Genomic DNA, 144,179 nt, shown 5'->3' with positions numbered 1-144,179 from the left:
TTTCAGATATGGGTGAGAGTCAAAGTCCCTAACCTTATGGTGGCTCCCCCGTACTTATAAGGCAATGATCCGTAATATGCCGTTTTTCTGCTGCCAAAATCACGGTCATATTCGGACTCTGAGTCCAAGATTCCTGCGTCAAACTCTGCGAACGGATTACCTTCGTAAAGTTTGTAAGGATCCATATTACCTGGTGACTAACTGGAGCATCTGACGGTGCTGAAGCTGGAGGTGGAGAGAAGCAAATGTCAGCATTCTCTGGAACTGAGTTCCGACTCAATTGATTTCATCACTGTTCTGTTATCCATAAATAGCTATCATATACTTTCCTTTTTAAATTAAATACATATCCAATACCATCCGTATTGTTTTTCACTTTGAGTCTTACAGAATATTCTCGGTTTCCCATTTGGGCGTACTGTCCGGTTCATGCCCTTCTGCTCTAGCTCTATGCTGCCTGCAGAGAGCCACGCCCTTTTCCCGAACAGCTTTATCTGCGTCATCTTGAGGAGTGTTTTCATTCACATTTATTTAAAGGAACAGAACCAAAAGCGGGGACAAGGGTGACAAATTTAAATAACTAAACTGTAACAAGAGCTTCGTAACACCAAATATCCACTTAAAAATAAAACATGTGCTAATTAAAATTTTGAGACTGCCAACATTAATTGCTTCAGGATGAGCGAAGTAAGAATTGTTTCAAACTTTCTTTAAAACGCTGTTTTTTCTTTTGGCGACAGTTGGATGTCATTATTGAGTGTGAGGCTTGTAAAAACATGATGAGCCCCATCTCAACATAGCCTTCCATATCCTGATCTTCAGCCACTTTAGCAACTGGTTCAGGTTCCTTAAAAGTACTGCTTATAATGGGACTAAAGTCCTCATATGTCTCCGGTAGCAGCATCGTAGATAATCCCACTTCATCTTCGACTGATGCTTCCAAGTCGAACCATCTTTCAAAGCTAGCGACCTAGAAAATATAAAATTAATAAACATATTCTTTTAATATGGGTTTGTTAGATAAGTAACACAATAAGTTAATTATAATATCATTCATAAACATAATACAAAAACATTCAAATTCAACGTTTGGCACGTTTGGAAGCGTTAAGAGGTTCACTATCACTCCTCATTCTCTTGCTATGTGCAGGTTTTATCACTCCTTTCCGTAGCTCCTCTCTTATAAATATATACTCATGTTTTGCGGCGATCTCTTTTGATATCTCCAGTTTCATCTGAAACTGGGAAACCTTGTTGTGGAGTTTGTCATCCTGCATATCCCGTAGCAGTCTGTGAAGTTGTTCTATATGGAATTTCTGGTCACGTGGTACGTAGCTCCTGTCGTTGCCTATTGGCGACCACGTCTTCTTCTTCGTGAACAATTACGGGAAGTAGCAGTGCTGCGGGAAGTAGCAGAGCTGCGGGAAGTAGCAGTGCTTCCGGAAGTAGCAGTGCTGCGGGAAGTAGCAGTGCTTCCGGAAGTAGCAGTGCTTCCGGAAGTAGCAGTGCTGCGGGAAGTAGCAGTGCTTCCGGAAGTAGCAGTGCTGCGGGAAGTAGCAGTGCTTCTGGAAGTAGCAGTGCTGCGGGAAGTAGCAGTGCTTCCGGAAGTAGCAGTGCTTCCGGAAGTAGCAGTGCTGCGGGAAGTAGCAGTGCTTCCGGAAGTAGCAGTGCTGCGGGAAGTAGCAGTGCTTCTGGAAGTAGCAGTGCTGCGGGAAGTAGCAGTGCTTCTGGAAGTAGCAGTGCTGCGGGAAGTAGCAGTGCTGCGGGAAGTAGCAGTGCTTCTGGAAGTAGCAGTGCTGCGGGAAGTAGCAGTGCTTCTGGAAGTAGCAGTGCTGCGGGAAGTAGCAGTGCTGCGGGAAGTAGCAGTGCTGCGGGAAGTAGCAGTGCTGCGGGAAGTAGCAGTGCTGCGGGAAGTAGCAGTGCTGCGGGAAGTAGCAGTGCTTCTGGAAGTAGCAGTGCTTCTGGAAGTAGCAGTGCTGCGGGAAGTAGCAGTGCTTCTGGAAGTAGCAGTGCTGCGGGAAGTAGCAGTGCTGCGGGAAGTAGCAGTGCTGCGGGAAGTAGCAGTGCTTCCGGAAGTAGCAGTGCTTCCGGAAGTAGCAGTGCTGCGGGAAGTAGCAGTGCTTCCGGAAGTAGGTGCGCTGTGAGAGGGGGCTGGAGGAGTGGAGTTCTCTTCGTTAGGGGCTGGTGAAGTATCCATTTGGGGATCGTTAGCTCTTGTGGTGGATTCCATGTTCGGCTTCGTAGTTGAAGTTAGTTAGTAGTTGATGTTGTTAATGCTGGATAGGCGAACCAACTGTAGTTGGTTCGCCTTTATACCACTATTAGGGTCAACTTAACTTTAGTTATAGTCGCATAGTGATAGGAAAAGATAATATTACATAATAACTTATAACTTCATTGTCCATCAGCTATTGGGGAGAAGGACATGGACCATGAGCTTTCCACATAATCCATGGGAAGGGTAGTTTGTGCATCATTTATAGGGCTGCAAACGGATATTCATCGAGAGTAGTCTTCTGTTGTCAGATCGATCTTATGTAGGTGACTTATCCTACGCCTGCAGATAGGGCAGCTATTTCTGATTCGCAGTTTTGGTGCTGTACAGACGTAGCAGTATCTATGGGTACAGTGCTTCAGGTAAGTCCTCCCTTCGATGGAAATAATGCCATAGCATACAATTACATCACATAACGTTGGGCTGAAGTCCTCAGATGACTCCGATAACATCATCGTATCCACTTCATCCTCGATTGATGCTCCAAGTCAAAAATCCTTTCAAAGCTATCGTTCTAGAAAATATAAAATAATGATATAAAATATAAAATAAATAACCTTATTCTTATGATAATTATTACTTTAATTATAAATGCATAGTGAATAGAAAAAAGATAATATTACATAATAACGTACCTTTGATTTTTCATTAGCGATTGGGGAGAGGATCATATCCCATGAGCTTTCAACGTCTTCCATGGGAATGGTTGTCTGAGCATCGTTAATAGGACTGCATATTGATACACATTGGGAGATTTCCTCCGTTATCAGGAATATCTTTTGCAGGTGATCTACCCTGCGCTTGCATGTAGGACAAAAATTTCTGATTTCTAGCTTCGGTGCAATACACACATAGCAGAATTTATGGCTGCAATGCTTCAAGAAGGTTCTCCCTTCTATTAAAATAAGTGGTATTCTTATCCTACGCGGTACGCCTGCAGATAGGGCAGCTATTTCTTATTCGCAGTTTTGGTGCTATACACTATACAGACGTAGCAGTATCATGGGTGCAGTGCTTCAGGAAAGTCCTCCCTTCGATGGAAGTGTTTGTTTGTTTGTTTGTTTATAGAACCCGTCCCCAATCTCGTATCGGAAAATGACTAAACTCAGGTCTGAGTGTGAATACGGGTGGTACCTGCAAGAGTGTTCATTAAGCATTTAGAGTTCTGTAAAACTGCAGTTACAATTGTGCTAGAGTATTTTTAGTATATACGATTGGTATCAGAAATATATCCCTACATGCTTCCAAAATTTGTAAAGCTGTAGTACATACATATCACACTACACCGGAGCCTACACAGTGCAATCTCCTCCATACCAGTCGATCTGCGCCGCGTATGTTTATATAAGCGCGCGGCGCAGACTGGAGGAAACCACACTCTGCAAGTTCGATCCAGTGCAATGCTACATGTACGTACTACGGCTTCATCTCCAACTTTCTGCACAATGTACTGGAATGTTTTTAAGGAAAAGAATGAACAAAAAAAAAGTGATATATATAAATAAAATCAGCGATTTAATGTTAGCCTTAGGAGGGTAACTTTAATTCCCTGGTTTCTAAAATCAGCTTTTTAATAAAATAAAATAAAGTATGTAACGTCGATACCAAACCGATTATTGAGCGATAATAACTGAGTAGTTTATTCCTGGGTTGCGGAGTCATTCAGATGTTCCAGTTTTCGAATGTGGTTCTTGTTCAGTTCTTGACCAGAAGTGTCTAATGAAGTAAGTCAGACAAGCAAACTCTTCCTTTAATGCTGATATAAGTCGTCTCAATCCCAGAAATTATGAATGATGACCCAGTGTAAAAGTGCAGAAATCGACCGAAAATAACAAAAACTAAAAACAGTTAAAAAGTGACAAGATTCAAACACAAGGAAAATTAATAACTTAGAGCGTAATAAGCAATATCTCCAAACGGAGTTTTCTGAGAGGGTGAGAGGTTCTTTAATTAGAGCTAATGATAAAATGAGACCCACTAAAGGTACTAAATTAACCGGACTGCTAGCAAGGAATCGAGAGTGGAAATAAAAATAAAAGCGGAATAAATTTTAAGATAATGAAACAGAAACTGAAAGCTAAAATATATACCGTTCTAGAATGCCTCCGCAAACTATTGCTCCTTTGTAAAGCACGTGTTAGTAAGTGTAGTAAAAAGATAAAAATAATAAAGCTATAAAAATGAACGGAGCGTTGAAAATCTGAGAGGGTGAGAGGTTCTTTAATTAGAGCTAATGATAAAATGAGACCCACTAAAGGTACTAAATTAACCGGACTGCTAGCAAGGAATCGAGAGTGGAAATAAAAATAAAAGCGGAATAAATTTTAAGATCTTCGATGGAAGTAATGCCATAGCATATATCAAATGACGTTGACATAGTAAAAATGTTTTTACATAATACAGCAACAAGTGAATGAAGAGGGATAATCTTTTGAAGTAAATTAGGAGTTGTTTGCTGGTTTGCATCAATATAGGAAAGGTAACTTTCAGCTTTATACTTCATAGGGATCAAAGTCTGGAAGGTTACGATTATTAGCTTTAGCATAACGGTGTGTATTGGTGCTAATACTCTAATACCACCACGGATAGCCTGCTCAACAAATGTACACATCTCCTGATCCTTAAATAATTCTAACTCTACTTTAGTAAACGGATTAAACGGATTAAACGGATTAAACGTTAATTGGTCAAGAAAAGCCCTAACTCTCCTGGCTTGACAATACAAGAATGAAATCATAAAATAGAAATAAGATACAAAAACCGTAAAGAAACATATACTATAATTAAAGCTAAGTCTCTCGGGAAACGAAGTGCATCTATATCAACTAAAAATTTAGCAATCTCTTTAATATGCTTTAATCGTGCATCCCATGTTAGGTCTGGTGCAGTGTAATAATGAACAGGATCAAGGTTACAAGAAGTTTAACACTTTGTCCTTTATTATCTCTTCATCTTCCTGAATAAACAATATCGTTTCTACATTCTGAACACTCTTTACTCTTTCCACTTGTACAGAGTTTGCAGCAATGAGTCGAGGAGAGTAGTAGTCTAGAGAACCATCTGTAAAGTCATCAATGCCTGCTGCTCCGAGCACTCTCTTTGCGTATGTTCCCGTCTTCTTTATCTACATGATAACTTACCTTTGATTCATCATATATTGGGGACAAGGACATAGGTCTCCCCAGTCCCCACCATAGTTCTCTCCGCAGTTGTCGACTACACAGGTGATGTGATATTATACGGTGTTAGTTGCGGAACAATCTCCATCGGTTGGGGGCTCTAGTAGTGCATGTTTTATAGTTCGTTATTGTACACAAATTTTGGAGGTTTGGAGTCTGATAGGAAATATTTATTTAATAAATACCACTCGTGTTTTTTAATATTAATCAAGTAAAATTATGATATTGGATAAGATGATAAGAATACAAATCAGAACTGGCGAAGCTGAAGGGGTTCTTAGTTTTAGATAGGTAACTATGGAAGCCTTCAGATTTGGGGACCTAAGCATCGTCCTTAGAGATCCTAGACCTGGTGAAGGGTTTTGTAGGAGTAGAAGAAGCTGGGTTGCTGAGGGGTTCAGACTTGCGGAATAGATGATATTGTGATAATAGGAAAATACACTGAGATAATGATTTAAACAACTGGATTACCTTATTTACACTCTTCTTATGCGCTAACTAAGTTGTTACGTTTTTCCTTAAGTATTGTCTTTTCTTCCGGGCTAAGAATTTTTAAAAAATCATCAGAGAAAATAGAATACAATTTTTATTTATCACGTCTAATAAAATAAGCAACTATGAAAATTACCATTATATGAAGGTGCATGTCTTATCTTAATGTGTTGTATAGTGACAATGATCTCTGACTTTATCCTTACCGACAAGGAGTTGATGATATAGGTAACATGAATTGCTTGAAGGGAATGTCTGCTTCTCATCATCTGTCAGAGGAATCATGGGCTCCTCTGCCCAGATGAGATCGTGTAAGCGATCATATTCTTCGTACATCATGGCCACAAACACACTCCTCTCTATGCTCTCACTTCCTTCCTTCCTTCCCCCTCCATATCTCGTCCTTCCTACTAGGAATCCTAGTCTTAAACGTTTAAATATAATTCATATGAATATAATTTATTGCTAAATTCTCTGACACAATTGTAGCATGCGAAGGAGCTATTTCTCCCTTGAATTGGGCAGGACTGTTAGGCGGATGCCGTTAGCTGCTAGGTCTAAAATAATCTGTTTTCTCTGATGAAGCACAGTACAGATGTGATGCGAATCAGACTCTCTAGTGCTAGAAAATGTAAAAATTCTTAATCTCCTCGTTAAGCAATGAAATACGTTTAAGAATTAAAAAGTTAAACGTAACTGTAGTTTTAGGGTATTTTTCACACAAATAAATCATATTATCTTAAATTCACGCGATAAACCTGATTTTCTTTTAGTCCAACCTTATCGAGACTACTCACAAAAGTAGCTCCCAACATCCAATGAGATGGTCGTCCTCCTCCTCACTACAGGAACAACTTTATGTAGCAGCTTTATATTTCGACAGTCAATACTGTCCACAATGACAGTCTTCTCGAAATAATTAACTATAATAGACATTAGCTTAGGCAAGTTTGTCTGAATATTATAGTATTATATAATATGATACTTCCTCGACATCAGCCAATGGAACAAAAGCAAGAAACACAATAAGCCTTGCAGCTTTGGCAAACAGTTTATCTTCAAAATAAATCTTCTTAAAAGTTTTCTTTATGTTCTTTTGACCAGCTTGACAGAGGTGGAAGTAGCAATTGCTAACTTCCCACCCTGGCAAACTGTTCATAAAAGCACTCATTACAGCTTTCTCGAAATCAATCATAATTGTACCAGTGTCTACTGGACAGTGCTGGTAAAAATAATGCTTAATCATATTTAAAACAAATTCATAGTTGTCCCCTTTCTTGTCACCACTTAAAATATATACCAATGGGACACACTTATTATCTACAACTGAATGGATGACAAAGGGTTCATCTCTTCTGGTGGAGGTACAAGTGGGAGGAATGGTAAAGTCCTCTGAAATATTAGCCTCCTGGCGTTGGGAGGATCCTGACGCTACAGCTCTGGAACGTTGTATCACTCTGGCCAAGGACATGATGTTGGGGAGAGTCTGGTTAACTACAGGCGATGTCTCTACCAGGGCTTCTGAAATGAGGTTCTGCGTCGCCGAAAGAGGTTGATCTGCAGTTGATCCTTGTCCTTCTTTCGGGAGTAGATGTATTCATCTGGATCTGAGCGTGGATCTGAAATTTAAATACTCGAGTTATGAGTATAATTGTTACAGTTTCACTTATCAGGAACAGAATATATGGCTTATATTAGTTTCATTTCATAAAGTGACGATTTACATATTTAGCAAAATTGATTGATACTTAATTATAATATTCATAAATTCTCTGGTCTGGAAAAAGGTGATGATTGGCACAAATGTACGTAAATGGTTATTGTAGCTACAGTCAATAGTTTGGGGGCATGATGATTAATTCAAATTGCAAAAGCTATATTATGCAATTTTTATTTCGATTCAAAATCTCAAGATAAGACCGCACTGTAGGCTAAGTGATACTTGAACTATTGAAGTACTTACCCTATAGTACACCTGAACTACATAACGTGCCAGCGTTTCCATGACCTGCTCTCTCCTGACTACAGGATCAGATACGTAATACCTTATAGTTATAGTATCCGCGATGCCAGGGTCAGCCACCGTGCGTGATTCATTGCTCCAAGTTTTGCGGAAGCAAGGTCATCAGGAACATATTATATCCTGAAACATTATTTGTACTATCTGTTTCCCTTCTTAATCTTTGACTCTCAAAGAGACAAGCCACTACCAAATCTGATTTATGAACAGATATAGATGGTTTTACATGTAGTCTAGAGTTACTTTATATAAATCTAGTTAAAACATTTGACTTTTAATTGGCATGTACCATCGAGACAGGCGGGGCAAAGTCGATAGAGCATCCTGTCATCCTGGCTTAGCTATTGAATAATTTTTGTCGGTTACCTCGGAAAATCGGCGCAGGAGATCGTAATCAACTTTCCTTTTATATACGTCATCACTCATGAGAATTTTGCCCAGTCTGCCACCAAACTGACCTTTATACCTGAAATTGCATATTTAATTGAAAAGTATATGCATTATGCCTATACAAAAAAGGTCGTAATAATTCATTCCATGCAAATTTGGACTACAGAAAGCTTGTTTAATTTACCTTCTTTTACGTTATCTAGCTCACAGAACAATCCACGAAGTGGTAACTCCACCGAGTGCAGTAAACACACCGTAAGAAAGCAGGGCTTTCCAATCATTTCCTGTATATGTCTTAAAGTACCCTTCTGTAAATATTACAAATAAGGTATTGTATCTTTTGTTATATCATAAAATAAAGTGATACTTAAACCGTTTAATCACAAAATCGTTTTTTATAACGTTAAATTCTTACATTGTATCCAGTAAGCGTGTCTTATTAGGGAAAGTTTACTCGACGTTTTAATGTAACTACATCGCATTCATGATCTAAAAACAAGTGTTAAACATTCAAAACGTAATGTGGAGTATTAGTAGGCTGTTCTTCTGAATCCATAGACTGTTCTACTGGTTGTTGTTCAAACGCTTGTTTATGTCTGATCTTGAACACGCATTGTGCAATTCTTACATTGTATCTAGTAAGCGTGTTGGTACCGTCACTCCCTAGTATCTCTAACTTCTTGTAATTGATCCGCTTACTCTCCAAATAACTGATTATTGTTGAGGCTTGGCCGTCGGCCTCCTTATATTTGAAGCATGAGCTACAAACTTTAAAGCGTACTCCCGTGCGTTGATGAGGGCTTTTTCAATGTGCTACCTGAAAATATGATAGTTAGTAAAATATTATTCTTTCTTTTTTAGGTCTTTTATTAGGTCTTTCTTTGGAGATCCTAGACCTGGCGAAAGGTTTTAGTTTTTACTGGAAAACACTCATTATAGACTTCTTCATATTTAGTTTGAAAAGCTTCAAATTTTTTATTTGTCCCGTCGACGTTGTGTAAAAAATTTCAATCAATAGACGCTATTTTCTCCTCAAAACGAGCGATTTTCGTAGTAGTAGAAAAATCCAAGAAGGGGTTCTTCAAAGGTTCAGATTTGCGGATCCAAGCATCGTCGTTGGAGATCCCAGACCTGGCGAAGGGGTTTGAAGGGGTAGAAGAACCTTCATGGTTGCTGACTGCTGAGGGTGTTACATCCTACTTATACCTTAGGCCCCTTCCAGCCATTGCCACCTGCCACCTAATTTGGCAGGTTTTACATTAAGACTGATAATCAATTTGAAGTCTTAAAATGATTCCTGCAAAATTAACGGAAAACCTGCCTATTTATCGTATTCGTGCAGAGATTTATCTCACGTAATTATTTAATCGAGTTGTTGATTTATAGAAAAGCCTGCAAAATTAACACAAAACCTGCCTCACCTTTCGCCTACTCTCGGCAGGTTTGCTCTATTTTGGCAGGTTTTCCGTTAAATATAAAGTCGAATGCTGCAGATTTAACGCAAATCCTGCGTAAGTTGAGATAATTTGAATCAACTTGTGGCGTGATTAAACCTATATTGGCAGGGGTTTTGGATAATTTGAGTGTACAATGTGGAATACTGTAATGATCGTATAAGGACACGTTCATTTGAGTTTGAGGATATTGGTAAACAAAAATAATAGCGTTTTTGACGATAGTGGCTTAATTTTGACATCTATTAACCTAGCACGTTCAGAAGTTCTGAACATTAGCCACGTAACCCACACTCCCATATGCACTGCTCAGAAAGAAAATCTGTTGTTGTTAGGCACTATAATGTTTCAAATGTCAAATTTTGTGTGACTTAGTTAACTGCAGTTGTCTAATTATCATTCCTTGGTCTGAAACATAGTAGATTAGGTCAATCTAACAATTATGATACAACATTGGTTAAAGGGCACGGATCGAACGGTTACGAGGCAATATTTAGGTAACTTTGTCACACTCAGAATACCATACCTCTATTCTACTGTGAGGTGTCCTCAAAACCCTTTTTACTCATTATTTGATGGTTGATCTACCAAGTACGGAGTACCAATCATAGCCCTAAAATAGTTTAGGGCTTTGAATAGTTAGCTAATAGCTTGGTTATTGGGAAATGAGGTTAATTCTGTCACAATATATGGAATTTAAAATTTTGGGCGAATTATTTATATCTGATTTTGGTTTGAAAGGCGGGAAAACTTACATGATGACAATGTAGTTGATGCAAGTTAAGATCAGTTGATGTTTACATTGTCACAAAAAATTATACGAAATCGTAAATATGTTAAAAACAATGATTATAGAATGAAATAGTCTCTTATAATAACTCTTATAATAACTGATGTGACAAAGTAAACATGTCTTGCCCCTATTTTGAAGATCTATAACTGTATTAGAATTCAACATTCTTTCAGAATCGATTGGTAGAATATCATCCAGAACATCAGAGCTCAAGTTTAACAATTTCAGGTTAAATTTGTCAAAGTCACTAAAAATGTGACCAAATTAACTTTTCCTGCCCCAACAATTTCAAGATAGTGTGTAAAAATTAGCATAGGCTGCTTTATTACCTAAATAAATCAATCCAAACTACTACAAAAAATGTTAATGTGATGACGATTACCTAACTCTAATAATAACTGATGTGACAAAGTAAACATGTCTTGCCCCTATTTTGAAGATCTATAACTCTATTAGAATTCAACATTCTTTCAGAAACGATTGGTAGAATATTGTTCAGAACATCAAAGCTCAAGTTTAACAATTTTAGATTAATTTGTCAAAGACACTGAAAATGTGACAAAATTAACTTTTCCTGCCCCAATAATATCAAGATAGTGTGTTAAAATTGGCATAGGAATTAGGATGCTTTATTGTCTATATTAATCGATCCATACTACGAAAAAGATCGGTTAATCTGATGACGATTACCTAACTCTTATAATAACTGATGTGACAAAGTAAACATGTTTTGCCCCTATTTTAAAGAACTATTCCTCTATTAGAATACTATGTGACTTTATCATCATAAAAATTTCGATAAACTAGTTATTTTGCCAGCAAGGAGCTAACAGAGTTATAATAATTTTTTGTGACAAAATTACCCTATTTTTGACCATGTTGCGGTAGTTTAATTGTGACACTGTTATTTGTTAACATATTACCACCCGATAATGATTAATGTGACTGGTGCATGGTACTAGCAGTGTTGTTTGATCCATAGTACGTAATATAAGGGGTTTAAGCTGGTATATCATTATTTGTTCAATTTCACACATGTTCAGATATCATCAAGATTATGTGACAAAGTAAACTTGTTTGTGCCTTCTGTGTTTTAATTCCTTACGACTATATGATATAATAACAATTCCTAGCACTTCCAGGCCATTAAATAAACCTACACTACTCAGCATTGCTTATCAGGGTTACCTAAACATTGTTCACATATTTTCTTAAATGTGTGACAGAGTAAACCTGAGTGCACCATCTAACGAAAAAAGTCGTCAAATATGTAGGAAATGGTCATATGTACCCATCCAATCAACTGGACACTCAAAATTTTGGTCAAAAACGGCAGCAAGGGGTCCATATTTACTCTGTCACATGTTTATAGTGTGACAATGTAACCATTTCCGTGCCGGCCGTATTTAAGCGATATCTTATCACCTGATTAAGATATCGTTATGTGACTAAGTTAGCCTAAAGGATGAGACGATTATCCTAACCATCAAGGGTTTGTGTAATTTCATAGTGTGACAAAGTCAACTACACTGTGCCTTTTAATAGGGTCACTTATATTTACCAATATCCTCAAACTCAAATGAACGTGTCCATAACCTTATTACTAGGTAGGGTGTAGGACTGAGACTTGGTTTGTGCAAAGCTACAGAAGTACAGAATGCTACATGCCTACATGGCTCTATAGTTTATACTTTTATACATGCAGTCACTAGTCAGTGGCGAAACGACCGCCCGACACTCCGGCAACCCCTGCTATGCGGAAGGGGATGGGGGGGGGGGTGCAGCTGCGGCCTCTTAGGTACGTTTCGCCACTGCATATTATCCACTGTTACCAACACGGGGTCTATGATAAGTTTGAGTATAAAAGTATGTATAAAAACCGATTATTGGAAAATAACTGTTTGCTTAACTTCAGTTCTTAGGTTGCCATTTTTAGATTAGATTGCTATGTTCTTAAGTAGTGAGGACAGCACTTTTTCAGTTGCAGTGCCTCTATATACTCTATATACTACCTGTTCATTGTTCACATTGTAAGATTTAGTGAATGAAGTGATTCTGAAAGAATCTTCAATTACAATTAATATAATAGTTCTAAATATGCAGTTATTTTCAGATTATGAGATATTTGATCGGAAATTTGTCACACGTTAAAGTGACACTTAATAAGTTGGACCTTAATCGAAATTCGTATTCACGAATTGGAAATAGCTCGAACTGTAATTTATAGGTTGACCTCCCACATATGCTCTAAGTGGGAGGTCAACCTATAACTCAAATTATTGCTATTTACCAATATTAATTGATCACTGATGTGGCACTTTTAGCGGAAAATTAGTAATAGAAAGCGGACAAATCAGTTTTGGTGAAGGATGTATATCTTATACTCTTATAGTAGTTGTACACTGTACAGCAATGCTAAGGTAATGAGGTAATGCTGTAATGGGACTACTGCGGACCCTCTACCGGCCAAACATATTATCTCATTATTGAAGGGTGTAGACTGTAATATAGATGTAAGAACTTGCTAAATTGGGAGGTGACTGTTTTAAAATGAACAGATGCTTGCTTACTAACTTATTAAGAATGAGAGGTGATAGTGATTTACTTTATCTTGACAGGACAGTTAAGTATTTAAGCTTAAGAAACCACGTGGAGCTAAACGGTGCAAGTGATATAATACTTGAAAATTGACTCCCCCCCCCCCCCCCCCCCCCCCCCCCCCCCCCCCCCGACAATTGACCAAACAAATATATTTATTATACTAACCCTAACAGTAACCCGATTGGGCGACATCTGTCCGACAGCGACATCTGTCCGACAGCCGAATTGGGGATTTCGGACAGATTTCGCTGTCGGACAGGAGTCGTTTTTGGCGACATCTGTCCGAATTTCGGATCATATTGTAATTTCGGTTCACATTCGTATTTCACAAACTCACGGGTAATTTCGTGACGTTGCTCCCATTGTTCGAATGCTGATTTGATCCATTGAGATCTGATCCATCGATACGTGATTGACTATTTAAGGACAGGATTGTGCTAGCCGTACACAAACAAGCTGTCGATCACATCACAGGACACAGCCTACATGAGTACATATAGGATAGCAGCCGTATGGAGATCAGTTATCGCAATCCACAATGGCAACCAATCTTCAGTAAACAGACCCAGATCTGCAGCAAACAGACCCGAGAGATCTGGAAACGCTATCCATTCCTGCAAACTAAATCCTCTCTACCGACAACAGTCCAATGATGCTCTGGGACTCTGGATGGGACGAACAGACTCGTCGATCATTCCTTTGGGGGACTCCTAAGAACGCAGATCATATGGTGGACGCGGAGCATTGCGTAGTAAACGCCCAACGGTACCTTCAAATCCGCACCTAATCTCTTCCATCAGCTCTTCACAGTCCACGGACTCTTCCCTGACGGCTGGCACCTCCCCCTCTTCTAAGGACTCATTCCTGGAAAATCGACGACCCTCTACCGCAACATGTTCGAGGAGATAGACACCTGGGCTTCTGAGGCCTTGGGGCTACCAACCACAATACATTCTCATGGACTACGAGCTCGCCATTCACAACGCAGTTGCTTCATGCCTGCCTGCCTAGGTCGAAAATAAACTAGTAGTACACTATGGCTCAGATCATATCTCAAATTGGCAATGTTACGTATTCAAATTAACAGTTCAGATCACGTCTCTAATTGGAAATGTGTTGTATTGAAATCAGATCACAATTTCGGACAAATGTCGTTTTTTCTGGTACCCTGAGTCGGACAGATGTCGCTGTCGGACAGATGTCGCTGACAGGAGTCGTGTTACCCAGTAACCCTAACCCTGACCCTAACCCTGACCCTAACCCTAACCCTGACCCTAACCCTGACCCTAACCCTGACCCTAACCCTAACCCTGACCCTGACCCTAACCCTAACCCTGACCCTAACCCTGACCCTAACCCTGACCCTAACCCTGACCCTAACCCTGACCCTAACCCTGACCCTAACCCTGACCCTAACCCTGACCCTAACCCTGACCCTAACCCTGACCCTAACCCTTACCCTAACCCTGAATTGACCCCAGTGTAATTACATGGGGGTCAATTGTCGGGGGTAGATTGCATCAGGGGGTCATTTGTCGGAGGGGGGGGGGGGGGGGGGGGGGGGAGGGGGTCAATTGTTGCGGTACCGTACTATATAAGTATATAGCGTACTATACCTCTCATTTGGAGATTCAGTGCCATGGTTGTCAGCTTTTTATCAACTCCGGCCAATTTCTTGACTGCGCTAATCAACTCGGTTTTATTGACTTTTAGTTTTGGTGCCAAATAAGCAAAATTCCAAATAACTTAAGAACTTAAAAGAAAGATAAAAGAAACCTACCAATTTATAAATTTAACGCTGCCATAATAAGATTATAGCATTATAATCTATTTGGCATGGATTGATAATTTTATAACAAATCCTGCAAAGTTAATGGAAAACCTGCCGATTTAACTTTATCACTGCCGTAATCTATCCGGCAAGGATTGATAATTTTATAAAAAATCCTGCCAAGTTAATGGAAAACCTGCCGATTTAACTTTATCACTGCCGTAATCCATCCGGAAAGGATTGATAATTTTATAGCAAATCCTGCCAAGTTAATAGAAAACCTGCCAAATAACAAATACCTGCGCTGTTGATGCAGGATCACTAGTTAATTAGGCAGGTTTTGACATAAAAAATTAAGAGAAAACCTGCGGATTTAGTGTAATATACTGCTGATCTGGACAGGGTAAATTAGATTACTAGGCAGGAGTGGTAATTTCGCAGTCTTCGCTATTATAAACTGGGCAGGTTTTAGGTTAAATTCGCAGTGGCAATGGCTGGAAGGGGCCTTACCTTAACTAAAAAACTTATAATGGGGATGTTATTACAAAATAAAACACAGAATTATAATCTGGTATGGTAGAGGGGTAAGTTTGCGGCCCTAGCCGTAGTTATTGACGTCGAATAGAGAATTTGGGTTTGCTAGAGAAGTGAAATAATGAGCTAACAATTTAATATCATTCATAAACATAAATATACAAAAACACTCAAATTCAACGTCTGGCACGTTTGGGAGCGTTAATTAGAGGTTCACTATCACTCCTCATTCTCTTGCCCTGCGCAGGAGAATGAGGTTTTATTACGCCTTTCCTTAGCTCTTCTCTGATATAATCGTTCTTTCCGGTGATCTCTTTTTATTTCTAGTTTCTTCTCAAACTGGGAAACTTTGTTGTGCAGTTTATCATCCTGCATATCCCGTAGCAGTCTGTGAAGTTGTTCTATATGGAATTTCTGGTCTCGTGTGGTAGCCGATTGGCGACCACGTCTTCTCCTTCGTGATCGATTACGGGACGTTGCTGCGCTGCGGGAAGTAGCAGTGCTTCAGGAGGTAGCTGCGTTGTGTGTAGTAGATACACTGTGGGAAGTAGATACACTGTGGGAAGAGGCTGGAGGAGTGGAATTCTCTTCGTCGGAGGGGGATTTGTTTAAAAACATATAAGAGATACGAAAAGTTTGTTTTAGCAGGAGTTTTCAAAATACATGTGTAAATCGTCTTCAGCTTGTGGTAATAGGGAAATACACTGAGATAATGATTTGGACAACTGGATTACCTTATTTACACTCTTCTTATACGCAAACAAGCTTTTTAAGTTGTTTCTTGAGCATTATCCTTTCTTCCGGGCTATAAAGCATCACGCTTTTCGGAATCATTGCATGGTTACTGCCCGGAGCCTTTCTGCTTTCGCTTCCAGGTTGGGTCTGATCTTGCGTGAAGTCTCGATTTGGTGGACGTTATAACTGTAATCAGTCGCGTTACTGGAATAATGATTTGGTGGACGTTATTACTGTAATCAGTCGCGTTACTGGAATAATGATTTGGTGGACGTTATTACTGTAATCAGTCGCGTTACTGGAATAATGATTTGGTGGACGTTATAACTGTAATCAGTCGCGTTACTGGAATAATGTTTTGGTGGACGTTATAACTGTAATCAGTCGCGTTACTGGAATAATGATTTGGTGGACGTTATTACTGTAATCAGTCGCGTTACTGGAATAATGTTTTGGTGGACGTTATAACTGTAATCAGTCGCGATACTGGAATAATGTTTTGGTGGACGTTATTACTGTAATCAGTCGCGTTACTGGAATAATGTTTTGGTGGACGTTATTACTGTAATCAGTCGCGTTACTGGAATAATGATTTGGTGGACGTTATAACTGTAATCAGTCGCGTTACTGGAATAATGTTTTGGTGGACGTTATAACTGTAATCAGTCGCGTTACTGGAATAATTATTTGGTGGATGTTATAATTGTAATCAGTCGCGTTACTGGAATAATGATTTGGGATTCCTGGTTTAGGTTTTCAACTGGCTTCCAGAAGTGTCTGGGATTTTAAGAATTAATTATGATTCAAATATTACAATATTCTCAATTTTTGTAAACAATTACATTTTCGCGTTGAACTAAAAACAGATAAGATGTTTTTTTTTCACTTTCATCTCTGTCTTGATCTCTGGCATTTCTTAACTTCCGAGATTCAGCATCTGGATATAAAACTGATCGTATAGCTGCAGTAAAATCTGTCACGGACGTATTTCTATATAATAGTACCTACCAGCTTTTATAATTCCAAAAACGCCTCTAAACTTCCATCGGATGATTCCTCTTTGAATCTAAAATGAAAATGCTTTTCCATCTCAAGGTAGCATTCCATAACCTGATCTTCAGAATAATTACTTCCGACTTACTTTTCCTATGATCTGTTGTCGAAATAAAGAGATTAGATTTAAACTTGATTCTGTTCGATGGATACAGTGTTGAATTGATAAAAAGTTGAACAAATTGTGAGAATTGTACACATTGTAGCAATCATTTCAAGTTGATCGAAAAATTCAAAATATAATTATAACATGAATCATTAAATCTAATAAAATATGAACTTTGACAATAACTCTGATAGTTACAGTCTTCAATATCTGCCTTTAGGAGGTATGTCTTCTTTTTGTGAGTGGAGAGTTCTCCCACTAACCTCATTAACAAGATTCCAGCTTTCCTTGTTCTTGCATCTATCGGCTTCGTTTTCAGCTTTTATAATTTTTTGTTTAAGCAGCTCTTCCTCCACAGTACGGTAGCATGGAGCATGCAGAGAGAGTGTCTTTCTTTCTCAGGGCAGCAAGCTGGTGGTTGCATATATCCTTAGCAGCAGGGTAGAGGGTCTGGAGCGTTATCTTCCGTATGTGCAGCATTGCTTGCTGAAGGGCAGGCTTGTCCACCATAGCAGCCTCAGATATGCAGCGTTTCCTGGTGAAGTGGGTTCTTGATATTCCCACTGCGTTTAGAGATGCTGCAAGAGATTCTCCAGCGTTGACTCGGTCCAAGATTGATTTGTACTCTGTTTGTATTCTAATGAAAATAAAATAAAATTGTCATTTATTTAATAAAACGTCAACTATGACATAACCATTAAATCAAGCTGTATGTCTGATCTAAATGTTTTGTATAAAGAGGTGTGCTCTCCCTCCCTTCCTCCCTCCATCCCTTCCTCCCCCCTCCCTTCCTCCCTTCCTCCCATTGATACGATAACAATTCTCACTAACAATTATGGCACAACATTTGCAGTTCCTCTGGTGGAATGGTTCTATTTTGGTCAAAGTGCTGTTTTCTGCATGTAGTTGGGGATTGAGAAGTCTTCTTCGATGACCAAGTTCTTTTCACATAACTAAAGACCCTTTTGATAACTAAATTAGATATAAGAAAAACACAATGTATAATAATCATTAACTGGAAATAGTCAAGATAATTATTATACTAATTATTAACTCTACTAGATACTAGTAAATCGCTTTTAAGAATAATTACACACAGCACAACGCACTCTCACTTTCACAGCAATGACTAACAAAGTCATGGCCTGGATTACAAGTGGCCTGGATTACAAGTGAAGGTGAATAATTATCGATATGTTCTTATCTGTTGATCCCTAGGTTCAAATACGACCAAAAATTCAAGTTCCAACTCACCCATCTTAGTCCTGCTCCGGCCACGCCCATATTTTATTGGTTTCTTATACAGGTAAAATATCTGGAATCGGCGTTTTTAGTATGAAGGAGTATAAATGTTGGCTGTTTAAGATTCGTTATTCAAATATAAATGTCATAAAGGCATTTCGTTTAATGCGGGTTTTAAGTTCTGGTGATGATGAGAACAACGCCCTTTGATGACCACGCCCATTTTAGAAAAATGAGTCATAAAAATTTCGGAAAACCGTATTTTTTGAGTTTTATTTAATGGTTTTGATGTATAACCCTCTATGAATGAAAGATACTGATTTTTTGAAAAGAATCAAAATTAATAGCAAACAACATATATCACACAACATATATCACTGTTTAATAAAGCTTGGTCTTCAGGAAATATTTTCGGCAGTGGAATTCCACAACGAGCATCAGCTCTTGGTACGACGCTTCAGTAGCAAGAGCTAATGCTCGTTCGGAGGAGTCGTTGATTGGCGTGAGATTCCTTAAAGCTGCTTGTATAAGGGAAAATTCCGGGGCTTCACTCCAGTTATCTTCATTAAGGAATTCTAAGGAAACGCCAAGGAGGTCTTGATCTTCCACCGACGAAATCCTCAAGGATAGACTTGCTGGTGATGGAAGAGAGTCAAAAGAACTTGAAAGGTGCTGCAATAAATCTATAAATGTGAAATAATTTGTATAATAAGTGCGACAGAATTGGGAAAGGTTTAAATATACTTCATTACTTCAAAAAACAGTAATATGTAACAGAGATTGATTCCCAGCTAATATTTTATATTTCGTTATTTAAATGAGAAAAAAGTAAAGTAAAGTAAAAACTTGTTGTTGTTTTTGTCCTTGCTGTTGAACACTGCAATGGTGAGAGGCCAAACGAAAAGAAGAATTAGAGAATTCCAATTCATCGTTACTACGACGGTAGTGCATAGTAATCGTACAGTACTTATCTTTAAGTAAAGAGTCAGCAGCAAGCGTTTGTTGACGTGAGGTGGTCTTCAGAGACTGAGGGGGTTTTCCACGAGAGAATCTCGGTGCAATCTTCAAATAGGGGTGGTAAGACTCCATGACGTGTCAAGAATCAAAATCACTGGAGCGTGTAAAATGAAACGTAACAAACGCGCGTGTAAAATGATAACCCTATTCATACTTCCCAGTGGTATAAAGATTTATAAATCTTTTTTTGCCACAAAAGGGTGGAAATAAAGATAATCGTTATGCTTCTCTTTATTACTAGCATAGCTAGTAGGTATAGGTCCTTCAATTCTCCCTAATACTTCATTTGAAACATTCCAAAAATGTAAATCATTAGAAATATCCTTAGAAATGATATCTTTCTTAAACCCTTCTAATTTAATCTTAAAACTTAAAACAGTCACCGAGTTCTTAACATCTAGAGGGAGTTTATTCCAGTAAGGAATAACTCGCTCTGGAAGAAATGAACTTTGGAGATTCCTAATCTTTGCCATACTCCCGCATCTCAGGACTGCCTGGCAAAAGTGGAAGTAGCAACCGTCCACCACTGCTGAGGGAAAGACTCGAGAGAGGTAATTCCGAAGCGCCATCTCGAAGTGATCTACCATGATGGTCTGTGGAGCAAAGTCGTAAAGGGATTTAAGGAATGTGAAGCCCTCCAGGTGGATGTCGGTGTCCTTGTAGGTCAGAAGCATGTAGACACAGGGAAAGACACAGGGTGCTCCACACTGTGGGTAAACAACCTGTTCCTAAACACTTCTGAAACAACTTAGTTACTAGTGCTTCGACAAAATTGTCGTCATAAGCCAAAGATTTTACCAACTTTGGATGGACTCCATCCGGACCTGAACTCTTAAAAATATTAACGTTTAAAAGTTGCTTCTTGATATCAGCACTACTAACTTGTAAATCATCAATAACATCTTTATTATAATCCAAAGTATCATTTTTTGGAAGAGGGCCAGGTGGTTCGTTTACAAACACTGAGCTGAAAGCACTTGCAAGTACCTCAGCAGACTCAGCAGAACTGTCTGTACGCGTACCATCTCCCCTATTCAAAAAAAATCACACTTGATTTAACTTGCCTTTTACTACGTAAATAAGAGTAAAAAGACTTACTATTTATCTTTAAATTAGATGTTATCTTCTTTTCATAGTTAACTTTAGCTTTAACTTCCGCTACTTCAAAAATATGTTGCTAGCTATTAGCATGACTAAAATTAATATCAGAGGGTTTCTATCAAACTCGCCCATGCTTTGTCCTTATTCTTTCTCATTCTCTTAAGTGCAGTTGAACTCCATGGCAACTTGACAGGCCTGTTGTCGAGGTAAACATAACCAGTGCAGCTGGAACAACAGCGGCAACAGTCTCCAGTTTACCATGAAGTTCAGTCCACATTTCTTGAACATTATTATTTGTAGAACTATAATCCCAGTTGATGTTATTTACACTAAAACTCAACAACTCTTTAGAGGATATCTTACCCCAAATAGGCAAGTTAAGAATCTTTTCTTTAGGGCTTATTTTGGTATCTGCCGAGACAACTAGTTCAACAAGTATCCCAACATGATCACTCTTACCAAGCGGAGAAACGAAGCATTGGGACAAACCGGAACTTCCTTGTCGATACAGATACATATTTTTCCATACTGTTAGGTATGATCGTTATGTTGTTGAGATCATCCTCGAAATTGGCGAGCGCTTTAATTACCATGTGTACATCATATCCCTGTTAATGATTACCAACTTAAGAATATGACAGTAATTATGGTAATTTGAAGTGTGAATTTAGATTTTACCATCATTTCTATTTTGATAGATCTATATATAATAGTAGAATTACCTCGAAATTGTGAAAGACTATATCGTCCGATGTATGTCTGTCTCTCGTTTCATATTGCAAACGCTATGTGCAGGCCCTAGATATCTCTCTCTGAAAATACAATTGATTCGACATCAATAGTAGGCTCGTCATCGGAGTGGCTGGGAAGTGAGCTATTATGACCTTCATACGTATTCACGAGACAGGAATTGATGACAGGAGGTGAAGGATGCCTCTCAGGATGTGACTTAAAGGTTGGGTGCTGTTCGTAGAATAATTCCTTTTATCGACGTGAAACTTTAAATCCCTCTATGGCAATGACACATAACATTTTTATATGTAAAGAGGCAGATCCGCAAACAGAAAATCTGTTAGTCAATAATATAATATAATAATTGCCACGCATTCATTCGTGCAAAAAATATACGATAATAGTATATATTAATATATGATAATAGTATATATTAATATACTATAATTATTATATATATAGTGATAATATCTGTCACACTTGTTTTATTTCAAGTCATTCATTATATATCTGACTGTAATTCAAAAGTTTCTTTTTGTCTGTTTGTTTGTCTGTGCGACTACACATTTTAAAAGTTCGTTGAGTGCGTTTTATCCAACTATGATTATAACAATAGACAGTTTTTGGAGTTCCATTTGTCTGAATGCCATTTACAGGTGTTTTCCGAGTCTAAAATTAACATAAAATCCTGATCAATAATAAATCATAACGTATTGCCTTCAGCAGTAAAACTTACTTTCCCAAAGGAAACGAGTTGACTTGTCGAAGAGTCTGCCATTATTGCGGGGATGACGGTTTCTGTCCCTGTAGGCGTACTCAGTGCTGAAGCTGGTCCTCCGGGAGCTGATGATTCGTAGCTTGAGGCACTTGGCATTATTATTATTTCTGGTTCTTCAGATATGCCCGCATTTACTTCAAGTCGCTGTCTCGGTCGCACCTGTGATATGTGATTAAACGAATAATGTAGTTCTAATATTAAAGTTAGGCTTGATTAATTGATTAATTATAAACTCTTGTTTCGTGGGAAGGTTTGTTAAGTGTGCATGGACCCTTCTCCGGACCGTTCTAGCAGCTGCGTCTGCAGTAAAGTTTATGATTAATTCGTTTGCATTATTCAAATTAAATGGATTAAATGTATCTTTGATTGATGATTGAAACTTTATAATCATACTATTTCAAGATTATAGACAGTTTTTGGGAGTTCCAAATAATTTGTGATTATTCTGATTTTTTTGCGACAAATGATACTGCACTGTTAGGATAAACGACGTTTCAAAGTAACAACTTCGTATTCATGCTGACAAAATTGGTAAATATGTGAGAAAACTGTCTCATAAAATTTATAAGTCAAAAATGGCTAAACGACAACAACTATGATTATAACAATCTCTTTCTCACTTCATCCCTTCCCCTTAGTCTTATACGTTGAAATTAATTAATAGCATAATAATGTATTGCACTTTTGTCTTAAATTTTATAAATAAAGTTAATAAAATTGAGTTGAATCACCCATCACGGAATCGATTCTGCATAGGTACTTTCAGTTATTACTTAAGGCTGCAAAGTGCAATAAAAATTGCGTTAATGGTTGAGCAGTTCTGATGAGTTCCTCCGAAGAAGGTTTAGGTCGATAATCGATATTGTTGAAGCACTTAATTAATAGATTGAATACCTTCAAACCATGATATCTTGAGGCTGACCTGCACGGATCATAACCATCAGCGCCGGGAATTAAACAGGAATTAAACAGGAATTAAACAGGAATTAAACATGAAAGGAGAACACTAACGAACTCGTTTTGGCTATACATCAATTCATAAATACGTTCAGATATAAAACAAAGGCCGAATAAAAGTATGAAAATAAAATCTTAAAATTTAACCGCGTTACAATATCACGAAGTGAAAATAAAATCAAATATAATAATTTAAATGCTAATAAAAATTCTGGATGTGTGCATAAAAGCAAGTCCGAGGAGATAGGTTAGACTTAAAGACTACGATAAGTTGATGAGACGATGAAGGAGATGAGTAGGAGACGTGAAGCGAGGATTAGGACTTATTCTTAGGATTTCGAAGGTTTGAAGAGTCTGTTAGGTATTTCCCGAATTCTTTTGTGTGATAAGAATTCATTATGATCCTATACTCTTGAAATGACTTGCTCTTACCTTTGTAATAAGAGTGAGCTAAAGCTCCATGCTAAGATAAGTAACATCGTTAGTAACAATCATAACACTCCTCATATCTCAGATTCCACGTTATCTTCCAATGTATGTTACTAGACGTCTTTTCAAATGATACTTATTTGAATCGTTATCTATCTGCGTATCCTTTTCATCCTTCCCAATCAATAAGCTGGATATTGACATTGGGGTAAAAGTCCAACGTGATAAAATATTATTATTCATGTAAATAATGTCCCTCATGATAATAATAGTGTCCGTTCATCACGTTATAACAAGATTCTTATCGTCAATAAAATATTATTAATCATGTAAATAACGTCCCTCATGATAATAATAATGTCTGTTCATCACGTTATAACAAGATTCTCATTGTCCATAATATATTATTAATCATGTAAATAATGTCCCTCATGATAATAATAATGTCCGTTCCTCGCGTTATAACAAAATGACGGTCATGAATTGACTGTCACGTATAATATAATATCGTTATGTATCATATTAATCCAATAGTCATGATAAATAGTATAACATATTTGTATCATTTCTATCATGTCCCAAATGTCCTATTACCCTCTGAAATACCCCAAATTCCATCAATCCTCATCTGCGTCTGGTTGTCCGCTGGCCTCTGCATCTTCGTACCGCTTCTTCTTCCCGTCCGCCTGCAGTAACCTCACTGGATTCCTAGTCCTCCCGGATCTCCGAACGGTTAGCGCCGCATCAGGTGGAGCTACCGGGGACTGTTCCATGACCTCCAGAACACCGTCGTTCACTTGAGGGTGTAGTTCATCTCGCTGGGGTTGTGTCATCGTAGGGCTGTCCGGCTCCGGAGCCACCTCACTGCTCACTACTCTCTTGTGTGTTTTCAAGTAGTTGAACCGTCTATCTTTACGCGTGCCTCTACTGTCCTTATCCACTGGCTCCATCGTGTAAGTATATCCGTCACCCTTGATCACTGTTACCCTGTACGGCTCCGAGTAGCGGGGGGATGTCTTCCCGCCTTTATTGCTCCTTGCTTCGTCCGTGAGCCTATAACGCACCAAGTCACCTACTTCGTACGGGGTTTTGCAGGGTCCTTCTTTCTCTGCTGATTCCACTCTCCCCTCTTGATATTCGACCAGGTTTGTTCGTGCTTGCTCAGTCAACAGCCTGCATTCTTCGTCCCTCTCCTCCAATACAGTTGTTCCAGGCTTCTTCACCTTATCCCTCTCCTGAGCAATCATGTCGTCTGGTCGGTTAAAATCCCTGCCAAACAAAAGCCTAGCTGGAGTAAAACCTGTTGTAGCGTTGATCGAGTTGTTGTGGCTCCCTTGTACCAGGTATAAGGCCTCCGGCCACTTCTCCCCATCGTTCTCGCAAAGGCATCTGATCTGGTTCATTAACTGGTTCTGCCTCTCTACTTGCCCCTGGCTCTGGGGGTGTCCCGGTGAACCCAACTTGTGTCTGATACCCACTCTTTTACACAGTTCCTCGAACACCTCTGCAATAAAATGTGGACCTCTATCCGATCTCATCTTTTCCGGGATCCCGAAAAGACTTATCCATCTTTCGACCACTGCATCTGCTGCCGTTTTTGCTCTTGCATCAATGCTCGGTACAAAGATTATGAATCGACTAAACACATCTTGCATTTGGAGGACGTACTTGTATGGATGCTCCCTCGCTGTCTGGAATGGACCAAGAAAATCAAGCATCATCTCCTCCAGAGGTTTTCCGGGTATACTCGTCTTGGACACTGGCGCCTTGTTCGGGTTGTTGACGTGTTTGTTCAGACCACACTCTTCACATGCCTGAACGTATTGTTCTATGTCTTGCCTCATGTTCGGCCACCAAAAGTTATCTCGTGCCCTCTTCCAGGTGCGTGTGTTCCCCATATGAGCCGCTGTAGCACTCCTATGAACAAGATTCATAATTTTGTCCCTGTATGTCTTAGGAACTATTATCCTGTTCTTTTCCACTGTTCCGAAAGGGTTGCTTTCCCGCTTCTTTCCCCCGTTGAACCGTAATCTTAATATCCCCTCTGAGTCGATGAAAATCCTGTCCCTATGCTTCCACATCGCTTTGACTTCCTCATCGTTGCTCCCGCTGGGCTTCCTCCACGATTCTGATTCGCTATTCCCGGGGTTCAGATCTGTTCCTTTCAAAACCGCCTTACGCATCGTTTGTACTGCTGCGTCATTGCTCTGCTCGCTCAGGATCTGTTCTCGACTGACAGTTATCGCCTCCTCGCCTCCAGCGGTCATCACGACAAACACTTCGCTACGGTCTTTCACAGCTACATTTCCGTCACATTTGACCCGTGAAAGGTAATCAGCTATTCTCATCTCTGGGCTTTTCCCTTTCTTATGAGTGACTTTCATGTCAAACTGCTGAATCAGGTCTAACCAACGTCCCCTTCTCCCCGTCTCATTCTCCGGTTCAAGTGAACGAAGCCAACTCAGTGCTTGGTGGTCCGTAATAAGGTTGAACTGCTTGCCTAGATACACTCTGAACTTCACTACCGCCTTAACCATCGCCAACAACTCCTTCTCGGTAGCTGAGTATCCCTGTTCTGCTTTGGATAACGCGTGGTGGTAGAATGCCACAGGCTTCAGGGTATCCGGTGCTTCCATGCACCTCTGTGCCAGCATGGCTCCCGCTGCCATTTGACTACAGTCTGTTACTAAGGTGAATGGCTTATCCATGTCGGGCAAACTCAACGACACTGCGTCCGCAATCAATTTCTTTATTGTTGAAAATGATTCATTCATTTCCTCCGTCCACTTCAGCCGGGCATACGGCTGGTCCGTGATCGCATTATACAATGGCCTGGCAATCTGTGACAATCCTGGTAGCCACCTTTGCACGTAGCCAAACGCACCTAAAGCCCTTCTAAGCTCTCGTACATTATGAGGGCGCTCTATGCTCCTCAGTTGCTGCACTCTCTGTTCGTTTATCTTCACCATGCCTTCTTTGATGGTGCATCCCAAGTAACTGACTTCCCTGACTCCAAACTGGCACTTCTTCGATGCCAAGGCCAGGCCTGCATCCTTCACCTTTTCCAGCACCTTCTTGAGCCGTTTCATGAATACCTCCCAAGTTTCCCCCCAGACTAGGATGTCGTCCAAATAGCACAGTGCATCGACGAAGTTTGAACTCCCCAAGATCACTGACATCATCCTTTGGAACGAATATCCCGCACCTTTCAAACCAAACGGGGTTCTTCCTGCAAACTCATAATGCCCCCATGGTACTACAAATGCCGTTGTTTCCGAATCTTCCTTTCGTAGTGGTAACTGGTGGTATCCCGACTTTGCATCAAGGACTGCAAAGTACTTAGCCTTCCCCAGCCTGTCCAAAAGATCGTCAATGAGCGGTATTGGATGTAAAGTCGCTGTATTTGACTTCTCATTGGTTATCCGATAATCAATTGCCATCCTCAGGCTCCCGTCTTTCTTGCGTGCACACACTATGGGTGATGCCCATTGGCTATTAGATTCCCTGACTACTCCTTGTTTGAGTAGCTCATCGACGTGTTCCCGGACTTCATCGGCTAACTCTTTTGACAACCTCCTCGGCTTGCTCACTACTGGTGAGCTGTCCTCTTTCAGCCTTATGGTGTGCTCCACACCCACTCTAACAATAGGTAGCTCTCCTCCCTTATAGAACACACCTTCATATCTGTTTAGCAGTCCTATTAATTGACCCCTCTTGCTCGGCTCCAGCTCACTGCACACCAACTCGCTCAATTCTGTTGTTTTGCCTTTCTTTGTAGCCCTGGTGAACGCTTTACCCGCATTGTGGTTTGATACCCATACGGTCCCGAGTTCAACTGTAGCAATGGGATCCCCTTCTGCCAGGGTCACTTCTTCCTCTCCTAGATTTGCTACCCTGATCTGTACCTTACCGCTCTTTGTTCCCTGAACAATCCCGTAAGGTGTGCTTACTAGCTTATCGTCAAACGTTATTGGTTGAACCATATACTCCTTACCCGTCTCCATGTTGGGGATGTAACATGTCACTAACGCCTCACTCCTGGTAGGGATCTTACGTTCGGCATCCACTACCACTTCCACTGAGTTCTCCTCCTCAATGGTCCCTGCGACGCTGCTCCTGCCTGCGGCTGGGTGGCATAGCAACTCTATCTCTTCACTGTTACCATTGATAGTCATCACACTCTTGTTGAAGTCAAATGATATGTTGGCTATCCTAGACTAGAAATCTATCCCCAATATCATCGAGCAGATCATCTTCTCAACCACAATGAATCGCTGGTGGGCAAAAGTCAGTCCACCCACAGAGACAGTTCTTCGTATCTCTCCCGTGACAGGTATTCTTTCGCCGGATACTCCTCTTCCACATAACGCCGATTTCTCCATTGTGGCCTTCTCCTGTTCTGTAAGTAAGTCTTCACATATTAATGACCACTGGGCCCCTGTATCGAACAGTGCAGTTTCCTCAACTCCATTCTCCCACTTAATCCTAATATATGGTGTCGAGTTCAGACCCTCTGAAGCGATCCCCTTCATCTGTTGTAACTGCTTCCGCCGTCCTTTACCACCCTTCTCAGGAGTAATGACCCGAAACTGGGCTCTGGCACATGCCCAAGGTTTCACATCGTGCTCCTTCCCTTCTCTGCTGCTAGGTTGCTCTCCAGTATTCTCCCCGCCCCCATCACTCTGCCCGTCTATAGGGGGCTCTACCGAAAATCCGTACCCCTTCCTCTTCCAGCCTTGTCACCTCTTCTTGCTGGTCTCCACGTAGGGTCCTCCTTTTTTCGCACTGCGCAGTGAAACCATCCCCCTCGGTGTTTCTTTTTACAGTAGGAGCATTCTAGGAATTCTAGTGGTAGCCCGTCTGATGATTCACCACTTCCTCTCGAACTGCTGCTCCTGTTTGAGCGGCCTGACTCGCCGGACGATTGCTTCCTCCTGTCTCCAGCATGTGACGATGACTTTTGCTCCCACGCGCTAACCGAATATTCTTGTGCTGCGTTGATGCTGCCGGTCTCCTTACCCATGGCTTTTACTGCGTCGTCCGTCTTCTTTGCTATATCCGCTACCTTCAGGAGGTCCTCCAGGGGTTTTGCCTCTTGCCGTGATTTCATCCAGCCACCCTCTAGCAGCTTCCGCTTGATCCTCTCGTCCCCCAATCCACTTACAAACTTCCATGCTACCCTTCTGTCGAGGTCTAATTGGCTATCTCCGTCGTATGCCTCTTTCACCGTCATTTGCAGTCGGGTCATGTAGTCACTGATTGTCTCCCTGGGCTCCTGGATACTCTTCTCAAACCCAAGAATGTTCAGTTCGATTGCCTGTACATTCGTGAATTTATCCTTCAACTTACTTACAAGTAATTCGTCGTTACTTGTCCACGGATTCAGCATGGAGCTCGCAAAACTCACGTAGTCAAATGCTTCCCCTTGCAGACAAAGCGTCAGCTTCCCAGCCCTGTAGGATGGGGAGTCCCACCCTCTCAGTCGTGCCCGCATGTTCAGCTCTTTGACCACTTTATATCTCTCGATGAACCTTCTCATTGAAACTGCAGAGTAGTCCCCGTCGTGTCCGAAAGATAGGTCTATCCTCTCTTCCTTTCCCATCGCGTCGTACGGCGTCCCCAGTACTTCTTCCTCTACTGGCTCCTGTTTCACCTTGGTGCTTCCTTGGGCCATTTCTCCGCCATAACTGCCCGTCAGCATTGTACAGGCTAGTACTGTTTCTGCGCAACTCTTCTGAAAGTACTCCGCCTCGACATTGTCATTCGCCAAGTCCTCTTGGGCCAATGTCATCCGCTGGAGCAACTCTACTGCTTCCTTGTTCATTTCCTCCCACTTCGCTTTATTCTCCTGGATCCGCTCCTGAACATTGCCAGCATTCTTCTTGATCTCCCGGTTCTCTACTTCCAGGGCTGCGATCTTTTCCGACATTTCCTTGTTGTTCTTCATCAACAAAGCCAAGCTGGCCTGCACCTCTTTCATCTGTTCATCCATAGCGTCGTTCGTATCCACTTCAGTCACCAATGAAATGACTTGCTCTTACCTTTGTAATAAGAGTGAGCTAAAGCTCCATGCTAAGATAAGTAACATCGTTAGTAACAATCATAACACTCTTTTAGCATTACAAGGCTTTTCAGGTTATCAGAAAGCTTTGAGCGGAGGGAGTGGTATCCAGGGCATTCGGTTATAACATGGTCCTCAGTTTCTAGGATAGGTGTTTTAAAGAAAGGTAGCTCTTCGAAAAAGCGAATGACGTCTGTGTCTGGGGAGCAGCAAAAACGACACGTTTTCAATGCTGTGTACCTTACTCGGGATTATTATGACCGGGATAAAGTGGTGGGTTTAGGGTAATTTCGCCATATTTTTCCCGAACCACATTTTCACCGGTCGTTAATAAACCCGCCTACTCAGCTTTTAGGGTTCCCAAGGGGTATGGGTGCTCATATTTTAATCGTTGTCTTATATTCACTAAAGAAGACTATTGGGACACTTGTTGTAGGTTTTTCGACTTCATTTGGCTAAAATTGCAAAAAATTCACCTTTTTGCCCAATTCTTGTCATATATCCTTATTGTCAAATTTGATTTAAATAGGCCAATTTTTAATTTCTTAGGTATTGACTATCTCTACATAATGAAATAAGACTCAAAGTAAAAGTAACAGTTAAATTAAAACTTGAATTAATTAAAACTGATGAAAGGGATGATCCAGATGAAGATAACGAAGATGATTACAACTTATTGGAAGACTAAACAGCTCTCCCTTTATCTTAATATCGATCTGGTTGTTACGCTTCAAATGTTAAAAATTATTTTCCATCTAGTTTGATTAACAACGAGTCATTATTTCTGTCTACTTTCAACAATTATTGATAATTCGACTTGTTTCACAAGTTTTAGCAATGCGAAAATTTCTAAACTTGCTTATCTCTAATAAGGAAATTTACATCTGAGACAAAATTTTTGAATCTAAAATTGAAAGGTTGGACACCGGTAAAATGGCGACCGGGAAAATGTGGTGGGTTTTGAGCAATTTCGCCATATTTTTCCCGAACCATATTTTAACCGGTCGTTAATAAACCCGTCGTAATAATCCCGAGTAAGGTAATTGTATCAATCACTAGTATATCGACCTTTCTCTACCTTCAGACTTCCGGTGTGTGTCGGGGTAAGTGAAGGGGCAGGTTACTGCGACTATAGTTCAGTGTTTGCTGCTGTGGTTGTGTTCGCTTGCTCGTCTCGTAGTTACTGGCTGCTACTTGTTGTTGTTGTTGTTGTTGTTGCTGTTGAACACTGCAATGGTGAGAGGCCAAACAAAAAAGAATTAGAGAATTCCAATTCATCGTTACTACGACGGTAGTGCATAGTAATCGTACAGTACTTATCTTTAAGTAAAGAGTCAGCAGCAAGCGTTTGTTGACGTGAGGTGGTCTTCAGAGACTGAGGGGGTTTTCCACGAGAGAATCTCGGTGAAATCTTCAAATAGGGGTGGGAAGACTCCATGACGTGTCAAGAATCAAGATCACTGGAGCGTGTAAAATGAAACTTAACAAACGCGGGTGTATACGGTCCATCTTCTCCTCGATCCGAAATTGCATGCTTGAAGACCTGTTCGACAACGTTGCACGTAGAAAGATTGGTGGGGTCGGCTGTATAGTGGAGATTGACGAATCCAAATTCGGTAAACGAAAATATAACAGAGGTCGACGGGTAGTTGGAAAATGGGTGCTGGGTGTGTTCTGTAGGACTACTGGCGACTGCTTCTTAGTGGAGTGTACCGGTAATCGACGCGATCACAACACCCTAATCCCACTCATCAAGGAGCACGTTCTACCGGATACAACTATTCTCACCGACAAGTGGAAAGGTTATAACGCCCTGCAATACCACGGGTTTCCTCATCAAATTGTCAACCATAGTCGAGGATTTGTGGACCCGGTCACTGGTGTTCACACCAACAGCTGCGAAGGGATGTGGTTCCACGCAAAGAACCACATGAGAAGAGGAACCGGTCGTACCCGAACTGATCCAGCAGCCATGACTGTAGCCCTGTCAGCATTTATGTGGTGTAAGCGATACGGACTGACAAGAGACGACGCCTCCGTGAGGAAAGCCTTCAACCAAGATATCCCAGCCCTATTCAGAAGAATTTTTGATTAATTTATTGCTCTGTAAATTTCTGCAGTCGCTCCACCACCTCCCATCATTCCTGCAGTCCCTGCAGTCGCTCCACCGTCTTCCACTGCCGCAGCTCCTCCGCAGCTCCTCCACGTCATCCGAGCTCGCTCAGTAATGAGGACTTTTTCCATCCTTGGGATCGTTCACGAATACGACAGAGTGATGGGACGAGTCAATGCTGGTTCATCGCTCGCCTCTGCTTTGGACGAGGAGTATCTGTCGGCCTCCTTCTTCTCTCGGAAAAGAGTTGTTGCGGAGGCATCGAAGGTGGATATGGTGGCGCTGCAGCACGGAATACTACAACTACGAAAACAAGCGCAATAATCCAGCGACACACTTGGTACCTATCAGAAGAATTGATTTCGATTGCCCTCTTCTCAGATAAAGTCCCGGAAGAGGAAAAAGAAGTCCTTGCGGCTAAGATAGGAAAATTGCCGTCTCAATCTTTACCTATCCAGAAACCGAAAAGCTGCCTACTACCAGTGAGAAGTCTCGTCTTGGTGACTTCGTGGGACCCCGCTCTATCCTCATCTTCCAGCTACTCGGGGAGTCTCACACCTTCCTATCAAAAGATGAGTGATGGCTTCTACCTCAGTACGTCAACTCTGGACTTTCAAAGTCTGCCGCTCTGGAGCAGATACACATTTCTCGGAGTCACTTCTCAAGAAAGCGATGTATCGCTGAAGCAGCAAAAGTTGACCTACCAGGTGTCCAACACGCACTGCTGCAACTACGAGACGTCAGACTTCCTAGTGTTTACACCTTCGCAAACGAGATCTGCAACCGTAATCTTGCCACTCTTAGGACCCTTTGTACCCAAGGCGTCGTCCTAGCGCCCAAAAACAATTACACTGCTCCTCCACCACGAAGAAATTGAATGTAATCAGTTTTCAGTATTTTTTTATTTTTCATAAAAATGTTGTAATCGATTTTGGAACTTACTTTCAAATAACGTGTTTCAAATAATTTGTTTCAAATAATTTGTTTATTTGGCAATAATGAATTATAGCCGGTCTGATTTAGAGTCGCCTAGAGCAGGTTAGTACTAGCCGGTTAGTAGCCGGTTAGTAGCCGGTTAGTAGCCACTTGGTGGGTACTAGCTGGTTAGTAGCCGGTTAGTAGCCGGCTACTAACCAGCTAGTACCCACCAGCCGGCTAGTGACCGCTTTTCAAGTGTCGGCTAGTAGCCGGTTTGGAACTAGAAGGTCCGCTTTAGAGCCGGCTAGTGACCGGTTAGTAGCCACTTGGTGGTTACTAGCCGGTTAGTAGCCGGTTAGTAGCCGGCTAGTGACCGCTTTTCAAGTGTCGGCTAGTAGCCGGTTTGGAACTAGAAGGTCCGCTTTAGAGCCGGCTAGTGACCGGTTAGTAGCCACTTGGTGGTTACTAGCCGGTTAGTAGCCGGTTAGTAGCCGGCTAGTGACCGCTTTTCAAGTGTCGGCTAGTAGCCGGTTTGGAACTAGAAGGTCCGCTTTAGAGCCGGCTAGTGACCGGTTAGTAGCCACTTGGTGGTTACTAGCCGGTTAGTAGCCGGTTAGTAGCCGGCTAGCGACCGCTTTTCGAGTGCCGGCTAGTAGGTCCGCTTAAGAGCCGGCTAGTGACCGGTTAGTAGCCGGTTAGTAGCCACTTGGTGGTTACTAGCCGGTTAGTAGCCGGTTAGTAGCCGGCTAGTGACCGCTTTCTAAGTGCCGGCTAGTAGCCGGTTTGGAACCGGCTACTAGTAGGTCTGCTTTAGAGCTCGGCTAATAGCCGGCTAGTGACCGCTTAGTAGCCGGTTAGTAGCCACTTTGTGGTCACTAGCCGGCTAGTAGCCGGTTAGTAGCCGGCTAGTGACCACTTTTCAAGTGCCGGTTAGTAGCCGGTTGGTAATGTGAAGTTGAGGAGCTGTTATTACAAAAGTGGCTAGTAGCCGGTGTTCATATGGTACTGTGCAGGGACGTTGCATAGACGTTGCATAGACGTTGCATAGACGTTGCATAGACTGACCGTGCAGGGAGTGTGCATAGAGTGTTCATTGTGCAGGGACGTTGCATAGACGTTGCATAGACGGTTCTTTTGTTGTTGCATGGACGTTGCATAGACGTTGCATAGACTGTCCGGAGCTAAACGACCAAGTTGCCATACCCCTTCTCAAGCGAGATCTGCAACCGCAATCTTGCTACTCTTAGGACCCTTTATAGTCTACAGGAAAGACGGAAGCAGAGGCCGTGAAGAAGTCCTTGGATGACTGGCAGCTTGCCTCCTACATCATCTCCATGGGCTTTGATACGATGAGTTCGAACACAGGGGTTCACAAGGGTGCCTGTACTCTCCTACAACAGATGCTGAACAGAAATCTCCTATGAATGGCTTGCCGGCACCATATCCTCGAACTGGTGATCGGGAGCACTTTCAAAACTCTCTTTGGAGATACAAAGTCTCCCGAATGCACGTTATTCAAGGATCTGAAGAAGTCATGGGACTCCCTCGACCTGGATTCCTTCACGCTCCCAGATATTCCTTCATCCTACCAGAAAGATGAAGAAGAACTTCTCGAATACATCGACTCCCTACTCTCTCCTGACAACGTGAGGAACCTGCCCCGGGATGACTATAAAGAGCTTCTGGAGCTGAGTAAAGTTATACTCGGAGGGACCATTGAAAGGAAGAAAGGATACGTCTACAAGATTCAGAGACCAGGAGCAGACCACCACGCTCGGTGGATGGCGAAGTCAATCTACATCCTAAAGATGACTCTCCTCCGTCGCCAACTTGACCTACACTGGTAGCTGGACATCAGAAAGCCGTCCCTACCCTCCATCCACCTGAAGTCGGAGCTGATCGAGTATGTTGGAGTAAGATCAACACTTCCGTTCACCCTGGTTGGAGTGCCACATACCTTCCTCCTGGTGCCAAAGATCCTTCTACCGCAAGAAGAATTAGATAGCAGAGCTGATTATCCTTGATAGACCACGATTCGGCAGTCTCATCAAAGGAGCGGACCGACAGGATCAACCAGCAGATTCTCTCTGACCGATGTGGGGCTATCCTCAAGCAGAGTGACTTTCTGGAGAAGAAACGACTCGCAATTGCTGCTTACTCTACATCAGCTCCAGCTCTAATCTGCCGGTCATGCGTGCACAACGTCCAGTCTGCAAAGGAAGGAGACGCTCCCTACGGAATCCTACACCTCATCATTCCCTGTAGCGATCACTCCACCACTACCAACCCTCCTCGGGATACCTCTGCTGGTGCTGCACCTGCTCAGGACGCTTCTGTCACCGACCCTAGTCCTCCACCAGCCCTCCAGACGACTCCCTCCGATGCTGACCCTCCCGTCCAGCCACCAACCTCTGTTTCTATTCCTGTTGGTAGAAGAGTAAACGGAGTCAACCCCTCTCTCTCCCTCCAGCGGTACCACAAAGTCGCCAGTCTGGTTCGTGGTGGCGATAACCTGTACGCTGCTCTGGACTCCATTGGAATCTCGAAAGGAAGCTGGAGAGCACAGAGGCTAATCGCAGAGTGTCAACTCCTCTACACTGAAGCCCTGGCAGACAGGATTGACGAAGATAACGCGGAGAAACACGCCGACGTTCTCCGTATCTCTAAGGACCTCCTGTCTATGAACGGGACCAGAGAGCAGCTTCGAGGCCTTCACGCAGATAACCCTTCCGGGAAAGATTCTCTATAGACGATCAAGCCGTGCGACTGAATCAGGAATCCCTATTCGAGCGATGTAAAGCGGAACTGAAAAAGCCTTCGTCCAACCTACTCATTCACCAGCAGCCTACCTCACTCAACCAACCCCTTCACCAGCAACCTACCTCGCTCAACCAACTCATTCACCCGCAACGTTCATCCCTCAACCAACTCATTCAACAGAAAACTACCTCCATCAACCAACCCCTTCACCAGCAACCTACATCGCTCAACCAACTCATTCACCACCAGCCTACCTAACGCAACCAACCCCTTCACAGCTTCTTCCAGCGACGGAGCCTCGACCCCCAATCTCAGTCCTACTCCATTTTCTTCAAGAAAACGAAGAAATCCATTTTCCCCGTGAAACGGTCTGTGAAAAGACGGCGACTGAACCCCTGTTCCATCAGCATCGAGAAATCGACAAAACGACAAAATCCGTTTTCCTCCCCAAACGGTCTGTTAAAAGACGTCTTACTGTAGTAATTAAGTAGTTTTCATACATTAATCTCAGTCCTGCTCCATTTTCTTCAAGAAAAGGTGTCTATCCCTATTCGTACATCACATCCTTCGAAGTCTTTTATGAAACTGAGTTACCGCCCATCGAAGCCTTCTATAACAATCTCAGCAAAGTGGCCTGTACAGAGGAGGACTACGCTCACCCACAGAAAGTCTGGAAGGAGTTCGATCTGAAGAGTCTCAATGAAATGGTTCACCTCTACATTTCCTCTGACGTTGTTCTCCTGGATTCGGTGCTGCAGCAGTATAGGACAGAGTGTTTATCATTTTATAATTTAGATCCTGTTCATTATTATACCGCTCCAAGTCTTACGTGGGATGCATGCTTAAAATTTACTAAAGTCGAGTTAGAATTATTCGGTGATCCTGATATGTATACTTTCATTAAGCAGGCTATTCGAGGAGGAATCAGTACAATCACGCATCGGCTTTAAGGAATCTCACACTAATAAACGATTCATCTGAACGAGTATTAGCTCTTGCTACCCGCTTCAACACTCGGATCACCAGGACTGAAGCGTCGTATCAAGAGCTGATGCTCGTTGTGGAATCCCACTGCCGAAAGTATTCCCTGAAGACCAAAGAAGATCTGAAGAAGCTCTATTAAACAGTGATATATAAACTATAGCAATGGAATACTACGAACTTTTCAATCCAATTCCCATATCCCTACCTAGTCTATCCCCATCTAGTATCCAACCTCTACCCCTTGAAGCTTACATCAACCTGGACGACATCCTTACCCCGGCCCCCTGCACGAACCTTTTAGAAGTTCTAACCACATCCTGGGGGAAGCCCATGATTGTTATCCCGAAGACAACTTATTTCAGCAACGATCGGAACAGAAAAACAACATTAGTTACAGATGTAACCTATACCACGCGAGGAATGGAAGTTGTCCTGCTACCGTTACTTATACGTTCACGCACAGAAAGTCTGGAAGGAGTTCAATCTGAAGAGTCTCAATGAAATGGTTCACCTCTAAATTTCCTCTGACGTTGTTCCCCTGGATTCGGTGCTGCAGCAGTATAGGACAGAGTGTTTATCATCTTACAATTTAGATCCTGTTCATTATTATACCGCTCCAAGTCTTACGTAGGATGCAGGCTTAAAATTTACTAAAGTCAAGTTAGAATTATTCAGTGATCCTGATATGTATACTTTCATTGAGCAGGCTATTCGAGGAGGAATCAGTACAATCACGCATCGGTATGCAAAGGCAAATAACCATAATCTCCCAGATTGCAATCCTGAATTACCTGAAAGCCACCTCGGATACAATGTGTCAGAAACTTCCTACTTCGAAGTTCAAGTGGCAGGATAAACTTCTCACGGTCAGCGACATCATGGCCTGGAACCCCGACAGGGATAAGGGAGCCTTCATCGAGTGTGACGTTCATACGAATCCTGAAGACCATGACAGATTCAATGATCTCCCTCCTTTCCGTGAATCTCTGGTGATAGAGGACGGTATGGTATCGGATGCTTATACTGGAGAGAAAAGAAAAATACCGGAAATACTCTTCTGCTCAGTCAAATCTACCTAGCCCCTCCTGTAACCTTGGCGAGTCCTCTCCTGATGACCCTTCTCCTGATGAGCCCTCTCCTGTTCTCTCCGAGGGATCCTCTGCCAAAGAGTTTACTCCTAAGCGACCCTGCCTGCCCCGTCCTTCTGGAACTATTGTGGAGGTGTCTAAAGATTTCCTCAAGAAGTTGGGCCCTTCTGCTGATCGGCTGAACCTCACAAACAACCAGCTCACCTGCATGGTCGCGGCCTTCACTAACCACGGCGGAGGGAAGATCGACAATATCTCACAAGTCCAAGCAAGTCCACAACGAGGCGGAAGAGTAAAGTTGCTAGGAGGGAGATGGCAGCTGACGTTCGGAGAAACTTCCCTTGTAATGCAGGCCAAATAAACTTTGATGGGAAGTTGATGGTCGACCTCTATGGCTTCGGGAAGGTTAACCACCTGGCAATCGTTCTGGTTCAGGAGGACTCCAACAAAATCCTTGCCATCGTGAACACGGAATCTTCAACCGGTTAAATATAGTGACATTAAATTATGCTTTACGGATACAGATAGTTTACTTTATTGGGTTGAAACTCCAGATTTGCATAAAGATTTCAAGGATAGTGACAACGTTCAAGATCCTGAAGACGTCTTGGAACAGTCTAAACCTTGGAGACAGAAGGCTACCCGACATCCCCTCCTACTTCAAAGAAGACGTCGCGGACATTTAGGAGTACGTCAACAGCAAACTCGATCAAGAGTCTCACCTACCCCGAGGAGACTACAAGGAACTGCTGGAGCTGGTGAAGTTGATCCTTGGTGGAGATATCGAGCGGAAGAAGGGCTACAGCTACACCATACAACGCCCTGGTGCTGACCACCACGCTAGATGGATGGCAAAAGGAATATACGTCTTGAAGATGGTGATGCTTCAACATCAACTAACCTAAAGTTTCATTGGACCCTGAAGAGGAAATTCACAAAGATGGCGATGTTCGTGATATTCTGCTACGTGAAGTCTTATTTTAAACGTTTATAGATAACTCCTATAGACATTTCGTGTTCAACAAACTTGCGGATCTGGAGATGACAGCCAAGGACAAAAAGACGGAAAGCTTTGCAAAGAGGATTCTAGGAGCAGCTGGTATTAACGAATTTGCAGCTGGTTCCCTAGATTATTACTCCCATATAGGAATCCTTTACTCACTGGCAGATTTTAGAATATATTGTGCGGGACATGTGGCACATAAGTTCCTGACAAATATCCTCCCATATGCAGATATTTATGATATCCAGGAGATATCAATCCATACGTTCCCGAAAGAACTACCCACAGCCTGGTGTGGAATCTTTCACAACCCTCGATACTGTAGTTTAGCAAAGTTGTGGAACAAGCTGATCAAGTTCAGATCGATCCACAAGAAGATATCTATCGCCGACTTACAGACGGAAAGGCTGATTTTATTTATTCTCTCTTAACTTTTAGAATACTACCAAAGCAAATAATTTCATTTAAATAAAATGTATAACTGTCATAGAAATATAGTACAATCGAAAATATAACTAAACTAGTGTAATGTATTGGAATTGGGTTAATTTTAATTAAATTAAAGGTTAGGTTAATTTTAATTAAAAATACATCTGATACATGCTGATGGGGGTCCATAACAACAAGAGCTGCCATAACTTTTGACATGATCTCAAATGTTGCAATGTCATACGTACTGTATGACATATCTCGATATCGATACTATATAACTTTCAACAGACGACAGGAGACATCATCATTCGACCATCTACACTTCACAACTATAGCAATGGAATACTATAACTACGAACTTTTCAATCCAATTCCCATATCCCTACCTAGTCAATTCCCATCTAGTATCCAACCTCTTCCCCATGAAGCTTACATCAACCTGGACGACATCCTTACCCCGGCCCCCTGCACGAACCTTCTAAAAGTTCTAACCACATCCCGGGGGAAGCCCATGATTCCCGAAGACAACTTATTTCAGTAACGATCGGAACAGAAAAACAACATTAGTTACAGATGTAACCTATACCACGCGAGGAATGGAAGTTGTCCTGCTACCGTTACTACAGACAAGAACAGTAGTCTTCTTCTAAGTTTCAACGGCCCCACAACCATCCGGACAGAAGCCCTAGCAGTCTAGAGAAACATAGGAAAAGACATCGGCTTCACGTCACTTACTCCGCCGATATCACGAAACCTGTTAGAGCTCTGGCAACAGAGCTTGGAGTAACTGTCGATAACACATTTCGCATACAACACTCTAGGATTAGAAAAAGACACCGAAAAATTGCCTCTGAAACCGGAATGCTTGCAGCTAAAGAACCAGAACCAAAACCAGAACCAGAACCAGAAGCCACGGTCAACTCAACTCACTAAAACAACTCATCTTAGTTATGATTAAAATATAAAGATATTGTTGAGGTCATACATCGACGGCAGTACGGCGGCAGTACGGCGGCAATCCCGATACTTGACCGATGTGGGGCTATCCTCAAGCAGAGTGACACTGATTAGTGACGTATAATTAGTGATGTGATCCATGGATTGAAGGAGCAACAGGTTATATTACAGACTATCATCTGGATCGGCTTGCTGTTGGTAAGACTCCTTCCAAAAAGAAGAGGATTTCCAGCAGTATTCTGTACGACCTTTGTTCTTTCTACACGACATACCCTGGATCATTGTCACTACACCGGCAAAGTCTTAGGATACACTCACCCGTTATTTAACTTACAACAGAAGTACATACCCATTTTCTTCCACAATCTTAAGGGTTATGACTTACATGAGATAATCAAGGCAATTGCAAAACGCACACAAGATCCATAAGATATCAACATCATACCTCAATCCAAGGAGTCCTATATAGCATTCAGTACCGCTAAGTTCAGATTCATTGATTCATATGCGCATCTCAACGCTTCATTGGAGAATCTTGTAGCTAATCTCAGCTCATCAGGACCTGCAGCCTTCGAACCGGTCCAACGATTCCTTCGACTAAAGTATGGTGTAGTGGATCCTGTTAAGCAAGAGCTGAAGCTCCTCCTACGTAGAGGTGTCTATCCCTATTCGTACATCACATCCTTCGAAGTCTTTGATAAAACTGAGTTACCGCCCATCGAAGCCTTCTATAACGATCTCAGCAAAGAGGCCTGTACAGAGGAGGACTACGTTCACGCACAGAAAGTCTGGAAGGAGTTTGATCTGAAGAGTCTCAATGAAATTTTTCACCTCTACATTTCCTCTGACGTTGTTCTCCTGGATTCGGTGCTGCATCAGTATAGGACAGAGTGTTTATCATCATATAATCTAGATCCTGTTCATTATTATACCGCTCCAAGTCTTACGTGGGATGCAGGCTTAAAATTTACTAAAGTCGAGTTAGAATTATTCAGTGATCCTGATATGTATACTAATTTCATTGAGCAGGCTATTCGAGGAGGAATCAGTACAATCACGCATCGGTATGCAAAAGCCAAATAACCATCATCTCCCAGATTACAATCCTGAATTACCTGAAAGCTACCTCGGATACATTGATGCAAATAACCTCTACGGATGGGCAATGTGTCAGAAACTTCCTACTTCGAAGTTCAAGTGGCAGGATAAACTTCTGCTGAACAGAAATCTCCTATGAATGGCTTGCCGGCACCATATCCTCGAAATTGTAATCGGGAGCACATTCAAAACTCTCTTTGGAGATACAAAGTCTCCCGAATGCACGTTATTCAAGGATCTGAAGAAGTCATGGGACTCCCTCGACCTGGATTCTTTCACGCTCCCAGATATTCCTTCATCCCACCAGAAAGATGAAGAAGAACTTCTCGAATACATCGACTCCGTACTCTCTCCTGACAACGTGAGGAACCTGCCCCGGGGTGACTATAAAGAGCTCCTGGGTATGAGTAAAGTCATACTCGGAGGGACCATTGAAAGGAAGAAAGGATACGTCTACAAGATTCACTCAATTCAGAGACCAGGAGCAGACCACCACGCTCGGTGGATGGCGAAGTCAATCTACATCCTAAAGATGACTCTCCTCCGTCCTTGACCTACACTGGCAGACCAAGAGGAAGGTGGAAAAGATGAGCCTCTTCGTTGTCTTTGTATACCTGAAGTTCTGGTTTTCCGCTTCTTGCCTGACCTCTGCTGCTAGTAATAACCTGGAGCTCTTCCGCAGAATTGAAAAGTTCAATTCCGTCCACAAGAAAGTCTCAGCAGCAGCAGCCAATGTGCTACAGAGACACACTTACCTTACTGAGGAACTTGTACCACTTGCTCTCTTCAATGAGAAGCTCCCTCTTGATGACCGGACTCACTTAGCGTTGAAGATAGGACAACTCCTCCTTGAAGAGCTGGACATCAGAAAGCCGTCCCTACCCTCCACCTGAAGTCGGAGCTGATCGAGTATGTTGGAGTAAGATCAACACTTCCGTTCACCCTGGTTGGAGTGCCACATACCTTCCTCCTCCTCCCAGATTGGTCCACATCTCCACACTACGAAAAGATGAAGACAGCACTCGGTGACCTCACACCTCTAAACGATAGCTTTAAAAGAGCACTAGGACTGGTCACCACCATCAATACAAAAATGATCAGAGATGAGACGAGCTTCGAAGAGCTGATACAAGTTGTTGAAGCTCACAGAAAGAAATGCTCGAACCTGACCAAAAAAGACTTGAAGAAGTTTTATTAGTTTTGTGTGTTATATTAGTATGTATTGTGTTTATTACTCATTATCTTATTAACATGAAATTTGTCTCGAAATGACTAAAACTCAGTATAATAATGTACACATAAAGTAATGAAATCAATAAATTCAGATCTAAAAGACATAAAATCTTTAAAATTATCGTTTTAAACATGAAGGAGTGGTTTGATGGTCTTGCTAGTGTGTTACTCGAATATAAATGGTAGAAAAAGGTTAAGTTTAATCAAAGTCTCCTTGCTCTACGACCATCAGAAAAGGCGTGATCAGTCGCGCGCGAGCCTGCCACACCCTCGTTCCCGTTTTCCCGATTTCCCGATATCGTAGAGCATCGGGAGTTTGACTAAAGTTATCCTTTTTCTACCATTTATGTTCGAGTATAGCACTTCCAGAGCCCTAAAACGACGATTTAAGGCCAAAAACGGCAAATTTCTGATTTTTACCTGTTAAAAGTAGCTGGAAAAAAAGGGTGTGGCATGTGCCGGCACTTCCCGGTCGAGTTGGACCCTAAAATTTTTTTGGGTGATATTTATAGCCGAGGGAGCAACAGATAAACTTTGTAAGGAAATTATTTGAGAATTTTTTGTTTTCTGAACCACCCTAAGCTACACCCTTTTGAACAAAGACCCCACAAAATCCGTCACCTCCAAACTGCACAAAGTCCTCAAGAAACTTCACAACGACAAAAAGATCACCACAGACCAACTCAACAAGATGCGGAACCTTCACCTTAGTTGGCCTCAACTCTACGGACAACCCAAGATCCATAAACCTGGTGCACCCATTCGTCCCGTAGTTAGTTTTTACAACACTCCCCTTCAAGCGCTCCACAAAGTCCTTGCCACAGTCCTCAAACCCCTAGCTCAGAATCCCCTACGCCTTAAAGACTCCTCAGACTTCAAGCACCGATTCGACTCCTCCCTCAACCCCTCATACTCCTATCATTCCTCTCTAGACGTTAAGAGCCTCTACACCTCCTGTGACATGCGCCTGGCCCTTAAGAGTTAAGACAGTCATCACATCCTACGAACAAAAACCTCAATGAAGGACAAGCTATAATCATGGCTACAATCATGGCTACTCCCTCTGTTGAATACACTACTATACTACTACTGGTAAACGAGGAAAGGACAACGCTTTCGTGGATGGTCAACGCTACACCTTAAACAGAAAGAAGAACCGAACTAATGGAGTCACGAAGACTTACTGGACCTGTGTTGTTCCTCGTGGATGGGAACACCAAACAGACCTGCTCGCTTCGATCACCTGTCCTGGAACCAGTACGATTGGTCTCCCTCGCTCTTCGAACCTTGCAGAAGGATGGCATAATGGTTTCCGCAGCCTCGTCCAGTGTACAAATCCTACCATCTTGAAATTCCTTGAAGCCCTCAAACTAGAGCAAGGACTAACCGACCAGAAAATCACGGATAGGCTGATGAGAAGACCTCCACCCCAGAGAGCTGCTAAGTGGATAAGGTACGACTCCCTTCTGGAATCCTTTATGCAAGCCTACGATAACCAGGAGCACGAAGTCATTGATCTCTCTGCTGTTTCTGCTACACTATGAATTCGACATTTGATTATTGATATTGGGATTTTATTATATTGGTATTTAGTTATATTTCCGATTGTACTATATTTCTATGACATTCATACATTTTACTTAAATGCAATTATTTGCTTTGGTAGTATTCTAATAGTAGAATTAAAGAAAAGTAAGGAAAAGTCGATATAAGATAAACTTGTCACTATATAGTCCTGTCAGTATATAGTGCGTTTTGCACACTATATGGTGACAAAGATCAGCTGTCATTATAAAGTGCTTGTCACTATATAGTGTTGTCACTATATAGTGCGATTACCAAAGAAACTAGCACGAGCGGAGAAATCTCTCAAGTTTTCCCTTTCACCCACTACACCTCAAGCTTCCTCGTAGCTCACTCTGGAACCCTCTCCCGACGGTGACTCGAAGAACTCGATATCCTCTACGGAGGAGTACATGACTAAACGCTTCTGCTCTCGTCCTTCTGGATTTGGAACTACAGTCGACATCTCCAATAGCCCGGTTCATAAAACAAAAATATTATCCAATAATTGCGGTAATAGGCTTATCTGTTGTTCCGTAGACCAAATAACTACCAACAAAATTTCTAATGGTAGAAAAAGGTTAACATTAGTCAAAGTCTCAAGTCTCTTAGATGACAGGTATATTTGCAGCCATCTCTAATCACGGGGTTGGGGACATTAACAACATATCTCTCAGTAAATCAACAGCAAGACGACATCGTGCTACTGCAAGGAAGGAGGTTGTTGCTACGATCAAGGAGAACTTCACCTGTGACGTCGGTCAGATAAACTTCGACGGGAAGCTCCTACCCAACTTGTACGGGTTTTTTAGGTGAACAGACTAGCTGTTGTCCTGATTCAGCATCCAGAGAACAAGATCCTCAGCATAACTTAGACTGAATCCTCAACTGGGAGGTGGATACAGAGACGGTCAAAGCAGTCCTGGATTGTTTTAATGAACACCCGGAATCCATGAGGCTTATGAATTTTAAAGTTTCGTTTGTCAAGAAATGTCCAGCAATGGACCTTGATAGAGAGGAGCACCGTTTCATTTCTATGTTCAGAACTAATATTTTGGGGATAAATAGAATTAAAGTTATAAGATGATAAGTTTAGATATTTGTGTTGTGTAATTTATTAGCCGTTCTTTATTCTTGTCAGTATTCATGTTTTTGTTAATGATTGGTGTCCCGTTAAATTCAGAGGCACATATAAGGTGCGGTAAAAAAATCTAAATTATGCGGTACCGCACCCGACTATAAAGGTAAAATGTGCGGTAAGGTGCGGTAAATTTTTACCAATTATGCGGCAAATGTGCGGCGATTTTTTCGAAATTTGTGCGGGAATTGTGCGGTTTTCTTTTGCATTTTCTCAAGGACTTTGGAAATTCTAAACGTATAACCGCCGCTCTTATAAAAAAAGGTCTGTTTATGTGTTACTGAGGGTGTAGTTCTTTAGTAAGACCATTATTGAACCTTTATTGAGATTCAGTTATCTGAGAACAGTGACTTGATCTGGTAGAGATCAGGAGACAGTTATTTGAAGACGCCTCTTAATAGAGTGATCGCGTCTATGTGACACGCTTGTTGGCATTGATCGTCAGTACTTGCGAACCATTTGATCCAAGATCCATTAAGCCCACTATAAAGCCAACTCTACAACTCCTTTTAAGACAATCCTAGTACCACTAATAGCTCCAGTGAAGTTGAACCTAACACTTAACAGCCTCCCTCAGTCCATGTGCTTGGCAGCTGTTCCCTTCCTTACTCAGAAGTCTAAAACTAAGCTCTACTTCCTGAACCACACCTTCACAAAGAAATACGATCAGAAAACATCCACTATATGGAGATGCTCTTCGAGGAAGTGTAAAGGCTCAATCAAAACTACCCCCTCAACGTACGAAGTTATAGACGTGACTCCTCATACCTGCAGCCCTTTAACAGATTACGAATACAACATCCTTCTTTCGGAGAACGATATCGTTGATGACACTTCCTCCTCCTCATCTCCAAGATTACAATCCTGAATTACCTGAAAGCCACCTCGGATACATTGATGCAAACAACCTCTACGGATGGGCAATGTGTCATAAACTTCCTACTTCGAAGTTCAAGTGGCAGGATACACTTCTCACGGTCAGCAACAGTATGGCCTGGAACCCCGACAACGATAAGGGATATCCAAATTTGACAAACGACATGACATGACCCGTGACAATTTGACTCCCCAACAATTACGTACTGCACTCAAATCATAAAATCTAAGAAATCTGAATTATAATTTCTCCCAGCCGATAAGGGCAACGCCACTGTGGTGTTAACCCACGAACAATACATAAATAAAGTTAACAATCACTTGACCTCAGGTAGCTACACCCTTTTGAACAAAGACCCCACAAAATCCGTCACCTCCAAACTGCACAAAGTCCTCAAGAAACTTCACAACGACAAAAAAGATCACCACAGACCAACTCAACAAGATGCGGAACCTTCACCCTAGATGGCCTCATCTCTACGGACAACCCAAGATCCATAAACCTGGTGCACCCATCCGTCCCGTAGTTAGTTTTTACAACACTCCCCTTCAAGCGCTCCACAAAGTCCTTGCCACAGTCCTCAAACCCTAGCTCAGAATCCCCTACGCCTTAAAGACTCCTCAGACTTCAAGCACTGATTCGACTCCTCCCTCAACCCCCCATACTCCTATCATTCCTCTCTAGACGTTAAGAGCCTCTACACCTCCTGTGACATGCGCCTGGCCCTTACTTACTTTTGCTTTGGGCGATTCTCGATCGAAATCTCCTCCACTCTACGTCTCCAGATGGTTCTGTCGCACATAACTGTTCGGAGATCTTCTGCCCGCAACCATGTGTCGCTGGCTACGGTGTCAAGAAAACCATTGGCAGAACACCATTTCTTCCACAAGGGATTTACAAACTAAAGTAGCAGTGGGAAAGAAACTAGCACGAGCGGAGAAATCTCTCAAGTTTTCCCTTTCACCCACTACACCTCAAGCTTCCTCGTCACTCACTCTGGACCCCTCTCCCGACGGTGACTCGAAGAACTCGATATCCTCTACGGAGGAGTACACGCCTAAACGCTTCTGCTCTCGCCCTTCTGGATTTGGAACTACAGTCGACATCTCCAAGGACTGTTTAAAGAAGCTGGGCCCTGTTGCTGACCGGCTAAATCTCTCTAACTCTCAGATGACAGGTATATTTGCAGCCATCTCTAATCACAGGGGTGGGGACATTAACAACATGTCTTTTCAGTAAATCAACAGCAAGACAACATCATGCTACTGCGAGGAAGGAGGTTGCTGCTACGATCAAGGAGAACTTCACCTGTGACGTCGGTCAGATAAACTTCGACGGGAAGCTCCTACCCAACTTTTACGGTTTGGGAAGGTGAACAGACAAGCTGATGTCCTGATTCAGCATCCGGAGAACAAGATCCTCAGCATAACTAGGACTGAATCCTCAACTGGGAAGGTGGAAGCAGAGACGGTCAAAGCAGTCCTGGATTGTTTTAATGAACACCCGGAATCCATGAGGCTTATGAATTTTAAAGTTGCGTTTGTCAAGAAATGTCCAGCAATGGACCTTGATAGAGTGGAGCACCGTTTAATTTTTATGTTCAGAACTAAGAATTATGAGGACTACCAGATCCTGGTGGAACCTAAGCGATCCATGATATCACGACAGTCCCTACAGTATGGTATCGGATGCTACTCGTAAAGCAATGAATAGAAGAGGGTTTTGCTTTGCTGCTCCTCAAAAAAAGCTTGCACCTAATTTGTTTCCAAAGTTAAAGCATAAGATTCACATTGTCGCTTTACATTGTCTATTGTTGGTGCCTGCGATAAGATTCATAGGGTACGAGAGTTTGAACAGACGGATTGGTTAAAGAAATATATTGATTTTAACACCGCTAAACGATAGGCTGCTACTTCACAGTTCGGAAAAGACTTCTACAAACTACTCAACAACTCGTTCTTCGGCAAGAGTATGGAATATTTCATTCGAGCGAATACCAACCATGGCCTATCGGGCGCCTTGCCATGGCCAATACTACGACACATTTGTTTGACCGTTTTTAGTTATTTTATCGGTCAATTACAACTTGAAGGTACGTGACACGATAAACTTTTGGACTGATTTTACTTGTATATTATAAATAAGAATGCATCGATTGTCACACAATATAAATGTATCATAAATTGGTCATTCGAGCGAATACCATGGCCTAACGGGCGCCTATCGGGCGCCTATCCAACTCCACCTAATGACCTACCATCCTTCATGAATCCGAATTCTGACAGAACTCTATCCAGAGGAGCAGGTCCTGCCCTGTCGCGAAGGACGCCTAATCCTCCTACCTATCAACGGTCAAGAAGTCCTCTCCACGGACCTCCTGCCAGCACTCCTCGACGCTCAAGAAGTCCTCTCCACGGACCTCCTGCCAGCACTCCTCGACGGGGTCACGCCCCCTACAGCCGGACGTCCCTTCCGGATTCCTGCCTCGCACTCTACGGACAAATAAGGGAAGCTGTACTGGACAGAAGACACCCTAGAACGGTGAAGGAAGCCTACACCTTTCTGATGGTTGCTAACAGAACATGGAGACGAAAGCAGAAGATAGCAGAGCTGATGATACTGGACCGTTCCAGATTTGACGAGGTGGTGGCTGGGCTGATGGGAGACGATCAAGCCGTGCGACTGAATCAGGAATCCCTATTCGAGCGATGTAAAGCGGAACTGAAAAAGCCTCTGGGTCACTCTTCTCAGCTGCATCCAACGACCTAAAGCTCAATGAAACAAGAAATTCAATGAAACAAGAAATTTAATTTTAGCACATTTTACAGAATAAAAAGATGTAAAACAATTCATAAAATATAATGCCCATTTGGTGTATGACTTTTTGTCCTTGACTGCTAGTTTGGTTTTGGAAGGACAGGTAACTAACGGGGCAAGGAATGCGCGTGCCTGAAAGCTTTTGCACACACCGAAACGCTAGTTCAGTTAGGTTTTTAGAGACAAGGCTCATATTAGGACTAGAAGAAATTTGTTAGTAGACATTAGGGGTTCTGTTTATAGTTGTTACTATAGGTTGCAGTCTTGTTGTGACAAAAAGCTGCACAGAAGAATCCAGAAGTTCTCGAAGGTCAACAAGAAGGTATCCTGTTCCACAGGTACCTGACTGAAGATCTCGTCCCTCTGGCTGTGTTTGACGAGTCCTTATCTTTGGAGACGATGAAAAACATCGCAAAGAAGATCAGTCAACTGCCTTCAGTCCTCCCTGACATCGGAAAACCAACTCTTCCCGCCCTCGCCAAGGAATCCTCCCTGATAGATTTCGTTGGTCCTCGATCCACCTAGCTCTTCAGTCTACTTGAAGTGCCACACTCATTCTTGGATGCTGAAGATTGGATCTCTACGCCTTCTTACAATCTTTTGAAATAAACTATGACCTTTTATACTCCTCGTCATCACATCATCTTTAAACAGCATCTAGACAGTTAGCACCTTAAACAATGTTTAAGGAAGCATCCTCTCAAGCTGCATAGTTAATTGATCGAATAATTACACAAGATAGATCTTATCGTTTGGCTGGCTAATCAACTGTCTGATTCACCGATCATATTTCAACGTCTGATCTTGTTATCAGATCCATGGATTAATTTTACTCTCATGCAATTATTATATATCATAATCCTAATGCCTCATCTAGTAGACTGATTAGATTATCTCAATGACATTATACAAGTATAAAAGGCATAATGTAATTTAATTAATTATCAGTTTTCGTTCGCAGTGGTATTTCAACTTTCAACATGTTTTGTATACCTTGTTTCGCAGACATTGTGATAGAAGGAAAAGTATTCGCACTGTCACCATACATTCTGTTATACCTGTATACGTCAGAGGATTCGGGATAACTACAACACCTGCCCGATATGCCTATCTACGATGATATGGTTGCAGAAACGTAACGCTATCACCGGAGAAGCGAAAGGTAGAATGAAGCTGATACCTAAAGTAAAGATAAACCCCACCGACGCTCCGGAGGGAGCCTACGCCCTCGACCACATCAATTATCTAAGGAAGAATAGGCTCCGACAAATAAGGCTCCGTAGATTGAAGCAGTGTGAGATTCCACCCCAGGCATCGATCGTCTGACATGTTCCTAATGTAGAGCAGCGAATGCGTGTTATGTGCTATTGATCCAGGAAGTTCCATCCAGCTTTATTATCTATAAACGTTTAAAACATGTCAATATCATGCGATACATGTTATGAGAATATTAGCATTGAAGGAAGGACTTGCCTGAAGTACGGTGTCCATAGATTCTGCTACTCGTGTATAATTCTAAGATTGTGTATGAGGAACAGTTGCCCTATTTGCAAGCGTAGGATCTCTAGCGTGCATATGATTAATCTAGTGACAGGAGAAGATCTTTCCCGTTGTGAATCGGTTTACAACCCTATTACAGACGGTCAGTGTACTCCTCCTATGGAGGATCTAGAAGATTCTTGGTCTCCTATACTGGCAGTAACCCCGACTGTTATAGATGCGGAATTGCAAGCGTAAGTTAATTTGATTTTAAATATGACCTTCTCATTTCACTATGCGATTATAATTAGCCAAGAAGATGTTTATTTTTATTTATTTCATATCTTTTTAGGCTGCTATCTTTGAAAGATGGTTTATATTGGATACAACAGACTTGGATGATGTGGCATCATCCACGATGCAGCTACCGGAGACCGAAGAGGACTTTAGTCCTCTCCTAACCAGTACCATGATCGTGCCTGAGCCAGTCGCTAAAGAGGCTTTAGATCAAGACATGGAAGGATATGAAGCTATGGAAGCACAGTTTCATTTCGGATTCAAAGAGGACTCCTCTAATAAAAGCTTGCCTAGATTTTCAATTGATTTAGCAGTTGTGAGTGTTGATGGCATCAACTTATCATCGAGGTTCATTCTCAAAGAAATGTCAATCAGATTGGAGGACGAGAACTCCTATAGACATTTCGTGTTGAACAAACCCGTGGATCTGGAGATGACAGCCAAGGACAAAAAGACGGAAAGCTTTGCAAAGAGGATTCTAGGAGCAGCTGGTATTAACGACTTTGCAGCTGGTTCCCTAGATTATAACTCCCATATAGGAATCCTTTACTCACTGGCAGATTTTAGAATATAGTTGGGTCCTTCTGCTGATCGGCTGAACCTCACAAACAACCAGCTCACCTGCATGGTCGCGGCCTTCACTAACCACGGCGGAGGGAAGATCGACAATATCTCACTAAGCAAGTCCACAACGAGGCGGAAGAGGAAAGTTGCTAGGAGGGAGATGGCAGCTGACGTTCGGAGAAAATTCACTTGTAATCCAGGCCAAATAAACTTTGATGGGAAGTTGATGGTCGACCTCTATGGCTTCGGGAAGGTTAACCGCCTGGCAATCGTTCTGGTTCAGGAGGACTCCAACAAAATCCTTGCCATCGTGAAGACGGAATCTTCACCCGGGAAAGTAGATACGGTGACGTCTTGCATTCTGGATCCAACATCCTAAGAATGATGCGATCCCTTCATGATTCCTACAAATCCCTCTTCAAGGTTCCCCTGGCCCGCCGAGACACACTTTCCTTCAAAACCAAGGAAGTAGCATTCCTAGCTTCGAACGAGAAGCTCTTCGACATAGTGCCCCGCTCCTTGAAGACTTCCTCCCTGATCGCCCCAGAGGATCAAGACTTCCTCCTCCATCATTGGGTGAAAACCATCAGCTCTACCAGGGACATTACAACGAAAGTTCTGGTAGAGAAAAAACTCGAGCTGGTGGTAGGGTACACTTTTCACCTGACGAGACCTGGTGCAGACCACCACGCCATCAGTCCTCCCTGATATCAGAAAACCTACTCTTCCCGCCCTCGCCAAGGAATCCTCCCTGATAGATTTCGTGGGCCCTCGCTCCACTTTACTCTTCAGTTTACTTGAAGTACCACACTCATTCTTGGATGCTGAAGATTGGATCTCTACGTCTTCCTACAGTAAATCACGTAGTTTACTTCAGAAACTTACTCCTCTGAACGACTCTTCAGAACGGACACTTGCCTTAGCAACAAGACTTAACTCACATATGACGAGAAATAAGTCCTTCCAGGAACTAGTCCAAGCGGTCGAATCTCACCGGAAGAGCTACGGACTAGAAACTGAAGAACTGCAAAAGTGCGGGGGTTGATGAGATAACTAATGAGCAACTTAAGTATGGTGGAAGTGCTCTTGTTGGCCAACTAGAGCTACTGTTTAAAAAGGTATGGGAGGAAGAGGTGATCCCTGAGGATTGGCTTAAAGGTGTTATAGTGGTTATCGGAAAGAAGGGAGACACCTCATACTGCTGCAATAATAGGGGTATAACTCTTAGGGCAACGTCTTCTAAGGTTCTTCAAATGGTTCTTCTTAAGAGGCTGGATGTTGGAATGGAGTGTCTTCTTAGGGAAAATCAGTGTGGGTTCAGACGGAACCGCTCATGTATTGATCAGATTTATTCCATCCGCACCATTATTCACAACTGCATTGAGTTTAACATTCTACTTTATGTTAATTTCATTGATTTTAAGGCAGCGTTTGATTCCATCAGAAGAGAGTTTATTTGGTCAAGCATGAGACACTACGGACTTCCTGAGAAATAATATGTTAGAATCTTTCAGGCATTCTTCAACGGAACCATGAGTGCTGTCAGGGTTAATGGTGAAATGTCTGATTGGTTCTCTGTTAATTCGGGCACTGGACAGGGTGATATCCAAGGCCCTCCTGTATTTAATTTTTGGCTGAACTTTGGAATCTTTTTTGGCCAAGGTTCACAAGGCAATCAGTCATGGTGCTGTACTGCAAAAGGAACTAAAGGGTGCAGATGAAAATGTTATCATGTATAGTGACTACGCTGATGATCTGGCAGTGATGGACAATACTGAAGAGTCCACTGATATTATCCCTTATTACACCTTTTATGCTGGGTTAAAGATCAACGCTAAAAAGACACAATGCATGGCGATCAGCAAGTGTGCGTCCCAGCGACCTTACACCGAAAGAGACAGTATAAAGCTAACAGTGGAGGGAGAACCTGTTGAACAGATCAGCAACATTGTTTATCTTGGTGCCAACATCAGTGGGGATGGTACCATTGACCGAGATCTTTACATCAGGATCTAGCGTGCTAATGGTGCGTTCCATCAGCTTTGGAAGATATGGAACAGTCGAACTATAAGAACGCCCACCAAGATCCGTATCTACAAGGCTGCTGTTATTACCATTCTGTTATATGGAGCTGAAGTCTGGAACACAACAAAGAAGCAGATGAAACGGTCTGTGGTCTTCCATCTGACCTCCCTGAGAAGAATCTTGAAGATAAAGTGGTTCTTCCATGTCTCCAATGAAGAAGTTCTCAGGCGTGCTGGAATTAAGTCTACCGAAACTTTCATCGGTGCGGCAAGACTAAGGTGGTACGGACATGTTGTCAGAATGCCAGAGACGCGGTTTCCCAGTTTCTTACTGGATTGGAAACCAAACTATGGAAAGAGACTGAGAGGACGACCCCGCAAAGGCTGGATGGCCTGTGTACTCGAGGATGCGGCTGAATTTACAGGTGTCGATAACATCAGCAGAGATGCAGTAAAACAGTTAGCTCTAAAGCGAGTGGAATGGAGGAACATGTTACGCCGTAGAAGAGATGTGTGTGATGCAGGCCACTCCAACGACTAGGAGGAGACCTCTTCATGTAGCATGTACAGGGTGAGTTGAAAATAGTGTGTGGAAAGTAAAAATCGATAATTTTTGTATGTATGACGTATCAGTAAGAGATTACTGGACCTCGTTAGTCACGAAGAAATCATCAGACCTTATTAAAAGTGATCGGTGACCCTGTCAGTGACGAGCTATGAAGGAATTATTGGATCTCATCGATGCTGATCCTATCAGTGACGAGTTATGAAGAAATAAGAACCTCATTTAAACTTGTGAAGACTAACACCGTGATCAACCTTTACAAAGAAGCGGACAAGATCTCGTCAGGACCTCAGGAGAGAGAACATTCATTCAGCATTTTAGACCGTCTCATGACTAGAAACGGGTACCAAACACCCAGAAATTATTCCAACATATGTTGTAGTAGTATAAGTAATCGAAATAGGGAGGATAACAGAACAGTGCTTAAGTTAGATTTTATCTCAGACAGTATCGGTATCAGAATTAGGAATCAGAACAATTTACTTACAATTACACCAGCTTTTCAGCTAGCTCAGGTCGCAACCTTAATCTACGCTTGTCCATAATATAGTTTGACCGTCTAGTTTTTGTTTCCATTGCTATTAACTGGATTTGTACCTTTCAGCCTACTTTATTAAGTACGTACCGTACAGCTAATTTAAAGGTACGTACCGTACGAACTTCACACCTTAGTTCACACTCTACTTTCAATCCACGTGGATGGTTACTAGACCGGTTCATTTTACCAAAAGTTGTTCAAATAATTAGAGACCCTATCTTATTAGTTGCTCTATAGGGTCAGGAACAACCAAAAAAAATTTTTTGATTCTAGTGTTTCGGATAATGTCGCCTTGGGCCACGCCCATTTTTATAGCGTTTTTTATACAGGTAAAATAGGGAAAATCGCATTTTTTAACATGATAGCGTCATTTCTGTGCTTTGAGACTTTCTTTTCTAATATAAATGTGATTATGGCATTTCGTTCAAACATATTTTCAAAACTCTGTGACCACGCCCTGGCCGAGGACCACGCCCCTATTTCTTATACACATAAAAACACGAAAATCGCAGATTTTTAAATGATTGGATTGATTTAGAGCTTTGAGACTTTCTACTCGAATATAAATGTGACCCAAGCATTTCGTTTGAACATGGTTTAAAATTTGATAACTTTATAGATCGTCATTGATAGGATCAGTCTTAATGAGATCGAATGATTACTTCATAGCTCGTCACTAACTGGATCAGCATAACATGACTAACGAGGCCCAGAAATGTAAGCCAAAAGATACCGTTGACACCATGGACACCATGAAAGGAGACTCTCCTTTCTTCTTGAGCACAATTTATGTCCTGCTTCGGGAGAGTTAGCTAGAGTTACTGTGAAGAACGATGTCGTGTCCGTTTGGGAGTATGCCGGTTTTGGAGACGTCCTCAAGACACAGAGCAGCATCATGAAGAGAATGATCCAGCCTCTCCACCAGAAGTTTAAATCCCTTTTAGGTACCCCGATTTCACAACAATCTGGTGCCGCCTTCCTAAAGAAGAGAGCAGAGTTCGTCGAATCCCTCCCTAAGCTTTTTGACATCTCAAATAAATCCCTCATCTTCACCTCTAGAGTCCATAAAGATGACAGACAGTTTCTACTCCATCACTGGGATGCGCAGATTTCTTCAACTCGGGACTTCAAAACCAAGGCTGTGGTCGAGAAGAAGCTTGCTCAGGAAGCCAAGTACGAGGAGTACGCAAAGTCCCAGTCCATCACTGAACCTCCTTCTACCCCTACTCCTTCCATTTCTTCTACACCCCAAGCCTCCAGCCCTGACTCCTCCGTAGAGTTCTTACCCAAGAGGCCTCGAAGAGAATCCTGTACTCCCCGATCTACTACCATTACTGTCCCTTCCGACATAATTAAAAAGATTGGACCAGCTGCTGACCGTCTCGGAGCTAGCAACAACACACTCGTCGCTACACTAGCCAAAAAAAAATCACGAGCTGTTGCAGCGAAGTAGATCAAGGATGACTTTGAGTGTGCTGATATTTGTCAAATTAATTTTGATGCTAAATTATTACCAAATTTGGGAGGGTTTGGGAGTGTTAATCGACTTGCCATAGTGGCTGTCCAAGAGGACTGTAATCAGATATTGGCTATTGCAAAGACAGAAAATGGGACTGGGGAGGTAGAGGCCAGGGCAGTTGCGGGAGCTCTTGAAGAGTGGGATCTTACTAATAAAGTTGTTGCTTCAGGTTTTGACACGACGTCCTCTAACACGGGAGTCCACAAGGGAGGTTGTACTATCCTACAGCAGCTGCTTGAACATCAAATCCTATGGTTACCCTGTCGTCATCACATCCTAGAACTCCTACTCAGAGGAGCCTTCCACGAGGTCTTTGGCGGTACGAAGTCTCCTTCCGTAGCCCTATTCAAAGTACTAAAGGATCCCCCTACATGAAATTCTCCAGACCTTACAAATTTTCCTACTCTCCCTCCCATTTTCCTACTCTCCCTTAACGACCTCAAGATGTTCTCATCTCTACAGAGGTTTAGCAAAGTCCCTGGAAGATTATCGAAGAAAATCGTGAAGAAGACGAGCGAAATCATCCAGCGACACACCTGGCATCTCTCAGAAGAGTTGATTCCGATTGCACTCTTCTCAGATAAAGTCCCGGACGAGAAAAAAAAAGTCCTTGCGGCTAAGATAGGAAAACTACCGTCTCAATCTTTACCTATCCAGAAACCGAAACTGCCCACTATCAGTGGGAAGTCTCGTTTTGGTGACTTCGTGGGACCCCGCTCCATCCTCATCTTCCAGCTACTCGGAGAGTCTCACACCTTCCTATCAAAAGATGAGTGGTGGCTTCTACCTCAATACGACGACATGAAGCGGGGTCTCCGGAATCTTGTCCCCCTGAATTGGTTACATCGAACAGACCTGCCCGCTTTGATCAACTCTCCTGGAACCATGAGTATGATTGCTGTCTAGCTGGACTCCCTCGCTCTTCAAACGTTGCAGAACAATGGCATAATGGTTTCTGCAGTCTCGTCCAGTGTACTAATCATACCAAGGACTTACAGACCAAAAGATCACGGAAAGGCTGATTTTATTTATTCTCTCTTAACTTTTAGAATACTACCAAAGCAAATAATTTCATTTAAGTAAAATATATGAATGTTATAGAAATATAGTACAATCGGAAATATAACTAAATACCAATATCATAAAATCCCAATATCAATAATCAAATGTCGAATTCATAGTGTAGCAGAAACAGCAGAAAGATAATCAATGACTTCGTGCTCCTGGTTATCGTAGGCTTGCATAAGGGATTCCAGAAGGGAGTCGTACCTTATCCACTTAGCAGCTCTCTGGGGTGGAGGTCTTCTCAAGGGGTCGTTCACATATTACTTAATCAGCCGAGGGGGGGGGGGGTGTCAAATGCTTACGGTTGATTACGTAATCGAAATTTTAATTTTTTACCGATTTTCGAAATACCAATTGGACAATTTTCGTTAATTATGTAATCAAAATTTTCGTTTAGTAAATGCTTTGCGATTATTTCATTCATTAATCCGTGGGGGGGGGGTGTCTAATCTTGATTACGTAATATAGGAGGGGGTTGGGTCTTGATTACGGGAGGGGGGGAGAGGGGGGTCAAACCTTGATAACGTAATATAGGGGGGGGGGGGGGGGGTTCGGTCTTGATTACGGTTGATTACGGAGGGGGGGGGGGTAAGAATTGCCAAAATATTGATTACGTAATATGTGAACGACCCCTAACTGTCATAGAAATATCGTACAATCGAAAATATAACTAAACTATAAGTGTAATGTATTGGAATTAGGTTAATTTTTAATTTTAATTAAATTAAAAATTACGTATACATTGTTTGTCACTTAAAGTTAATATAACACCAGAAGATTGTTAACATTAGTCATTTTTTGCCCCAAGTGTACTGCCCTAAGTAAATTTTTGCCCCAGCTGTGCCCCAAGTGTGCCCCAAGTGTGTTTAGTTTACTCCAAGTCGTTTTTTTGCCCCAAGTGTGCCCCAGGAAATTCAATTTTATATATACCCCAATTTTATACCCCAAGTGTGCCCGGCCCAAGTGTGACTAGCTAGATTACCAAATTGCCTGTTAGGCAATCTAACCAGGTACTTTCGTTTTGGATCCAAACAAGGAGGTGGAGGAGCCCTTGTTTCGCAGCACCGGAAACTTGTAAGTTTTCCATCATCGATTAAACAATTATCAACGTGAAGTCAATTAAATCAAGATAATCTTTTAAATGTGATTATAGTTCAGCGAGTGTACTAAACAATTTTAGTATTGTAAATAACTGTGTTTGAGAAATTGTTGGAAAATTATTTCAAATAATTGCTCATGTTTGCTCAGTTTTTCCCTTTCAGCTGCTGACACATTGGAGGCTATGATACAGCACTGCGAGGAGCATGGTATCGACACCACGCCACTTACATCTTGTGGCTGTCCACTGGCACTATTACAAACACAGGATGCCTCAATGGTATTATAGCCCTACTTGAGAGGAAACTCGGACGGGAGCTGCAAAGATTCATTTGCTGCCTAAACCTTTGCAACTCCCGTTTGCTGCCTAGGATAGGATAGAGCTTCTGCATTTAGACATTTATTCATTCAATTGGATGTATGGAGTGATTTCTCACACTTCTAGTTTCTGGCCCCAACTCATTCACCGACGTTATAGGAACTCTCCTCAGGACAACAGTTCGATCAACAAGGAAATTCCGTCCTCTCCGCAGGGACACGCATTCAAACCCCTGGATAAGGACAACGTGAAGAGGCTGGGTTGGGATTAGCGAGCCCTTTACTAGACTGTCTTGCTGTTGCTGTCACCAGTGGTACGGTGAGTGTCCTTCAATTGGAGTATTACCTCTGACCTCGACATTTTTGTTTTACTTATTCGCATTAAGGGGGGGGGGGGTTCACCCTGATTTTTTTGTGAAACTTGGTTTCGAGATAGCAGTTGACCAACAAACTAGGACCACTGACCAAACTTTTCAGTGACCAAACTTTTGAGGGGGTCCCGGACCCCAACCGCCAAACGGTGCCCGCGGGGCAGCCACGCCCATATTTGGTCCAAATTAGGCCCAATTTAGCCAAATACCCTGAATATGCCCAAAATCCAGATTTTAGGTGCTCTACTTGTAGCTAGTGGTCCCCTGAACTCGTATATGAATTTTCATCAAGGTTGGACAAAAAATGACTGAGTTATGAGCAAAAAACCATATGACCATATTTGGGCATACGCACCAAATTTGATCGAATTTGGCCCATAAATTGGTCAAATATCCATATTTTTGAATGAAACCAACTTTATATGAAAGGTAAGCCTATACTACACATTATCTATGATTATCAGCTCAGTATCTACCTAACTGTTGTGGATTCTGTGTTCAAATAATCGCAAAAAAAGAACAAAATTGCCCATATCTCAGTTCGCGATATTTGCAAAACTGATTTCGTTCAAAACAATAGAACTCAATAGGGTTTCAATATTTTTACATGAAATTTTCAGAATCAACGTAGAATCGCATTTCGACCTTAAGTTTTGTATTGGAATTTTGAGTTAGGCCTTTAAAAAAATTTCGCGGCCAAATTCTGAATTTCGCACTGCAAATTTTTTGGTTTCATTCAAAAATATTGATATTTGACCAATTTATGGGCCAAATTCGATCAAATTTGGTGCGTATGCCCAAATATGGTCATATGGTTTTTTGCTCATAACTCAGTCATTTTTTGTCCAACCTTGATGAAAATTCATATACGAGTTCAGGGGACCACTAGCTACAAGTAGAGCACCTAAAATCTGGATTTTGGGCATATTCAGGGTATTTGGCTAAATTGGGCCTAATTTGGACCAAATATGGGCGTGGCTGCCCCGCGGGCACCGTTTGGCGGTTGGGGTCCGGGACCCCCTCAAAAGTTTGGTCACTGGTCCTAGTTTGTTGGTCAACTACTATCTCGAAACCAAGTTTCACAAAAAAATCAGGGTGAACCGTTTGGCGGTTGGGGTCCGGGACCCCCTCAAAAGTTTGGTCACTGGTCCTAGTTTGTTGGTCAACTACTATCTCGAAACCAAGTTTCACAAAAAAATCAGGGTGAACCCCCCCCCCCCCCCCCCCCCCCCTTAACCCATTAAGAATTGTATTTGTGGATTAATTTACATTTACATACGGTACACATCAATATTAATACCAATACCTTACAATCTCCACTTTTTAAATTCAACTTATAACAATTTTAGGGGTAATGAGTCCGGAACTGGCAAAAGCACGAATTGATCCGCTCAGCCACGCAAGGTGGATAACTATGCGTTCTAGGGTCCTACGACTGTACATGTCTGCAAATGCCCCGCCATGAAGCATGTACCCTAAACTTCGGAAATTATTTTGTTATTTATAAGTATAGAAGCTCAGTTGTTTATAATTATGGTGCAGTTACTGTTAGTGTTAACTTGTTCGATGAAATGACAATGGTTAAGAAAAAGGGTAAAGTTTACCGGAAAATTTGTTTAGTAGTTAAAGTTTTAGGAAATTATTTTTATTTTGCACACCCCATAAAATTCTAATTGCCATGTTATCTGACGATTGTTTTAATTTTAGGTAAGAGGCTATATAGATAATATTTCTGAGCTTAGAGTAAGAAATGTTTTGTCTTTCAGCTATTTTTGCCTAGGTTCATGAATGTTAAGTTAAGGCCACTACTAGTATATTCAGAGTTCATAGAGCAAGCTAGATGGTACTGGTAGTTGGGTATTATTTAAATTGTTGTGTACGTGCCGGTAAATGATCCGCCCAGTTTAAATTAGATTCATCTAGATTTGTTATCATTCACTTCTTCGCCGAACCATTTACTTTATTAATATTCTTGTATGATTGATAGTATGATTTCACTGCAATTAAAAATTTCAATTTGTTATCACAGTGCTGGCAAGCACGACCGTTGCATTTATTGTGGGTATACTATGTACCCCATTTATTATTATACCCCCTTTACTATAATTATACCCCCTTTGGTACACGTTACAAGCTTCTTTCGTGCACGCGAAGCGTGCACTCCGGCCGGAGGCGGCGGCCGAAGGCCGCCGCCTCCGCAGGAGTTTTTCAGGCATTAAGAAGTCGTTCAGCAGATTTATTTTTAGTTCAAAACATTCTAATTTGATGTCATAGATGACAGGAATAAAAAATAGTTATGTTGAGATTTTTAAGAAATTTGCATAAAATACTCGCCAGCACTGTTATACGAAATTCGGTAAAAAAACCCAAAATCGCCATATTCAGGTGCCTTAAAAACCATATTAAAATTGAGTTAGAGATCTGAAATTTTCAGGGCGTCTAGACGTTGACCAAATCGACTGCAAAAAAGGTTTCAGGCTTCAGGAGCATCGGGAAGTGGGTTTTCTAGAACCCCTGTTTTACGACAGATTGTCGTGATACATATTCAGGGATAGACGCTTTGACAGTCAAATATAGTCAATTGTATCCTAAATTTAGGTGTCCATAGATTCAAAAGTATAAAAGATACAGCCATTTCCGACCACAGGTCTTTAAAATAATTGTTTACACTTTAGTTTACATTGTATAAAAAAATTATTTGACGTCATAAACACCCCTTGATGACGTCATCAAGTTAACCGTTTTTAAAACTTGATTTTCGACAAAGTAATAACTTCTAAAATTGATTTAACACTATTTAAAAGTAATTTTTTTCAACATCTGAGGAAATTTTCATCTTAGATAATTGTTCAAGCATTCTGAAAATCTACCGAAAGTTTTCTTATCTTACTCCTTCATAAAGATATTTGCCTTTGAAGTTAGTGCTTTTTTGAAAAATTATTTTTTTAAAACGTCAATTTTGCGATTTAGTATTCTCTGGTGTTGGGCTATCCCTTGGGTTGTGGAGCTCAGTTCTGCTTCCTATAGGTATAAATTGTGCATTAGGCTAGTTTTAAAGTTGAAAATCAAAAAGTTGCACACGTGGCAGGGACAAAAGGATTTCGCGATTATTTTGGCCAAATTTCGCGGTACCGCGAAATTTAACAGGCTATACATTAAACTACACATAAAATTTGTCGCGGAGAATGGGAAATTTCGCGATTTCGTACATGCCGCGAAATCCTTTTGTCCCTGACACGTGGGGACACGCCCAAATTGATTAAAAATTGCTAAAATCACTGAAAATTGGTGTTTTCACGATTTTTATCAACTTTGGAGTCCCGTTGTGATCCAAGTTCTATTTGAAATCTTTTGAAACTTTGCACGCTTATCAAACTATATATAAAATACCGCTATGCAAAAATTTACGGCGATTCAGTATTGGATGCGCACGTAACGTCCGCTCAAAGTTTGCACGTGCGAACGGTGAGAATTATGCTCATTCGTGATTTCGAACAAATTCTGCTTTACCACGACAGTTCAATGTCATTATAAATGAAGTTAATGGCAAATTGAATGATTATAATGTTTTATGTTCAGTCAGTGATAGACCGATATGCTTACTTAAACACAAGGAAATGTTTTTAAAGTAAAAATTTCGAAATCGTTGAAACTTCCTCCTTATTAATGAAGACATCAGTTTATATTTCGATTTTATAAAGTATCCTGATATGACATTATAATCAAAAAGAGATGATATTTTACCAAAACCGATAATCATGGGTAGAGTGGACCGCTGCCAGTGTCTCTCTTTCCCAAACAAAAGGAAATGATATTAATTTGATTGACCGTTCTCAAATGCAAAATGATACCGAGAATGAAATCGGTCGCTCGCTTTTCCATTAATTTACAATTGTAATAGATTAAGAAGAACTACCCGAAGGCAGCTGTACTCAGCAATAAAGATTCAATAAACTTCAGCTAATTTACTAACTACCAGTACCACCCTTATCCCGAAATACTAGGTATATCGACCCGAACGCAACCCAAAGGAATTTGTACAGCATGTGATTGATTGTAAGCCGTGAATGAATACTAACTAGTAACTACCAGTACCACCCTTATCCCGAAATACTAGGTATATCGACCCGAACGCAACCCAAAGGAATTTTTACAGCATGTGATTGATTGTAAGCCGTGAATGAATGGGAAAAGCGAGCGACCGATTTCATTCTCGGTATCATTTTGCATTTGAGAACGGTCAATCAAATTAATATCATTTCCTTTTGTTTGGGAAAGAGAGACACTGGCAGCGGTCCACTCTACCCATGATTATGGGTTTTGGTAAAATTTAAAATAGCTAATATTCGGCTTTAATTGTTTAATACGTGGACGATTCTTTGACTTTACTGTTGCCGACACGTATTACTATTATTATTAAGTATTACTAATTACTATTAACTGACACCAGCCAATGTTGGTAATGGTAACGGTTTTACTTTGAGATTATATCATTTTCAGCATAAGCAAGCATTTCGTGGGATGTTTTGATTGTAATATTGATTATGACGAAATTGAGTTATTGATGGAATAAAATTTAAATTTTTGTCCCGCTTAAAGAAGCCACTTCAAATCAACCAGGCGTTTTTATTTAATGACAAGATTATGAGGAACTGGATAGTACGCTACGGCTAGGTAGCGCAGTTGGTTAGAACGCCAGCTTTGCAATCGCGAGGTTGCGGGTTCAAATCCCACTGTCTGCCAGTCTGCACTCTGCCTGGTCGTGGGGTGAGCGTCGTTGACGTTCAGCTAAGGATCCTGAGTGGTCTATGCAGCCCCCCGGTCTACTCAGCCGAATATTACTCGAGAAATCAGGTGTGAGGGTTAAATGAGGAGCTGCACATTGCAGCAAAGTCTCGGGCGAAGACTGTATGGTACACACTACCTTAACCGTCACTGGCTAAAAACAAATCCTTCGGCTTCCTGTATAATTGGCTGGTTGCACTTGTACGTGTAACAATGTGGCTGTTGGAATACTCCGAAGTAAAATAAGTGTCTTGATAAAAAATACGAGTAACTTGTTGTAGGTTTATAAGTTACCAATGATCAAGAGGCGCGCCGAGCTAGTTGGACTCGTTACGAGTATCACTAACTAAGTAACTCGTAACAGTAACACTATATAGCGAACTGGTGACATCGCGTTTATTGCAACATTTATTAGCAAGCCAAAATTAAAAGTTTCGATTTGCACACTGTATCTCGACATACAACATACAATGTATATCGTCACGCATGTTATATTGCCATTTGGTAGAATGCCTACTCGAAGTCGATACGCTAGGGACCCCAGATATTACCTGGGGACCCCAGGCTATTATTTCCATAAACATAATAATGATGAATAAAGATTCGGCGGAATGACAGGCTGAGCGCCGCCCAGTATGCAGTAACCCCAAATACTACTCCGTATTTTTGACCGTAGAATTTATTAAATGTGGTCCTGATATAAATAATTAAACTTAACGGGTGATACTCGTAAAATATCTGTTCCATATATTAGGACCGTCGACGAGTCCAACTCGGCGCGCATCCTGGTAGGTTGTAAACCTACAAAATTAAACTAGACTGAGTAATACAACGTATGACAACGAGATATAGTGTATGCATTTGTTTTAAAACCGCCCAGTTCCGCACGATCGAGTCCAGACGCCACGCACGCGCGTGGCGTCTGGGTAGATTATAATTATATTGACCTACTACAAGTACAAAACTTATCGGACGTAATTTGACCGAACATAATTTTGAATGGATATCAAAATAAACGCTAAATTCTTAACCCCCTCCTTAATAAGTTTTACAACTATTGTGTTAAAATTATACTAATCATTTAGACACCCCTCCCTCCCCCCATGCAGTGACTACGTATTAATATTATGTGAGTGTAAATGTTAAAAGATACACGGTAATATGAAGGTGGTCCAAGTTCATGGACAAGTAATTTCATTCAACAAATTTTACAGATGTAGAACAATTGATTCAAACAATCCATTTTTTTTGAGAAATTTTCAACGATATAATATCAACTATCAAAACTTTGCTGAAAACCGTTTAACAATCATAATTTAGCTCTGTAAAGATATAATTTTTATTGTAATAAGTAATAACTCCTGAGCTTCTCCTTTTTCGGTCATTCAAAAAATTCATCTTCGGATGAATCACAGCACTGAGCACAGAATCATGGAAAAGATACCAAAGAATTTCAGATTATTAGCTTCACAACAAGTAAAGGTAAATCTTCCCTTTCAAAAATAAATCGATAATTCAAAACTTCTGAATTTCAAAACCTTAATTAGTAGTATATTTGCCCATGAAATTTTTACGATTTTTCGTTTCACAATCCCGAAAGAATTCAACAAAATCAGGAAATATTACACAAATAAATATACGAATTGATCAGCTCTACTCTCAATACATCCGTAAAATGGAAAAAAACTTACGTATAAATTTCTATCAATCAATTTTAAGTCTCAAAATCATTAATCAAGTCTCTGGTGATCACAAACAATGACATACGATGCGGTGGAAGATGACCCGAAGGTCACGTGACTAGTTTGTAACGTGTCTATCTTGTCACGTGACTAGCCTGTCACGTGTCTATCTAGTCTTCTTGTCTTCGGAGGGTCCCGGAGGAGCTGAGGCTTGACTACTGCTACTGCTCGGCTGAGACTGAAACCATGTTATCAGAGTTAGGATTGTGTCTACTGCTCAAAGTAAAGAAGTAAAGAGAAATATTATAGATTGGAATGCTACGCTGAACGATGTTAATTAATTATTAATAAGTTAATAAATTCATAAGTTAATAAGTTAATAAGTTAATAAGTTAATAAGTTAATAAGTTAATAAGTTAATAAGTTAATAAGTTAATAAGTTAATAAGTTAATGATTTAGTCAGTTGATTATTTAATGATTTAATAAGTTAACTAATTAATAAGTCAACTATTTGATAAGTTGATTATTTGATAAGTTAATGAGTTCATTAATGAGTTAATAAGTTATTTAATTAATAAGTTACTAACATTAGGATTGTTCACGTAGACTGTATTCGAGTTGTCAGCATACATAGCCTGTCCAGCGGCTGAAAATCATACTGCTTAGGAATTTGGGGGGGGGGGGGGGGGGGGGGCCAACCATATTAAAGTATATTAAAATGTAGGATTTTTCCCGATTTTGACCCGGGGATATACTTTAATATACTTTAATATACCTACAATATACTTTAATATATCCCTATCTCCTTGGAGCCTACATCAAAAATTGTTGCCCAAAATAAGCTTGATATGCAATTCTTAATCGATTCCAAAAAGTTCTTGAAAAAATATTGAAAACTGAGGGAGTTATTTCAATTTTAATGAAGTCATTTTGGCTAGTATTCCGAACCGAGATATTATGTGCAATTTCCCAATTTGTTCATGGAGGTCTTTTTACGTAGTATCTACTATATTCAACAAACACTGAGTTATATCTTTCTCATAGAGTTAGTCTCATTAAAAATATTGAAATTTTATCGAATTTGGGTAAAAGCGAATTTGGGCAAAAGCATATGCCCAAATATGGGCATATTTTTTTAAGCTCTTAGCTCAGCCAATTTTTGACCAATCCGGATGGAAATTCATGTACTAGTCCTAGAACAGGCTTATCTTGCGAATCTAAGTGAAAAATATAGTTCATCATGTAAATCTTAACGAAGAATATAAATCTTCTAATTGTAGGTATATTAAAGTATATTAAAATGTAGGATTTTTTCCGATTTTGACCCGGGGATATACTTTAATATACTTTAATATGGTTGCCCCCCCCCCCCCCCCCCCCCCCCCCCCCCCCCCCAATTTTACATACTTTTTATAATCAGTCATAAATTTCAATCAAATCAGCTTCAGTATAAAATCATTGAGTATAGTTTTAGTAAATTATATGAGTACTAATTAAATAGAGGTATTTGTACCTGCGTTATATGATGGTCCGGGTGCTCCGTAAGTTGGGTTATACGGCGGAGCAGCAGTTGAGGGTCCCGCATCATACTGACACAAGAGTAAATGATAATAAATACAAACTTTAAACAAAGATGGGAATACTTGCTTATATTTAATAGGCTGAGATTAAATTATATTTCAATGCACGAAGGTCGAGGTGGTAGTACATAATATAATGGCTGAGATGTTTCGAGGTTAAAATTAGCAAACAACTGACCATGTAGCTGGGAGGGGCGGTGTAATTGGATGGGGGAGGAGCGGAACTGTCGTATCCGGGAGGAGGGGGAGGGGGAGGATATGCTCCTGGAGGGACAGCGTATCCTGGTCCAGGTTGTGGAGCGTACCCTGGTCCAGGTTGAGCGTACCCTGGTCCAGGTTGAGCGTATCCTGGTCCAGGTTGTGGAGCGTACCCTGGTCCAGGTTGAGCGTATCCTGGTCCAGGTTGTGGAGCGTACCTGAGAAGAAGTTAAACTTTACTTTAACAAGACGTCCACTCTTGTAAATCTGAGTCTCAGATTTTGCACAAAAATGTTAATCTTGGGGGTTTCAAAGCACAATAATAAACAGATCAGAAATAAGTGTAAGATAGTTAATTAACAAACTAACCCGTATGGAGGTGCGTTTCCATTTTCGTTGTAGGGAGCCGGAGGAGCACCGTAAGGGTTGTAGTCAAATGAATCGTATGTTGGTGGTAGTTCTGTGGGAGCTGCTCCGCCTGATATAATGACGTGAGGGATATTGTAAATAATCTGATCTGAGTGGATCGAAAATAAACGAAGTTTACTTTTTTAGTTGGGACCTGAGACCTAGGACTTCATTTAAAAGTAGAATATCTCCGTCAAACAAAACCACGGTTAAATGGTCCAAAATGGCGCCGCTAACCCACCTTGTTGCATGTGACGAAGATGTTTCCCAAACTGTATAGCGCCACCAGAACTGAAAATTAACTTAAGTTTTGCGGTACCATCCCAGCCTCCGCCTGGTTCGGCTCGCACGATACTTTTTACGTTGTTCGCTCCGAACAGAGGTTGTTCCAGCTTAAAAGTTGGCAGTTTTAAGAGCATCGAGCAAGCGAATCAAAGATCAGATCATACAGTCAATCGTCTTGTTTTTCTGTGGCTGGTCACATCAGTCACATGCTTTACAAAATAAATAAAGAACGATGCGGAAAACTCTTCAGATTATTACCTCTACATTGGAAATGGACCCAAAGTCAGCGGAAAAAGAGTGCAAGTTTTTGGAATCCTTAGAAAGGAATATAACCCGTCGGTTGGTTAGGTAGATCTCCCCAGCAGCACTCTTAACTAGCTTGGGAGGGAGGTTGTTGCCATCCAGATGAAATTCTACAGACTTGGTCCGACTCACAACCCTGCAAATTCAGTTTAGTTAGTTAAAAGGAAATTGTTAAAGTGCGGTGTAGCATTGCTTTACTTGAGTTCCCCTCTTGTGAGCTTGTAGAGTTAACGCAACGATCACAACATGTAACAAATTGAACCAACTATAAATTATGTCAATTATGTGGACTTTGGCAGGATGGTGCATTTAGACTTTAGTGCTCACGCCATGGGTCGCTCTGACGTAAGTTTGCCTGTTACCGACCTGTAGCCAACAGTGGAACAAATTTAACATTACTCAATGTTGGCTACAATTTGGTGACAGCGAAACAGTTACATCCCATGTTAGAAATGAAACCTACCTTTCGCCAGGCATGAGTAGAAGTCTTCCGGGTCCATTAGATGCAGTGTTAACTGACATCTACTGGTGCTAGAGGGAAATAATGTTTAGTCTATTACACAGACACATTATTTAAATCAAGTTCGTTAATCAGGATATTATTAGAGAATATGAGACGTCGTATTTCATAAGCATGATAAGGATGAACAATATCAGCCAAGCGTGCGGCGCGCACGATTTGCGAAATCGACTGAAATGAGGATAAAGATTTTCAATACACCATCGTCTCAGCGCCTTACAGGATAGACGGGCTGACTGTAGTACCGCCCGAAAATGAGATCATGAACTTTGATAATAAAACAGATCGCCTGTCAAGATTAGTAAAATTGGTCAACCATTTAATCATATACAATATTATAGCTCAAGATAAAACGAATTAAGTGTCCCAAATATATTTCCAATCCTCTATTTCCCCCAGATCCATTTGGTGAATCCTAAGATACCCGAAGATTCCTTTTCGACCCTCTCTTCGAGATCCGGGAATTCTGAAATGTGGGATGATGAAAAGTCATAAAATGGAGTTTAAAATAACTACTGATATTTTGACTCACAAATCACAATATGAATAACAAACTCAAAACAAAACACTGGTTACCTATATGATTGAGCGAGATATCAAAGAAAGTGGGTTTGCAAGGTATAGGCTGGAAATCTGGAGGTAGCGTGGCTATCGTAGGTAAATCGCTCTCGTTCTTTAATATTTTAAATTCTTCCAAACTGTCGGCCAGCATCTGTAGATGAGTATTGTTAGAGAATGTCAACATTAAGCTACAATCTCGCCAGGCCGCAAAGAAGCAGGTAAAAAAGTCAATTATTTGAAATGATCGATAGATTTAAATTATTACGATGCAATCAATGCTACTTTCTTGCTCTTGATGGCAGGAACAACGTCTAGAAACATTACCTTGTTTTTATCAGATGAAATCTCTTTCATTTCCTCTTCTACAAGTTGGGTTTGTAAGAAAGCGGAGGCATGTGCTGAACATCTCTGGCTGTATATCTGTTTACTTAACACTTGCAAATCTTCTATCATAGACTGAACAATTATTAGATTTAGTTAAATATCTCGGGTCTAAACAACTGATCAGTTATAAAAAAATGTTAATTATGGGTATTCATATCAATATAATGTGAATGTTATCTTTACATTTTACAGATACAATGTTAACATGCCACTTTCTGAGATGACTCTAAAAAATGACGGATAAAAAAACACAATTTTTATTGGATAGTTGAGAGAATATTAGAATAAACCTGATTTGTATTGGATAGTTGAGAGAATATTAGAATAAACCTGATTTTTATTGGATAGTTGAGAGAATATTAGAATAAACCTGATTTTTACTAGATTGAAGAGCGTTAGCTGCCTGAATTGTCTGCTCAATATGTTCACTGCACTTATCGTACAGTACAATAGCATTCAACCAGTTACTTTGACCTAAGTGACACTCTGCTATATAGAAACACCTGAATTTAGAATTAAATTAAAAAGATCAGGTTAAATTAAAATAGCGATATTTATTATAATCAATTTAATTTGTTTCCAAATAGTCTTCATTAATGTAGTAAATACACATAGAGCTAACCGTTTAGTCCTGTAATACATAGTATTAACATCAATCATCTGATAGGTATCTCCATCTTTATCGAGAGAAGTAACATCCCTCATATCCGCATAGTTCTGCAAGATAATATCGTATAGCCGCACCAGGTCCTCAGGTCTGGCTATTTTAGAGCCAGCTCTAGTCTCCACAACTCCTGCTAGTCTGTCTGCTACCTGTAGGGTGGCTAGTTTAGTGGCACTGTTGTGGAGACAGGTCTGGCTATTTTAGAGCCAGCTCTAGTCTCCACAACTCCTGCTAGTCTGTCTGATACCTGTAGGGTGGCTAGTTTAGTGGCACTGTTGTGGAGACAGGTCTGGCTATTTTAGAGCCAGCTCTAGTCTCCACAACTCCTGCTAGTCTGTCTGCTACCTGTAGGGTGGCTAGTTTAGTGGCACTGTTGTGGAGACAGGTCTGGCTATTTTAGAGCCAGCTCTAGTCTCCACAACTCCTGCTAGTCTGTCTGCTACCTGTAGGGTGGCTAGTTTAGTGGCACTGTTGTGGAGACAGGTCTGGCTATTTTAGAGCCAGCTCTAGTCTCCACAACTCCTGCTAGTCTGTCTGCTACCTGTAGGGTGGCTAGTTTAGTGGCACTGTTGTGGAGACAGGTCTGGCTATTTTAGAGCCAGCTCTAGTCTCCACAACTCCTGCTAGTTATAGTCTGTCTGCTAACTGTAGGGTGGCTAGTTTAGTGGCACTGTTGTGGAGACAGGTCTGGTTATTTTAGAGCCAGCTCTAGTCTCCACAACTCCTGCTAGTCTGTCTGCTACCTGTAGGGTGGCTAGTTTAGTGGCACTGTTGTGGAGACAGGTCTGGCTATTTTAGAGCCAGCTCTAGTCTCCACAACTCCTGCTAGTCTGTCTGCTACCTGTAGGGTGGCTAGTTTAGTGGCACTGTTGTGGAGACAGGTCTGGCTATTTTAGAGCCAGCTCTAGTCTCCACAACTACTGCTAGTCTGTCTGATACCTGGCAGGGTGGCTAGTTTAGTGGTTCATCCAACAACAGCCGGATATTAAGATATTATTCAATCAATCTCCAGTACATATTATAAACTATGAAATAAAATAATGCTGCTATTTTATTATATTTTTCAATTATCTAGTACACCATACTAAAGTAGAATATGTATATTTATAGTGAACCTGTTGAGCCATAGCCAGGAACCGATCTACAGTGTTTTTAATGCGAATGTAGGTGAAATAATCCGTCATTAATTCCAAACTCTCTGTCTTGTCACCCTTCTTAATCTGTTGGGAGATTTCTCGGCAGGCTGATAATATCTCCTCGTACAGTTCCAGTCGCTTATCATGGTCGCTACATTCCTGAAAAGCAGAGTTTGTTACACATCGTATTACGATAGTATCGGGTTTGTATAAGTAGAGTTCGGAAAACGCAATATTGAATTTAAACTGCGATCATTTTTAGAAACAAGAAAAACTGAAACTTAGATTGAGACGTAATGAACTAGAAAATGACCTTTGCAAGTTGGATATTATCTTCCATTTGCACCAGTTGTATCTTGATATCATCGTTAGATATGGTGAAACCTTTACCTTCCCATTTGATTTCACGAACTGAAAATGAGAGTATTGATATAAAAGAGGCTTGATTTATTCCAATCAAAAGTTTCACCCATATAGAAAGAAGGCAACAATAATATATTATATATATAATTGTCTATCTACAAGAATCTAAATAAAACAGTTGCTGGACTATCAAGAGTTCAACTGAACTACCTAAAACTTCAATAGAGCTGTTCATACTAAACTCACTCAGTATTAACAACAAATCACACGACATTAAAATACCAGGTGTCTCTACAGAACATACCAGCGGCAGCAGATTTAGTGGCCTTGTTAGCGATGATACTATCCAGCTCCTGAGACAATCCTACCTTATATGGGCATCATGTGTCACGACCCTACCTTATATGGGCATCACGTGTCTCTACAGAACATACCAGCGGCAGCAGATTTAGTGGCCTTGTTAGCGATGATACTATCCAGCTCCTGAAACAACCCTACCTTATATGGGCATCACGTGTCTCTACAGAACATACCAGCGGCAGCAGATTTAGTGGCCTTGTTAGTAGCCCGGTTCATAAAACAAAAATATTATCCAATAATTACGGCGATAGGCTTATCTGTTGTTCCTTAGGCCAAATAACTACCAAAAAAATTTTGAAGCTTCAACTCCAACCGGAAACACCCCCACATGCCACGCCCATTTTTTTCATCAATTTTTAACAGGTAAAAATCTTCATATCATCAATTTAGGCATGAAGGAGTGCTTTTAGTGCTCCAACAGTTTGGGGTCTAATAGTAATGGTAGAAAAAGGTTAACTTTAGTCAAAGTCTCAAGTCTCCACGGCGCTTGGTTTAGGCGCACCGGATCTCGCGTCTCGCGCCTCCGCCGCGAGATTTGTTGCGCCAAAACTAAAGGTCGTAGAGACATGAGACTTCGACTAAAGTTAACCTTTTTCTACCATTACTATTAGGAAAGCACATCAACAATGTCTCAAACACATTCCTTCATGCTTTAATCAACAATTTTATAGATTTTACCTGTTAAGATATATTTAATAATTATCTGCTGGATATTTCATTAGTGGGATTCCCTTCAAGTTAGGATCAGTGTTAGCATAGACGATATAGACCATCCTCTCTCAACCTGGACATCCTGAAGATGTCACTTCTACGCCATCAGCTTGGACTTCACTGGAGGACGAAGAAGAAGATCCAACAAATGGCGCTGTTTGCCGTCTTCGTTTACCTGGAAGCATGGTTCACCTCTGGATCACTCTTCTCTGCTGCTTCCAACGACCTCAAGCTGCACAGGAGAATCCAGAAGTTCTCGAAGGTGAACAAGAAGGTATCCTGTTCCACAGCTAGTGTTATCAACAGGCATACTTGGTACCTAACTGAAGATCTCGTCCCTCTGGCTGTGTTTGACGAATCCTTACCTTTGGAGACGAGGAACCTGATCGCAAAGAAGATTGGTCAACTTCCATCAGTCCTCCCTGAAATCAGAAAATTGACTCTTCCAGCCCTCGCTAAGGAATCTTCCCTGATTGATTTCGTCGGTCCTCGTTCAACCTTGATCTTCAGCCTACTTGAAGTTCCACACACATTCTTGGATGCTGAGGATTGGATATCTACCCCTTCTTACAGCAAATCACGTAGTTTACTTCAGAAACTAACTCCTCTGAATGACTCATCAGAACGGGCACTAGCCTTAGCAACAAGACTCAACTCACACATGACGAGAGACGAGGAGTCCTTTCAGGAGCTGGTCCAAGCGGTGGAGTCTCACAGGAAGAGATTTGGACTGGAGACCAAGGACGATCTTAGGAAGCTTTATTAGATTTTATGTGTAAATGTTGTTTGATATTGATTTTATTTTATTCTTAAACATAAACTGTCGTATTTAATCTATTAGCAAACCAAATATATACTTTGTCTTGACGTATCCTCGTTAGTCGTTAGTCTCGAAGAAATCATCAGACCTTATTAAAAGTGATCGGTTACCCTGTCAGTGACGAGCTATGAAGGAATTATTGGACCTCATCGATGCTGATCCTATCAGTGACGAGTTATGAAGAAATAAGAACCTCATTTAAATCCTAGTTTGACGAAAATATTCCTCTGGCAACGAAGATTAGACAGCTTGCTTGCGAAGGCATCCGAAAGCCAAGGTACCTAGATTATAACCTGCTGACTTCTTTTAACGATTTTAAAGGATCAGTTCCACTTTTACAGGCAAAATCCATATGATTGTTGTTTTAAGGATGAAGGAATGTGTTTAGAGCTCTGAAACTGTGATACTCAAATAGTAATGGTAGAAAAAGGTTAACTTTAGTCGAAGTCTCATGTCTCTACGACCTTTAGTTTTGGCGCAACAAATCTCGCGGCGGAGGCGCGAGACGCGAGATCCGGTGCGCCTAAACCAAGCGCCGTGGAGACTTGAGACTTTGACTAAAGTTAACCTTTTTCTACCATTACTATTAGACCCCAAACTGTTGGAGCACTAAAAGCACTCCTTCATGCCTAAATTGATGATATGAAGATTTTTACCTGTTAAAAATTGATGAAAAAAATGGGCGTGGCATGTGGGGGTGTTTCCGGTTGGAGTTGAAGCTTCAAAATTTTTTTGGTAGTTATTTGGCCTAAGGAACAACAGATAAGCCTATCGCCGTAATTATTGGATAATATTTTTGTTTTATGAACCGGGCTACTTGTTAGCGATGATACTATCCAGCTCCTGAAACAACCCTACCTTATATGGGCACCACGTGTCTCTACAGCACATACCAGCGGCAGCAGATTTAGTTGCCTTGTTAGCGATGATACTATCCAGCTCCTGAAACAACCCTACCTTATATGGGCATCACGTGTCTCTACAGAACATACCAGCGGCAGCAGATTTAGTGGCCTTGTTAGCGATGATACTATCCAGCTCCTGAAACAACCCTACCTTATATGGGCATCAGCCATCACGTGTCTCTACAGAACATACCAGCGGCAGCAGATTTAGTTGCCTTGTTAGCGATGATACTATCCAGCTCCTGAAACAACCCTACCTTATATGGGCATCACGTGTCTCTACAGAACATACCAGCGGCAGCAGATTTAGTGGCCTTGTTAGCGATGATACTATCCAGCTCCTGGAACAACCCTACCTTATATGGGCATCACGTGTCTCTACAGAACATACCAGCGGCAGCAGATTTAGTTGCCTTGTTAGCGATGATACTATCCAGCTCCTGAAACAACCCTACCTTATATGGGCATCACGTGTCTCTACAGAACATACCAGCGGCAGCAGATTTAGTTGCCTTGTTAGCGATGATACTATCCAGCTCCTGAAACAACCCTACCTTATATGGGCATCACGTGTCTCTACAGAACATACCAGCGGCAGCAGATTTAGTGGCCTTGTTAGCGATGATACTATCCAGCTCTTGAAACAATCCCTCTCCGTCCTCTCCCTGTACATTCTCCCCACCCATACTCTGTATATTGTACAGACAGTACTGCACTTTAGGGGTCATCTCGTCGTGTTTCTCACGGTACAGCTCGCTGTCCTCTACCGCATCTGAAATTGTTGGAAGTAATGATATGAAGATACATTTTGGAGGTACATTTTATGTATATCGATGAATGGCAGTCCGAAATATTTGGAATGTCTAAACAAGTGACGCTTACCGGCGAGTTTATTGTAAATCTTCTGGGCGGCTGAAAGAGAGACGACAGATTTCTGCCAGTTTCCCTGTTCGAACAGCAGAACCCCTGTCATGTAGTGGTGATAAGCTTTAGCTTCTAGCTGTGTAGTTGTATCACATTTTAGAGAGACGCAGTTAGATGCCAACTCTGCTGCGTAGAACACTGCTTTCTTCAGTTTAGCTATCAGGTGAACCTGAATCAGAATTTTGTAAATATTCAGATTGTTATCGAAGATAAACCGTGTTTAGTGACAAACAACAAAACTGTTCAGAAAGCAACTAATTTTGTAACTAACTTTGTAACTAATTTTGTAACTGATTTTGTAACTAATTTTGTAACTAATTTTGTAACTTATTTTGTAACTAATTTTGTAACTAATTTTGTAACTAATTTTGTAACTAATTTTCTATCTAATTTTCTATCTAATTTTGTAACTAATTTTGTAACTAATTTTGTAACTAATTTTGTAACTAATTTTCTATCTAATTTTGTAAGTTCTAATTTGGTGACTAATTAAAAAGTATAATTGTTCCGCACCTGTTTCCTAGACTCAGTGTTAGCGAACTGTTTGAGATCCATAGCGTAAGCCCATGCTCTCTCGGCCTGCAGGAGTATGATCTGCATGTACCTGATATCCTTTACAAATAGATCAGGCGTTATCTTCTTGTTAGTGAACTTCTTACCGCCGTGCAGAAATTTCAGTCCTGCAAATGAAGTTATCGTTAAACATGTATTTGGGTGGAGAGGTTTATCTGATTTAAATTGATTTTAAGCGTCGACATTTAAAATGAGTGTAAAAATTAACTTTTGCGAAAATTAACAAAAATTAAGTTAAATGAGGTACCTTTGTAAAGACGATGAAGTCTGCGGCTGCAGTACTGTCTATATCTTTGGTAATCATCGTGTTTCAGACCGTGTAGATTCTGATATTCTTTTATTTCCTTCAGCACTGTCAAAATTAATTAATAAGTATATATTCAAATAACCAAATTAATTAATAAGTATATCGTTAAATAACCAAATTAATTAATAAGTAGACCTTTAAATGACCAAACCAGAGATCAACAAACAGTGACATGAACCGGAATGAACTGAAATGAACTGAAATGAGGTATTCATATATCCATTATCCCGCTCATGTGATTAACTAACAACACAAGAAAGGTGGTTAAGGGGGGGGGGGGGGGGGGTTTAACCATGTCAGAGCATGTTTAACAGTTAAAACAAAAGCTAACGAAAAAGCGTAAAATTATTGAAAACTGGCTCTTAATTGATGTAAGTGAAGGAGATGAAGGTGGAATATTATTTAATGTGAAGTTTACATACGACTGAGAGCGAAGGGACAGACAAGTTCCTCAGATTTGTCAGCAGCATCCTCTAGTTGTATATCTTCTATCTTAACATCTGATAAATTATCATTTTCTGCTACCATCCTACAAACGTATACAAATTAGTATGCTTAAGGGGGGGGGGGGGGGGGGGGACAATGGATATTTTTTTGTGAAACTTGATTTCGAGATAGCAGTTGACCAACAAACTAGGACCAGTGACCGAACTTTTGAGGGGGTCCCGGACCCCAACCGCCAAACTGTGCCCGCGGGGCAGCCACGCCCATATTTGGTTCAAATTAGGCCCAATTTAGCCAAATACCCTGAGCATGCCCAAAACCCAGATTTTAGGTGCTCTACTTGTAGCTAGTGGTCTCCTGAACTCGTATATGAAATTTCATCAAGATTGGACAAAAAATGACTGAGTTATGGGCCAAAAACCATATGCCCATATTTGGGCATACGCACCAAATTTGGTAGATTTCGTCCCATAAATTGGGCAAATATCAATATTTTTGATTGAAACTTACTTTATAAGAAAGGTAAGCCTAAACTACAAAATTCTCCCGGAAAAATTCAGAATTTGGCCGCCAAATATTTTTTGAGGCCTAAATCAAAAATTCGTTCTCAAAATAAGGTGGAAATGCGACTTCGAGTCGATTCCGAAAATTTCATGGAAAAATATTGAAAACTGATTGAGTTGTTACAATTTTAATGCGATCAATTCCGCGAATATCGCGAACCAAGATACAGGCAATTTAGTTCATTTTTTGTGGTCTTTTCGCCTTAGTATCCACATTTAAACAGATATAAAGCTATGACTTACAGAGAATATGTAGTTTGGGCTTACCTTTCTTATAAAGTAAGTTTCATTCAAAAATATTGATATTTGCTCAATTTATGGGACGAAATTTACCAAATTTGGTGGGTATGCCCAAATATGGGCATATGGGTTTGGCCCATAACTCAGTCATTTTTTGTCCAATCTTGATGAAATTTCATATACGAGTTCAGGAGACCACTAGCTACAAGTAGAGCACCTAAAATTTGGGTTTTGGGCATGTTGAGGGTATTTGGCTAAATTGGGCCTAATTTGGACCAAATATGGGCGTGGCTGCCCCGCGGGCACCGTTTGGCGGTTGGGGTCCGGGACCCCCTCAAAAGTTCGGTCACTGGTCCTAGTTTGTTGGTCAACTACTATCTCGAAATCAAGTTTCACAAAAAAATATCCATTGTCCCCCCCCCCCCCCCCCTTAATAAGTTATTAAAATTCTGCGCTAAACATTTTTCATGGTGATCGCAATGGTTCGTGTGCAGAAGATAAGTTATCAATTTGAACGAGACAATAATAATGTTTCCTGATGCCATGATCAATAAAATCATGATAGTAATTTGGTATGTCCTAAAAAATGTTGAGATGATGATTGTATTGAGAAATTATGCTTTGATGGAAAAATCGATTTAATAAATCAAAAAACGATTCAACACATCTAAAGGAATAGATATTTTTAAAAGATTTGTAAATGGGGCTCGAATTAAAAAATACTATCTAAAATAACTGAATTGATAAATTAATCATTTGGGCTTTGCAGAAGTTTTCTTTCTCACAATTTTAACTTTATTATCAGGATGATTATTTGTCCATGGCCCTAACGAATCATTACTATAAAAGTCCATAGGATAATTCTCCTGCCACTTAACATTGTTGAGCGCGACAGAAGCTTCATACGGAGATAAAAGAGGAACAGGGAAAGCGTAGCCCCAGTCAATAGACAACCTAGGACAGGCCACCTGGACCCACGCTCCCACCTCAGCCATAAGACCCAGTCTCTCCGGGAATATCTCTGACATTAACAACACTACAAAACTTTTACCCGCGGAAGAGATCTGCTTTTGGATGTTTGATAAGATAGCTGGGTTCCCCTGGCGACCCAACGTCCCCAAGATAAGCCCCCATTTTTCTGCCTTCTTCGCTTTTTCTATCTCCTCAAACCGTATTCTCTTCATCTTGACATGATCATAGTACTCCTGAGTTAGCAACTTGCTGTAAGGATCGTATCTGTAGGCTGGGAGCTCAGGGTTGGATATCATAATGGACTCCAGGTGGAATCTACCGTCTCCCAGGTACAGCAGGGATGTTAGTGAGGAATCCAGCGGAGGCGATGTGCAGCCTAAAACCTGACGTTTTTAAGAGTTGCTAGTTCAGAAATCGCAGATTAAAAAATCAAAATCGCTCCATGTACAAAAGTCAGGTTGAGGAAAATATTTTCGTCCTGGTAATAAACAAAACATGTGATAAGAATTGACGGGGAATCATAGAATGACTTACTTCCCCGGGAGAAAGGGGTTTAGATTGCGGTATCACCAGGTTCCATCCTTCAGTCTTTAAAACTTCCACAATACTGTAATATTAAGTTTACGTTTCGGGAACTTATTAATCAAAGTAGTATAAGGATGAAAATGAAGCAGTTAGAAATGCTAGAAAACTAATTCCTACTTTTAAGAACAGGCTGTAATACTTTCCTAACTTGTGGACTGTGGCTATATATTAAATTAAATATTAAGTTAACAAATCGGCTACATAAATCACAATAAGGGTAACTCTGTACCTGTGTAAAGTATTAAGAAACTGTATAGTGCCGACAACTGCCATCTTTTTGCTCTTATCAAAGTTGAGATTCAATGTGTCTATAAGATGTTTAGGATCAACTTGAATGTCCACAAACACGTAAAGCACTGTAATGCTTGTCCTGAGAAAATTGTTGGAAATTGAGAATTTAAGTTAGAGGAAATGTATTGAATTTCTTTAGAATCTGAATCTAATTAGTGCTACGATCTTCCGTGTAAACAAATATACAGATTCAACCATAATTAATGTAATCTAGAGATAGCAGTACAGCAGAGGACACTAGGTTGGAACTTTACTAAAAGGGTGAACAGTTTGATTATTATATCGTACGTGATCCGCCGTACTGTCCACCATTTTAGAAAGTTCTGCCCCAGAGTCAGCTGACTACACTGCATTGAAACATCACAAGAAGTTGTAGTAAATATTCTCAACATTAAGTAAGTACTTTAAATTAACTCACCTGTCAATAGGAACAAGACAGGAGTGTCCGTAATGAATCATGAAATCAGCACCCAAACTTCTAGCAGTAAAATCGTCCACACAGCAGGCCCCATAGGTCACATCTCCCATTAAAATCATCTCAGCATCTGTAAACGCTTCAATGATGTCCGCTATGACACACGAGTATAGGAGGAGTCCCTCAGGGAACTGTAGTGCTACACATTTAGCACCCGCACTACGGATACGCCAGATACTTTTGTGGATCTCGAAGTTGTAGTTTTGCGGCAGTTTCTGGGGGGAATTGTAATAGTTAATAGTGCTATGAATTGGTTGTCATCTTAAAATAAATCAGTTACCAATTTGAAAAAGGGTAGGTAAAAAGCCAGATTTCAATAATATCTGGCTTTTAACTACTAATTCCTAATCATTAGCAAACAAGATGATTCCTATGAAAAGTAACACATACCTACATTAATAGCCTCATTAATGAGAGGATCATTTAACTGCTCCTCAGGAATCTGCTGAACAACCCTCCTCTGGATTCGCTTGCGGGGTTCAGTAACCTTCACCACCACAGACCGTTCAGTCTCAGGTTGCTTCACCACCACAGACCGTTCAGTCTCAGGTTGCTTAATGTCTTTGTTGCAGGAACAGGACTGACATGACTCCTCGGCTGATGCTAACATTGCTAAAATAAGTGTCTGTTTTAATTACTTTTAGATAACTGGAGAAAGTTACTAAATAGTGATAAAATTGGAAGATTTAATTTGAAAGTTGGATGGTTTCATAGACGATGATGATTTTCATGACGTAATGAACTAATGAACACTCAAACACTCGATAGCAAGTCTCTTACAAAAATCAACTGAGTAAAAACAGTGAAGAATCATGTTGTAAAGTTGTAAACCCTGATCTCCGGAAACAATAAACAAGAGCAGCCCAGTCACATGATACAGTATTATGAAAAGTGGCATCATGATGATATAACAGTTTTTTTGGCCAAGAAGCACAAAAGTTCAAGTTAATTGTCCTCAGAAATCCATAAAATCAGTGACCTCGTCCAGCTCTCTTCTCTTTGCCTGTTGGTATGCCCACCTTTGCTCAGCTAATTCCGGAGTTGCCTTCCACTTTTCGTGGTAGATACGTTTACCACAAATGGGACACTTCTTTCCTCCTGGTCAGAGGAATGTGGTTAAAATGTTATAATTTTTTAAAATTTGGCAATTTAGTGATGTTATGATTATCGAGGCTCTTCCCTAACAGACAGCACTACAAAATGGAAATATGATAATTGAACTGAAGTTTGGGTCGGTTTTAGACGATGTATGATGGAAAAAGATGAACTAACCTTTGAAAGGTGGAGATTTCATATATCTATCTAAACACTTGTGATGAAATACATGGGAACAGTACACATACTCCACATAAACAGGTCCTCGAATATCTTGGGTTACCTGCAAGATGTAGACAAAATTTATTGAAATGTTGTGGGTCTAAGGTTGAATTCGATTCATAACAAAATTTTGTACACATTCGTGTATATCATGATCAAATCTAATTATTGAAACATAATCGGTTACTGAACAACAAAAACTGAGATTCAAGAAGAATACCAGATACATACATCTTCAGGATCGAGAGGAAACGTTTGATTGTCGCATATTGAACACTGAGCAATCGGGTAGAACTTGATACAATCTTTGATCAAGTATTCTGCGGCTGGTAAAATTGATGGCTTAACTTGAAATGGGGGCTCTCTGTAAACAAAACATGTTTTGAGTTTTCAGTGAAAATGTATAAAACTCATAAATATTGCACGTTTCTGAAAACATTGAAGAAGTGAGATGTAGCTTCTTGCAGTAAAACATCAAACATGCAGAGCATATTCTTTTGTAATGAATAATAATAGTTAACTAACCTAAGAACCTACCCTTTCTTTTCGATAGCTGGAGGAACCACACAGCGTCTAGAAAGTTCAACACCTTGTCTCACAAACATCGCTGCCAAATCAGCTGGGAAGTTTGTCGATTTACACTCCACCCTGTTAATATTTAGTTTAATTTAGTGACAGCTATGTCAGTAAAACTTACACATAGATTCAAGAACCCTTAAACATGTGTCTCTAACAGATATTCATTTATTGGTTTACGACAGCTCAATTTATTACCGAGACGATTTTTATAATTTGTGACTAACTTGGCATTGGTTTCAGGGTAGTCATCTGTGACAGAAAACTTTAGATTCATATAATATCCATTTTTATGAGCAGTCAGTTGAAAAGACCCAGCTTTCTGCTTTATCTTTATCTCGTCACCCTCTTCCAAAAGTTTACTCTTCACTGCATCAAGCTCATCTGCACACACAATAAACATGTTTTCATCTAAAAACTGCCGAGCAACTTTACATATCTGAATCACCTGAAATGAATATAATTGTACAACCTTTTCAAACATGAATGGGCAGCTCTTGATCCTACATTTCAATTCTTAAAATCTAAATGTTAAGCATAAAAGTAGATTATTATAGAAAAGATTTGGAGACATAAAATTCAAATCCATTTGTTCTGTTTCAATGAGAACAGCATATTGTGCTAAGAACCCGTACTGTTTCGTTTTTACCTGATATTGTCCTTTTAATTTTTTGGCTTCTTTCTCAGCAATATTTTCAATCAATTTCATCACTCTTTCTGGGAGAGACTTGCTTTTGACCTCCACCATGAGACACGTGTGAGGGTATTCTTCAGGGAACATGATGAGCAGTCTCAGTTGTTTGTACTCTGTCTTCCTGTTAATTAAACATTAGTTTAATCTTTCCACAGACAACCTATAGCTATTGAGTCAATATTCAGTTATAGTTTATTGTATAATTATCATTAAGTCCATTCAAACACATCAGTAACCTCACCATATTTTAACTTGGACAGAATGTTGGCTGGTAGACAATATTTCGAGACCTTCAACACTGCCCTCAAGCTCCTTTCTTATCTTTGCAAGCTCTTCATCTAAGAAAGACATCACCAATGTGATAACAGTCCAGAGTGTTCAAACAGATCTATCCGATGTCAAAGTTCATGAATGGAATGTCACTACCTTTCATTCATCCTATCTGAGAAATTAAGTTAACTTCCAAATAATTGAATTAAAAAGCCACTCCACCAATGTTCATATCATTAAAGGTGAACAATTTTGGACATTTATTTAAACGGTTGTCTAAGACATTTGAAGGGGAAACACAACTCACTATACTGGCCCAAATTACAACTCTTAAAATTATTGGTTCAGTTAGCTCCACTGTTCCGAATTTTAACTGTGCAGCCAAGCCTAATGCAGAGCTGACATACCTGAACAGGAATTACTCAATTTCAGTAGAAAATTGAAAAAAACTCTTGCAAATGGGCCTGAACTCAGTTGCATGGATAGGGCGCGGGCAGACTCAAAACAGGGTTAGTGATTACTACCTCTGAATTAAATCTGATGTTGCCATTTCAGTCACCCACCGCTTGCTGTTTACATTGAAGTTGAAGACTTGCCAGGAACATACAAAACCTGGTTTAAATGCTGCGATGCGCTACTGTGCCGCGCCATGCACTCAATTATGCTTCTCGCTAGATCGGCGAGATGCGCTACTGGGCCTCGCCGAGCTGCAAAGAATTGACATCGTCAATTAATATAGTGGCGCCCTTAAAGGGTTGACATCGTCAATAAAATTAAAAACGCTGAAATATTTTTTTGATTATATCGATATTTTTTTGATTATATCGATTGGAAAAGGCAACATTACTCCACTCCAAAAGCCTAAGAAACCACTTGGTCCAGCAGCAAACATCAGACCTCTCACCCTCTCAAACTGCTCCAGAAAATTACTGTCAATGATTACCCTAAAACGTATCCAAGGCAAGCTAGATCAGTACACCGGTCCTACACAAAGTGCTTACAAGAGAGGTAGAAGTTGTGGCGATATAATTTGGTCTCAACGTATGCTAACCTCAGTGGTACTTAGAAAGCATTGGAGCTACCACAGAATGAGTATAGACATGTCAAGTGCCTTTGACACCATCAGCAGAGAAACAGTACTCAATGTTCTTGAAGATGCTGGCTGTACTAGTGATGAAATTAGGATGGTACGGCTCCTACTATCAAACACAGTGTTGAAAGTAAAAGTCAATAATACTGTATCAATTGAGTTCCAAAGCACAACTGGAGCATTTCAAGGAGATGCACTATCAGGTAATCTATTTACTGTTGTTGAAGCCGCTGCACTTATTCACCTCAGATCTGTACTCTCCCAAGTATCATCAACACCTTACCCAGTGAATCATCCAATCCCTAATCCTCCTATCTCAGAAGAATTCATGCCACTCGAAACAGGATACTCTGATGATATTGACTTTAATAACACTGAACTTGCTCCACTCAAAGAAATGCTTCCTATCGCTAAAGATATATTCCAGCAGTGGGACCTTCATATCAATTCTTCCAAGACTGAATTTGTCCATTTTTATTTAGCAGATCCTAAACCCACTGTTAAACGCAAGGTGATTGTTAGAAAAGTGTATAGAGGTGATTAAGAGTGGCGCTCTAACAAAACTTTAGGATCGTTGATGTGCACTGTTAAGGATATCAAGAATCGAATATTCCTTGGTAATGTTGCCTTTAGTAAATTTCAGAAAGTTTGGATGAAGAGCAAGATTTCAGTCCGAAGGAAGATCAAAATCTACGAGGCACAAGTAGTCTCTATTCTACTCTACAACTGCAACTCCTGGGCTGCACCACTAGCTTCGTTGAATGAACTTGATATTGCTCATCGCAAACACCTCCGAAGAATCCTCAACATCAGATGGCCAACTGGGGTTATTTCTAATGAGGCACTCTATGCTCGTTGTTATGTCTGTGAGAGTCTCTAAGTTTCGATGGAGAATGTTAGGACATATCTTAAGAGGACAGGAAGACTCACCAGCATACACCTCTATGTTATTTGCTATAAATTCTGATATTTTTATGGAAGGGAGACGGGTAGACCATGTTTAAACTTATTAGATGTTATTAGAAAAGACTTGACTAGTAGAAATCTTGATATTAGACTTAAGAATTTGACTGATTTCGAAGACTTTAGATTTTTAGCTTTAGATAGGGAGGAGTGGAAGAAGTTAGAAGATGGTTGATGTTTTTGTTTTCTTTTTTATGCGTTTTGATATCTATAAGGTGCCTAGGATGCTCTTTTAAAGAGATATTTCGTACTTTGAAAGATTTTCTACTATATCGATTTATATATTAAAACAATTTTATTTGAAGATCTCCAGCTTCTGTTCAGTGTTTATAAACAAATAAATTAATAACATTGCAGAATGATGCAAATGCAGACAATCCTAAACCATTCACATCAAAGAGAATACATGAAAACATAGTTAGTATTCAAATTACAGATCAAAAAGATGACTAAATAGGGTGAAAAGGAGTTTCGAAATGCAACAATAATACTAAAAAACAACCTAGGTATTTTTGTGAAAATATGACAGTATTTGCTTTAGCGCTCGATTTTCATACCACGGTGTAAATTTTCGAAAATATGCGCGGCGCACCTAAAATTTTGCTTCCATTAAAAATAAATTTTTTGGTCAAAATTAAACTATATTTGATATATTTAAATTAGTTGTTATTACAAGATATATGTTTAAAAATTTCCAAAATATAGAGTATAAGTACCAAAAAAAAACAATGCGCGCAAAAAGTCAAAATTGTTACCACTTTTTTGGAACTTTACCCGTAAAAAATAAAGGGATTTGTTTTGTTTTTACACCATCTTATGCGGCTTTGTTTTCGCTTTCTCCATGCAAATTTTGCTGACATGCCAACAAACTTAATTTGCTCGAATATCAAGAAACATTGTTTTTTGGCCTATTTTTGCCTTAAAATCGGGTTTTTGCAATTTTAATCAGGGAAAATCAGTCCAATCATCTCGAAACCACTTTTAATCGATTCTATGGTCAAAAATACGTCTACTAAGGTGTATCTGGGTGCTGGGGTCCCTGGCCTAGCGTATCGAGCAGAAAATGCCCGTAAGAGTTTCTAGTTCTATACTTTATGAATTAAAATAAAAAGGCGCCAACTATCTCGACGGATTGACATCGTCAATCAATGTGAATTAAGTAAAACAAAATTTTTTAAGTAAAACAAAATTTAAATTTTATTGCCATTACAATGAATAATAATATCATAATAAATATAAGTAGACATCCGATAATAAACTTGTTACATCCAGTTGTGAACTACTAACCAAAAATAAAGCAAATACTTTAGATTCATATTGTTTTATTTATTACAACTCGATCCTTACAATCAAAGGATGACATTGTTAATAAATCTTCAGTGAGTTATATAAGTCGGAAATTATAAATCAGCCCAAATGTGGCTGAACCCCCCCCCCCCCCCCCACGTGTCCACTGCTCCTGCAAATTACTTAATCAATATGTTTAAATATGCCAAATTGTTGTTTTCTTGAGTAATAGGATAATGTTTTTGAGAAAGTTGGCCCTAAATTATGGAATGAGCATACCCTTTATATTGTAATTTAGTGTACCAAGTCTTTACGATTTTTGCATGGTTTGGAACCTAAATGTGGATTGCTTTTCAGGTTTTATTGAATCCTGACTTGTTTTCGTATCACAGTAATGAAGAGAAACATAACGATTATCTTTTGGTTATATGTGGCAAAGAAGCGTTTTATAAATCTTTATTCCAGTTTTTAAAATAGGATAATGTTTTTGATAAATTTAAATAAAATATTGTATTTGATAAATAATTGATGTTGGTGGGGAAATATTTATATATATTTTTGCGATGATATTTTGTAGACATGTGTGATGATGTGATGTCATACACTTTACTTTACTTTTACTTAACCATGTTTCACAGTAATTTACCGCTGTATGACGGACCCATGCTACTGTAAGCACGAGAGCAGAGAGGGCTTTGGTTAGAGCAAATGATCATCACCTGTATGAAAGTTTGTTGCCTGCGTTACATGTCTGAATTTGTTTGTCTGTGAGAGCCAAATATGGTATAAATGAATGAGGTAGACGCCTTGGGAATTTTTCACTCTTAATGTAATTATTCTTAATCTAATCTAATCTCTCAATTTACCCCATCATAAGCGACTTCTGCAAACATCTTTTACCCATTATATTTCCTCACTCTTTTCTTTACCCATAGGCTTCAGCTTTTTAAATATACCTGTTCCAATGATAGCTGCAAGATAGCGGAAGATGTTAGAATGTTGATTTTACAGAATCACCACAGCTAATTATCCTAACCCCTGAGCTATTTTTATGACTTTTGATTAGTTACTTGAATTGAAGCGTATGTTATTGCCCACGTTAAGGGGCTTGTTAATATTTATTAAATTATTAACTATTTTAGATTTAATAATAATAAATTGAATTGAAGAGTTGTGAAATTAAAATTATATTTGGCCAACACTAGCTAAATAAATTGTATTTAACACAGTCTACAGTTTACCTAATACGCTTTTACCAAATTTAAGATATATCTAGCTGTAGCTTCGAAGCGAAGACATTTCGTTGAAGTTCAATTTCATTATATATCTCTAATATATTTTTTTGACCAAAAATACATTGATTAAAACTCCAAACGCGTTCAGCATCTTAACTTTTAATTAGACAATGCTTGTTTCCATAGCTTTCATTACGCCATACTTTTATTTTAAACCATTAAAGCGACTAATCATATTATCACAAAGGTAGCATGCTACTCTTTCTTCTTTCAATCCTATATTGGAAAGCAACATGTGAGGTTTTTAGCTCTTATGAGGACCTTAGAAACATCAATAAGATAGAGGATCATTTGGTGACATTGCTCTCTGAATACATTCACAATGAAAGAGAACGACTCGACACTTTGGAAAGGTTTAATCAGTATGTTGAGAATGGTAAAGACTACACGGATCCTGGTGACAATTACATCAGCTATCCTACCAATCAGTTTAATGTAATACACAGATTCGTTGCAGATTGGAATAACCTAGAAGACTGGACAAAGAGTAGAAACGAAGACCTATCTTCAGCATTTAGAACATACAAACAATTCTTTCCTAGGCAGGAGGATGTCGATGGAGCAATAAAGGCTATACACCGTCTTCAGGATATTTACAAAATTAAAGCAAGTCACTTCTCTAGAGGGGACCCTTTAGTTCCTGAAGAGGGTTCTGGCAGGGGAGAACCTTTCAACGAACAAGCTCTTCTGTTATTTGTAAAAACTGCTTATGAAAGTGAACAGTGGCTTAAGTGTGCAGGTTGGGCACAGCAAGCATATTACCAAATACAAACCCTTAAGAAATATGATCCCCCCACTTCAACAATATGGTTTGAAATTGCAGACTATTTCTCATATTGTCTATACAAGGCTGGAGAAATACAGCATGCCATCGAGGTAACAGCTGAAATTTTAGTTCACTACCCTCATAACAAACGCATTTTGGGAAACTTGGAACACTTTAATATCATCAGGAAAGAAAGACATGTTAAAGATAAATCTAAAAGCAAGAGAAGTGTTATTTCTGAACCTTTAGTGAATCTTGGTGAAGTAAAAGAAGAGGAAGTGAATGTGACATTTATTCCTAAATTATATCCTGGAGCAGACGAGACAGTCTTGACATGGGAGGATATTGAGAATGACATACAGGACAAATTCAACACAAATCGAGTAAGAAGGATGAAGGTATATAGAAAAATGTGTAAAGAAAATCCACCTCTTACTCCAAAGATGAAGAAACAGGTAGACAGACTCACATGTTATTACAAGCAGAATACACCTAGGAGCTATTTAAAACCAATTAAGGTTGAAGTTGCATGGCCGTCTCCCCGTATTTTACTATTTCATGACATTATTAATGATGAAGAATCAGACATCCTGATAGGCCTTGCTCAACCCCTCCTGCGACGAGCTACTGTCCATAACAAGAGTACAGGAAAATTAGAAAGTGCTGAGTACAGAGTGAGTAAGACAGCTTGGTTATACGATAACTTAGCTGAAGACAAGGAACAGATTGTTCGCAGGGTTAATCGCAGAATGGAAGATGCAACTGAACTGAGTCATGAGTATGCTGAAGATCAGCAGGTCAATAACTATGGTATGGGGGGTCAATATGAACCACACTACGATATGAATACTCTCTACGATCAGAAAGTTCAAAAGCGTAGACCAACTGTGTCAGGTAATCGCATAGCCACCATGTTGGTGTACTTACGTGAACCAGATGCAGGAGGTGCTACAATATTTACAGACAGTGGTGCCAGGTTAGTTGCTAAAAAGAATTCAGCAGCATTTTGGTACAATATTTTACCAAACGGTGATCCAGACCTGATCACCCGGCATGCTGGTTGTCCTGTTTTAGCCGGTACGAAGTGGGTCATGAACAAGTGGTTCCACCATAACGATCAGATCTTCACTCGCCCTTGTGATGTACAGCAATTCAAACGAGAAAAAGAATCAAAGCTATACAACGGGAAGTATACTATTTGATTAATTTGTATGGAAATCTTACGGAAAACAGAAAATAGTGTTTAAGTTTTTGAATGTATAGTTGCAAGCTGTAGTACTAGGTCGATTGTAAATATCAGACAAAGGCCAAAGCATGTTGTTATGATAATAAAATATTAAATATTGAAGCAGTGCAGCACTTATTTTGGTGATCATTTGTACTCAGTTGTTACAATACGTAATTGTTAAAATACAGCCTTTGCTACCCAAATAGCACATTTCATTCTATTTCAGATTGAAATACCGTTTATTTATTTTTATTTAAAGATGCAATGGAGATATTTTCTAATGTTATTTGATGTTCCACTGTGTTTGATATTGATATGGTAATTGGTACACTACACTTAACCTAAATAAAAAATCTGTTAATAAAGTGAGACAGGATAATGGTTGAGCGACTTCTAAGTTCTAAGAGTATCGAGATGCAAATTTTGCCATTTGTATTGATTGTTTTAATTTAATAAATAAGTTGGTTCACTGGGAGCCAGAAACATAAAGTTACACAACAATTGCATGTTAAATATCGAATTAAATTATTTTCTTAATTATTTTTTCACAATATCTAACGATATTTGAAGCTACAATGTATAGATGGATTAACCTTAATGATCATGATTAAATTTGACCCGGGGACCTTGGCCTGATAGGTGCATGTTTTAGATTTATAAATTATTCTTTTGATTAGCGTATGTTATAATATTGGGATTAGAATTACAATTTTGTTTTATCAATCTTTTTTGAATTATTAGCTTTTTAGGGTTTTTAGAATGTTTTGCTGTCTAACAGCTATTTCAATTTTGAAAATAATTATTAATCTGTATATAAATATTTTTCTTTTTCATTAAAATCGATCCTGAAGGGTTTGACAGTATAGCTTATCTTTTAACCAATAAATTCATGAACTTGTTTTTTTGTTAGTTTGTTGGTTTTCAGTATTTAACCCTTTAATTTCATATCGTTCCTGCATATTGTTGGTCTTTTGATAAAAATAGATGCTTTTAGTTTTTCAAGATTATAAATTATCAATCTCTTATTTCACTGTTTATCTTGTTTAATTAAAGAAGGAAAGGATAAATTTCAATGCAATCAAGTTTCTACAAAATTTTCATCCTCTCATTTATGAATTATTTTATTTTTCTGTTTACACAGATATATACTCCCCATCTAACAGCTCTACCTCTAAACCTAGAATGTTACTCCTGTGGCTAAGTCTTGTAGCAGGAGTTCAGGGGTTGATCCCTGTAGATAATGATGTTGAGCCTGAGTATGCGGTCGCTACTGATGATGACGAGTCCACACCTAGTGATTACTTTGTTATCTTCACTGTTGCCACTGAGGAAAATGATCCCTTCCAGAGATATGTTAGATCTCTGAAAATCTTTGACATGGACCAACATCTACAGGTACAGACACTAGGTTATATTATGCAGAGGATTCAGCATTATCTAGTTCTTTGTCAGTTTCCATCTTTAACCAGTGGTTAACTTTTTCAGCCAGAGCAATATGAATATAATCGGATTTAACCCCCTGAAACATTTCAGACGTTAGGAATGAACGAGAAGTGGCTGGGAGGAGACATGAATTACCCAGGAGGAGGATTTAAAGTTAACCTGCTCAAGAAAGCCATGGAGCAGTACAAAGAAGAGGATGACATGATTGTGATGTTTACTGACAGTTACGATGTTATCTTCCTGGCTGACAGAGAGGAAATTGTGGACAATTTTAAATCAACTGGTGCCAACTTCTTGATAAGTAAATAACACGTAGTTTAGAACTAGGTCGAATGCTCTTTACAAATATTTCTCAATTCCAATACGCAGATGAGGGACATTGCTTCTAACAATTTCTTCGTTTCCAAAGTATCAACAATAATAAAGAATGTTAGTTGTAAGAAAGTAATGACTGTGGTTTCCAAAGTATCAACAATAATAAAGAATGTAAGTTGTAAGTATCAACAATAATAAAGAATGTAAGTTGTAAGTTTCCAAAGTATCAACAATAATAAAGAATGTAAGTAAGAATTCCTTAGAAACTGTTCTTGTTGTCAGGTGCTGAGAACTATATCTGGCCGGACCAGAGTCTTGAGAGTCAGTACCCCGATATAAAGGGTAAGAAATACCTCTGTTCTGGTATGATGATGGGCTATGCTACAACCTTCTGGGCTATCTTGAACTACAAGGTAATCACTGTGGTTTCATTTGTTTGGTTTTCTACCAGTTGTACGAACATCTTGTAATGTTTAGTTGAGTTAACAATTTGTTTGCATGCCTGTTAACTGTTAAATTCAGTTTTGCTTCACAAGAACCCATCACTGACAGGAGATCGAGAACACTTTTGATGACCAGCTCTACTACACCCACGTCTACCTTGATCCTAACTTCCGGGAAAAACACAAGATACAACTGGATGGAACTAGCAAGATATTCCACAATCTTCACGGTGCAGAGAGGGAGATAGATTTCGGATTTGGGTCCAAGAGAGTGACCAACTGGGAACAGGGCACCCAACCGCAGGTCCTGCATGGAAATGGCCCGACTAAACTTTCCCTGAACAGATTTGGGAATTATCATCCCAAAGTGTTTGATCCAACGGAGGGGTTCAAGGGAAAGTGTATGGTTTGTGATGAAAAAGAAGGTACTATCAATGTTGAAGACACTGAAAACCTGCCAACGATTCTTACAACTATGTTTATCACAGGTAATGATCTTAATCTTTAACCCCACCCCCCAATGTATGATATTGTAGATAGTAACCCCCGACAAACCCACTACAAAGTTGTAAAAATTTCTTGAATATTGGATTGAATTATACAGTTTTTTTATGTTTTAAATAACTTCAAGTGCTTTTATCTTAGATATAAGGCGCTAAATTGCTTACTATTTCAGAACGGACTCCGTTCATTGATTACTTCGTCAACAAGACCTTCACACAAAACTACCCACCTGAGAAATGGCACGTTAGGATTTACAACAGAGTCTGGGGACACGCCGATCATATTCAGGAACTTGTAAATTATCACGTAACAAACGGGGACAAGAAGTTTGCCAGTTTCGAGTTAAAGCAGCCTAAGGTAATGATTCATCCTTCTTACAAACACACATTCCTATGTTGCTTTGCAATTTATTGGATATTGGCTATATTGCTATAACCTTTTACCTTATATTTCAAGGTGCAAGCACAGCATGTTGAATTAGCCCTCTATCGTGCTCCTCTGATCCATCTCTTTAATAATCACGTGATATCATGTTTTATCCCAGGAGACGATCAGTAAGAAAATATCAGACCTTTACCAAGAAGGAATGTCGACATGTGCCGAGCTGGAATGTGGTTTTTACTTTGTAATGGACAGCGTCATAACGCTGACTGACGACAACGTCTTGAAGGATCTTATTCATTGGAACAAGAGTGTCATTACAACTCAGCTCACCCAACCAGGCCAGGTACTGAGTGTAAATATTTAGTAGAGCCAAACTGTTACACTTCAAAACATTAGCTTATTATGTACCTTACTCGGGATTATTATGACCGGGATAAAGTGGCGGGTTTAGGGTAATTTCGCCATATTTTTCCCGAACCACATTTTCACCGGTCGTTAATAAACCCGCCGACTCAGCTTTAAGGGTTCCCAAGGGGTATGGGTGCTCATATTTTAATCGTTGTCTTATATTCACTAAAGAAGACTATTGGGACACTTGTTGTAGGTTTTTCGACTTCATTTGGCTAAAATTTCAAAAAATTCACCTTTTTGCCCAATTCTTGTTATATATCCTTATTGTCAAAGTTGATTTAAATAGGCCAATTTTTAATTTCTTAGGTATTGACTATCTCTACATAATGAAATAGGACTCAAAGTAAAAGTAACAGTTAAATTAAAACTTGAATCAATTAAAACTGTCAATAACATGAATCAGTTTCATCACTCATTTATTCATAATTCTGAACAATGTGAACGATGCATTCTTTCGAAGAAAATTATTTTCCATCTAGTTTGATTAACCACGAGTCATTATTTCTGTCTACTTTCAACAATTACTGATAATTCGACTTGTTTCACAAGTTTTAGCAATGCGAAAATTTCTAAACTTGCTTATCTCTAATAAGGAAATTTACATCTGAGACAAAATTTTTGAATCTAAAATTGAAAGGTTGGACACCGGTAAAATGGCGACCGGGAAAATGTGGTGGGTTTTGAGCAATTTCGCCATATTTTTCCCGACCCATATTTTAACCGGTCGTTAATAAACCCGTCGTAATAATCCCGAGTAAGGTAGTAGTAAATACTAAGGTAATGGGATATTTAATAATTAGCATATTATACTAGGACTGCTCTAACGTTATCTCATGATTTATACTCGTACTTTTTTTTAATGTAATGACAACTAGTCCACCAGAATGTAAAATAACTGTACGATCGTCTCAGCCTACAAGTCAACTATAGCCTAGTACTATACAAGTCAAATCTTCAATCATTATAGTATGTCTTTATAATTTTGTAGGTATACATTATCACGTGACACATTACACACAAAACCACAGCGTAATCGTCTGATCTTAGCTATTATACAGGGTGAGTTGAAAATAGTGTGTAGAATTTAAATGGCTCTAATTTTTTTGACAAATGAAATTTCCACTTAATTTTTGCATATTTAGGTAATGAAAATATATAAATATTATAATAATACAATAAAAATACTTAATAATTATTAGAGTTAGAATCAAATGAGAGGCAAGAATGAAATTTGTAACGTTTATGAACTGATAGCAATTCACCTTTTTCAACTCACCCTGTATATTTCAGTACTGGAGTAATTTCTGGGGAGACGTGAGCAAAGACGGATTTTACAAACGATCTACTGATTACTTTAATATGGTTAAACGAGAGAGGCTTGGGTTGTGGAATGTGGCGTTTGTCAATCACTTGGTCGCTATCCGTGGAGATGTTATTAAGGATAAGTAAGTTAATCACAGTTGTGGTTTCTACTTTAAACTACTTCTCATTTATATTTAACCCGTTTTTGTTTATTATTATTCGGACATTACATTCGGTATAAATTACTTTAAAAAGCAATTTGTACCGAATAATAAATACGGTATTAAGTACTCTTCGAAAAGAATTAAATAAATTTCTCTCCAGGAAAGTGAGCTACGTAAACACAAAATATGACGACAGTAATTATGATGTAGGATTTAACTCGAATGCCAGGAAAAACAACGTCTTCCTCTACATGGTTAACCTCAAGGAACACGGACATCTCAAGGTTTATAATTTCAGACTTCTTATCTTAAAAATATCCTTCCTTCCATCCTTCCATCCTTCCATCCTTCCATCCTTCCATCCTTCCATCCTTCCATCCTTCCATCCTTCCATCCTTCCATCCTTCCATCCTTCCATCCTTCCATCCTTCCATCCATCCTTCCATCCTTTTCTTCCGTCAAACCTAGTTTCTGTCATGCTGTAATGACTCTAGCAGGAAAATGTCTCACCTAATCTTAATCCCGCGTGTAGACTACCACAGTACCACATACCATTATGTAATCTTACTGCAAGGTTTCTCTAATTGGTATATCATGTGGGGTGGTGTGAGACCTGTGAGTAGTAGAGATTATTTAAATACCACAGCAGCAATACGACAGGTCTTTTGTGTATATTGTCTGTAATAATGTGTAAGCCTAGTGGATAAAAGGAAAACAGAACTTACTTGATACCTTTCGGTATCTCTGTTAAACATATAGAATATCTGATGGTTTAGTTAAATTGAATTGTTCGTCATCTGATCGGGCAATAAGTAATTTCTTAACCAGAAAATAAGCCCAATTCAATTACGTCTTACACTCGAGACTACGGTAATTGATAGGGATCAAGTTTAACCTGGATCTTATATTCCTTTTAGAGTTTAAATTTTTAGAGTGAACAAATAATAACTTAAATTATTCCCCTCAGCGAATGGAGAACTACACTTCACATCGTGTTCACAACGACTTGTGGCAGATCTTCACCAACACCCTGGACTGGAAACTAAACTACATCCACCCCGACTTCGATAAATACCTTACCAAAACGAGACCTGAGTTCCCGCAACCCTGCCCTGACGTGTACCACTTCCCTCTTCTATCCAGTCAGTGGAATTTGTTATTGTTTGTGGAATTTAATGTAAACAAATGTTGTGGATATTTTCGTGTTTCTCGGGTGTATTGGTCACGTGACAAATCCAAATACACTGTATAAGGATTGGTCACGTGACAGCCCCAAGCCAATAAGTGAGCTGTACCTGTGTGCCGGTGGTCAAGCAATTTGTAATTAGGTGTGCTGCAGCACTGCTGCTGTCAAAACAAAATGCGTGTTTTGTTTTGACTACAAGTAGCAATGTACTTTCAATACATTCCAACATATTGAGAATTTTAAACATGAAATTACTCACCAAGTAAGTTTTCTAAAATGCCCTCTAGCTGTGATGTACATTGTACATTGTACATTGTACATTGTACATTGTACAACCTCTCACAATTCCCTCTTTCAGCCAAGTTCTCCTGGCACATAATCCACGAACTTGAGAGCATGCCTGGAGACATATTTGCTGGATCTGGTAAAACTGATGATAAGAGACTGCAGGGAGGGTACGAGAATGTTCCTACTGTCGACGTTCATTTTACTCAAATAAACTTCCAGGTTGGGGCTTATTTAATTGGTTAATGAAGTCGCTCATTAATCATTAAATTATCTTTTTGTAAATATTTCACTTTGGGAATTTGGACACAACACCTGTTAGCATCCAGTTGTCGGCTTTTTAACCGGTTACAAAGGTTTAAAAGGTGTTATTGTAATTATCATGCTTACAATAACATGATCACTCTGCCTCGCCCCCATCATTTAAGTCTGAACTTCTCAATCGAGCGGTAGATAAAACTAATATTTCAGCAAGAGTGGATGAAACTGCTGCGAGACTATGTAGCTCCCATTCAGCGTCTAGTATTTGAAGGTTACTCCTTCCACGGTAACGCACTGCTAAGTTTTGTGGTTAAGTACCACGAAGAAGGCCAGAGAGAGCTGCGTCCCCACCATGACCACTCCACTTTTACCACCAACACTGCTCTCAACAGACAGGGTATTGATTATCAGGTGTGTGTTTACTTTTACCACCAACACTGCTCTCAACAGACAGGGTATTGATTATCAGGTGTGTGTTTACTTTTACCACCAACACTGCTCTCAACAGACAGGGTATTGATTATCAGGTGTGTGTTTACTTTTACCACCAACACTGCTCTCAACAGACAGGGTATTGATTATCAGGTGTGTGTTTACTTTTACCACCAACACTGCTCTCAACAGACAGGGTATTGATTATCAGGTGTGTGTTTACTCCACCTTTACCACCAACACTGCTCTCAACAGACAGGGTATTGATTATCAGGTGTGTGTTTCGGATTTGTTATATTCTGGTTATTTTTTCCAATTGTCCTTGTCACGGTTATAAACTGTGAAAGGTGTCGTAGCGGTTAAAGATTTGTAAGTAATTTACAGTTTACAGGTTATGAGTGCCACTATTGTATGTTATCACTCGTTGCTGAGATACACTATCGTATGAAACCAACAAAGTTCCAGTAATATAATAGTTGTGTAGGTGTGATCAGATATTTTAGTAATTGTACTAATGGTTAACTACTTGTTAATGGAGTGGAAGTTACGTTGGTGTGAAACGGTAACATATTTAACTAAGTAAGCAAACATACCAACTTTATTATTTCAGCACTCTCTAACATACCAACTTTAATATTTCAGCACTCTCTAACATATCTCGTATTTCAGGGTGGTGGCAGCTATTTTATCAGACAGAACTGTCTCGTCAGAGATGTTGATGTAAGTGTAATAACTAGTGATTTTAATTTGCAGTGTATTGACTGAGTCACAAATTGTTGGAATTTTTAGAAACACTCTCAAGGCTTCAAGGGTCATGTTTTATGCATCAAGATTCAAGGTATTCAAGGTATTCAAGGGTGAGCCAAAACTAGCCTTATTAGTTAATTATCCAATTAGTAATTTGCAATTGTTCCTCAGATTGGTTGGACTCTGATGCATCCCGGAAGATTAACCCATTATCATGAAGGAAAGCCAATTACTCAAGGTACACGGTATATCTTAGTTAGCTTTAACGACCCCTAAACAATCACGGAATTACTTTAGCAGATTTACTGATGATTGAATTGAAACAGAACTTAACAACTTAGATAATGATATCTCTCTGCCAAATATTTGATACAGTCATGAATTAGGGTTTTTTTAATTTAATTGCACAGTGTTAATTGTTATATGAAATCGGACCAAAAGGGATTCATTAAGATATTGTTTTTTCCGAATTATGCTACTTTTAATCTAGGGTATTTTATTTAAGCCGTATGGATTACGAAATATATTTTGATACAATTTATATGTTTTATTTTTAAATTATGATTAATCATCTTAAATACATTTCATAATAAGAGTTTTATAAAATGTCAATTTATAAATATTAAATTATTAAGATGATGCCAATCTTTTGTTATTAGTTCCTTTATACTTTTATATGCCGGTTTGACCTTATTTTTCACTTTAATAGAATCAAAACATTTAGAACGAAAAAATGTATGAGGGCCTACCATCAAAACTTTTTATTTTTATAACTTTACTTTCAAGAAGATTTTATACCTGCATTTATGATTTGTACATATTTTTTGTACAGTCTGAAATTGTTGTTTTACTGTGTCAGGCGGCAGTATTTTGAAAAACAAGGAAAAGCATTTTCCGTCCATTACATAGGTCAGTGTTATTTTATGTAGTATGTTCTAGAAGTATTTAATTGTTTACGCGTCGATATTTATAAATTCTAGCAACTTTACAGAAATTCTAGAATCACCATGAAATTTAGAAAGTTCTAACGATTCTGCAATGTTTCGTCCCTTTCCCGGGACGAAGGCATTTTCCTTCATAGGTTTATTTTATGTAATATGTTCTAGAAGTAGTATGTTCTAGAAGTATTTAACTGTTCATACGATAAAATTTAGAAAGTCTAGCGATTTAACGGAAATTCTGGAATCTCCACGAAATTGAGAAAACCTGCTTTTTCTAGAATGATTCGTCGCTTTTCCGGGGGCTGCACACAACTCTATTATAATAAGGTATAGGAGATAATTAAGTTACATTAGTTGAAGTCACTTGCTAATGTCGATGAGGGCATAATGTCTTCAAGACTCGAGTCATTTGTCACCTTGTATAAATATGATTTTAAACACAACTTGGTTAGTTGCAGGGTAATGCGTGATTCCAAAAGACGTGGCACTGTACACAGCCGCGTGGTGACGTGGCAATTTCTGGGTGACTGGTTAATGTTCGGCGGACTTGCGATGGTGCGTTTATGTAACGCGCCAAAGACATGCTCCAAATTATTGATAAAGCCGCGCGAACAACAGTTTATTATTTACAAAATTTTGCTCCGCGCTATCTTCAGCGTGGAAATTTGCTAGTAATTATTACATTGGCACATGTTATCACTTATCAGGCACATGTTCTTATCAGCGGAGAGGGCTGAACTTGTTGCCATCTCTGTTCGGCGGAATATGTTCATGAACATGATAGCCTGGGGTCCCCAGGTAAGTCGAATTTTTTAGTACGTGTCGAAATTGAGTCCAGGTAGTGCACTTTAGTTCGACAGAGTCGAACCTTAGGGTTTGTCGAACTACAGTACGTGTCGAACTAGAGTGCGTGTCGAACTTGAGTACGTGTACCTAAGGTTAAGGTGACTATTGCTCGATCTTTCGGTTTCAGCTTAACCCCCTAGGCCATGAGTAGAACCAAGAACCGAAGGATCAAAATATATGTTGCTTGTTGCAGGTTGCTCATATTAACTATAAAATATCAATTTTGATGGATAAGGAAGTGTTTATAGGTTCTGAAACCTAGTTAAATCGATTTTAGCTCAAGAACAGTCATCAAAATGAGTCGATTTCTCGGTTATTTTTAAGCTTTCGTTCAGAAAATAATTGGGGACCTTCAAACGGGGGTAACAAGAAGGAGTTACAAGCGTTCCATAAAACAAAATGTGCATCACCTATTTCCTCTGCTGAACAGGTACTTACCCTTAAAAGTGAACAAATGTGCATCAACTCCCCACGAGAATCCACGTCTATTGTGGAGTTACAGGGTAAAAAGGACCATATGATGTATCAGACTTTTTTTCACGTGGTTCCCGATTTTTATAGCAGACCTACCTTTCAGATATGTGACCACAGAATTCAATAAAAAACTGAAAATCTCAAAAAAGTAGAAAAGAGCCCAAAATATAACACGAACAGTGCTAAACGTTACAACTAGACAACTACAACCATTTGGCGTACCATTTGTATCTACGAGGCCGGGTGGCGGGTTTACTAATACTAGCTGCATACTTGAAGACACTACTTGTCACGGTTAATAGAGGTTGTGCTGTACGGGCCGCCGGGTCCCAACTCTTAATTTCGTGATTACCCAATTGTAGGAAGTTGCCGACTATTATATTTATTTACATTTTATTCAAGCTAAAGATAGAACTTCTTAATAAATAATTAAATAAAAATTTACTAATATATTATATAAATAATCATCATAATTTCTCTTCACATCATCATTAACATTTCAAAACAACAATAAAACTATCGTTTCACTGGTACCGTAATTCTGACTGAAATTAATTTTACGGTGCTAAAATAACTTCATTTCCTTCCTATTCACTAAAACTAGAAGGTCAATCCTTTCAATGATTTCGTTTTCATCAAAATTCAAGGAGTATCTCCGCCACATCGTTCTAAAATGGTAGCACCAGTGGAGTCTCTAGCCAGCTTTTACACTTGTAGCAGTAGGTGGTGGTGTACATCCACAGGCGCCCACTGGAGGACATCCGCAATTGATCTGGTGATCATAAGATTAGTATTTCTGGAGTATAATATATTTTTCAGAGATTTCCCTTTTTAAAACTTAAATATAATCTATTCATTGTTCACTCTTGTAGCAATATTATATTTTTAAAAGGAATTCTAATGTTAGCTCTTTACGACTTTAGAATGCAGCATTGGTCGTTATTATCGTAGAGCATGTTATAAGCCCAAAAATTGCCAAATACAGTTTCTGGAAAATCGGGAAAATCAGACATCCATACCCGGGCATTTGCATATTTGTCATGGTGGGGATTTAATAGCACTATTTGTAAAAACTATAAAATATGGTTTGTGCTACATACCGAATAAATCCTGTGGCCGGCTTGAAGGTTCTTAAAAGTGTACTCGTCCAGTTTGTCCAGGGTTGGTACCAGACAGGTTTTAGTCTTGTAATGATCAGCATATGAGGTGCCCGCGTAGAAGTCCCTTCCGAAACTTACTGTGGCGTCTGAAAGAAACAACCGTGTTATTAGGTGTACTGGTTGTAGATTTATATTCTAATCTTATTTTAGTTATTCGACAGTTATAATGTTATATGTGGTTTTGATTTTAAAGTCCTATTACAAACCGCCTCATGCTCACGATCAGTGACCGCGATCACAGATCATCTATGAATTTACAAATATTCGCCTTGTTTATTAGTGGTACAATTTAGCTTTCCAATTTGACAGAAGCAGAATTTATCAATTCAGTTACCTGTTTTCTTTGAGGACCTCATTTTGCCATCTGTGGCCTTGAAGTGTCCAGCGTATGATGTTTGATCAGCGAGATCACTGAAAATAAGAACAATTTTTAAGAACAACTGACTAATAATGGACCATGAGTAAATATTATATGATTCCATAACGGTTTGCTTTTTATAACAATTCCAAGATGTTCCTCCCTCCGCTGACTAATGTTCAGCAACAGTATAATTAATATGGAATATGAATTAAGAAACTACCTGAAGCAGATACATTTCAAAATGATCTCAATACTTTCAGTTTCAAATTTAATAATTCAATTTAATGTTTGAAATTCCAACCATTTCCATAATTGGAATCACAAATTTGAAACATTTCCGGTCAACTATAAAAAACATATAACACATAAGAATCGCTATGTAAACAAAATTGATGTGATCTGCACTGATGACTGAAGCACCCATGTTCACTACATTGATCTGGCTTACCCTTTAGCTTTAGCAGGAGCAGATTTGAACTTGGCTACTTTGTCAACTCCCACCGTTATTCCCGCCGAACTTCTCCTTGATGAAGGCAAACTTTCTACCTGCACGGGAAAGTGGTTTAGAGTCAGCCACTCACGATATTACGTCGATCCCGACACCAGGATTCCCGACGTATTTCAAGCCAAATTTTCTCAATTCCCGGGATAAAATATCTTGATTGGGATTGACTTTACTAATGACAACGTCCAAATTGTTGACTATCATGTTGTTGCGACAAGGAAAACACTTGCACTTTTTAAGAAAAGTAAGAGTCGACGTTTAATGATAAGAGCACGGTATCCAGATATAGTTCTCATCGTATAATTAACTATCATTCGAAAACAGAATTCTTGTGCCACATTTATTTGATCAAAATTTAGTACCGATACTTTTGATATATTTTGTTCTATTTTAGATGAAAAAAGAAGAAGAACTCAAGGGTTAAGGTTGAAGAGAGAACAGGTCTTAACTTAGAGATGGATTGTAAATTTTTAGTTTTAAAAAGTATAATAAGATCCCCAGTTTCAATACATTCTACGAGCGAAAATGAAACTAAATAAATTTAATTGCATCATAACCAATTCTGAATGACAATAATTATTAAGCAATAACAACTGTAAAATAAGCGCTGTTGAACTTAATCATGAATCTTATCAAAATATACATAAAGATTAAATAGTCAAAGTCGTTAAAAATGTTTGGATAAATTTATTACTATATTATCCTCTCAATATGAAGAAAAAAAAATCAAGTATTGTCCCCAGTAATCAATCATGATTGACCCTCTCAAAAGAGCGAAAAATGTTTGGGTAAATAACGATAATAACTTTTACTGGACCATTAATGAAATACATGTACATCCTGTATAAAATATTTATAATATGTACAGTAAATAAAAACGGTAGAATCACGTACATGTTCCACCAGCTAAGCACAACGAAAGATCAGGATGATGTCTGAAAATTTTAAATACAAAATTTAAGTCACGGAACACAGTCATGATGGATCAACTTAGGCAACTGCTCAATCCCGATTAGCAATTTTTCAGTGCTCTCATCATATTCATCAGCAAACTCTCTGAAAGCGAGCGCAATCTTTGAACCTTTAATGTCCTTTACACCCTTAACTATGTCCCATATACCTAACCCAATACCAAATGCAGCAAACACTCCTGAAAACACTTTAGCTGTGGTGGTGCCAGCAACTACCACTGCTTTACCAAAGAGTCCTGGAGCAGCAGCCCCCTCTGCTAAGTTCGTGGCATGGGCCACATCCGCTCTGATGAAAGTAGAAACATTATTTGCAAATGCGGCCAGTTTGGCAGACTTACCAAATGTAACTGTTCCATTGACAGCTTTTGCTAACCTGACTCCGTCCATAGCTACACTACCAGCACCTGTCAGCCCTTTAAATGCTATTCCAGCTTTGGATTTGGTCACACCTCTTTTCTTTAGATCAGTTAAAAGATTTAAATTGTCATGAACTCCTTTTAATAAAACGCTGATAACCTTCTCTTGGGCGTCGAATTTCTTTAAAGCTTCCTTAATTTTCCTCTTATCAGATCTAATGCTGATGTGTTTCACCATTCCTGCCGTGACTGAGGTACCAGCTCCTAAGATCCCCCCGGTCACTCCTCCAATGGTCAATCCTAATGAAGCAGCAGCAGTGAAAGGTGCCAGAATGATTCCCAAAATAGCTATTCCACCAGCCACTATCGTCACTGAGCCGCCCACCGTTCTAGCCATCCCAGATACTTTTACAAATTGTTCGACATGGTCAGCGTGGTCACGACAAATTTTCGAGAATATTCTCCGGTTAGTTAGGTAATCTTCTAGAATAAATCCATACAATTTGTGGAAGCTATCTTTACTTATGATCAGCTCGACTTGGTTAAGGAGCAGGAGTAGCAGCTCCGTATCATTCATTCTAAATGGCTCAAATGTGAGCAAATGTGTGAATGTGATTCATAAGAAAAATATTAGATATATTTTAAACTAATCAAAAGTAGGGACCATACATTTTATTGTTAAACAATATTTACTACCGTGACAAATCTTGGTCAATGGTCAAGACAATAAAGATGGTAATATCAAATTCAACCGAAAAAACAAGAAAACATAAAACTAAAAGCTACGCTGCACCACTGAAATGGGAACAGTAGGAAAATGGTTTGATGAACTTTTTTTAAAAAAGGTCATCAAAACTGATTATATAAACAATGAACTTCAACATTCGTATCAGTAACACATCTTCTATGTACATAACTGGTAACGAAAATGAGTACGAAATGTTCAGCAGAGAACAGCATATAAAATATAGATATATTCTCTAGCTACCAGTTCGTGGTCAACGCAGCTAGTCTACACTGTGTAGTATGTATCTTATGATGTATGCTTTAATATATGTAATATGACACTACCAGAAGTGATAAGCTGTATTGGGAGGATGGGTAATGATCACTTGCTATCTATCGCTGCTCACTAACTATCAGTATCAGTGAATTTATAAATCTCACCTTACTCCAATTGATGATTAGTGAGCAAATATAATAGATTTGTAGTGTTGTAATTAGTTTAGATGTACTAGCATAGTCACAACATCCACAAAGCTGCCATATAGCCTGACTGACAATTTTCTCGACTGACTGACAATGTTTCTTCTTTTTCCCCATTTAGAATACAAAGATTAGTACATTTTAGCTTATGATTAATATTATATTTTTACCTATAGTTTACCTAGATTTAGTGAGCAATAAGCTTACTTGAATGTCCAGGATCCACCAAGCATTAGAACCAGCGAGTTTCTAAAAGAGGAGGTAGCCTAATAAACCCTTCTCGACATGATATCCTAACTAACATAATATTGTGTAACTTACTTTTGATTCGCCTCGTTGATTTTTCGGACCTTAACCGTCATTTCACGCTATATGACGCTAGATGACGCTAGATGTTGAATTTCAACAATCGCTAAAGGTCCAATTTTTCATCTATTACAACTTTATTCACCTTTTGTATAAAACAATCTAAATTCAAAACGCACACCATTCTACTTCTAAATCATTGCGTAATGCGTATCACAATTTTGGTCAAGTAACCTAGAAAGCTGCTCGACTCCGGTTATTAGATTTGCAGTGTTCTCGTCATACTGATCAGCGAACTCTATATAATTATTTGCAATCTCCGAGCCCTGAATATCCTTGGTACCTGTAACTATGTCCCAGACACCAATTCCGATACCAAACGCAGCAAACACTCCTGAGAATACTTTAGCTGTAGTGGTGCCAGCAACTACTACTGCCTTACCAAAGAGGCGCAGTCCTGGAGCCTCTGCGATGGTGCTTACAGCAGCTGGATCAATAAAGTTGGAAACATTATTTGCGAAGCTGACAATCTTGGCTGAGTCTGCTAATTTGACTGTGGTCCCAACTGTTTTAGCTAGTCTCACTCCTTTTATTGCCATACCACTGGCGCCTGCAAGTCCTTTTATTGCGATCACAACTTCAGTTGGACCTTTTTTCATGAGATAAGAAAGTTTATTTAAGCTTTCGTAGACCCCTTCTAGCAGGTTATTTATTATATCCTCTTGGGTTTCGAATTTCTCCAAAGCTTCCTCAATTTCCTTCTTATCCGACCTTATATTTGAGTCTTTGACAATTCCGGCGGTGACTGATGTTCCTGCTCCTAACATTCCAGCTGCCACTCCACCGACAGTCAATCCTAATGAAGCAGCAGCAGTCAAACTGAAAGGTGCTAAAATAATTCCTAAAATAGCAACTCCGCCAGCCACAATCGTCACTGAGCCGCCGATCGCTCTGGCAATCCCAGATCCTTTAACAAATTGTTCAATGTGGTCAGCGTGGTCTCGACAAATTTTCGAGAAGATTCTTCGGTTGGATAAATAATCTTCAAGAGTAAATCCATACATTTTGTAGAATTCATCTTTGCTAGTGATCAGCTCGACTTGGCTTAAAAGCACTTCTAACAGCTCTGTATCATCAGAATGACACATCCTACTTTTGCTTAATCTTAAATTTAAACATTAAAAACGTTTTAAACATTTAAAGCTAAATCAAAGAAAAGTTGTTCATAATCATAATGTAAATTTAAATAATAATGATAGACGTAAAGTATAGATATAATAGAAAGCGAGCGACACACAATTGCAACAGTATTAGAAACGTAGGGTCATGTGATCCCTAAGAAGTTTAAAGGCTAAATCAATATGGTATGGCTTCATGTTTGGTGTAACATAACCCAGTATTACACAGCTTATCTACATGAATCAAACTGATAACAGACATAATTTTCAGAACAGCAAAATCCTGTCGACCTGTTCAACACCGCTTATTAGAAAATTATCTTATCAACTAATCACCTGACATTGAATAATCAAGTTGTCAAGAATCTATAAAAATGTTAAGAACCGGGACACTAACAATTGCTGGTTAATTTTAAAAGGTTTTATTAATACAAATTATTAGAATATGGTGCTATAACCATCCTGACACCGTGGATCCATTATAAGTACTAGCAGGAACCCGTCTAACCCTAAAATGGTGTCAAGACTCAAGAGACTAAAACAATTATTACCTATTTAATTCGCGTTTTTGACACCACTTGGGGTACCAAATTTTGGGCTCTAAAACTCCTATTTCTTGGCCAATTTTTTATTTTTTCATGCTGATTTGGAGGCCATTAAAGCATTTGACCCAGTCAAAAAGGTTTCAGTTGTATATCTTTTACGGTTTTTGCAGAAATTCGCGTTAAAGTTGATGCCGTGGTGTCAGTAAAATGGCACGGATAAATATATATATATATAAGTTTTGTACCGTTTTGAGTCAAATAGTTTTGTACGTCTTCCTAAGACTTGTTTTCCTTTCCTAGTTTGTAAGTTATTTTAAAGATTTGTGTATATTCCAGTTGCTTTTAGAACAAATTTATCTCAGATAACGATGTTTAATAAAATGATGCAAAGAACTATTTCGAAGATCTAATCAACACCGACTTTTAATGTGTAGGAGTACAGCAACGAAATATATATATATATCGTCTCGCTTTATATATAGTAAGATGTCTCCCTTCGCAGAGAAAGTTTGGCTCAAATTCAGCACTTTCTATTGAAAATATTTTGAAACAGAACAATAAATATATGAATTTTTCAACAAAAAAATATAACATACATACTTATTATTTATTAAAGTGTGATAACAAAATACGGAGATTTAAAAAGCTGTACCATAAAAATATGGCCTTGTTGAAGCAACATGAATAATCAAATTACATTAATTACATTAAGTGTCCAGTGCAAGTGATCGTTCATCATATCTGTCACGCCAGTTAAAACTAAATAGTAAATATCAGAGCACAAAGATTGAAGCAAATTTGGTAGAAATTTTAGATAAATTGTAATGAGAAAGGATCCCAAACGTTTTTAGTGCCTCTTGTAATTTGTTCTAGCCATTTGTAATTTGTCCTTGTTTCAAAGACACGTCAAGGTTTAAGGAGCAGATGGTCAGACGAAAGATTTTATTCTCTAAACATATTGTCTCCTCGTCATATTTCTTCGCAAACTTACGGAATTTTTCTGCGATTTCCGACCCTTTTATATCTTTTACCCCGCTATAAATATCATAAGCCCCAAAGACAATGCCAAATCCAGCAAAAATTCCAGAGAATACTATGGCAGTTGTACTTCCCGCAGCCATTACAGCTCTACCAGCAGTCTCGGCGGAAATGACTGCAATGTCATCAGCTATGTTCGCAAACTTTGAAGCAATACTGACAGCATCGACAATAGTATCTCCGAACTTGAATCCCTTGTAAATCAAGCCTATACCACCTCCTGTGGTACTAATTTGACCCGATATCTTATGTAAACTCCGGATTGGAATATTGTTCTTGAGTCGCTTGGTTGCAATGTATTGTAATATCTTATCACATATGCCACTTTCAATAATCTCAGATATCCTCTTTACATTATCCTTCACTCCATTCAGCAATGTACTGACAACTTTGTCTTGGTGTTCAAATGTCTTTAAAGCTTCCGTGATTTTCTTTTGATCCGAGATAATATTGCGATCTTTAGCTATCGTGGCACCAATGGTGGTGCCTGATCCCACAATCCCGCCAGCAATGCCTCCAATGGTTAACCCTAAGGAAGCACCAAAAGTGAAGGGTGAAAGTATTACTCCCAAAACTAAAAGACCACCAGACACAACAGTTACAGATCCTCCAACTGTTTTGGCGATTCCAGAACCCTTGGCAAATTTCTCGAGGTGGTCAGCGTGTTCCCGGCATACTGTAGAGAATTCTCTTCTGTTGTTCAAGTAGTCAGGCAGTGTGAACCCGTTCTTTTTTTGGAACGTATTTTCGTCGGCAACGAGATGTATTAGTTCCTGAAATTCTTGTAAAACAAGAAACTCTTTTTGCAACATGAGTTCATTTTCTGCTGTGAGATTCATCCTGACGAGAGTAGGTCAATTCTATTTCTAATGCATATAATGCTTTCGGTCATGAAGGGAAACACACAACGTAAGGCTTGAAATCTTCGTTAAACTACATCATTAGAGCCTGTAAAAACATGTTACTTTAAGATAGGCACTCTAACAAGTAAAATTCATATATTATAATCATCATAGTTTATTAACTCAAACGTAAAAATTGTAACAAAGGCAAAAATTAATCAGTCAAAATTCGTAGCATGTAAGTAATTATGGATGGGGATTGGGGTACAAGACACAAGTCCACTTGGAAAATTATAGTATAGCATGAAACAAACTAAACACTTTAGTAAAGCTGATAGGCAATGACTAGAACTACTTATCAAACAAAAATGCACTAATCGGTCTTAAAAGTTAAAACTGCTGTGTCCCATTACTGTAAATTGATAACGCTAAGAAATCTCGTTAAAGTAGTGACGGTAACACTAAAAGCATAATATTATCTCTTCTATATATCTGATTTATTTGTAAACACGACCAAATGTATCAAATGCACTGTGTGAGATGAATAAAGAAATCTAAAAATTTGCAAATTACCGTTTTATCTCCAAACGTTAGTTTTGAATTTTGAACAAAATCTTGACTCTTCTCTGTCTAATAAAATTGGTTTTGGTCTCTTTATGATCCCAAATCTAAAAGTTTCAAAATTAAAGATATTTTTGTTCTCAATATAACAAATAATTTTACTATGGTGGCCATTAAGACGGATGTGAAATATAGATAACATGCTTGCCCTTGCATTTTAGAGTTCCGTCTAGCACCAGTTCTATGTTGCATTGTTGACCATGATCTTTGACTCCTTGTCAAATAGTACGGGGCAAGTTTTGCACCTCTGTTGTCCTACATCAAGGGTTTCCAGTTGTCCCAGTTGTCGATTTTTCATTAGTGTATCACAGATGGAAGGGTGTTTCCTAGTGGCGAATACTATCCGTACATCCCCACATAACCTCCTTTAACAAATTGTTCAATTTAAGTCAATTCTAAATCTACCTTATCGGACCTTATTTGAACGGACATTAATTGAACGCTGGAGGCCCTAAAGTTCATCTTAATGTCCGTTCAAATAAAGTCCGTTGAATTTTTTTCAAAAAATTCGAACTTTTTGTCCAGAATAAGACAACTATGAGAACTTTATTGTGCCGTAAGTTAACGACAGAAAGGTTCTCCTTGGTCTGCCGGAAGCACAGAAAACTCCATTAGTATATGATGTTTTCAAGGGGCATTTTGCGGAAAAAGTCAACGAAATTATTGTAGGTTTACAACCTACCAGGACGCGCGCCGAGTTGGACAGATATTTTACGAGTATCACCCGTTAACGAAATTATGGCACTCAACAACATAGTTCATGAGCTAGTCCCCGCCAACATTACAAACTTGTTCCAGCCTCTAGATATTACGGTAAATCGTGTTGCCAAGGACATTGTCCGACGTTGTTATAGTTCACATTACTCAGGGTAGGTAATGAAACAGACAAGAGTGCTAGGAAAGCTCCATGCCCGTATTAATTTGCACGCAGTAATCGATACGCGTATTACTATTGGTGGTGTCGGGCAAGATCAGGACTGCGGCCAGACGAATAAAGTTAATCCCAAAAACTTGCGGGACAACAAAATGCAATTATAATATCGATAACGACCACAGCGACTGTATTAATACAGGTGCCTAGTCACCTGAGTAATTTAATGCAGCACATAGAGATGCTCCGCCAGATCTCTCAGGAACAGCTTGCCAGGAGAAAGTTCTTTGCCGCGGATATTTCAGCTTTATACACTAACATCAACGTACAAGGCTGTATAGACGATGTCATTGTGCTAGCTACAGAGCACCGAGAGAGTTTGGACCTGATGGGACTCAGCCTGACAGACATTCATGAGATCCTACTACACATCCTACCAACTCTTTCTTTGTGTATAACAGGACTCTCTGGCTACAGCAGGATGGTCTGTTCATGGGTTTGAGGCCAGGGCCCTTCTGTGCCATCATTAGAGTGTGCAAGTTCGAGAAGAACTCTATCTACACCGATCAACACTACCTATCGGTATACTTATCGAACTTCTACAAACGCTACATAGATGATGCTGCCAGTACTGCAGAGAAGAAAGAAGAAGCCCTTGCTCTGGTTCAACAGATTGCAGACCAAGATCCGGACAAAAAGTTGAAGTGGGAGGTCGACTTTCCAGAACAACAGGACGATTTTATCCCCTTCCTGAACACTGAGGTCCGGATCGAGTCAAACGGTAAATTAACCAGCAGATTGTACCGCAAGCCGCAACAAAAGGATATTACCCTGCACAACAACTCTTGTCATCCTGAGTCTGTTAAGATTAATACAGTGAAGAACCTATATAGCGAGGCTTGCCGCATCTCATCTGGCCCAGCGGAAAAGGAGCACTTTCTCAGACTCCTTGATGATCTATTACAGAAAAACGGTTACCTGCAGAACCCAAGACGTTATTGTAGCAGTAGTAATTCTAACAGGCGTCAGAGTGTTGAGGATGATTCCAGGACAGTTCTTAATTTAGATTTTATTTCGGACAGTACTAGCAATAAGATTAGAAATTATGTAAAGCAGAACAATTTACCTATTAAAGTAAACTTTACTTCGAAATTGAGAAATATTTTATGTAGTAACAGACCGTATGATAAACGTGTGTGCAGTATTAATTCATGTAAAATTTGTCCTTCGATAGTTTGTAATAAAAATTGTGAAGTGAAGAATGTTGTATATAAGATTAAGTGTAAATTATGTGACCAGCTGTACGTTGGAGAAACCAGTAGGAAAGTACATGCTCGTGTAGGTGAACACTTACGTTACGCTACAGCTACCCTGCTACCCCTTCTAATGTTAGTCAAGTTTTTGCCATACATTATTCGAGCTGTCATGAGGGGTTAAATCCCAGTTTAGAAGTAGATGTTTTAAGAATTGAGCCCAATACTGTCAGAAGAAAGATTTTCGAAGCGATGTTTATTATTAATCTGAACCCTATAATTAACAAGAGAGAAGAACTGGATACTATTAAACGTTTTATCATAGCTAGTACTGAAGAATTTTAGATATTTTAGTTTCATTCCCTTTTTATTGCATACAGTTTCAGTTTTCTAGTAGTAGTAAGTTTTAATGTTTTTTCACATCTCGCTCTCAATCACTATAATTTCACTCACATTGTGTATACACCATCTCACATGTATTGTATCTTTTACCTTATTATCTGTTATCACTGTACATGTCATTCCATCACACGATCACAATCACGTACTTGCTGTTTAGTTGATGTTTTAGGTTTATTGAATAGCAGATCGAGTATTGGTGTATATATAGATTTTGATTCTAATTTTAGTCTAGTATTTGAACAATTTGTTGTCGTTTAGCCATTTATGATTAATAAATTTTATGAGACAGTTTTCTCACATATTTACCAATTTTTTCAGCATGAATAAGAAGTTGTTACTTTGAAACGTCGTTTATCCTAACAGTGCAGTATCATTTGTCGCAAGAAATCAGATTAATCAGAAACTATTTGGAATTCCCAAAAACTGTCTATTGTATTAATACAGTGAGAAAAATTAAATCGTAAACATGTTTACGATTTTTTAAAGCTGTATTAATTCAGTGAATCGAAAAGAGAGAGCCAAAAAATCTGATATATTTTTTTGAGCGTATTAATACAGTGAAAAATTGGCCATGGAACTAGAGGGTTATCATTATCAATGCCCTATTTAACTCGATTCAGTAGCAAACAACTCTATACAGCAAAGTGCACACTGAACAGTGAACATCTCCCTACTAATGGAGTAAAAAGGGAAAAAATAAAGCGGTCAAACACGTCTAAAGAACCTAGACGCACTTCCATTTTAAATTATATTTTCTCGTACAAACGATAGTCAAAAGTAAAAAAATAAACTCTGTAATTCACTTCCTGATATCACCCTGGCTAGTGAGTAAAGTATCCTCGACCTCGTACACCATAACATTTCCGTAGAAATACGTGATCAATAACAATAATCCCCTTCACCCGGTCATTTAATTGTGTTGTGATTAGATTCCTCGACCTCGTTAAACTTTAAGTTACACTTTCTCCGTGACCATTTATTCGCTCCTTGGTCTGCCGGAGGCACAGACAACTCTACTAGTATATGATGTTTTCAAGGGTCACTTTGCGGAAAAAGTCAACGAAATTATGGCACTCAACAACATAGTTCATGAGTTAGTCCCCGCCAACATTACAAACTTGTTCCAGCCTCTAAATATGACGGTAAATCGTGTTGCCAAGGACATTTTCTGACTTTGTTATAGTTCATATTACTCAGGGGAGGTAATGAAACAGACAACAGTGCTAAGAAAGCTCCACGTGATGTCAAGGTTAGCCTAAAGTTGTCTAAGATAAAACCACTTCACGCCGAATGGCTTGTAAAAGTTAACACTGAAATGCATGACTGGGGTAGTTTGATAAAAAATGTTTCCATAAAGCTAGAAATCACTGATGCTTTAATCATGGACTATTTCATGAACGAAAACCCATTCGATGAAGATGATATGTGATATTATACACTGATCATGTACACATATTTTAACATTTTTACTGCTTACCGACTGCTTTTCTTACTAAATGTATAAAAATGCATTTAAAAATCATTTGCTGAAATTAAAAAAACGTCCAAAAAATGAAAAAATTCGGATTTTTGTTGGTTTTGAATGCCTTTTAGCGTTCATTTAAGTACAAAGACTAAATTACTATGGAATGGCTTCATGTTTGCTGTAACATAACCCAGTATTACACCGCCTATCTACATGAATCGAACTGATTACAAACATAATTTTCAGATCAGCAAAATCCTGTCGACCTGTTTAACACCGCTTATTAGAAAATTATCGTATCGACTAATCACCTGACATTAAAAAAAACAATTTGTCAAGAATCTATAGAAATTGTAAGAACCGGGAAACTAACAATTGCTGGTTAATTTTAAAAGGTTTTATCAATACAAATTATTAGAATATGGTGCCATAACCATCCTTGATACCGTGGATCCATTCTAAGTATGTCTCCCTTCGCAGAGAAAGTTTGGCTCAAATTCAGCACTTTCTATTGAAAATATTTTGAAACAGAACATTAGAATCAATATATGAATTTTTCAACAAAAAAAATATAACATACATATTTATTATTTATTAAAGTGTGATAACAAAATACGGAGATATAAAAATCTGTACCATCAAAATATGGCCTTGTTGAAGCAACATGAATAATCAAATTACATTAATAACATTAAGTGTCCAGTACGCAAGTGATCGTTCATCATATCTGTCACGCCAGATAGTAAATATCAGAGGACAAATAGTAAATATCAGAGGACAAAGATTGAAGCAAATTTGGTATACATTTTAGATACATTGTAATGAAAAAGGATCCAAAACGTTTTTAGTGCCTCTTGGAATTTGTTCTAGTCATTTGTAATTTGTAATTTGTCTCAAAGACACGTCAAGGTTCAAGGAGCAGATGGTCAGACGAAAGATTTGATTCTCTAAACATATTGTCTCCTCGTCATATTCCTTCGCAAACTTACGGAATTTTTCTGCGATTTCCGACCCTTTTATATCTTTTACCCCGTTATAAATATCATAAGCCCCGAAGAGCATGCCAACTCCAGCGAAAATACCAGAGAATACTTTGGCAGTTGTCTCGGCGGAAATTACTGCAATGTCATCAGCTATGCTCGCAAACTTTGTGGCAATTTTGACAGTGTCGGCAATAATATCTCCGAGCTTGTGTCCCTTGTAAATAAAGCCTATACCACCTCCTGTAATATCCCGTAATATCTTATCAAATATGCCACTTTCAATAATCTTAGATATCCTCTTTACATTATCCTTCACTCCTTTCAGCAATGTACTGACAACTTTGTCTTGGTGTTCAAATGTCTTTAAAGCTTCCGTGATTTTCTTTTGATCCGACATAATATTGCGATCTTTAGCTATCGTGGCACCAATGGTGGTGCCTGATCCCACAATCCCGCCAGCAATGCCTCCAATAGTTAACCCTAAGGAAGCACCAAAAGTGAAGGGTGAAAGTATTACTCCCAAAACTAGAAGACCACCGGACACAACAGTTACCGATCCTCCAACTGTTTTGGCGATTCCAGAACCCATGGCAAATTTCTCGAGGTGGTCAGCGTGTTCCCGGCATACTGTAGAGAATTCTCTTCTGTTGCTCAAGTAGTCAGACAGTGTGAACCCGTTCTTTTTTTGGAACATATTTTTGTCGGCAACGAGATGTATTTGTTCATGAAATTCTTCATAAAATTCTTCATGAAATTCTTGTAAAACAAGAAACTCTTTTTGCAACATGAGTTCATTTTCTGATGTGAGATTCATCCTGACGAGAGTAAGTCAATTCTAAATCTAAGCAGTAAACTGCACTGAGTAAGAAAATTGAAAATTATTTAGTAGATATCGTGTGTAACCACCGCGATGTAAATGTCAAAAATCACGACTTTTGAAAATAACAACTGTCAACGTCCTCGACTAATATATTGCAAATGATACTTATCGACTGTATAGTGTATACTATTCTAATTATTAACTAATATTAACTAAGCAAGACAATAGTTGGCATGAAACTAGAAGGCTTACTAGACATTACACAATAGCCACTAACTGCAGTATCCAACTTCTAGTACTGTCAACCAAGATGTCGCAAATAAATTTATGCTATCCATAACAACAAACTTTAAATTAAATTTTAATAATCATTCAACAAACAATCTAAGATGATTAATATAATATAAAGTAAAACTAATATGATCTGAACATGATCTGAGTGATAGGCATTCAAAGTAGGAACGAACACGGTGTGAGTGTGGGCGAGTGGCTCAGAATTAAGCTTAATAATTGACTTAACTCCTCCTATGAAGGGAGCGTTCACATATGACGTCAGAAAGATTTTAGCCAATTTTACCCCTCTCTCTCTTAGCAACTGTTAGCATTGAGTGACACCCCCCCCCCCCCCCTAATGACGTCAGCATTCGCCAGAACCCCTTGCCTTCTTAACCCCCTTACTTACGTCGGCCAGCGAGGGGGTATAGAAATGTTGACGGGTGTATACAGAGAAAACTAGTATGCGACTGATTTAAACAGTTGGTGATGGTCAGCAGAGTTCAGTTCACCGAAGTACTAATATTAAGGAAATTAGCAAAGTTTTATTGTTAATAAAATTGTAGTAGTTGTACAGCAATACTAAGATAATGGGACTACTGCAGACCCTCTACCGGCCAAACCTTGTTAACAAAGACGCAGTCAAGGTTCGGTGAACGGTAGTTAAAAGCGGTTAAGGGACATAAGTCAAAGTGGTACTAGAGCAACATCATGTAGTGGACATCTTGAGAAATGAGTAGTAGGTAGAATGTAAGGTTACTCCTTCATCAATAATTTGATGATAATTTGATGATCCGATTAGAGAAATTCTTCTCGAATAATTTTCAAGACTTAATGTCAATTTAAAAAAGACGATACTAAGCGATTAATAAAACAGATAACAAATATCAACCTGTTTCCGTGAAAGCCACCATAGTGTAGTGGAGCAGATGTAAAAAACGTTCTCATTCACAAGATTTCAAATTTCGGGTCCCCAATTTCTATGTGCACGATCTCATTTAAAAATGAATTTGCAGATACTATCTGAGATAGAATTGCTCTTGCTAAAAATAACAAATTAGAAATTGCTAATTTTAATCTAATAACTCCATCTTTAAATTAAGGTCTTATAAAATATGAAGAATGTACAAAATAAAGTTTTAAAATAAGTATACAAATTCTGTACGCGAAATAATTCTGTACAGTGCAGTAACACGATACAAAATATGGCATCGAGTTATAACATCTGCTAATCTGCTATGTCAAAGCTGTGAATGTACATTGTTCTTGCGAGGATTCGGAAATATGCATATAATAAAATGCATTCCTGTTGATCACATGAACTTAACAGCAACCTTACAGTTATACTGTTTGGGGTGAGATGAGTCACATCACAGTCTGCAGTACATTGTTTCATCAACAAAAGTTTCAACTGTATCGATTAAAAGATACGGGCACAATATTTTCAACAAAAAGTAATACAAATAAATTTTGTAAGATGTTAGTAAGGCTCGGTAAGTACCTTAGCAGTTGGCACCCGGTCGTTTCAGATCAGAACTGTGCCGCCTTGCTAGATGTCAGCATTTTAATGATATCTGTGATTGTTTAAAACTGTGATTTCCAGTTCTATGAATCGAATTATGTGATTATTGATTCTAGTGTGCAATACACAAAATTTATTGGTAAAATTATTTGTTATTTGTGGTTAAACGAATACTAAAAGTAAAAGGGGTAAACATAAAGTCGAATCGCTGTGATAAATTTTATTATTCACGCGCATTTACAGTAAGTTTAGTTGAATGAACTGAAAAATAATAACAGCTACGTCATGACATGAGATAACTCAAGAAAGAGATTAACATTTTTGAAGAAAATACACCATATTTTCATGAGGAGAAAATTCACGTCATATTTTTATGAAAACACGTGTGACGTACAGAAGATTTATCAACTAACATAGAGTTTTGCTTTCTTTTGTTTTTAAGAAATGTATTTCTCGAATGTGCTCTCAAGTATATAACACTCTCCAGTAGAATCTCTACGCAATGCACTAGAGTAAGGCACAAAGATTAAGACTACACTATAAGTCTTGTATTCAAAATTGCTGATGTTTTCTCATTTTCTGGCTACTTCTTACAAACGAATATAACTTTGTATGTTGTAACGTCACTTTGTTATCCAGTCAATTATTTCCTAATCAGAAAACACCAGCAACTTAGGATGACAAGACCATTCAATGAGACAGGACAACAGAGGGCGGCTGTGGCGTACCTCCATATCTACAGCTGCTGCCTGGACCACGCCCACAGATCCACGTGACACGCTGATACCATCCAGACCGTATTCATCTACATCCTCCGTCTGTGCGGTGCAGATTTTGCGATTATTTTGGCCAAAAATCGCGATAACGCGATTTTTAACAGGCTATACATTAAACTATACATAAAATTTGTCGCAAATAATGGGAAAAATCGCGATTCCGCACATGCCGCGATTTCCTGTTGTCCCTGGTGCGGTGTTAGACTGGTCCAGTCTTAATATGACTTTAAACTAGGCCCACTAGAATCAAGATTTGGGGCCAGGATGACCCGGGACCCGGGGGCTGGGATTGGCCGGAAGTTGGCCGGGGGTCGGGATATTTTGTCGGGATTTTTATTATAATTATTATCTATATTATATTAGTATAATTATTATTATATAAGCAATAATGAATTCTACAAAAATGACCTAATTATAAACCAAAGCTGTAATAGGGGAGCTATAAATGGGGACAGAGAGTGTCAGAGAGAGAGAGTGTCAGAGAGGGAAAAAGTGAGACACTTTTGTATCACATTTGGGGTAAATAACCATCAATTAAACCTTAACCACTTACCACCGGCCGATTTAAAAAATATTTGCTTATTGGCTTCGTAAGACTTTTGTCGAAACTATACCGAAAAAACCAGTTCCGCAACTCTTAGTACCGTTTTCAAGATTAAGCCGCTCGGAAATTACACGCGCACACACAGACGGACATTTTGAGATGATTAGTATAGATAACAGAGAACAAACTAATGACAATTACAATCTCACCTCCAATCCAACTTTGCCCAGATCATAGTTGATTCCAAATATATTGTTATCCTTCGTTTTGTGAATCTGAGGTCGACCGTAACCGTGTTTGGTGTAATCAGATTTGTTCAGGGTGGCTAAGTCGATTTCTCCGGTGCTGGCGAGGATCTCTGCGATTGGTATTTGGTGTTAATTCGTGTTAATTGTGTTCCAGATACTTAGTAGTGTTAGTAACGGCTACTGTTCAGTGTTCATCATATTATTTGTCACTTTAGAGTATTTTATAACTCTTGGCGAATGCAACACGCAATTTGAAAATATATATTTTTCGCTTAAGGGTTTTTCGAAGCTCTAATGAGGGCATCTACCATTCTGATTCACACCATGGTTTGGTGGCCGACCTGCATCCGACCCCACTGAGAATCAAACCCCGGTCGTCCACTTGGGAAACAAATGTATTAAACACTACACCACCCGGCCGACGTGACAGCACTCACTTATTACTATTATTATGCCAAATGTCATAGTATGTTTAGAGGGCGTACCTAAAATCATGACAAATGGCACAGTGTGTTTAGAGGGCGTGCCTGTACTCGTGACAACAATCATAGTATGCAGTCTGCCCCTTATATTCCTCAGAATAACTAACCGTCTTGGTAAGAGAACTTCTCCACTTTCACTAGCTTTTTAGTTTCGAATTGTTGTTTATAGCTGGTATCGGAGGACATCTTTACGTTGGCCATGGACTTCGTTACATCTGCAAAAATAGATATCAAAGTGTAAGATTTAAATAAAATAAACTGTCATCGAGTAGAATTAACTTCATCTTTTATAGTTTTATCTAAATGAACGAAAAAGTGCCACGAACACGACTTACCAAAAGCCTTAGTACTAGAAAGAGCTGCTTTGCCAGCAGATTTAACATCAGCCACAATATCAGCAGTAACTACCGGCACTTGGAAGTGTCCCAGAGTTACAGTGTCCATTGTCATCGCGTCGCTTGGGATCTGGAGTGTAATTAAACATTTAAAATATGTAACGTCGATACCAAACCAATTAAATTAACATAAAATCGAGAACATTTTGCTCGATTTTTAGCTTAAAACAACCGCAAAAGTCACAATTATATGCAACTTATAAAGCAATATAAGCTCTTTAATGCTTATTTGTAGAGATATTGACAAAAATCAGTAATTTTGGCTGCAAGCATAAGCTTCAACCTCCCCCTCGCCGCCTCCCACTACTATAACAGCTGTACTAAGGGTGTACTAACTACTAACCTCCCACTTCTATAACAGCTGTACTAAGGGTGTACTAACTACTAACCTCTCACCGCCTCCCACTACTATAACAGCGAGTGTACTAGGGGTGTACTAACTACTAACCTCGATTTGGTCCTTTGGTTTATGTCTGAAAACCCCGACCTTCTCGTGGCCCTTGGCCTTGTAGTCCGCCCTTGCGATTGTGGTTAGGTCTTGTTTACCACTAAACAACGTTAGTTCGTCATCAAACGACGCTAGTTCCCCTTTGCCGCCTGATTTACTCTGAACAGAGTGTCACAATTTAAACAGAATTATTTGATTTGTAATTGCAATATCTCTTGATTTTAGATTTACACAATCAGTAACTAGCATGGAGAATCGTGATTATTAAATTTAATAGGGATAATCTGTGCAAGTTTGGGTGAATTTCTATGTGTCAAATTGGAGATATCACTCAAAGTTCAAACACAAGAAAATAGTGCTGTCGGACAGCAGTCGCTGTAGGACAGGAGTCGCTGTCGGACAGGAGCCATGTTACCAGTTTAGAACCCTGACAATATTCTCTATAATTGTAAGGTTATCATAACAAAGTTCCGTTTCCAGCTTCACATACCTCAAACTGAGTTCCATAGCTGGTCACATGATCGAAGTCAGCTCCAAAGTCCACTCCAGTTCCCCTTCGTTTGCTCTTCCTAACTTTAGGTGCAGTCTGTGTGAAATCCTCGCCGTAAACTGACGTTTTCGTTCTGTCCGCAGAACCGAATTCTATTCCATTTTCCTCTGCTCTGAAACAAATGGATTTATGATGGATGAATATTGAAAAGAGTGACGATAACTCGATAACTGAATGAGGAGAAATAAAATCGTTGTTTTGGACGTCCAGCTAAAATACCAAAATTTAAGATTTGTACATTTGTATATTTGCTATTTTGTAAAAGTTTCAAATAAAAAAATCAATCAAGTTTAAGTCAGCGATTATAGCTCCAAATATCTCATTTCGCAAGCACTAAAAAAATGTGTGAAATAAACGAACTTTATTTGCTTAGCAGGCTCGGACTTGAAGCCGGGGAAGTGCTCCCTGGCAGTGGTTCTCTTGCTCGAGTGATCCTTATCTGATACTCCGAATAGATTGTTGTCCGGGATTGTGTTAAGATAGGGTCGGCCGTACTTGAAGGTTACATAGTCTGACTTGTTGACGGTGGATAAGTCGAGCTCTCCTGACGGACCTTTCAGCTCTGAGGGAGAGAGTAAGTTCAGATATTTAGAACTATTCAGCTCTGAGGGAAAGAGTTAGTTCAGATATTTAGAACTATTCAGCTCTGAGGGAAAGAGTTAGTTCAGATATTTAGAACTTTCAGCTCTGAGGGAGAGAGTAAGTTCAGATATTTAGAACTTTCAGCTCTGAGGGAGAGAGTTAGTTCAGATATCGGTCGTCCGCTTGGGAAGCAAATGTAGTAAACACTACACCACCCGGCCGACGTGACAGCACTCACTTTTTACTATTATTATGCCAATTGTCATAGTATGTTTAGAGGTCGTACCTAAAATCATGAAAAATGGCATAGTGTGTTTAGAGGGCGTGCCTGTACTCGTGACAACAGTAATGTTGACAACAGTCATAGTATGGTTTGCCCCTTATATTCCTCAGAATAACTAACCGTCTTGGTAAGAGAACTTTTCCACTTTCACTAGCTTTTTAGTTTCGAATTGTTGTTTATAGCTGGTATCGGAGGACATCTTTACGTTGGCCATGGACTTCGTTACATCTGCAAAAATAGGGATCAAAGTCTCCACTAAGATTTAAATAAAATAAACTGTCAGCGAGTAGAAATAACTTCATCTTTTAAATTTATCTAAATTAACGAAAAAGTGCCACGAACACGTCTTACCAAAAGCCTTAGTACTAGAAAGAGCTGCTTTGCCAGCAGATTTAACATCAGCCACAATATCAGCAGTAACTACCGGCACTTGGAAGTGTCCCAGAGTTACTGTGTCCATTGTCATCTTGTCGCTTGGGATCTGGAGTGTAATTAAACATTTAAAACATGTAACGTCGATACCAAACCAATTAAATTAACATAAAATCCAGAACATTTTACTCGATTCTTAGCTTAAAACAACCGCAAAAGTCACAATTATATACAACTTATAAGTTATAAAGCAATATAAGCTCTTTAATGCTTATTTGTAGAGATATTGACAAAATCAGTAATTTTGGCTGCAAGCATAAGCTTCAACCTATCCCTCACCGCCTCCCACTACTATAACAGCTGTAATAAGGGTGTACTAAGGGTATACTAAGGGTATACTAAGGGTGTACTACCTTACAAGACATATTTATAACGTACGAAATGTGGAGGTTTTCCGAAAATTTCGCCATATTTTCGGACCGCCAAAATTTCGGTCGTCGTAATAGAATCCGTCGCATTATCTTTTAGCTTATTTCAATGACTGTGCCTTCACTGCTTTATTTTGTTTCTAAAAAGTAATATCAAGTAAAATAAATAAATAAATTCTGGCATCTTGGGACAAATTATCACCACACTAATGACGAATTGAATGTCAAGCAATACAGTTTAAATTTGTATTAAAATACATGTATGTGCTAACATGAAAGTCTTACAGTCTTAATACAGACTAAGTTTGAATATGATTTTACCGAATTTCAGAAATTTCCTTACTGCTTACTGTCACAAAAAATGATGAAAAATACCCTTATTTTCTGTGACGTCCGAAATTTGACGGTTTTTGTTCAATTTCGCCATATTTTCGGACCGCCAAAATTTTGGTCGTCGCAAATTAGGCCGCCATAAATATGTCTTGTAAGGTAACTACTAACCTCGATTTGGTCCTTTGGTTTATGTCTGAAAACCCCGACCTTATCATGGCCCTTGGCCTTGTAGTCCGCCCTTGCGATTGTGGTTAGGTCTTGTTTACCACTAAACAACGTTAGTTCGTCATCAAACGACGCTAGTTTCCCTTTGCCGCCTGATTTACTCTGAACAGAGTGTCACAATTTAAACAGAATTATTTGATTTGTAATTGATATCTCTTGATTTTAGATTTACGCAATCAGTAACCAGTATTGAGAATCGTGATTATTAAATTTAATAGGGATAATCTGTGCAAGTTTGGGTGAGTTTCTATGCGTCAAATTTGAGATATCACTTTAAACACAAGACAATAGTGCTGTCGGACAGGAGTCATGTTACCAGTTTAGAACTGGGACAATATTCTCTATAATTGTAAGATTATCAGAACAAAATTCCGTTTCCAGCTTCACATACCTCAAACTGAGTTCCATAACTGGTCACATGATCGAAGTCAGCTCCAAAGTCCACTCCAGTTCCCCTTCGTTTGCTCTTCCTAACTTTAGGTGCAGTTTGTGTGAAATCCTCGCCGTAAACTGACGTTTTCGTTCTGTCCGCAGAACCGAACTCTATTCCATTTTCCTCTGCTCTGAAACAAATGGATTTATGATGGATGATTATTGAAAAGAGTGACGATAACTCAATAACTGAATAAGGAGAAATAAAATCGTTGTTTTGGACGTCCAGTTAAATACCAAAATTTAAGATTTGTAAGTTTAAGTCAGCGATTATAGCTCCAAATATCTCATTTCTCAAGCACTCAAAAAATGTGTGAAATAAACGAACTTTATTTGCTTAGCAGGCTCGGACTTAAAGCCGGGGAAGTGCTCCCTGGCAGTGGTTCTCTTGCTCGAGTGATCCTTATCTGATACTCCGAATAGATTGTTGTCCGGGATTGTGTTAAGATGGGGTCGGCCGTACTTGAAGGTTACATAGTCTGACTTGTTGACGGTGGATAATTCGAGCTCTCCTGATGGACCTTTCAGCTCTGAGGGAGAGAGTAAGTTCAGATATTTAGAACTATCCCGTTATTAAACCGTCAAGTGATGTACTTGTTATATTGTACATAATATTATATACAACAATGACCAAGCACCATTAACATCTTTTATAAAATTACGGACTTTCATTTATTATTCGGCGCCTTTAAGGCTATTCAAAAATAAAATGATTCGAGACATGTTTTACCACCATTAGTTTCGGGAATAATAGTTCGACGTCGAGATTTGTTAATAAAAGACATTATAATTTATAACGATCAACAGCTTGCAATCAGCAACAGAGAATACAAGCTTGTGATTATTAACCACCAATTCTCAGATTTCGTAAATAAAATTATCAACAAATGACGCCGCTTATTTCCACGAATCGTTCAATGGTCACTATAACATCAAGCATCGCACTGCAATGCACTGCAATAATAAAGTTAAACACAATTGCCACAGATTGTACTAAAATATCCAGGGGTACTAAGATCTGTAGCGTGAGCTGGAGATCATGAATTATTTTTAATTTTAATTATTTTTAAATTAATAATTAATAATTAATTAATTAATTAATAAATTAAACGGCATGGTGAAAGAATCTTCCACATTCCGTCAAAGGTATAAAATGTTGATAAAATGTATGCAGTTTTTGTCTATGACAATTAAAAAAAGGTGTATGACTATGAGCTCAAACGATTCTGCAGCCTAGACAAAATTACGGACTTACGTATCATATTAATTTAAAATGCGTTACCATCGTGATGAACAGCAGCTACGGACTTCTCAAATTTAACGTTCTTTCCCGGATAGTGGTCAGCGTAGCTAGTTGTGGTGCTCACTTTCATTGCAGCAGCAGCAGAGACGTCTGTAAAGACAACTAGTTCATGTTCATCCTCACAAATGGTATAAATTAAGGTATAAACTTTTAGTATAACTTCATCATAACTTCGTCGACTGGGCTTCATTCTAAATTAGATTAAGGTAAAAGAGAAAATGAAAACAAGACAAGTTGTTCCTTCAGATCTCACACCTGTTGTTCCGTCAGATCTCACACCTATGCTAGCGCTAGTTTTCTTCACGTCCTCTGATGTCACCTTCAGACTCATATCGTAGGCAGGGAACTGAACGTTAGTGGAGGTAAGACCGCCCATCTTAGCGGAACTGAGCTCTATCTGGTCGGCGGGCTTGGGACGGGATATATCGGCATTGAGCTGACCCTGAGTTGGGGTGTATTAGAACTTAGACCACCAGGAGCAAAGATACAATTATAGCTGTAGTACGCTCAATACTCCAGTCTTAAAGTAAATCAAGGCAAAGTATAATATTATGTGTATAATGTGTGTATAATTTGTGTATAATATGTGTATAATATGTGTATAATATGTGTATAATATGACGTGTATAATATGTGTATAGTATGTGTATAATATGTGTATAATATATGTAATGTGTATAATATGTGTATAATATGTGTATAATATGTGTTTAATATGTGTATAATATGTGTATAATATGTGTTTAATATGTGTATAATATGTGTATAGTATGTGTATAATATGTGTATAATATATGTAATGTGTATAATATGTGTATAATATGTGTATAATATGTGTTTAATATGTGTATAATATGTGTATAATATGTGTTTAATATGTGTATAATATGTGTATAGTATGTGTATAATATGTGTATAATATATGTAATGTGTATAATATGTGTATAATATGTGTATAATATGTGTTTAATATGTGTATAATATGTGTATAATATGTGTTTAATATGTGTATAATATGTGTATAATATGACGTGTATAATATGTGTATAGTATGTGTATAATATGTGTATAATATATGTAATGTGTATAATATGTGTATAATATGTGTATAATATGTGTTTAATATGTGTATAATATGTGTATAATATGACGTGTATAATATGTGTATAGTATGTGTATAATATGTGTATAATATATGTAATGTGTATAATATGTGTATAATATGTGTATAATATGTGTTTAATATGTGTATAATATGTGTATAATATGTGTATAATATGTGTATAATATGTGTATAATATGACGTGTATAATATGTGTATAGTATGTGTATAATATGTGTATAATATATGTAATGTGTATAATATGTGTTTAATATGTGTATAATATGTGTATAATATGTGTTTAATATGTGTATAATATGTGTATAATATGACGTGTATAATATGTGTATAGTATGTGTATAATATGTGTATAATATATGTAATGTGTATAATATGTGTATAATATGTGTATAATATGTGTTTAATATGTGTATAATATGTGTATAATATGTGTTTAATATGTGTATAATATGTGTATAGTATGTGTATAATATGTGTATAATATATGTAATGTGTATAATATGTGTATAATATGTGTATAATATGTGTTTAATATGTGTATAATATGTGTATAATATGTGTTTAATATGTGTATAATATGTGTATAATATGTGTATAATATGTGTATAATATGACGTGTATAATATGTGTATAGTATGTGTATAATATGTGTATAATATATGTAATGTGTATAATATGTGTATAATATGTGTATAATATGTGTATAATATGTGTATAATATGTGTATAATATGTGTATAATATGTGTATAATATGTGTATAATATGCTTAGTTGTAGTGAACGCTGAACTTAGTCGTACTGAACGTACGTTCCAATCATTTTGTAGTGAACGTTTGTGAACGTTAGTGAACGTTAGTCAATATTTTGATAATTTTTCCGATAGTTTTTAACTTTAGATGGATACAATGAGATAAAACCATGTTGTCGGAATTAGACAGTAAATAAACAATAATGAATAAAAATAAGTCACTAGTATTATAGCAAATAGTAATGAAATTATTGCTCTTTAATTCGTGAATTGTTCATAAGACGCAAACTTGCGTTAACATAAATAAGGTCTCGCTGCTTGTCAACTGTGAGGCGGTTTCTTTTTTGTTTAACACCCAGTCGTACAAGCTCCAATTCGTCTCACAGGGTGAGGCTGATGTCGATTGCGACAGCGCTTTCATTGCAAAACTCTGTAGTTCGGGTACCTCGCAACCGAAGTTGCTCCACCAAGAGACTGGATCGTCAGAATCTTGGCTAAAACTTGAGGCAGCGTCAGTAGAGAATGAGCCTCTTTTCTCTCGGTAGAACGTGTGCTGCGAAAGTATCTTCTTCTTTGTTGCGCCGTCACACCACGTGTCCATGACATATAGAAACTCCTTCCAGACATCCTGATTCGTGTACTGATCATATCCCTGATAAGCCGGGTGAACACAAAAGGGGGGAATGGAGCTCGAGCCACCTTTTGTTGGCAAGACTAACCATATCGCTTTTATAGTTTCAATTGCGGAAAGCAAAATTTGCTAACTTTAAGGTGAACAGATAATATTTGTAATAAATTACACCGATGAAACCAACAGGAATCTTAAGACTATTGTCTGAAAATCTAAGCAAGACTATTATCGGCTCGAGAATTGAGCATAAATAGTCGACTTCTATCCAGAAATGGGGCTCAAGATCAAACAACATTTGTATTTGTAACATACCTCAAGGCCCTGAAGGCCTGGCAATGGAAACGCTAATACTTTGCCGGATAATTGGGCTATGTCCGGTATTTTAATTTCATAATAGCAATTAACGTTCCTTATGTTCCGAACGTTAAAATCTTTTAGCAAACGCGTTCACAAACTATTTTTAGTGAACGTTCCGTACGTTCACTACAACTAAGATAATATGTGTATAATATGTGTATAATATGTGTATAATATGTGTTTAATATGTGTATAATATGTGTATAATATGTGTATAATATGTGTATAATATGTGTATAATATGTGTATAATATGTGTATAATATGTGTATAATATGTGTATAATATGTGTATAATATGTGTATAATTTGTGTATAATATGTGTATAATATGTGTATAATTTGTGTATAATATGTGTATAATATGTGTATAATATGTGTATAATATGTGTATAATATGTGTATAATATGGGTATAATATGTGTATAATTTGTGTATAATATGTGTATAATATGTGTATAATATGTGTATAATATGTGTATAATATGTGTATAATTTGTGTATAATATGTGTATAATATGTGTATAATTTGTGTATAATATGTGTATAATATGTGTATAATATGTGTATAATATGTGTATAATATGTGTATAATATGTGTATAATATGTGTATAATATGTGTATAATAGCACTACCTTGTAATCCCCTCTGACGATAGTTGTATGCTGTTGTCCCCCTTCGAAGAGATTTAGTGTGTCTGGAAACTCGAATGATGCCTTGGAGGCCACATAGATGTCACCCTGAAAATATATACATATTACTAGATCACAGTAGTTGCATCTAAAGCACAATATAACTTACATATTTCATAATATTATCATGATAATTAACACAGTTATTAAAGTAACATGACTATTGAATTGCGAGTTGTATATGGTGGTTTTTGTCTTGACGACCACCAGCTACTTTTTAAGCTAGATTGTCGTACAGCTCACTAATGTTTATACAACGTGACAAATCCGGTTGCACTCATAAACGTGTTTCGCCAACATGCACAAATTTGATAATACTGGTTAATGGCAATTGCTAATCATGTCTCAAAAATGTCAAGTGATTAGAAGTTTAAAGCAAGTTGAAGATGTGTATTCGTAAAGCAGTTCTTATTTTCCATAAAATTGTAATTTCAATAATGATCAGCATTCAGCGATCTCTTTCGAATATCTCATTATTACAGTGCAGTCACAAAGAGTATCTTTTTCTATGGCTGGCTGACATGGTTAACACACTATTGAGTGGGAGCCGTAAATGAAGAAACTTGAAACACTTCCAACACACTTCCAACCTTAAACCTATTATAATTTCTTATTGCAACTTTTTAACGAAGTAAACATATATGAATAACTTTATCACGTTTTGAATGCAATTTGCAACCGGGTACGTTGCCACTCTGAGACTGTGAAGTGTGAGGTTATCCAATTCTTTACTAAAAGAACAAATTTTAAAGAACGTAGGCTGTTTTCCAGTTGTACCTACTAAATCGTACGCCTAAAAATTGGGCGTACGATTTGCTTTTAACGGTATCCTGGCCAAATAACTCGAACATACTAAACCCTAACTCCAGTCTCCATGTTAAGGACCATTCTCTTCAAATAGTTTAGACACATCCATGTGTCACACATGGATGAAAATTCTGCAAGAGATAAGGTCCGATTTATTATAAAGATACTTCTAGAACATGTGGATTCTCACCTGACTTTTGAGGTCGAGTTTGCCAGTACTCTTGAACTTGTTCTGAGGTCCGCAGTGATGTTTACCACAGCTGCAAATCTCACAGACACATCTCTCCTTGTGAACCATTGTGACACCTGTGAGGTACTCGTTAGTAATGTTATCAATTAGTAATCACTTGTGAACCATTGTGACACCTGTGAGCTACTCGTTAGTAATGTTATCAAATTCAATTAGTAATTACTTGGAGACTTATTGATGGTTTTAATGACTACGTAATTTCCTACTGATATTCATAGTCGTCAAAGTGAGGATCGACCATTTAATAAATGGTTTATTTTGGGCGTCACAAGCCGGCGGAGGTGTTCATTTAAAATTTACACGTCGATAATTATAACGATTAAATCTAAATTAGCAGATTCGATACAAAAATTAAAATTAAAGAATTCACATGGCATCAGATAGGTATCTGGTATAACTATAAGGTTTAAAAAATTACGTCAATTATTTTCTGATGCTGTGGTCCATCTTGTTAGTAACGATGTTACTTAGTTAGTAACTTTAGTTAGTAACTTGTTAGTAACATGATGTTACTAGAGTTCTTTTCAACTTAAAAAAATCCTAAATTAAAACGTGGCCGAAAGCATGCTTTATAATCAGTATAATAAAGTGAATGTACTTGCTTTGTAACTCAAGTATATGCTTAATTTAACAAACAAAAGTCACCAATAGTTATGAATGTAAAACACAAAGTTCGGACGTGATGCTGCTAAATCCACTATTCAGTGATTCGGTCGTGTGGCTGGATACAGTGACAAACATTGTCTCAAAGTTATCACGCATGTTATTAAACTTAGATGATCGTAACGGTAAAGCAAAATAGGTTCAATGAATTGAATAATTTCTGCAGTTTCAACAAAACGTCATTATGCACGGTGATAGCAGGAATGTTTAACTTTAAATAAACTGAGTCGCAGCAGATCGAATGCAAGAACAAACCATGGACGTGACGAACGTGATCGACGATCAGAGAGCACTGTTAGTGTTAGCAGTTAGTAGCAATGTTACTAATACTAACATGAACAGTTGCACATACTCGCAGATTTTTAACATAATAATAATAATTATGATTATACTTTGTCCGCCTAATGAAAATATACGACGAGCCGGTAGCATTATAATTCAAAACCGATTCTAGTTTATTTGAATTTCGGCCACAGGGTTTTGGTTTAAAATAAAATGAGAAACAAAATAGTCTACCAGTCTGTTGTCCGGTGCAACCTACCCACTGGCACTTTGCTATTATAATAGTGATACCAGTGGCAATAATCAATAAGGGGTCGTTCACATATTATTACGTAATCATTTTTTGGAACATTTTTAATCAGTTTAACACATAGCTATTGTGTCAAAATTACACTAGCGTAATCATTCGGAAACCCCTCGGCCCCCCTCAGCTGATTACGTAATATGTGAACGACCCCATATGATCGTTTCTGTATAGTAGGAGTTTGACGTGTAATAGGCCGGTCACTGATCCATGATTATGCGTTAACCGTGCGTCAAATTACTTTATTAATATTATGATATTTATAGTGTACGTTAACCGTGCGTCAAATTATTTTTTGATGTGTATAATTACTGCGTCAACAGTGCGTCAAGCTTGTGTCGTATAAAGTGACATTAGACAGATTACCTAAGTATTACGTTCACAAAATAAGCATCAAATCCTATAGCTATTTTATATTTAATTAATTTGTGATGATTTTGTAGTCGAAGAATTGAGTCGAGAAATATGCACTTTAACAAAATGACAGCCGGTCCAATGTCGCAACTTGAAGTTGAACTATTCGTAGCACACTCAATACTATTACTATTACTAACAGTTACTGCCTACTGATTGTGCAATATATGAAATGTTGGTATGATTTTAGTTATAATTAAAGCAGTAGTTGTAAATGAAAAGCTCGAATAATAAAATGAGTAAATACCTATTAGTATTGATATTACGGTGTAACTGTAAAGCCTATGGCTATAAACAAGTTTCAGATAGATTTTATTTAAATGATAAAAATACCAATCGCTGCTATTTAAGATGCTCTATTTAAGATGCTCCGACATGGCCAAAAGGCAGTTATTCCCACTCTGAATAAATCTAGCAGTCAGCGCAACCAAACGCTCTACGACAATTCGTTTGCAGTAATTGGACCTCGATTGTGGAACTTAATCCCACCAAACATGCATACTATCGAAGATCCCCTGCACTTTAAAGAAATGCTCACAACGTTTGTGAAAACATTCCCGGATGAGCCTCTAGTGGCAGGATACAGCTGTCGGAATGGAAACTCGTTACTGGACTGGAGTGGAATAAAGGCAGCGATCTCGCTGTCCGGGTGGTCAGCAACTCTGATGACCCGATAGAGGATTCTATGAAGCACACCAAAGTAACCAAAGTGAGTAATTATATAGGTGACCTTTAAGTGAAATGATATGACCTCCGCCTTACCGTCTACCGACCAACGATCAAGAAAGATTGATAAACGGAGTATAGATATATTGATACGAGTCTAAATGGCTCTGATTATAAACTTACAAATCTCAAGTCTCACTTATCACAAAAAAAATTTAACAGTTAAAAACGTTGGACCATGACAAGCAAAGGCTAAGTGCAGTTTAATGCTTAACGCTATAAATGAGCAACCTTGTGAATATTGAACGGTTGAGTGGCTAATCGAGATACTGTAATCGTGCACACTGGAATGACATTGTAAAAATTAAAATCCTCCTAGTAACAGTGTTGTGATTATTGAGATTTTGTTATGCATTACATAATTGCAATTATGAAGTAACTATAACATTAACCGAACCAAGCATGTTTATAAACATGTTATAAATAGATATAATACGTCTGGCCATTTAAATTATTGTAATCTTAAAAGGTATTTTAGCCCCCGTTCCTTTGTTATTTTGTATGTGCACAGTAAGACTAGTATCAATGATCAAGCATGCCGTAGCCGTATGTGTCCAAGAATTGTTAATATTGTCAATTTACTCCATTTGTAAAACCTTATTTTGTTCAGCATAACAAAGAGACGGCAAGTAGGGGTTGAACACAGCACAGCTGCTGTGGTCGTCCACAGTTGTATTAGTAAAAGTAAGGTGAAATTGAGATATAAAACCAGACTCTACAAAACTGACAATGACAAACCAACCTGTTTGATGCTGGAGGTCGTGGTAATACTTCGGCAGCAGCGTAACGCTTTGCAACGAAACAAATACGACCCACTCCAGTTCGTGATATTTCTCTCAACGACGGAGGAATTTTAGTAATTTGATAGGTTTTAAATAAGTTACTTCGTGATTACACCACCTTACTTCCAACACCTTTTACTAGCAAGTTTGAGGGATAACACACTTTTATTCTAATTTGTTTAGAATAGAATACACAAATCAAAGAAGCTTATCATTAAGCAAACATTACTGACATATATAAAACTTGTAGACAAATCAAAAACCAAAACAAAATGTAAGTCTCAAACGAAAGTCACAAATTCACTTAAATGCACATCTAGAAGGAGCAAGGAAGACGAAACGTGCGAGTTTCAAAATAAAAATCACATTTTGTCCCCAAAATCTATCGAAATTGCTCATTTTAAAGGCATTTCATGGTAAGATCAATAATAAATTGGCATGATTTAACAAGGTGGGTGACACACAGAGGCAGAACTACTATGTTTTGAAACGTAACAGCGTGTCACATTTTTGATAAGTCTGTGCTGCTAAGTGTCACAAGAACCAGTGGTTCTGCCTCTGGATGTCATCTGCCAACTTAAAATATTTCCACTTCCCCGTAAATAATTCACTATTACAAGTCATTAAACTCTTATAAATAATCATGCAATCTATAACAACTTCCTCCGGCCAATCATTCCAATGAACGGGAAAGTATTACAGATCATCTCTAAACTCGACAACATCTCTGAATTTGCACGTATAGTGAAATGATTAATATGTAAAAAGCACCAATAGCCACCAGGGCCTTGTAACAATACATCATGTTTATGAGGCATATGGACTCTGATAGTTACCACCAGCTGTCTCTGTATGGGGCGGGAAAGGAGCACCACCGTAGCTGCCAGCAAATCCAGCGGTATCGTTGTAGCCACCAAGACCAGAGGCGTCGTTCTGTATTTCGTTCAGTTGCTTGTAGGCCATGTATGCTTGTAGGGCCTGAAATATCAGAGAATGGTAAAACAAGGACACAAGATCTTGGATTTAGTGGTCACATTATATATAAATCTCATAACAGCGGTCTTAAAGCACGTTTTTTGGCCACCGCCACAATTATAACTCTAAGTTAAATCAAATGCATCACGAATATGTAAAGCGGGCGGGTTGTAATTTGAAGAAAATTGCTTAAGAAGGACTCAAGGACATTCAAAAGAGATGAGAAATCGATATTCTTGATAAGAATGTAACGAGAAGTTATACTTCTTCAAAATTTTAGGCTCGATATATTACTACACTTAAATTAGATCTACTAGCAGCCTTTTAAAAGGATGGTTGAGTTATTGGACAGTGGAGGAAACTTCTAGAAATTCGTATGACGATTCTTCAGAATTCAGGCTTCGATCCGTTTCCACTTCACTTTACTTTCAACTTTGGTAATTATTGACAAATTATCTTGGGATCGGTCATGGCCGAACTCAGAACTAGTCAAGTTTACGTGCGTTATATTAAGTGCGTGCGCGCGTGCGGCGCCAAAACGGGAAGTAAAATCAAGTTTGTACTGTGGAAACGCATAGCGGCGGACGTCTATGCCGTACAATCATGTGATTGTATTGTACTATGCCACACGTGACAAGCTATTGAATGCCGATACAAATAACACATAGAAAATGTGTAATACAAATTGAGATGTGGCAAATTAGACCGAGCCCCAAACAGTGCGGCATAATAACCGCACACCCGCTCACTTGAAGCTATTACAAGTGTACATGGCGGTAATTATAGTACTGAATGAAGTTGGGCATATCTGGCAACTGATTAGTCAGACACTATTTAGCTACAAACATTATCAGTTCACAGTGGTGTCAAGTACAAAGGATAAAATTGGTGCAATCTTTCTTTAAATCAAAGATTACCCGTATCAAATTCTACATACGGTTACCAACTGGAATACATGGAACAGAAGGGGAAGAAATCAGATTAGAAATGAGATCATACTTAACAGCTAACATGGATGTGGTTTCGTCATCATTTTTTGGTGAATCAGAAGTTTAACTTCCAATCCATATTTATTGTAATCGGTAAACAATGACTAGTCGATAATCGTAATAACAAATAACTAATAGTTGTGTCCGTCATTGGGACCAGGTCATAGTACATTACATTCATGCTCCCTGAATACCATTAAATATGCACGGCATATTCGAGCCGCCTCAATCGGCCACATTGTTGGCCAGTACAAATATGAACTATTAAGTCTAGGTAAACTATAGGTAAAATATAATATTAATCATAAGCTAAAATGTACTAATCTTTGTATTCTAAATGGGGAAAAGAAGAAACATTGTCAGTCAGTCGAGAAAATTGTCAGTCAGGCTATATGGCAGCTTTGTAGATGTTGTGACACAATGCTAGTAGTGGTCCCAGGCTTGCGACTGGAATTGCGGTGTTAAATCGATTTAACGGTATACCAACGATCCACCTCCCACTTGTTGTTTGGTACTTAGCATTAATAGTGTTAGCAAATATGAACTTCTAAGCAATTATCTGTATCAAAATGTGTTTAGTAAATAGACTGACCAGTAAAAAGATGCAGACCAGCGAACACACGATCGTAAATTGTAGATTAGACTTTGTCATAGCACTCATTACTGAAATGGGTTAGTTTAAGAGTAAAATATTATTCTAGTTTTTCTGTTTAAAGTTGAATTTTATTGATCGTAAGTTACATGTTTGATGTGGTTCAAATGCGTTCTGTCGGACGAGAAGTGGGAATCACGCCTTCCTTGCATATGATTGGACTACATCAATCGCTAATTGAAGAACAGTAGTTGACTGTCAAGTGTCAATTACTGGAAGAAAGCATTTTGCAGCTGCTTCATTGGCCTGTTTGCTGCATTGAGCGGATATATACAGAACACATCCAGTACTGCAGGTCATGGGGCAGAGGGGGGGGGGGGGGGGGGGGGCAGAGGACAGGTTTTTAAAAAGTGGGTGGTATAGTTGTTAAATTTGCTAGGAAATAATGGGCCGGGATAGTTCACTTGCTCATTAATGTCACATGTAACAGTGCTATAATTTAAAACTTACTTGTTTTAGTATATAAAATAACTATAATTTAAAACTTACTTGTTTTAGTAGCATCTGGAGTTTTCCTCCACATATCAGTTATAAAACAGAAATCAACGAAAAAGAGGAATGCCCAGAATGCATAGAACGACATGTCCCCGAATACCACATATTTCCTGAAAATTGGGACTTGGGAGTTTAAATAAAAATATGAACATTTTTTTCTGATTTCTAATTTCTAATTTAGTAAATATCAAACATTCTAAATGTCTGAATCTTGCCGTTGTTAATATATAATATTTACTTATTCATGAACCCGTCGAGCAGGTCAGCAACTTTGTCTACCTGGGTGCAACTATCAGTGGGGATGGGACAATCAACAGAGACCTGGATGTCCGTATCCAGAAGGCTAATGGCGCCTTTCATCAGCTCTGGAACATTTGGAATAGCAGAACTATAAAGACTCCAACCAAGATCAGGATCTATAGGGCTGCTGTCCTCACCATCTTGTTGTATGGAGCTGAAGTCTGGAACACCACCAAAAAGCAGATGAAACGCTTCGAGGTTTTCCATCAAACCTCCTTGAGAAGGATCCTTAGGATTAAATGGTTCTTTCATGTGACCAACGACGAAGTTCTTAGGAGGGCTGGCATCAAGTCAGTTGAGACTTTCATTAGTGCTGCCAGGCTACGTTGGTATGGACATGTAGTTAGAATGCCAGACTCTAGACTACCGAGGTTTCTGTTGAACTGGAGCCAAATTATGGAAAGAGGTCAAGGGGCAGACCCCGTAAGAACTGGAAGTCCTGCGTACTCGAATATGCTGCTAAGTTTACAGGTGTTGAAAACATCGACAACGGCACAACAGAAGCTTTGGCTATCAACCGAGTACAGTGGAGACATATGTTACGCCGCCAACGCGATGTGTGTGATGCAGGCCACTCCAACGACTAGGAGGAGACCTTACCATGTAACATGTATGTAACTTATTCATGATATGTTTAATATAATTAACATCTACCGTAATTGTTGGATATTGTAAATTCCAAACAACAAGCAAAGCGTAAAATATGTACGTTTTCTCGATTTTACAGCCTTCTAAAATGCCGTAGTACAATCTTCTTCAACAAAAACAATATTCAAAAACTCGAATCTAAATTTAGCTCTTACCTAGTGACAGTGTTGGAGATTTGTTCCCAGAAGTAGGTGACTGCCAGAAAGCCCAGGCCGGCAAAGAAAGCAATGACAGCAATACCCACAGTGTAGTTGCATGCTCCCTGTTTGTGGTTGTATTCGCACACGTTAGCCTGGTTGTAGCCCTTGTCTAATACACAGGAAAATATCAGCATCATGATAAACTGAAAATAGATAAGGGTATCGTCATTATAGTGTAGTATAAGTGCATTAAATTATAAATATAGTTTGGATTTAAGAATATATGTACATTGTACAATGTACATTGTTGTTGATGAGAATTTGTAGCGGCATTTATCGTTTGCTATATTCGCCTTCGCATGATGTCTCCTATTGTTTGTGTTCTAAGATTTTGTGTAGGCTTATATTTTGTTGCATATTTTACATTTCAGTGAATATGTGAATATGATGAGATTGGATATATTTAACCTGGCCGTAATCTGTTCAAACAGATAATTATAATCACTTCGAGATGGCAGGGCCTACTCTCATGCTGTCTATATGTGATGATTAACTCTGAAAAACTGGGAACAACTGGAAAATGATCCCAGAACCTCGACATATCGCATGCCTTGCTCTACCTATTGAGCTACTGTTCCTGATTTTCAGAGCGAAATCACCACTCATAATTATAACTTATAACATGAAGGTAAGCCAGCACAGAATTGTTGTTTAACTTTAAGGACCACGACATATTGTATCAAGTGTGTGATTATTGGTCTTCTGACAGCAGCTGAGCTGAACTGAAAGGTCGTTACAATGTAATTCCACTGGGCAATAAAGAGCTTGAACCAACAACCCCCCCCCACCTACCAAACAACAACCCCTCAACCTGGTAAACTACCCAGCTGTGAGTTTTACGACTGCTGTGTTTATCCTTTATTAGAATAGTCTATTTAACCTTTATTCGCCGTTATTACTAGAGATGTGCTACACATTATCAATGTAACTCAAATCATCAATACATAACGCTCACGTACAAATTCTCTTGATTAATCAACATATATATAATCGCACAGACTATATTGTCCGGTCATGCCTCAAAAAGCCTCGTGTATAATAGCCTCATGACACCAAATCTGCAAATTTAGAAATGTTTGTGACCCTGTATAAGACATTTCAATCAGAGTCAACAAGAAATTGTAACTGTACATTCTCTAATACGTCAAACACAAGGAAAGTTATTGTTCTGCATTATAGATAAGGAGGTTGCCTTCCTCACTCACTTTCAACACTATTTATAACAAATAATTTGAATTTTTATAGCGGGTGTTACTATCGCTTGTTTAAGCAAGAACACCCATTCTAACAGAAGAAAATCTGACGATGACAACTTCAGGCACTCTTACTACGTTTAGGTAAAGGTATAGAGTATAGACAATTTTAAGCATGTTGAGGTTAAGGTTAATCCTCTGTCATTGTAACCTTGGTCTTAGTTAAGTGAGGCGGAAATGAGGCTCACAGCTTACTGTGAATAACTTCATAGTACCCATGAGCATATTATACATAATTCTTGTCAAATTCTACGAATTCAGCCATGAAATTCTAAGAATTTTACCATGAAACTAACTCATTTCATTGAAATACGGGTACAAATTCAGCTCTAATGCAATAGTGTCGACATCACAGAAAAGACTTCTGAAATGCAATACTCTAGCTTACGTAATTGTAGTATTCCTAGTACATTAACGAACATTTTATTTCCCTTTGGACATGAAATACAAAAAACAACGAAAGTAGCTTTCTCAAATTTCATTCCTGAGAATTCTAGATAAGAAGCAAAATAATACTGTACATTTAAGAAATATAATGAACTCGTATACAGAGATTACTGCTTCATTACATGACCCATAATAACTGTGGGAAATACAGGGTTGACTGGAATTATCACAATATCAACTCAATAAGATATTATTTTATTGAACTTACCGTGGTGACAAGACGGAGTACCACAGCTGGCTTCTGAATAAAGCTGGTAAAGGAATCAGAATGGGCAAAACTCCGTGCGTAGTCCATCTCTAATACCTTTATTAATGGCGATTATAAAATAGACACAAAGAAAAGAAAGAAAGCATCGAAGTTTATACTGAAGTAAATTTGGTGACGAGAGTAATAAATAATAATATATGTAATAAAATTGAGCTGCCCCGCTTTGTAATAACTCCCAAGCTCCCCCTTTACAGATCTTCGTTACATAACATGTTATTTTATGTATAAAATACAAATACAAATCTTTCGCCATGTGTTACTATTTGAATCAAACAAAACTTTCAGTAAATCTCTGATATTATAATTTGTAATTATTCAAAGTGTAAATTTAGATAATCTCGACGATCTCACAGTACAATGTTAGCTAGTGCCTAGTATACTGTGCAGTGTGCATAGTGGTATCACATTTATACAACAGGATTTATAACGCTGCCTACCCGACAAAAAGACAGTCCGAGCGCAGACAAAATGAACGTGTAAATCCCAAACCATGGATACTGCCCTGGCTTGAAGAAGCTATAGAACGTAAAAATCAGGCATATCATGATTTTGTTAAGGAACCAGTTGATAGGAACCAGCTAAAATACGACCGTTTGAAAAAGTTTTGCACCAAACACGTTGACAAAGCCAAAAACATACACTACAAAAAATTCTTTGAACAACACAAAGATAATTCTAAGAAGCAGTGGCAGATGATTAACGGTCTTCTAAATAGGAAACCAGCTAAACCTACATCGATAAAACTGTCGGACGAAAACGGACAAGTCAGCACTCCGGCAGCAGTAGCAGAAAAATTTAATGATCACTTCTCAAACATCGCTCCAAAAATTAAATCTGAAATTAGTAGTAGGACCACTTTCGATCCTGGTGGGGCCCAGGGGACACTTCGCAACCCTTCTCCAAATAGCATCTACATAAAACCAGTCACAACTACCGAAGTTTAAGACGTTATTAACCTATTTAAGAATAAAGCTACTCTTGACACCAAAATCCAACCACTCAAAATTGCCAACAGCTGTCATAATTTTACCACAGTATTGGCCCACGTTGTTAACAGCTCGTTCGAACAAGGGGTCTTTCCCCAAGCCTTGAAAACGGCAAAAGTAGTTCCTGTTCATAAAGGTGGATCTAAAACTGACATCAAAAATTACAGACCGATATCTCTACTTGCCACTTTCTCAAAAGTCTACGAAAAGCTTATGCACAATCGAGTCATAAATTTTTTGGATACCTACAATATACTTTGTGAAAATCAATACGGCTTCCGCCCAGGCAGGTCTTGTGAACATGCACTTCTTAATGCTAAAGACAGAATTCTCAATTCAATGTCCAAAAAGCAAGTTACTTTGCTCCTTTTGATTGACTTTAGCAAAGCCTTTGACCTTGTGGATCACTCCATACTCCTGAATAAGCTCGAGCACTATGGCATAAGAGGTCTCGCTCTAAACTGGTTTTTAAACCACTTTAAAAATCATATCTTAGGAACAGAAACCAGTTTGTATCTATTGGATCCTCTGAATCCTCAGCCAACCCCATTATTTACGGTGTACCCCAAGGTTCAATTTTGGGACCTCTCCTTTTTATTATCTACATAAACGATCTTCCTCAAATATCAGAAATAGCTAATTTCATCATGTACGCAGATGATGCAAACATTTTCCTAACAGGAGAAAATATAAACGAGGTCTATGATAAGCTCAAAATTCTTAGCGATGTCTTAGTTAAATGGGTAGATAACAACGGTTTAGCTCTAAATCTTAAAAAAACGAATTATATGATCTTTTCTCGGCAAAGAAACCTCATTTATCGCGATGTAGTAATTTCTGGTGTCACAATCGAAAGAAAAACAGAAGCCCGTTTCTTAGGAGTTATAATAGATAACAAACTGAACTGGTCGCAACATATTTCTGCCATGAAAATGAAAATGGCCAGATACATTGGAGTCATGTACAAACTTAAAAAATATTTGCCTCTGGAAGCACGTTTACAAACATATCACAGCTTTGTTCAGTCTCACCTTAATTACTGCTCCCTCGTCTGGGGTTTTGCTGCCAAATCCCATATAGAAACACTATTTGTAAAACAAAAAATGGGTCTTAGAGCAATACTACCAGGTTTTGTTAATTACTGGTACAAAGATGGTACACCACCAGCAAGTACCAAGTCTGGTTTCTATGTACACAAAATATTGACAGTTCATAGTATCATCGTGAAGAACGCATTAGTTTTTATACATAAGCTGAAAAACTTCCCAAGTCTAGTGCCTCCCTCTATAAAGAAAACAATACCTAACAGTGCACCAATTGCAATATTTAACGTCGCCGATCCGTATTCGAGTTTTACAACTTTATGGTCAGATGAATACGGTAAACACCCTTACAATAATTCAGTATTCTACAAAGGTCCACTATTAGCAATAAACAGATATAGTGTCGCAGCAACTTCCTTACCAAGTCTCTTCAACCTTAACATCTACAAAAGGTGCATAAAAAACATGCTGATTGATCAACAAAACGAGGGCATCACAGACGAATGGCCTAACTTTATGTTACACAATATAACGGGACTAAGGAAATCAGAGCGCAACATCAACCGTAATGCTAATAATAACTCTGTCTCAATACCATAAGCACGCCATCACAGAATCAATTTCACTGCATACCATCTCAGTTACACTGCCATCAATTCGCCAACAAAAACGGCATGACGCTATGCGACTGATAACAGTCGTTAAATTTTAAAATTTTGGAATAGCTAGCTAGCCGTAGCTATGCACCTGTTTCCACTCTAACAACTCTTATAGCGCATTAATATGATAATTTCAACTAAAGGCAACTTTATATGTGCTCAGCTATGTTTTGTTCGACAAGCTCCATTATATACATTTTAATCTTTTTAATGAGATCTAATCTTGTGCGAGTTTTGAGTTTGAATTAATAACACTTATTATATATATTATTTTTTGAGTAAACATTGGCTGGTACTTCGGGCCGGTCCCCAACAGAAAAAAAAATACGATAACATTAGTCAAGTAGTCATACTATGGTCAAGTTCGGAGACAACCTGTACATTTTTTACTTTTTTAGAAGTGTGTGGTGGAGCCAGCTCAAAACAGACTGAAACTCCTTGATTATATGGCTGACAAGACATTTTTCAGGACTTTCTCTGAGTAAAAAAATAAAATTAAAAGGTTGAACGGTTGAGCAGATACAGGTGGTATTAAACAAACCCTTAAAAGGTGGAGATTTAAGGTGGAGACTGGCTCTGGTTGAAGAAACTTTTGATTAAGTTGGAAAAGGTTATTGGTAACACAAACTACATCAAATTTGCAATCTGATAGTTTTATCAATATTTTATTTAAGTGCTCAACCGAGGTGGAGAAATTAATTGCACTTTTCAAAGCTGCTCAACCGGGGGTGGAGAAAGGTTTAGAGAGTTCTAGGTTAGCTAGAAAGTTGCGTCTCGGCCTTTTCTACTTCCCGTTAAATTTTGTTTTTTCCATTGACGCTCAACAGGGTGGAGATCTTTCATTAAGAAACAGTAAAAAGCCTGTCAAACATGCCTAAATTCATTGTATTGGTTTTATCACTAATTCTAATCTGCTCTGTTAACTGCTACTGTAGGGGATCATAAAACTGTTATCCCTTCTGTCTTAAAACAAAGTGTTCTAGCAAATGAAAAAATTATCAAAGTTGTTAAAAGGTACTCAACAAGGTGGAGAAATTGTTGATTAAACATTAAAACAGTAAAAAATGCATTAAAACTGGCCCCACCGGGTTGAGTTGAGCTTTGGCAGTTGATTTTTGGAAGAAATAACATTGGGTGACCCTTTAGCATGTATACAACTCATCAAACTAGCCATCAACCACTCAACCGCGGTGGAGAACCTTGACTTCTGAGGTCAAATTTACGCCCAAATTTGCCAAATTTGAGTCTCCACCTATGTTGAGTGTACTTTTCAGCAAGGATGCCTTGTAATATGAGTTGGTACATGATTTAGAATCATTGGTATTGCAAATGGACTGCCACAGTCACTCTACAGCTCCTAAACTACAGAATAACAGATTTTGAACTGCATGTTATGCTGTCTCCACCTCGGTTGAGCCGATTCTGAGGATCCTATTCTATGAAATATGATTGGTATAACCCATAATATTAAATATTAGGACTTTGGAGCAATTAAAAAGCATGAGAGGGTTAGTTCTAGTCACTTATATTAGCTCATGTAGTCAGTGAGCTGCTCCACCTGTGTTGAGCAGACAAACTTGCTCAACCGGCACTTTTTGAGTACCCACCTGTCTTACGTAACTTTAAATTGTGAAATTTGGAGTAAATATTTTGTTCATAAGTGATTTACAGCTCCTTTATTTTTGTAATTTTCAGGTGGCCACTGTCTCCACCAAGGTTGAGTTATTTAAATTTTGAACCCAGATATCATTATAGAAAGGTTTGGAGTATAATATCTGAAGAGCCTGTACCCCTTGGACTTTCAGAGGAATTATAATTAATTTTACCGTTTATGGCAGTGAAATGAGTGTAATTAGTGACTGATTTTATGTACAGGTTGTCTCCGAACTTGACCCTATAAATTATATTTTAATGTACTTATACTGTAACAATTATGTTGAACAAAACAAAGGAATTTTGGAGGGGAAAATATATTACATTCATTTATTAGACTCGACGAAATAATCCTTGACTTAAGAGGAAGAAGACGAGAAAAAAATTGTTTTCAAAATCTTAATGCTGTCTCACAAGGCATTGCCAGGATTGGCACGAAATTATCTACAGGACATGTTTAGGTACTCACATCATGGTCACACATTGAAACTTATTGTACCATCTTTTAACTCTAAGTTTGGTGAGTGTAGCTTCTCTGTGGTGGCTCCAAAGATCTACAATCGTCTGCCTGATTGGTATCATGCAGACGATTGTAGATCTTTCATTGGCTCAATCACTGGAATCATTGGCTCTCCTAAAAACTTTTCTGTTTAAACTGCCCCTTCATGAACTTGAAAAACTTTATCGATAATTTATTTTTATCATTTTCTGTCATTAGACTTAGCGATGTATTTTAAAGCATATGCATACGTTACCAGTCCTTATCTTATTCAAGTACTTTTCTGGGATGTTTAGATTAAACACTGCTGAGTATAAGTTTTATCTTAAAAGTGGTGTTATTAAACTTCAATTTATTATCATTATGTTAAATGTTGGAACAGATTTTATGTATAATACTAATCAGGTTATTAATCAGTGCAAATTTAAAACTAATCAGCCTTCAACGACAATCCCCAGAACACAGTAGAGTTGTGTGATAAGACTTTTTGCAAGTCTAGTTAATTTTCCCTCATTTAAGTTTGCAAAAGATGTGTTATAATGTTCTCCGAATCTCCACAGCCCCATGTTAAAGTTGACGAACAGGAAAACTGAAAAGTACAACCTTTGTGTAAATTGTAACGTGTGTGAGTGTGTAACATTGAGCTTGATTGCACAGGATGGAATTAATTACATATTATGGAATTAATTACATATTATGCTAAGAATATATCAAAGTTTCTGCTTGCTAGAACTTAACATCCTACTGAAGTGGTCTGTAATACTGTAAAGTCAAACCTCTCTATACCGGGAAACGGTTGTGAGGTATAGAAATACCTGGTATAGAGGTTCACATGATCTGTAGCATATCATATTGTAACATGTCAAGCATCTCATAACATGTCAACTGTCAAGTACCTCATTATGGGACTTATCTTGGAAAACGTTCTAAAACATACTTAACGAACTTAACTGCTTGTATTGCATTGTGTTGTATAATGTATAGCGTTGAATTACAGCTGGATACAGGATATATAAGGATACAAAAGTGATAAGTACTTTATTGAATAGTGAATACACAATACACAGTATACACAATACACTACCACCAAATGCAATGTCAGCACTGAAAAATCACATTACTTTCGCGAAATATCAAAACATGGGCTAATTGGCCAAAAGACAAAAGTTTGGGGGAAAAGAAAAGGTCCGTTATATCGAGGTACCTGGTAAAGCGAATCACGGTAGAGGTTTTACTGAAAGCAACCTCAGATCGCATTAATCATGTATACATATTAAATACAGGTTGTCCAGCATATTTCCCTTTAGAATCTCTCTGTGGAAATATTAAACGGACACACAATCACTATTACACAAGAAGTGCCTATACTTCAATTGGTGAAAACGTGTTTTCAGACACTTTCAGTTTAAGTTAATCTGAACAACTGACATTTATTTCGAGTTGGGATATATTATGGATGTTGATTTTTGTAAAAGCTACCAGGTCATCATTTATAATGTAAAGTATATATGTTCAATTGAGGTTAATGTAGGGTTTTGCAACAAGCTACAGGGGGGGGGAGGGGGCCAAAAGTTAGTGCACATACGTTGGGTCTTATTATACCACCGCCGTGTTTTATATTTGAGACTTGTAACTTTGCAGATGGTATACTGTAATTACTCATTCGAGGATTCCGTCACCAAAATTTTCAAGGGCCAACATACTGCTTTAGGTCATGAAGTCAGGAATATGATCTGAAAAGATGGTGCAAAACGGATGTAAAATGACGAAGTTATCAAGCAATTTGTTTATCTTGTTAGCAAAATTAATTGGGTCATCAATAATTACCCATTCGCTAATCATATGACAGCTTGCTACGACACCGTAATTGGATCTCTGCACAATTAATGAGCATCTATTGTCAACTCAAACACCAGATCACACGTTATGAATAAACTCGTTAAGCTTCATTATATCTTGGTCATAGGGGACGCTAAAATTCTCATTTTTTCAGGACAAATGTAATTTGAATGGCCAATTACAATCCAATACAATTTGGCTTTATTCCGGTTA

General features: G+C 38.9%; 8 protein-coding genes across 10 annotated transcripts; 2 read left to right on the top strand and 6 right to left on the bottom strand.

Moving 5' to 3' along the window:
* Positions 1–64,485: 64,485 nt before the first annotated feature.
* LOC134817023 (postacrosomal sheath WW domain-binding protein-like) lies at positions 64,486–68,314 on the bottom strand. Of its 3 annotated transcripts, XM_063826096.1 has the most exons (9): positions 68,245–68,314; positions 67,737–67,917; positions 67,435–67,585; positions 67,155–67,263; positions 66,945–67,003; positions 66,766–66,902; positions 66,521–66,596; positions 65,595–65,653; positions 64,488–65,244 (listed from the first exon to the last, which is right to left on the bottom strand). In XM_063826096.1, exons 1-9 carry the CDS (start codon positions 68,301–68,303, stop codon positions 65,173–65,175), a joined length of 903 nt encoding a protein of 300 aa, XP_063682166.1. In that variant the 5' UTR covers positions 68,304–68,314; the 3' UTR covers positions 64,488–65,172. The 3 variants fall into 3 exon arrangements, with proteins under 3 accessions (XP_063682165.1, XP_063682166.1, XP_063682167.1); XM_063826095.1 differs by having other exon boundaries at positions 64,486–65,244; positions 66,766–67,003; XM_063826097.1 differs by having other exon boundaries at positions 66,766–66,960; positions 67,157–67,263.
* A 275-nt stretch (positions 68,315–68,589) lies between these two features.
* On the bottom strand, positions 68,590–76,539 carry LOC134816259 (signal recognition particle subunit SRP68-like). Its single transcript, XM_063825018.1, has 12 exons — positions 76,432–76,539; positions 75,950–76,054; positions 75,643–75,809; positions 75,088–75,298; positions 74,795–74,977; positions 71,360–71,457; positions 71,026–71,205; positions 69,869–70,059; positions 69,617–69,749; positions 69,187–69,318; positions 68,878–69,013; positions 68,590–68,767 (listed from the first exon to the last, which is right to left on the bottom strand). Exons 1-12 carry the CDS (start codon positions 76,535–76,537, stop codon positions 68,688–68,690), a joined length of 1,722 nt encoding a protein of 573 aa, XP_063681088.1. The 5' UTR covers positions 76,538–76,539; the 3' UTR covers positions 68,590–68,687.
* Positions 76,540–77,876: 1,337 nt separating this feature from the next.
* LOC134816835 (2-(3-amino-3-carboxypropyl)histidine synthase subunit 1-like) lies at positions 77,877–80,192 on the bottom strand. The gene is made up of 5 exons (XM_063825829.1): positions 79,974–80,192; positions 79,523–79,794; positions 79,043–79,183; positions 78,763–78,835; positions 77,877–78,611 (listed from the first exon to the last, which is right to left on the bottom strand). Exons 1-5 carry the CDS (start codon positions 80,187–80,189, stop codon positions 78,009–78,011), a joined length of 1,305 nt encoding a protein of 434 aa, XP_063681899.1. The 5' UTR covers positions 80,190–80,192; the 3' UTR covers positions 77,877–78,008.
* A 147-nt stretch (positions 80,193–80,339) lies between these two features.
* On the bottom strand, positions 80,340–82,610 carry LOC134816837 (uncharacterized). Its single transcript, XM_063825830.1, has 7 exons — positions 82,408–82,610; positions 82,122–82,287; positions 81,700–81,920; positions 81,434–81,544; positions 81,128–81,260; positions 80,852–80,957; positions 80,340–80,677 (listed from the first exon to the last, which is right to left on the bottom strand). Exons 1-7 carry the CDS (start codon positions 82,515–82,517, stop codon positions 80,535–80,537), a joined length of 990 nt encoding a protein of 329 aa, XP_063681900.1. The 5' UTR covers positions 82,518–82,610; the 3' UTR covers positions 80,340–80,534.
* Positions 82,611–87,257: 4,647 nt separating this feature from the next.
* LOC134816358 (prolyl 4-hydroxylase subunit alpha-1-like) lies at positions 87,258–90,094 on the top strand. Its single transcript, XM_063825171.1, has one exon. It carries the CDS (start codon positions 87,264–87,266, stop codon positions 89,037–89,039), a length of 1,776 nt encoding a protein of 591 aa, XP_063681241.1. The 5' UTR covers positions 87,258–87,263; the 3' UTR covers positions 89,040–90,094.
* A 153-nt stretch (positions 90,095–90,247) lies between these two features.
* On the top strand, positions 90,248–97,431 carry LOC134816357 (procollagen-lysine,2-oxoglutarate 5-dioxygenase-like). Its single transcript, XM_063825169.1, has 13 exons — positions 90,248–90,460; positions 90,599–90,809; positions 91,106–91,236; positions 91,376–91,754; positions 91,943–92,127; positions 92,315–92,497; positions 93,856–94,010; positions 94,192–94,315; positions 94,999–95,173; positions 95,576–95,724; positions 95,974–96,174; positions 96,865–96,915; positions 97,114–97,431. The coding sequence occupies exons 1-13, from the start codon at positions 90,248–90,250 to the stop codon at positions 97,216–97,218; spliced, it is 2,262 nt and encodes a 753-aa protein (XP_063681239.1). The 3' UTR covers positions 97,219–97,431.
* A 2,187-nt stretch (positions 97,432–99,618) lies between these two features.
* LOC134817040 (uncharacterized) lies at positions 99,619–131,084 on the bottom strand. The gene is made up of 21 exons (XM_063826121.1): positions 131,021–131,084; positions 127,830–127,945; positions 126,776–126,880; positions 123,538–123,724; positions 123,262–123,372; positions 122,308–122,509; positions 121,939–122,110; positions 121,491–121,649; positions 120,541–120,670; positions 120,310–120,417; positions 119,685–119,886; positions 119,265–119,436; positions 118,775–118,933; positions 118,267–118,396; positions 118,039–118,146; positions 117,411–117,559; positions 116,610–116,699; positions 101,173–101,270; positions 100,698–100,774; positions 100,304–100,449; positions 99,619–99,975 (listed from the first exon to the last, which is right to left on the bottom strand). Exons 2-21 carry the CDS (start codon positions 127,935–127,937, stop codon positions 99,898–99,900), a joined length of 2,691 nt encoding a protein of 896 aa, XP_063682191.1. The 5' UTR covers positions 127,938–127,945; positions 131,021–131,084; the 3' UTR covers positions 99,619–99,897.
* A 184-nt stretch (positions 131,085–131,268) lies between these two features.
* LOC134816530 (synaptogyrin-2-like) lies at positions 131,269–137,328 on the bottom strand. Its single transcript, XM_063825414.1, has 5 exons — positions 137,228–137,328; positions 135,275–135,462; positions 134,166–134,281; positions 133,617–133,687; positions 131,269–132,038 (listed from the first exon to the last, which is right to left on the bottom strand). The coding sequence occupies exons 1-5, from the start codon at positions 137,312–137,314 to the stop codon at positions 131,868–131,870; spliced, it is 633 nt and encodes a 210-aa protein (XP_063681484.1). The 5' UTR covers positions 137,315–137,328; the 3' UTR covers positions 131,269–131,867.
* Positions 137,329–144,179: the final 6,851 nt, after the last annotated feature.

The sequence above is a fragment of the Bolinopsis microptera genome, chromosome 6 (genome assembly GCF_026151205.1).
Source record: "Bolinopsis microptera isolate Bmic1 chromosome 6, MBARI_Bmic_1.0, whole genome shotgun sequence".
NCBI classification, from domain to species: Eukaryota; Metazoa; Ctenophora; class Tentaculata; order Lobata; family Bolinopsidae; genus Bolinopsis; species Bolinopsis microptera.
Note: the sequence above shows the minus strand (reverse complement) of the source record. Positions and strands in the feature narration are given on the sequence as shown.

What these genes read in the sequence shown, in the direction of transcription:
- LOC134817023 (XM_063826095.1), bottom strand. Translation starts at nt 68,303, where the DNA reads ATGTCAGTTAACACTGCATCTAATGGACCCGGAAGACTTCTACTCATG. An exon ending in TCTTCGTCACATGCAACAAG is followed by an intron (nt 67,264 to 67,434) that starts GTGGGTTAGCGG and finishes TCATTATATCAG; the next exon opens with GCGGAGCAGCTCCCACAGAA. An exon ending in TCTACGTGAACAATCCTAAT is followed by an intron (nt 65,245 to 65,594) that starts GTTAGTAACTTA and finishes ACATGGTTTCAG; the next exon opens with TCTCAGCCGAGCAGTAGCAG.
- LOC134816259 (XM_063825018.1), bottom strand. Translation starts at nt 76,537, where the DNA reads ATGGTAGCAGAAAATGATAATTTATCAGATGTTAAGATAGAAGATATA. An exon ending in ACACTGAGTCTAGGAAACAG is followed by an intron (nt 75,299 to 75,642) that starts GTGCGGAACAAT and finishes ATTCTGATTCAG; the next exon opens with GTTCACCTGATAGCTAAACT. An exon ending in ATAATATCCAACTTGCAAAG is followed by an intron (nt 71,206 to 71,359) that starts GTCATTTTCTAG and finishes TCTGCTTTTCAG; the next exon opens with GAATGTAGCGACCATGATAA.
- LOC134816835 (XM_063825829.1), bottom strand. Translation starts at nt 80,189, where the DNA reads ATGTTAGCATCAGCCGAGGAGTCATGTCAGTCCTGTTCCTGCAACAAA. An exon ending in TGTCTTGTTCCTATTGACAG is followed by an intron (nt 79,184 to 79,522) that starts GTGAGTTAATTT and finishes CAATTTTCTCAG; the next exon opens with GACAAGCATTACAGTGCTTT. An exon ending in TTTCTTAATACTTTACACAG is followed by an intron (nt 78,836 to 79,042) that starts GTACAGAGTTAC and finishes TTAATATTACAG; the next exon opens with TATTGTGGAAGTTTTAAAGA.
- LOC134816837 (XM_063825830.1), bottom strand. Translation starts at nt 82,517, where the DNA reads ATGTCTTTCTTAGATGAAGAGCTTGCAAAGATAAGAAAGGAGCTTGAG. An exon ending in CCAGCTATCGAAAAGAAAGG is followed by an intron (nt 81,261 to 81,433) that starts GTAGGTTCTTAG and finishes TTTTGTTTACAG; the next exon opens with AGAGCCCCCATTTCAAGTTA. An exon ending in GAAATCTCCACCTTTCAAAG is followed by an intron (nt 80,678 to 80,851) that starts GTTAGTTCATCT and finishes TCCTCTGACCAG; the next exon opens with GAGGAAAGAAGTGTCCCATT.
- LOC134816358 (XM_063825171.1), top strand. Translation starts at nt 87,264, where the DNA reads ATGCTACTCTTTCTTCTTTCAATCCTATATTGGAAAGCAACATGTGAG.
- LOC134816357 (XM_063825169.1), top strand. Translation starts at nt 90,248, where the DNA reads ATGTTACTCCTGTGGCTAAGTCTTGTAGCAGGAGTTCAGGGGTTGATC. An exon ending in AGCTCACCCAACCAGGCCAG is followed by an intron (nt 92,498 to 93,855) that starts GTACTGAGTGTA and finishes TGTATATTTCAG; the next exon opens with TACTGGAGTAATTTCTGGGG. An exon ending in TTACTCAAATAAACTTCCAG is followed by an intron (nt 95,725 to 95,973) that starts GTTGGGGCTTAT and finishes CTAATATTTCAG; the next exon opens with CAAGAGTGGATGAAACTGCT.
- LOC134817040 (XM_063826121.1), bottom strand. Translation starts at nt 127,937, where the DNA reads ATGGTTCACAAGGAGAGATGTGTCTGTGAGATTTGCAGCTGTGGTAAA. An exon ending in GAGATCTGACGGAACAACAG is followed by an intron (nt 123,373 to 123,537) that starts GTGTGAGATCTG and finishes TTGTCTTTACAG; the next exon opens with ACGTCTCTGCTGCTGCTGCA. An exon ending in TTCTAGTACTAAGGCTTTTG is followed by an intron (nt 120,418 to 120,540) that starts GTAAGACGTGTT and finishes CTATTTTTGCAG; the next exon opens with ATGTAACGAAGTCCATGGCC.
- LOC134816530 (XM_063825414.1), bottom strand. Translation starts at nt 137,314, where the DNA reads ATGGACTACGCACGGAGTTTTGCCCATTCTGATTCCTTTACCAGCTTT. An exon ending in TACTCCGTCTTGTCACCACG is followed by an intron (nt 135,463 to 137,227) that starts GTAAGTTCAATA and finishes ATCTATTTTCAG; the next exon opens with TTTATCATGATGCTGATATT. An exon ending in TGGTCTGCATCTTTTTACTG is followed by an intron (nt 132,039 to 133,616) that starts GTCAGTCTATTT and finishes CTGATATTTCAG; the next exon opens with GCCCTACAAGCATACATGGC.